This window comes from Equus asinus, chromosome 2, assembly GCF_041296235.1.
Source record: "Equus asinus isolate D_3611 breed Donkey chromosome 2, EquAss-T2T_v2, whole genome shotgun sequence".
Taxonomy (NCBI): Eukaryota; Metazoa; Chordata; class Mammalia; order Perissodactyla; family Equidae; genus Equus; species Equus asinus.
The window spans coordinates 121,408,046-121,525,441 of record NC_091791.1 but is presented as its reverse complement, the minus strand read 5'-3'; the positions used below and the strand labels follow the sequence as shown (position 1 = coordinate 121,525,441).

The following is a 117,396-nucleotide window of genomic DNA, read 5'->3' as shown; positions in this document are numbered from 1 at the left end:
AAGAACCATGCATGGACTGAATTCTGGTATAAGAGAGACGTGGCACACCACACTGGGGAAAGGAGTCTGTCTGTCTGGTAATTAGAGCTAGAACAATTGGTTATCTGTATGGGAAAAGGTGAAAATTGATCCCTATCTCACACCAGACATAAGAAAAGAAAGAAATGTCTTAAATGTAAAAGACAAAATTTTAAAACTCAGGAAAAAAAAAGTAAAGGTGACTGCTGCTTAGACCTTGGGATAGAGAAGGACTACTTAAGACACAAGGCCTTAACTGAAAGTGGTGTTGATGAGTTTGTCTACTAAAATGAGGTGCTCTATTCAACAACAGATACTGCAAGATACCTTTCTTCAAAGAAAGTGAAAAGATGAGTCACAAACTGGGAGAAGTTACAATGTAAATGAAGAACACAATGAGATACCATTTTATACTTTAAAATTTAAAAGTTTAAAAGTTTGGTAATGTCTAGTGTTGGGATCCACATAATCTCTTATAGGTTGCTGGTGTTAACCAAAAGTGGTTCAATCCCTTGGAAGGTTTGGCCTTAGTTTTTAAAGTTGGACTTTCACATATACCATAATCCAGAAATTTCACTCCTAAGTGTATACCCAAGAAAAACTTGCACATAGATAACAAGAGACCTGTATAAGAATTTTCATAGCACTATTTACAAAAGCAAAGACCCAGAAACAACCTAAGTCCCCAGTGAAGAATAGTTAAATAAAATGTGATAGATTCTTACAGTGGACTATTATATGGTAATCAAAACTAATGATCCCTGTGACACAACAAAATAGAAGTATAGTAAGCAAAAAACATCTCAAAATATGTAACATGCTCACCTATAAAAAATTTAATAAAATACGCTTTTTTTTGCAAGTCGTATAGATGTATTTTATATGAAGAGGAAGCAGAGTAGTGATGAAGAGAAAATTCAGGATGATACCCTTAAATGAGAAGAGGCATGGGATGTGGTACCATATGGTCAAGGCCTCAACATTTTTGAGAGTAAGTAGGTTCTGATTGTAGGTTCGGAATGCTTATATTAGACATAGCTAATATCAGGCCATATGTGAACCAGTGTTGAGGGTGTCATAAACCGAGGATTATGATAAATCCAGTTTTCTGTACCTGGAGTCCAAAGTGTTGAAAAAGTTAGTTATAAAGCAATTTTGATGACTGCATTTTGAAATTGGAGGTTATGCATGAAATGGCTGTGGAATTGGCCTCACCATTCAATTTCTAATTATTTTTTTTAAAACTGTCAGAAAAATCCATTCACACAGAGCATTTCAGCTTTACTGTACACCTAAATACTAATACCGTAAATCACAAATTATCTTGTTCTTTGGTCTTCATGGGCTAATTTGAGATTTCTATGTTCAAGTCTAGCAAAGTGTTCTTTCCCTTAATTTTCCTGGACTGCTAACTTTCTGCAGTGCAGTCTTGAAATTATTCCTTTAAGCACATATCTCAGAAGATGTTTTTCCCAATGTGAAGACAATTTATACTAAACTGATGATGGCTAGACTTCCCCTTTTCTCATAGAGTTTCTAGAACATCTAAATAGACATTCTTGGGAATTTAGGAAAGAACTTACGTAGTTTGTTAATATCTTTTCAAAGACTGGCCTCCTGCCCTTGTGTTTCTCCTTTTTTTATTAACAGCATCAAGAGTAATTCAGAGAGCCAGTAGAATGGAAAGTCAGGAATGTAGAGATAAGAGATGGATAGACTCTAACCAACAAAAGACCTTAGCAACATGTGGAAACCTTTATAGAGGGTAGCCTCTTGGAGTCCCCAAAGGCCACTGACATACTTTTAATATTGAAAAGTGGCTCTCTGAGAAAGGAAAAGGGCCACTATCTGCTGATCCCATGGGCATTAAAAGAATAAAGGAATATTGTGAACAACTCTGCCTACAAATTTGATAACTAAGATGAAATTGATTTTTTGAAAGGTACAATCTACCAAAACTCAAGGAGAAATAGATTATCTAATAGATAGGCCTGTATCTATTAAAGAAATTTAATCAATAATTGGTTGCCTTACAGGGCCTGGCCCGGTGGTGTAGGGATTAAGTTCACATGCTCTGCTTTGGCTGCCCAGGGTTCACCAGTTCAGATCCTGGGTGTGGACATGGCACCGCTTATCGAGCCATGCTGTGGCAGGTGTCCCACATATAAAATAGAGGAAGATGGGCACAGATGTTCACTCAGGGCCAATCTTCCTCAGCAAAAAGAGGAAGATTGGTGGTGGATGTTAGCTCATGGCTAATCTTCCTCAAAAAATAATAATGATTGCCTTACAAAAAAGAAAGCACCAGGCCCAGATGGTTTCACTGTGAATTCTACCAAACATTTAAGGAGCAAATTATACCAATTCTCTACAATCTCTTCCAGAAAGTAAGAACAGAGGGAATATTTCCTAATCCATTCTGTGAGGCCAGCATTATCCTAATACCAAAACCAGACAAAGATATTATAAGAAATCTACTAACATCTATTATGAACATAGTTGCAAAAATCCTCAACAAAATATTAGCAAATTGAATACAACAATATTAATTATACATCACAACCACGTGGGATTTATTCCAAGTAAGCGAGGCTGGTTCAACATTTGAAAATCTCAACTAATGTAATCACACCAATAGGTTAACAAAGAAAAATATCATATTGATAGATGTGGAAAAAGCATTTGACAAAATCCAACACCCATGCTTGATGAAAACTCTCAAAACTAGGAATACAGAGAAGCTTTCTCAACTAACTAAAGAACATATACAAAAAAAGCCTAGTTAACATCATATTTAATGATGAGAAACTATTTTCTCCCTAATACTAGGAACAAAGATGTCCTTTCTCACCACCACTGCTATTCCGCATTGTACTGGAATTCATAGTTCATGCAGTGAGACAAGAAGGTATACAAATTGGGAAGAAAAATAACTTCACAGATGACATGATTGTCCATGTAGAAAATCCCAAAGAATCAACATAAAAAACCCTGGAACTAATAAGTGTATATAGCAAGATTGCAGGATACAAGGTTAATATACAAAAGCCAATTAATTTTGTAATCACCAGCAACGAAAAATCTGAATTTGAAATTAACACACCATTTACATTAGCACCAACAAAAATGTGAAATAAGTATAAATCTAAAAAAAGACCTATGTGAGGAAGACTACAATAGTAATGGAAGAAATCAAAGAACATTTAAAGAAGTGGAGAGCTATTCCATGTTCATTGTTGGAAGACAATATTATCAGTTCTTCCCAACTTGATCTATAAATTCAACAAAATTCCAATCAAAATCTTAGCAAGTTGTGGATATTGACAAAAATTTCAAAAGTTTATATGGAAAGGTAGAAGGTTGAGAATAGCCAACGCAATATTGAAGAAGAGCAAAGTCATATGGTTGACACTACCTGACTTCAAGACTTACTATAAAGCTACAGTAATCAAGACTCTCGTATTTGCGGAAGAATAGACAGATTAATGGAATGTAACAGCGCAGAAACAGACCCACACATATCCAGTCAACTGACCTTTGACAAAGGAGCAAATGCCATTCATGGAGAAAAGAGTCTTTTTTCAACCAATGGTGCTGGACCAACTGGACATTCACATGCAGAAAAATGAATCGAGACAAAAACCTTGAACTTTTCACCAAAATTAAAAAATGGATCAAAGACCTAAATATAAATCACAAAACTATAAAACTATAGTTAAAACTATAAAATAAGACAAAGTCTAAGTGACTTCAGGTTTGGTGATGACTTTAGATAAAACACCAAAATCACAACTTATGAAAGGAAAAATTGTAAGTTGGACTTGATTAATGTTAAAAATTGCCCTGCAAAAGACACTGTTAAGAGAATGAAAAGACAAGCCACAGATTGGGAGAAAATATTAGCAAAACATATCTGATAAAGAACTTTATCAAAATACACAATTAATTCTTAAAACTTAACCATAGGAACACAATCCAATTTAAAAATGGGCAAAAGACCTGAATGACAGACACCTCATCAAAGAGGATATACAGGTGGCAAATAAGCAAATGAGAAGTTGCTCAACATCATATGTCATTGGGGAATTGCAAATTCAAACAACAATGAGATACTACTGCATACCTATTAGAATAGCTAAAATCCAAAATACTGATGACAACAACAAATGCTGCTGAGGAGGTGAAGCAACAAGAACTCTCATTCATTGGTGGTGGCAATGCAACACGGTACAGCCACTTTGGAAGACAGTTTAGCAGTTTCATAAAAGCTAAACATAATTTTACCCTACGACCCAGCCATTGCATCCTAGGTATTTGTCCAAATGAGTTAAAAACTATGTCCACACAAAAACCTGCAGACAAATGTTTTTAGCAGCTTTATTCATAATTGCCAAAAACTGGAAGCAACCAAGATGTCCTTCACTATGTGAATGGATAAATGAACTACAGTACATCTATATAATGGAACACTGTTCAGTGATGAAAAGAAATGAGCTCAGGCCAATATCACTGATGAACATAGATGCAAAAATCCTCAACAAAATTCTGGCAAACCAGCTACAGCAAAACATCAAAAAGATTATACACCATGATCAAGTGGGATTTATACCAGGGACACGGATGGTTCAACATCCGCAAGTCAATCAACGTGATACACTTCATTAACAAAATGAGAAACAAAAACCACATGATCATCTCAATAGATGCAGAGAAAGCATTCGACAAGATCCAACAGCCATTTATGATAAAAACCCTCAATAAAATGGATATAGAAGGAAAGAACCTCAACATAATACAGGCCATATATGACAAACCCACAGCCAACATCATACTCAACGGACAAAAACTCAAAGCCATCCCTCTGAGAACAGGAACAAGACAAGGGTGCCCACTTTCACCACTCCTCCTCAACATAGTACTGGAGGTGTTTGCCAGAGCAATTCGGCAGGAAAAAGAAAGAAAAGGAATCCAAATAGGCAATGAAGAAGTGAAACTCTCGCTGTTTGCAGACGAAATGATCTTATATATAGAAAACCCCAAAGAATCCATAGGAAAACTATTAGAAACAATCAACAGCTACAGCAAAATTGCAGGGTATAAAATCAACACACATAAATCAGTAGCATTTCTATACGCTAACAGTGAACTAACAGAAAAAGAACTCAAGAACTCAATCCCATTCACAATCGCAACGAAAAGAATAAAATACCTTGGGATAAATTTAACCAAGGAAGTGAAAGATCTATACAATGAAAACTACAAGACTTTCTTGAAAGAAATTGATGATGACATAAAGAGATGGAAAGACATTCCATGTACATGGATTGGAAGAATAAACATAGTTAAAATGTCCATACTACCTAAAGCAATCTACAGATTCAACGCTATCCCAATCAGAATCCCAATGACATTCTTTACAGAAATTGAACAAAGAATCCTAAAATTCATATGGGGCAACAAAAGACCCCGAATTGCTAAAGCAATCCTGAGAAAGAAGAACAAAACCGGAGGCATCACAATCCCTGACTTCAAAGCAAACTACAAAGCTACGGTAGTCAAAACAGCATGGTACTGGTACAAAAACAGGTGCACAGATCAATGGAACAGAATTGAAAGCCCAGAAATAAAACCACACCTCTATGGACAGCTAATCTTTGACAAAGGAGCTGAGGGCCTACAATGGAGAAAAGAAAGTCTCTTCAACAAATGGTGCTAGGAAAACTGGATAGCTACATGTAAAAGAATGAAAATTGACCATTCTTTTTCACCATTCACCAAAATAAACTCAAAATGGATCAAAGACCTAAAGATTAGCCCTGAAACAATAAGTCTTCTAGAAGAGAATATAGGCAGTACACTCTTTGACATCAGTCTCCAAAGAATCTTTTCGGACACCACAACTCCTCAGATGAGGGAACCAATAGAAAGAATAAACAAATGGGACTTCATCAGACTAAAGAGCTTCTTCAAGGCAAGGGAAAACAGGATTGAAACAAAAAAACAGCCCACTAATTGGGAAAAAATATTTACAAGCTCCTTATCCGACAAAGGGTTAATCTCCATAATATACAAAGAACTCACACAACTCAACAATAAAAAATCAAACAACCCAATTACAAAATGGGCAGGGGACATGAACAGACATTTCTCCAAAGAAGATATAAGGATGGCCAATAGACACGTGAAAAGATGCTCATCATCACTAATCATCAGGGAAATGCAAATCAAAACTACAGTAAGATATCACCTTCCACCCATTAGATTGGCAAAAATATCCAAAACCAAGAGTGACAAATGTTGGAGAGGTTGTGGAGAAAAAGGAACCCTCATACACTGTTGGTGGGACTGCAAACTGGTGCAGCCACTATGGAAAACAGTATGGAGATTTCTCAAAAAGTTAAAAATAGAAATACCTTATGACCCAGCCATCCCATTACTGGGCATCTATCCTAAGAACCTGAAATCAGCAATTCCAAGAGTCCCATGCACCCCTATGTTCATCGCAGTGTTATTTACAATAGCCAAGACATGGAACCAACCTAAGTGTCCAGCAACTGATGATTGGATAAAGAAGATATGGTATATATACACAATGGAATACTACTCAGCCATAAAAAAGGACAAAATCATCCCGTTCACAACAACATGGATGGCCCTTGAGGGTATTATGTTAAACGAAATAAGCCAGACAAAGAAAGACAAACTCTGTATGACTCCACTCTTAGGTGGAAGTTAACATATTGACAAGGAGAACTGATCGGTTGTTACCAGGGGAAAGGTGGGGGGTGGGGGGAGGGCACAAAGGGTGAAGTGGTGTACCCACAACATGACTAACAGTAATGTACAACTGAAATTTCACAAGGTTGTAAACTATCATAATCTTAATAAAAAAAATGAGCTATCAAGGCACAAAAATACATGGAGGAACCTTAAATGTATATTGCTAAATGAAAGAAGCCAGTGTTAAAAGGCTGGCAACTATATGACATTCTGGAAAAGGCAAAACTAGAGAGACAGTAAAAAGAGTGGTGGCTATGCGTTCAGGTGGAGGAAGGGAGGAATGAATAGGTGAAGCACCCGGGAATTTTAGGGCAGTGAAACTAAGTCTATATGATACTGTAATGGTGGATACATGACATTATGCATTTGTCAAAACACAGAACTGTACAACACAAAGCAGAAGCCTAATGTAAACCATGGCCTTTACTTAGGAATAAGGTATCAATACTGGTTCATCAATTGTAACAAATCTACCATACAAGTCCAAGATGTTGATAATAGAAGAAACTGTTGGACTAGGGGGTATATGGGAACTCTGTATTTTCTGCATAATTTTTCTTTAAACCTAAAACTGCTCTAAAAAAGTGTCTTAGTTAAACAAAAACACAAAGTGGCTCTCCTCTGATGGTAGGATCAGACAACTCTGTAGAAACCCCTGCAGAAGATAGATATGTTTGGACTGGTTCTTCTGGCTCTCTGGTTTGGTCTACTTTTAGGCAACACAGCAAATCTTTCACTTAAAAAAAAGAAAAAAGTCATGTTAAATTTCAGGGCCATAGGACACCACTACAGACAGCAGAGTATATAGCTGTGCTGTCTAGTGTAGTAACCACTAGCCATATGTGGCTTTCTAAATTTAAAGCAGTTAATAGTAAATAAAATGAAGACTTTGATTCTTCATTCACTAGTGACATTTCAAATGCTCTAGTGGCTCCAGATTGGATAGCACAGATAGAGAACATCTTGATCATTGCAGAACATTCTATTAGACAGCGATGGTCTAACCCAGTGCATTGTGTCCAGGGTAGCTGTGCTGATTTCCCTGAACATACCAGCAGGAGCCCCTGCAGCACCAACAAATTTGGTGCTGCAGAGGCTCAAAGAACAGTTTGGGCCACTCCCCTCAAGAGGGAGTGCACGCATGGTAAACCCTGAAGATTCAGGACTACCCTGGTCTGTCCAGCACAGGGGGATGGGGTCGGGGGATTTGGAATAATAAGCAGGGAAGGCAGATTGCAGACTAGGAGTAGAGCTTTTGGTCTGGAATGCTTAGGTGAGAGATAAGCAGGCCTAACCTCGGTGCTATATTCCTGGAGTATCTTAGGAAGGAGCAGAGATGTATTTTAGTGTGCAGTTACTGTTGACAGAGAAAAGCACTGAGAATTATCTATTTAACTACACCAAACAGGCTAAATATATAAATATAAACATGTTAAGTGTCATGATTTCTCTGCATTTCTGGGTACAGGGTAGGACCCGCAGCTCTAGCTCAAAAAGGCCCTGAAAATTCAGATGGTAAAAGGAAAAGTTTGGTGGGAAAACTCTTCAATATGTATTCTTACAAGAAAGCAAAATAAAGTTATAAGTACCTTGTTGAAATTACAGAAAAGAAGAATCTGAAAAGTTGCCTGTGCTTTCCTAACAGTAAGTGAAAACTCATTGTATATTATTACTAAGTCAATTGTCAATGATACTCTATTTAACATGCTGCTTATCGTTTATGGGTCATTCAGATCCAGCTTAAATCCAAAATGGCTTTGAGGCAGTATTCCATCAAAATATGGATACAGTAGTACCTGAAACAGTTAAAGCAGACAAAAGACAAACTGAAAGAGGGCAGGAAGAAAATTTATGTTACAAAAAACCCAGCCCTGGTTGAGCTGGTTCGCTTGGCTCTGTTTCAGGGAAGTGAAGAAAACAGGGAACTGTGATAAAGGCCAAACGCTTCAGTGGGGTAAATATCTTTTCTTAAGGCTCGTGCTCAGACATGTTTATTGTACACATTTATAGTGGACACCATGTGTTTAGCATGTATATCATACATTTTAGCATCAGAGGAAAATATGTTATGTGCACAAACATGAGTGACATTCTGTTCTCTCAAAGGGGCTCAACATTTACAGGACCCTGGAATTGGACTCAAGTAATTCAAGTGCAACTGAAATTTGTAGGGTGGGGAGAAGGGGAATGGAGTATTGCACAAAAAAAGGCCACCCCACTCTGCTCCCAGTGCAGGCAGTGTCCATGTCCTGCTTATCTGAATGGCATTTGTCAGCTTCTTGGAGCCCCTGCAAGATATCTGTGCCCTGGATTCAGGAAGCCCTTTCCCAGTTCTCCTGTAAAGGAACGCAGGGCATGGTTGTGGAATGAGGCCTGCAGTGCAACTGCTGGAACCTCTAGTGTGCTGCGTTTTAGCATCCAGGGAGGCACCAGATTTGGTGCTGCTGAGGCTCAAACCAGCCCTTAGTGATGGAGGTGCTAAGACTCCTCCTCCTGAAGGCGTCCACACCCTTTGACACAGGAATTTACCCTCAGATAACAGTGTAGGAAAAGGAAGAACATTGTGCAAGCACATCTTCACTGCTTCATTATGATTACCATCCAAAACACTGCAACTTCTTTAGCCAGTGAAAATGATAATAATGAAGTCTATCTGGCCAAGAAAAATGTTCAGGAGAAAAATGTAGGCAAAGACTGAAAAATTGCCTCTATGTAAAGTTCACAAAAATCATGTGCACACAAATGGAATGAACAAATAACATGAAGATGCGAAGACTGTAGGATGGTGGATTATGGGGGTTTTTTCCTTAAAATTCTTATAATTGTTGTAATGTCAACACACCCCCTCCCAAAAAAGGAGTAACAAAAGAAAATATAGTATATTTGCAAGTTACTTCAAATGTTTTTTTCCAAATAGAGAACAGCTTTGGCATTTTTGGACATTACATATAATTAGTGGGTTGGCAAGTCTATTTTAAAACTACAAAATCTTACTCCCCCTTCAACTATCCTATGCCCACACCCCTTCCCACACACACATCTGCCCCATCCACTTCACCCAAAAATGTTTTCGGTTTTCTCTTTACAGGGCTTTTATCATCCAGGTTTTCATTAGCTTGTTTGTATTCACTGGAAGCTGCTGGCCCATCATCGCTCACACAGCACATGCTCAGTGAAAGAGGAACTGAAGCTGCTGTGGTGCTGTTGTATCTTCCATGCCATGGGGGCAACACTCCTCTTTTTCCCTTTCTGGAACCTACCAAAACAAGTCAGATCACCTACCACTGCCAGAGACTGCCCTCCTTCTCTCCCCAAGGCAGACTTAACCAAAACTGAAGTCTTGGCAGGGCCACTCAGGACGGGAGATGAGAGTCAAGAGACTGGGCAAGACTGAGCCCCTTATAGGCTGATCACTGGTCAGCTTCAGTCATCTCAGGGCCTAGAAAGTGGAGCTCAGCTGCCCGCCCTACTTGCAATATCCCACATCTCAGGCCTTCTGGTTTCAGGCCCTTTAATCTCACATTATCCTGCCAGATTCTAGCCTCTCCTCTCTCCAAGCCAAACTGCAGGGCAGCCTCCCTAACCCTGCATTCACTGGGCCATTCCTCAAGAACTGTCAGGGAACTTTTGCCCAACTGCTGACTGCTTTTCCAACTATGCTAGGATCCCATGTCATCCTAGCTGGTTAAAAGTGTGCCTGAAGCACTCACACAGACAGTGCTCTCGTGTGTTCCCAGCGTCCTGGCTGCAACATCGGCTCAAACAAGTCCAGCTGACGGGACATGAGTCATTACAGACAACACCTTGAATCGGCCCTAACATTCTTTCTCTTCCTTCCTCCTTCCCTTCCTTCTTCCCTTTTTCCCTCCCTCCCTTCTTTCCTGCCTTCCTTTCTCCTCTTCTCTCTCTCCCCCTCCCTCCTTCCCCATCATTCTCTTTCTTTCTTTCTCTTCTCCCTTCCCTTCCTTCTCCTTCCTCACCTCCTCCTCCTCTTTCTTCTTTACATTAGTCACTCACAATTTTAATACTGTATTCTAATTACAAATTATTTGGTACACACTTTACTGCTGATCTTGTTGAAAAGGCAGAGTTGTCCTAGAGGTGATGACGGAAGAAGGAAGATAGGGAGGAACTGCTTGGAGACTTGGGATTGGTTGTTGACAATGTGTGCTTTGAAGAATGACGATGATTTAAACATTTAGGGAGGAGGACAGCAGATAAGAGGTGAAATGAGGCAAGACGTTGCAGCAAAGGAGTTGCAACTTATTTAGTTTTAGGTCTTTCTGCCTGTTTATTGTTGTTATTCATTAAAAAATGTTTTGAAGGGAAAGGGTTACTTTTACAAACTTGGGATGGTTCTGCAACCTTTCAAATGTTGTTTAAGAATAATTTCCAGGGGGGCCGGCCCGGTGGCGCAGCGGTTAAGTTCGCACGTTCCGCTTCTCGGCGGCCCGTGGTTCGCTGGTTCGGATCCCGGGTGCGGACATGGCACTGCTTGGCAGCCATGCTGTGGTAGGCGTCCCACGTATAAACTAGAGGAAGATGGGCACGGATGTTAGCTCAGAGCCAGGCTTCCTCAGCAAAAAGAGGAGGACTGGCAGTAGTTAGCTGGGGGCTAATCTTCCTCCAAAAAAAAAAAAAAAAAAGAATAATTTCCAGGATGTTGGCTTAAATTTGTTTTCATATTTATTTTCAGTCAGCTCTGCTTGTGTATCCATTAATTCATTAACTTATGACTAAAGCGAGTTAATCAAAACTTTGTTTCAAATACTGGTTCGTGTATTGGTAGGCATTGTGCAGCCTATACTTTTATAATTTTACAAGAATAATTTTTAGATTTCTAAGAAATTTGCATTTATATTATAAACTTATTTCCAATCAGTGGTTACTGCTTTACCTTTATAGTGCTGTTCTCTCCTTTTTTGATTTTCTTCATCAAGAAAAGCAAAACCATGAAACAAAGGAATGGCTGACTTTCTGTTGCATGTCCCTGGGGGAAATATAGTTAATTGATCACAAATTCCGTGCCAGGCATTATTTGACCATCACAGGAATCCTTGAGTAGGTATTATTAATTACTACCTCTATTTCACAGATGAGAAAACTCCTAACTGGAGCTTTAACTTATCCAAGGCTAAAGACAGTTACTGCCAGAGGTGGATCTTAAATCTTCGTCCATTTAGTTAGAACCACGTGCATTGGAAAGAGGATTAAGATGTAAATTTGTTCTCCCCCTCTCTCTTCCTTCCGTTTTTTCTCCGTCCCTCTCTTTTCTCCCTCCCTCTCTCTTTACACACAAACATATATAGTTTCTGTATGCCAGGCACAAGCGATCCACAATTAATTCAACTCTCCTATCAACTCTGTGAAGTAGGAACTATTATCAACAACATTATACAGAGAAGAAAGCTGAGGCTGGCAGAAATAAAGTAACTTGCCCAAGGTCAAATAGCTTGTCAACGTCATTTTAACACTGGAATGTGGAATAAACAGGTGGGTTATACATATTAGAAGATTAATTCTCATTCATTTGAGCCTTCCAAACAGGTACAATTGTTCTTTTCACCGATAGGGTGGAAGTGTCATAGCTGACGGATTAGCATGGTTTATGAAGGCAGAAAGGATGCGACTGGAAGTATTCTTCCGAGCCCGGGAGGTAGCGCCTGGGGTGACAGTGTCTGCTATGTGTAGGAAATCGACAAAAATTCTGATAAGCTGAAAAGCAGGGCACGCAGCCGGGAAAAAAAGAGGCTGGAGTCCACCCAGGGCAGAGCCTTAAATGCCAAGCTGGGGAGTGCTCTCCGTAGGACCGAGGGTCCTGCAGTGGAAGTTGGACAGTCTCCCGGGAGGTGGATTCCGGGAAGAGGGCGCTCAAAGACGGACGGGTCTTGTGGAGGGGCGGGATCTCGCGGAGGGGCGGGGTCCGCGGAGGGGGCGGTCCGGGTCCTTCCTCTGTCGCCCAGAGAGCTCTAGACGGGCGGGCCTGAAAGGTCAGAGTCTGCAGGGGTCGCGATCCAGCCGCACCGCCCCGGCCGAGTCCAGTCCCGCTCGCTGCCCGTAGCCCGCCGCCCTGCTTCGTGCCTGCCAGCATGTCGTTCGTCCCGGTGGCCGCGGATTCAGACTTCCCCATCCACAACCTGCCCTACGGCGTCTTCTCCACCAAAAGCAACGTGAGCAGCTGCGCTCGGCCTTGGGCGCGGGGAGGGAGGGCGTCCCCTCCCCCGGGCCCCCACTCCACCTTCCCCCTCCTCGGGCCTTCGCCTACCCCTGCCGCCTCTCGCCAGCACCCGACCGAGTAGGATGTCAGGCCCGTCGTTTTCCTGCTAGACGCCTCTCGCGAAGACCCCCGGTGTCATTTGGGGCCTGGGGAGCCTCGCCTCGTATTCCCGCCCTGAGGAGTGCGATGGGGGCGGGGCGGAGGCAGGGGCCATTTTTCTCTTGAGCCGATGGTGGAGAGGACGTGTGGGTCTGAATACCGCCCGGTACCTTCCTAAACGTGCAAGTTATTGAACCTCTCAGCCTTAATTTTTGCAGGTTTGTATGAGAATTAAGTGCAAAATGAAATGAAATATGTAAATCTCCCTTCCAGGCAAGCAGAGCAAATTCGATTATTGTTACCGACGAGTTTCTGAAGTGCACGATCTTTCTGCCTACTCCACAGTTATTGGGGTGTTTCCTTCCCACAAGACACCACGTTATGACTGGTTCATCTCTCAGGTTAGCTCCTAAGCCTAGAACCCGGGAAGTATTAGTTGACCCTAGTATTTTTAGTAGCTTAGAGGGATGAGCACATTTTGCTGGCAGTAAAGCTATGGGATCTAAGATGGCAAGTTTCTTTGCCTGCAGCTGAAATCCTTTCAGTTCCTAGTGTGGGATCCCTGGCATTCCCTTGCTAATCAGAAGAAGCCCTTTTGGGCAGAGAGATGAACTTTCACTTAGTACTTTCACTTAGTAGTCAGATTGGTAAAAAGAAATCTTTGAAAATTGGGGATTTATCAACAAATGTATAAGAAGGTCCCTGGATGGAGAAAGCAGATTTCCTTGGATTTGTTCGTGGTATTTTTTGCTTAGATTTCTGCTCCCAACTTTAAAGGTGCACTCCTCACTCAGCTCTGTAAACCACAGAACCTCAGAATCTGTTTGCACCCAACAGTGTTCAGGAAATGTTTGCTAAATGGAGCTCCTGGCAGTCCTCCCCTTCCCGGAGAGGGGGTTCCCTGCCCCCATGGCTGATCACTGGCCCTAACTGGCTGGCCTTTTGTGGGCCTGGCTCCAGAAAAGACCTTGTTTTAGCAGACTCTCTGTGTGGTTTCACAACTGCCAGTCCTGACCAGATGTTGGAAGCACACAAAAAATTAACACTCAGTTCCCTAGAGGGACACAGATACAAATAAGAGACAAGTTAAACCTTAACCTGTGTTAACCAACCACTCTCTGCTGGCAGCCCTCCCTTTGCACTCTAACACTCTGCACTCAGCACTTGTGTCCTCACCTTTCCTGGGAGTACAAAGCAATTAGATGAAAACACTTGTGAGAGCCTGGTGGGGTGCTCTGGCTTGCTTTCCCAGAGGAATCTGGAATTAATGCCCCTTAGAGTGTGGCTAGTGACCTTCAGACATGGTGCCGCTGCTGTTTTCGTATTAGAGGGTGATTAGAATGTGTCATATTAGAATTAGGTACAGCCACTAGGGAGGTCTGGGAGAGAGAGTCCCTTCCTACTGCCAGCCGAAGGAAGTGCTGGGAGTGGGGAGTTGGCCCTGTTGGCATTCCAGAAGCTCAGGGCCTTCAAGCAGAACAGGCCTCGCCTGAATCTGTCATTGCAGGTATTGGACATCCTAAGGGTGGTGTCTGCCTCTTCAGGCTGGTCTGGTTGCCAAGGCAAAGCGTCCCCGTCCCCTATGCTGGCAGCCAGCCCTTTATAATTTGGGTGGAACAATAGTGAATTAATCCAGCAATCACTTTATTCATTTTTTTTTATTCAGCAAGTGCTTGTGAACCCCATCTCTGGGTCAGACCCTGGGCTGGGAGTTGGGGATCAAGGACACAAGAGACACCCTCCCTCCATCTTCGGTTGCTCATGGACTGGTAGAAAGTATAATGGCTCTCTCTGTGAAGACAGGGACAATGACTTCTGAAATATAGGGACTGCGGTAGTCTGTAGCTGACTGCCAAGTTGTTAAAGTTTCTGTGATCTGGCCCTGCCTCTGCCTCTTGCCTCTCTGCCCTCTCTGGGCACACTGGGGCTGCCTTTCAGTTTCTAGAATATTCTAAGAGCAGTTTCCTGCCTCAGGACCTTAGCATGTGTTGTTCCTTCTGTCTGGAATACTCTTTCTTCTGCTCTATACATACCTGATTCCTTCTCACTCTTCAGGACTCAGCTTAAATGTCACCTCCTCAGAGATGTCCACTAAGCGTGCTCACCAAAGGCCCCCCCCCCACCCCACACCCCAGCCATGGTCGTTATCTGTCACCACACCCTACGTTTCCTTTGCCGGGAACCTGGTTGTTTCCTGTCCCTAGCGCTGTAGTGGCCTTCATGTGTGGCCGGGCCGGAGCAGGTGCTCCGTGAATGGTTTTGTCTGAATAAATATCTACCCTCGTGATGAGGGATTTACAGATGTTGATTAATTGAATTCTCACAACAAACCTGCCATTGTGTTAGTGTCCCCATTTTACAGATGAGGAAACTGAGGCTTAGAGAGGCTAAAAATCCTGTTCCAGGTCTGACAGCCTGTAAGGCAGATTTGGGGTTGTACTCCACATTTGTCACCATCCAAGCCTGATACTTTTCCCTCTTTGTCCAGCTTGGAGCTGGGTAAAGCTTTCCTTTGGACAACTCTCTATCAGATGTGACCAAATGTTATAGAACTGAGGCAGTGCACATTTATTCTCTTAAAGTTAGACAAATGGGGTATCTCTCCTAGTTTGTCTCACTCAAGTTGTTCATGGGAACCGGAGGCCCTGAGAGGGCCAGGGACTTGTCCAAAGTGATAGGATGGTGAGTGACAGAGCAGGTGGAACTCAGGAATGCTGGATGCCGGCCGGGAGCCCCTTCTCGTCTAGCACTGAAGAAAATAACTTCCGACATTTAAAGTAGAGGGACTCACACTCTCAGACAGACTATTTTTCGGGGTCCTCAGGTCACCGTTTGGAGCACAAAGGCGTCTTCTTGGCTTTATTTCTCGGCTTTGCTTGCAGCCGAGGAAGCAGGCAGCCACTTTAGTGACTAGGTCTTGGAGGTTGTTCAGTGGCAGTGGCTCCTTCCTGCCTTCTGCTTGGTGTGGGGGCTGTGGTCTGAAAAATAGCCCGGGCTCTGCCTGGCGTATCCCTTGAGTGAGCAGCTCTGGGGTCCAGATGGCCCAGTTCCTTGTGCCTCACAGCAGTTGCCATTTTCCAGAGGGGGAGACTGAGGCCCTGAGCAGTAGAGCTGGAAGTGAGTGGCCAGACTCTCCAGGCAGGCTCCCCTAGAGCAGGGTCTGCCTGGGGTCCCAGGGCAAGGTGGAGGTGTGGCTCTGTCTACTCCTGGTCACAGGGGCTGATGTGCATGGAGAGATGGCCATCTTCTCTCAGCCCGCAGAAATGAGCAGCCTATGGAGAGAAGGCCAGTCACTAATCCCACATCTAAGCTCCCTGGAATTGAAATGGCAAAGCTGGTCATTCAGGAGAGCTAGAAGGCAGGCTCAAGACAGAGCCCCAAGAGGTCAAGTCTGCAGACGAGCTCTCGGGTTCCTTGTTGACGAGCAAAGTTCAGGGTCATGGGGGCACAGGCTCGGCTTTGCCAAATATTTGAGACATCTTCATAGTCAGAACTGAAGCTGGGATTTTATGATGCAGAAAGGAACTTTCCCTGCACGTTCTGAGAATTCTGGCTTTGTGCTCCCTCATGACCTGAGCTCTGCTCTGTTTGAGCCACAGCAGAGCTCATTAATCCAAGCCCCTGGCCCTCAGCACTGTGCACGAGGCCCTCTCTGCTCTGCTATGCAAAAGAATTGCCCTGAATGAAGGCCTAGGTTAAGTCTGAGAAATAATCCAGCTACAGTGAGGTGGTGAGCTTCTCATCACAAGAGGCATTTAACAAGACCTGAGGAACTTTGCTGGGGACTTTGCCTGGATAAGGGCTTGGACTAGGCCACCTACACCTTCCCCACTCCAAAGGGTGTTTGATTTATTTCCCATTCAGCAAACAAAGATTCTTTTTCCTTCTCATCCTAGGGGCAGAGATAACACTAGGTTCTGCCTGGGCAGAGAATACGGGCCAATTTAAGCCCATTGGGAGGCAAAGGGAGCGGGATTAGGGTATGATGCTAAGGATCCAATTCCTCAGTCCTTCTCCCTAGAGGGCCATCTAAAGGGGGACCCATGGGCTCTTAAATAGACAGACTTTCTGTGCAAATCAGCCAATTCCGGTCCAAGGGTTTTCCTAGTGCTGACCATGCCGTCTTCCTTCAGCCAAAACCGAGGATTGGTGTGGCCATTGGTGACCAGATCCTGGACCTCAGTGTCATTAAGGACCTCTTCACTGGGCCTGTCCTCTCCAAACACCAGGATGTCTTCGATCAGGTAGGACATTGTGACATGGCTTGCCCCAGATTTCAGTGGCATTTGTTGCAAATGCCACCCAAAAAAAGCTCTTTGCCTTCCATTTCTGATAAAGGTAGTGCCTTCAGAGGTCTCAGAGACTTTACTTGGATAAGGCTGGGGCTGTTCTGAGACAGACAAGATGTCTACGAGGACAGGAGGTGGCCTTGGGACACCTTGGGGGGTGGGGGGCGGTTCCTGAGTGAAAGAGTGTCAATCTCCCTGCAGTCCTGGGCCTTTCCCAGCCTCTCTGAGACAAGGCTCCAAGAACTGGTTAATTTCCTCATTAAACTCTGATCGTCTGACTGTATGAGGCAGCTGCTGGGCCCTCTGAGGGAAGGAGCATGTGCCTGGCACTCCAGCCTGGATACAGCCTGGGAGGAATGGACAGCTTGCCCCAAGTGTCATCTCTGTTGCCACCGTTTAGGAGTCAGCCTGAAGTACACGTCCACGTGGGATGGACGTGAATTGACTTCCCTGCAAATGGTCAGGTGCTTTGATATGCGTCTTCCCATTCCCTGGGTCAGGAGGGAGAGTGATATTTATTGAGCACCTCCTATGTGCCAGGAGCTTTACACACATCTTCTCCTTAAGTCCTCTCAGCAACCTTCTGGCATAGGAATTGGAATCCTCTTTAGATAGACTAGGACCTGAGCAGTGAAATGAGACACACTTCTCCCAGGTCACATGGCTAGAAGAGCTGGGGCTGGAACTCTGGCCTTTAGAATCCACAGGTGATTTTTCTGCCATGCCTCTCTGCCTAAGAAACCTCTTCTTAACTTATCTGAAGGGGATCGCTTTAGGCCACGATAGCCCTGCAGACTGGAGTGTGCCTCCACTGGAGGAACGCAGCCACCTTCAGCTGCAGGCCTGGCCAAGCTTAACCGGGGAGCTCTCTCAGATAGCAGCTCTTGGGTTTTGTCAATTGTCTGCAAGTCCATGAGGGAATGAAGCCCCACCAGGAAAGGTGATGCCTTTCCTCAATTTGATGAACAGATGACAGAACTAAGGAGCAAAGGTCTGTCAGTTTGACTGAACTGGAGATGATTGACAGGGGCTCTGGCCTGCTGGCCAGCCTTTCTCCCATTGACAGGAGGAGTTCTGCCCAGGGCTTTCCCATGCATTGTCTTCTTTCTTCCTGTTTTGGTCCTAGCCAACTCTCAACAGCTTCATGGGCCTGGGTCAGGCTGCCTGGAAGGAGGCAAGAGGATTCTTGCAGAACTTGCTGTCTGCCAGCCAAGCCAGGCTCAGAGATGACACGGAGCTTCGGAAGCAGTGAGGAGCACGTGGATGTTGGTGGGCGGGGAGAAGAGGACACTGTGGTCATCAGGGCTGCTCTGAGTCACTACTTGGCTGCCTTGGCCTCATCCAGCCCCTGCCTTGGCTGCATATTGGTGGGAGGGCTGTGGGCTGACTGGGATTACCTCTGTCCCTGGACTGGAGTGGCCAGGTCAGGCCCACTTGCCCACTCCCTTACTCTCTCAGCCATTCCTCATCAGCATCGTCTGTGTCATTGTCTGGTTTCTAGAGTAGGAGTAATGTAGCCCGTTTCCTAGAGTGAAACATAGAGGCAGAGAAGAGGCATCTCAGATTTCGTGGGTGGACACCCTCCCTAGTGTGGCCCAAGTCAGCCCAGCCCTGGCCCGAGGCCAGCCAGGAGCTTTCACTGGAGATTGTCAGCAGGATTCTGGGATGGTTTGGGCTGAACCTGCGGGTGGGCAACCAGGGCAGGGACCCTGCTTTGCCGCTTGCTTGACCTTGAAGTCCCTGGTTCTGTGTTTCAGTGCGTTCACCCCCCAGGCTTCTGCCACAATGCATCTTCCAGCCACCATAGGTGAGTACATCTCTATACTAGGACATGCACGGAGCAGCTTAGTGGGCTAGGATGGCTGGCCAGGTGGCTTGGTTCCTGCTTCCTGGTGGGGGAGGTGACGGAGGAGGGGTTCTGGAGCTGTTACCCCCTCCCAATCACTGACCCAGGCATTGACTCAGGCCGTGTCTAAATTTAGGCCAGACCTCTCACCAAGGGTAGTTGCTGGCTGCTCAAATTTGCGGTTGGCTACATGCCTCCCTGCACAGCAAATCACTCTTTTTTCCCAAAAGACTGTGGGGAAAGTGATCTCAGCTCAGTCCATGAGTCAGCAGTTTTGAAGAGGCCAGAGGGTCCCAAGAGCCGCAGTTTGAGCCCTTGGCAGTGTGTCTATTTGGAGTTTCAGTCAGGAAATTGGAGTTGTCCGAACTCTCTTAGCCCGGAGCAGAGAGAGGCAGAATCAGGCTGAGGCAGAAGGCTCCTCCCTCCTTGTCCACCAGCCCCCGGGGTGCTTGCCTGCTTGGTTTCCTGGGCACATGTGTGCTGAGAGGCTGGCTGGTCCTGACAGCCCCTTTGGGAAGACAGGATTTCTGGCTAGGGTCCTGGTAGGCATTCCTGCTGTTTCTGCCCCCGTTTCTGTGGTCCTTATCCTAGAACAGCCTCCGGAGGCCTTCCTTGTAGCTAATCTACTTCCAAAAGACAAGGACACCAGGTTCAGTATTTGCTGACTCTCGTCTAAGGGTTTGAGAATTAGAAACAGTTCAAATGCTGTGCTCAGAAGCACATAGCTCAGGTCAAAACCCAAGTATGACAAGAATCGTTTGCCTTCTACTCAGCATCAATTGGCTCCCTGACGAAGGACTTTGCTCCTCCTTTCCTTTCTTCCTCCCCTTCCATCTCCTTTCTCTGTGTTCTTCGTTTTCTCAACTTCTTTCTAAACCATCCGTCCTTTTAGAGAGCTTTACTGAGATAGAATTTCCATATACTACATTGCGCCCATTGTAAGTATACAGTTTAATGAACTTTAGTCAACACATTGTGCAGCCATCCCCACAATCCCATTTTAAAACACTCATCACCCTAAAAAGTCCCCTCGTGCCTGTTTGCAGTCAGTTCCTGCTCCCACCCCTAGGCAACCACTGTCTATCCCCATAGGTTTACCTCTGCTAGAAATGGCATACAAATGGAATCATGCTGTATGTAAGTCTCTTGTGTCTATCTCAACTGGTATTGCCCCTCAATATTACGTTCTTTCCCTTATATTATTCTTTCATATGTGTATTTTTTAATTAAATAACAAGCTTTATAGTTAAGGAGGTTTTTAAAATTTTTTTTAAAAATTGTGGTAAGTTGTAAAATGTACCATATTAATGGTATGGTTCAATGGTGTCAAGTACACAACATTGTCACCACATCATTTTCAGTCTTTTGGAATAACATGCCCTGCCCCCTGAGCTAGTCTGTGAGCACGTCCAGGGTAGGGTCTGGGCTTTCCTCTCTCTCTGCCTCACAGCCTGGCCTGGACACCACCTTCTCCAACCCCTTTTAAGTGATCATGATAGAGACTTGTACATATATATTGAAAACGTGTATGTTTCAACAGAGGCAGAAACTGTAACATTTTTTTTTTAGTTTGGCAGGAATGCTCTGAAATGCTGTGCTGGCTCTGCCCTGGGCTCCCGCCGGGGCAGGTGGGTCTTATTACAAAATGCAGCCCTGTGTTGTTCTGAAGTAAATGCTGGAGTGATAGATGCTTATACTGCACTTTGTAGTTTATAGGACACATTCTTGTAATTTTTTGAAAGCTTGTTATTTGAAAAAGATTCAATCTTTGAGTCTGCTTTGCTCCTCTCAAAAGAGAAATTGAGTTGAAATAGCCCTGGAACTGCAGCATGACTCCCAGTGGGGGCAAAGGAAGGAATTGTATTTTGGACCTCGTATATGTGCCAGGCACTGTGATAAGTACTTTAGATATCTTATTTCCCTTACTGTGATGATATGCCTGTGATTGGCAAAGAGACCTTCCGTAGGCCACACACAGCCTGGAAACAGCAGAGTCAGAATTCAGATGTAGGTTTGGGCAAGTTGTTTAATGTCTCTGGGCCTCACTTCATCTATGAAATGAGAACAATATGAATTATCTACCTGAAGGTGTAGTTTTAAACCAGGCCCCTTCTGGCCCTCAGATCCATGATTTAATGAAATAAGACCCAATCATTTTTATGTTTCTGCTTTTAAGAGAGGGGCTAGAACACAGGATCTTTTTTCATTTTCTCTAGGTGTCTGTAAATGATTTTCTGAGTCTTACATGCTTTCCATCCTACAAGAGGGCTGAGGGGACTATATGTCCAGCATCAAATGTCAGGAACCGAGGTGGGCTGACCCAGTTGGGGAGGAGGGCAGACAGGAGCCTAGGACCTCCCTCCCTGAGTCTGAGATGGGCACAATCTAGTCACTTTCCATTTTTCGTTTTCAAGATACAAGGTGATTTTTTCACAAAGGACCTGTTCTTGATTCATGGATGCAACATCCTTTTTTTATTAAATACATTAAAGTGTGCTTCTTTTTAGCTCCTTCTGGTCTCTCCATTAATTCTGTTTCCTTTCTTTCCTGAGTTGAATTGGCACCTCTTACGGTGAGGACTCTCCTGGTGATTCTGGGTTTTGTGCTCATCTTTATTTGTCTGCAAAACTCCTCCATTGCATGTCTGTGGATGCAGCTTTTCCTGTAGCCAGCCCCCAGGAAAGGTGCAGGACTTGCTTCTGGTGGGCAGTTCTGGTATTTGTTTCCTGGCTGTGGGGCTGCTCTTTCTTCTGAGGGCTGCCCCCCTCCGGAGGCATTGTGTCTGCTCTCTGCACTGGCTCTTCCCCCTGGGTGAAGTCTGCTGCTGCTGGCTGCTTGGAAAAAGCTGGGTAAAGGGAGGGGTTCGGGGCGGGGGCTGAATTCCTTGCACTGTCTCAGACACTCTTCCCTCTTTAGCAATCAAGAGGCTTGCTATTTTTTTTTGGCAAGCCGGTTGTCTTTCAGGGATTTCTTATAATTTCTGATTAGCTGATGGCACCCTTTCTTGTTTTCTTGTTATGGATTTATTCTTCTAAAAAGTATCACAGCTGTTATCTCTGTGCTTTGGGACTGAAGATGGGAAGCAGCGACTAAGGCTCAGGGTGCTCCCTGCTCCACTCGACTCCATACTTTTCCTTCTTTCTTCATCCTTCACCGCTTCCATTGCTATTCTAGACTGTTGGTATGGCTTGCCCTGCATTTTTTTGGAGGAGAGATTTAGGAGGATAAACAGACAAACTGTCCCAACTTGCATATTTTAGTAGTTCACTTCCTTATGGGAGATGGTGCCTGCAGCCTGCATACCTCTCAGTTCGTTCTTCATAATCAAGACAGTGATTGAGACCTTGTTCTTGGCACTGAAAGAGAGTCAAACAAAATGAGGCCTGAGCTGGGGCTGCTCTGAAGTGGCTACAGTTTAGCAAAGGAGTCAAGATACGCACACACATAACTGGAACACCAGTGGGACATGAAGACTGCCCCAAGAAGGAATCAGATGAGGGGATTCGGAGGAGGAGAGATCCTGCTAGAGAGAGTAGGCGTGTGGCTTCATGGAGGAGGGGACCTCAAAGAGTTGCCAGGATTCAGACACACAGATGCAAGGGAGAAGCCAGTCCAGGTGGCAGGCACAGCTAAAGCAAAGGTGTGATAAGTGGAGCCCATAGGTTGGATGTGGTGAAGTGGGAAGCCTAGGAAGGGGAGAGGTATCAGCCATTTCATATTCAGATTCCACTGTCTGTTTCAGAAAGTCTTGTTTCCTTATTTCTTATGTGTTTCTCAGTTGGGAGTTCTAAAATCAAATCTTTAGTGAGGCTCATTTGTGTTACATTTGGTGCCAAGCTTTGAACAGTGCGAATGTTGTTGGGTGTGCACTCATGGCCCCTGCCTGCCAAACCCCCAGGACAGGGATGCAGGAGAAGCTTGCACTGTTGCTTCCTCCTCCTTGTTTCTCTTGCCCCAATCTTTGGAACCATGCCATCTCCTTCCTGAGGCATCGGGGTCACTGATGGGATCTCGTATTTTTCCTCTGCAGGTGACTACACGGACTTCTATTCCTCTTGGCAGCATGCTACAAATGTCGGAATCATGTTCAGGGGCAAGGAAAATGCATTGGTGCCAAATTGGTATGTCCTGGACCACCGTATGGATAAATTCAAAGTCTGTCTTTCCGTTTCCAGCAGCATGTTGTCCTAGGAACTGCCAAGTCCCTCTTAGGTTAAAGTAAACTGGCGGGGAAAACAGTAATGACCATGATGTTACAACTTCTGAAGGCAGAGCGACCTCAGCTTCTGGTCTTCTCAGCTTGGTGCTGGACCTGCTGTGGGATTATGGGACAAGCCCCTTAAACTCCTTCCTCTAGAGAACAGAGATTGGAATTAGATCCCCTGAGTCACTAAGGTTCTTCCAGATTCTTTCATTTGTAAGCCATGTATTATTATTCTATCTGTAAATCTTAAATCCTAGCATTCTCTACACTTAGCATTTCCTGGTGAATGAGAATCCTCAAGTGTGCTTCCCAGTGCTGTATATCTCTCAAAATGTGGTCTGCTCAAAATGTGGCATACATTCATTTATTTGATCATCATAGTAGTTCTGTGAGGCCACCAAGGCCATGACTGCTAGCCCCATTTCACAGGAGGGAAAACAGACTCAGAGAAGAAGGTTGAGGTCAGGGCCGTTGCCTGAGCCAAGAACATAGACCTGAAATCCTTGCCCCTTTCTTCTGTGCTATCCTCTGGATGTGACAGTTACTGAGAACACAGTGGCAGGTGCACACCCTAGGCTTGGTGCTGTCAGCCACATGCTGTAGCTGGGCTGGGGGACAGGCTTTTTCCTCTTTCGGTGAGTGTTTTAGATAGGCTGTGCCAGGAGGGAAAATGCCTATTACAACCAAAAGGAAGAAGGGGAGAGAAAGCAGGTTATGACCCAGAGAAGTTAAGCAACAAGGCCAAGGTTTCAGAACAGGGCTGGGCTGAATCTGGGCCTGGAGGTGGGCAGATATTCAAGACTCTGGCCCTGTGCAGGCTCCCAGCCAACAGGGGGAGCTGCAGCCCATCTCCTTCTGCAGGGTAAGGGCAAACAGGCCTTCTCTTGTGACATTTGATGCAAGGTGCCTCGGCTGTGCCGTTTTTGCTCTGTGTGTATGTCCTTTATTAGAAAGGTAATATATGCTTATTGTGATTAACCCAAACAGAAAATACAGAAAGTAAAACACTGAGAATTTAAAATATTCATACCCTTTGGCCCACAGTCTCACTTTCGTGCGTCTGTCCTACAGAAATAATGTCTGTATTCAAGAGCAATGTTGACTAGCAGTCTTTCTGACGGCCCTAAGCTGGAAGCAATCTGACTGCTTACTGGTGGAGGAATACTGAAAAATTGTGGTCTATTCACAATATGAAATGCTTTGTAGCTATTGAAGAAAGATTTAGGATCAAAAGGAGTGTGCAGGATATATTAAGTGAAGGTATTATGTAAAGCAAGTTCTCATTTTTATAAAAAGATAGAAAAAATATATATGCATGTACACACTATATTAGTTTCCTGTTGTGGCTGTAGCCAATTTCCACAAACTGGGTGGCTTAACACAACACAAATATGTTCTCTTCCATTTCTGGAGGCCGGAAGTCCAGAATCGGTCTCCCTGGGCTTAAGTCAAGGGGTTGGCAGGGCTGGCTCCTTCCGGAGGCTCCAGGAGAGAATCCATTTTCTTGTCTTTGTTGGCTTCTAGAGGCTTCCTATGTTTCTTGGCTTATGAGCTCTTTCTCAAATAACTCCAGCCTCTGGCTTCAGTTATCACGTCTCCCACTTCATCCTTTGACCTTCTTCCTCCCTCTTACAAAGATCCTTTTGATTCCATTTAGGGCCCACCTGGATAATCCAGGCTGATCTCCCCATCTCAGGATCATTAACTTAATCACATCCTCAAAGTCCCTTTTGCCGTAGGAGGTAACACCCACCGGTTCCAGGGATGAGGACCTGGATATCTTTGGGGGGCTATTCACCCTAACACACACACACACACACGTGTGCACACACATGCAGGCACACACATGCTCATACATGCATCTACACACATACGTGGACACATACACACACCATATTTGCATAGGCTGGTATGAACACAGAGAAAGGTGCAAAATAATAGACTCCAGACCAGCTGTGCTTGCCTCGGGAGAGTGACTGCCTGGGGAGAGCTGACTAACTTCTGTGTTGTTTGAATAATTATGTGTAATGTAATTGTCTATAGGCGTATTTTATAACAATGCAATAAAGAGAAGGAAAGGGGGAGAGAAGGGCTCACTCACTCGAGGCGCTTACTGTAAACCGTAGTTGGCCGTGTCGCCTCCACTGCTCTGCCCGTTATGTGCACATACTCATGACCATGTTGGCATTTGCTGTTTTCACTTCGATTTATCATTGACATAACTCTGTGTAAATAAACTTAAATCTACCTCAGTCTTTTGCAAAATAAATTATTTTGAATAGGTAATACAAGGCAAATGCATAGTAAATTGCCGTTTATCTACAAAGATGCAAAAAAAGCTACACAATACTAACAGTGTATAGATATATGGAGGAATGAGGGATACCAAATTCCAGATGGTGACTCCTTCTGGGGTGAGGGGCGGAAAGAGAGGGAAGCAGAAGGAAGGATCAGGGAGGGTGATGAAAGGGGCAGTTCGTCAGATTAGCAAAGATATTTCCTTAGCTTGTTGGTGCTGTGTGGTTATTTGTGTTATTATATCTTTTTGTATACCGTAAATATTGCAAAATAAATTTTCAAACATCTTAAAAACTAAAAGCAACAAAAAGTGTCAGTGCATGCACATGGTCTAGAATTCAAAAGGCATTTACAAAATGCCTTTATTTCAAAAGGTAAACAGTGGGAACAAAGCACGACCCTGCTACTCTGTCCCCTCATCCGATTCCCTTTTCCAGGGGCAAAACCATCACTAGGTTTTTGATATTCTTTCACAGGTCCTCTTGCCTACTCTCTGCCAGGTTTCTATGCAGTCATTTCTCTCTCATTAATTGGAAGAGTGTTTTATATTTAATAGAAATTAACCCTTTGTTGTAATGCATTGCTTATATTTTCTCCCAGGGTGTCATCTTTTTACTTTGTTTGCTGTTTTTCTTAATACAGAAGTTTTAAATTTTTATAAAGTCGAACATGTCAATCATTTTCTTTATGACATTTACTTTTATGTCCTGCTTAGTCTTTCTCCATCCCAAGTGTTCTTTCTTGGTTTTTTCCCCTAGTACTTGTTATAGCCTTACTTTGTAAAAGTTTCAATCTATAATCCATCTGAAATTTCCTGTATGATGTGAGGTGTGGGTCTGTAGTAGTTTCCTGGACTTCTGTAACAAATTACCATGAACTGGGTGGCTTACCACGACAGAATTTTATTCTGTCACAGGTCTGGAGGACAGAAGGCTGGCATCAAGGTTTTGTCAGGGCCTCACTCGCTCCAAAGCCTGTAGGGGACAGTCTGTTTCCTTGCTCTTCCAGCTCCTGGTGGCTGCTGGTTGCATCACTCCACTCTCTGCCTCTGTCCTCACATGGCCTTCTCCTCTTCTGTCTCTTATAAGGACACTAGTCATTGGATTTAGGGCCCACCTGGATAATCCAGGATGATCTCATCTCAAGATCCTTAACTTAACCCCTTTCCAAATAAGGTCACATTCACATTTTCTGGGGTTGGGACGTGGACATGTCTTCTGGAGAACCACCATTCAGCCTACTCCAGGGTCTGACTTATCTTGTGCAACAACATTTATCAATTTTTATTGATCATGTACTAAGTTTTCCCCTACCATGGGTCTCAGTTTGTTGAGTTGGCCCATTCCTAGTAGTACCATACTATTTTAAATTGCTTTATAATGTGTTTTGATATTTGGGAATGCGTTTCTCTTTCATTTCCTCTCCCATGTTTGTGTGATAAACAGAGCACTTGGCAGTGTCCTGTTGCCCTGGGTGGCTCTTCTGGTTTGAGCTTTATGACCTAGTCCCAGGGTCCCATTGTAGTAGGGAGGGAGGGGGCTACAGAGGAAAGCAGCAGACATGGGTCAGACAGACGTGGGTTTGAATCCCAGCACCAGTGCTTCACGCTGGGTGACCTCAGCCAAGCCTTGGATGCTCTCTGAGCCCAAGTTTGCTGAATGCTGGCTGATAACACCTGCTGAACAGGGTTTTTGTGAAGAGCGTGTTAAAAGGGAAACAATAGGAAAAGCACCCCGTGTGGTGCCGGCGTGCTCTAAGTGCTGTGTATGTGCATGGTAACTGTCATTGTTATTCTGCCTGTATTTGCCTCAGCACCATATTGGTACTGGAGACAAGGATGGGAGAAAGTCTGGCTTTTTGCCACTGTTGAAGTACCTTTTGATTTTTTTAAAATTGTGGTAAAATACGCATAACATAAAATTTACCATCTTAACCATTTTTAAGTGTGTAGTTCGGTGGCATTAAGTACATCCACATTGTTATGCAACCATCACCACCATCCATCTCCAGAGCTTTTTCGTCTTCCAGATGAAACTCTGTTCCCATTGAATAATAACCCTATTCCCCCTCTCCCCAGCCCCTGGAAACCGCCCTTCTACTTTCTGTCTTTATGAACTTGACTACTCTAAGTACCTCATATAAGTGGAATCATACAGTATTTGTCTTTTTGTGACTGGCTTATTCACTTAGCATAAGGTCCCCAAGGTTCATTCATGTTGTAGCCTGTGTCTGAATTTCCTTCCTTTTTAATGCTGAGCAATATTCCATTGTATGTATACACCACATTCTGCTTACTCGTTTATCTGTTGATGGACACTTGGGGAGTACCTTTCAGTTTTTGAACGATGTATATATATTGATTCCTTTTGGTTTTTAATTAAAAAGTTTTTTTAAATTTATTTTTTTACATGTAACAGCATTGATGCTTGCCTTCTCTCACTTTCCTCTATCAGGCTGCACTTGCCAGTGGGCTACCATGGCCGCGCTTCCTCTGTCGTGGTGTCTGGTACCCCAATCCGAAGGCCCGTGGGACAGATGAGACCCGATGACTGTAAGTGCCCTGTTGTCCAGGCACCGCCAGTGCCCAGCTCTGTGTCCCCATGCAGTGAGTTCCATGGCCTGATACTCACAACATGACAAAACAGCCTCTTTTTCTGGTGTTCCAGCTAAGCCTCCTGTATATGGTGCCTGCAAACTCTTGGACATAGAATTGGAAATGGTAAGCTGTACCTCAGTGTTTTTTTGGCATGGGATCTATATAAACATTACAGAAGGAGAGCTCTCTCGGATGATTGCCCTGAACAATGGACCATTCCCCTGTTAGTCACATTAATGGCATCTCTGTGTCCCCACGTGGCCCTTGGAAGGACAGTTGATCCTCCTTTTTCATGGATTCTGTATTTGTGAATTTACCTACTTGCTAAAGTCAGTTTGCAACCTCCAAGTCAGTACTCCCATAGCTTCTGGGGGGTCATTCACATGTGAAGAGTGGCACAAAATTTGAATCGCTCTGTGTGTGTGTTCCCAGCTGAAGTGGAGCAAGGCCGTCCTCTGCCTTCTTGTTTCAGCTCTCATGCTGTAAACACGTGTCCTTTTCTCTGTCTGTTTAGTGCTATGTTATTTTGCATTTTGGTTCTTTTTGTTGGTGATTTTGCTCTTTAAAATGCCCCCCAAGCATAGTGCTTAAGTGCTGTGTAGTGTTCATAAGCATAAGAAGGCTATGATGTGCCCTTTGGCAGAAAATATGTGTGTTAGATAAGCTTCCTTCAGGCATGAGTTACATTGCTGGTAGCTGTCAGTTTGTGTTAATGAATCAGCAATGTGTATTAAATGGGATGTCCTTAAACACAAACACACATAAAACAAGGTTATAGGTTGATCGCTTGCTGTAAATATGTGACCAGGGGCTCACAGGAACCTCACCCTGTATTTCCCCTAGGAGCAATGGGTCTGTATTTGCTAATTCATTGTTTATGGTGACTTTATAGAATACAGTTGTTACTAATAGCAAGAATCAACTATATTAGCCCCATTGCACTTGTGACTGGGTCCACACAGCCTCAGAACTCTGGTTATTTCAGGGCTGCACATTTTTTAAAATTAAAATTTTTTTGAGATAATTATAGACTCACATGCAGTTGTAAGAAATAATACAGAGAGAAACCAGACACCCTTCACATGGTCTCCCCAAGTGGTAACATCCTGCATAGCCACAGTGCAGTATCACAACCAGGATGTTGACGTTGATCCAGTCATTTCCATCACCTCCAGGATCCCTTATGCTGCATTTTAAGAGGGATTCTGAACTCTGGGAAGCCCCCAAGGTGAGGGGACCAGGAAAGTGATAGGAAGGAGGAGCTGAACTGGAGGGGAGGACTTTGCAAACATGAGCAGTGTTTCAGTCTCTGCTGGGTCGTCGGATGCCGGATAGTGGAGCCAGGCCCAGTGTGGGAAGTGCCAGCAGGCTGATTTGGAGGGGGCTTCCCACAGTCAGCACTCGTGGTTTTAGGTGATGCCTCGGGAAGCACTGAGTGTCTCCTCGTGGCAGCTGGAGGAGAAGGGGCCGTGTGCCACCTGGTTGGGCTGTGGCAGTGGGAATCCAGGTTGGTTTGAAGCAGGCAGGAGCTTCCTGTCTCCAGTCCTGCCCGGTGATTTCTTTGGATTCGGTCCAGAGGAGGGAAATGGGTGGGCACTGCCAATAGTCCCCCAGTAGTAGGGCATTCCAGCCAGCCCTCTGCCTCCTGCTTCCTTAGGGAGGGTACCACATGCGCCCTGAGAGGAGGTCTCCCAGCCTAGATGCATCAGAGTGGGGCGGTGGCCCTGGTTTGGGGCAGGGCCTTCTCTCTGGGAGAACTTAGGACTCTGCAGGCAGGTGCCTCACCCACGTTGCTTCCTGTTGGGGTGCAGAGGGGCGGGCAAAGACAACACAGAAAGGCGGAGTGTGGAGAAACGGTGAAGGTGGAAAGCATGGTAATCCGCACTTGATGGTGCCCTTGGGGGTTTTTGTTTTTGCCTTGATGAAAAATTAGCAGCGTTTAAACACTGTCACAGAACAAATAAAACTGTGACTCACATTTTGCAAATGTCATAGCGGATTTTGTGTCCTTTTGACAGTTATGTTCCCAAGTTTTCCCCCCAGTGATGTCTAGATATTCTCCTGGTGCCTGGACATTGTGTGAATATGTTCTTCTTCAGAGGCAGTGGGGCGGGCAGGGGATTAGGGTGTGGAGTACGCCCCATCAGGCTGTTTTTGCCATATTACAGAGGCAGCCTTTGATTTTTCATGTTGTGAATACAAACCCCGATGTTTTCATTTTTCGTAAGCCTCAGGTAGCTGTCAAATCTTAAAATGCAGAGCTTGTATCAGGGGAAGGGGAAAGAGCAGAGTGGCATGGGACATGCTGTGGGAAGGCGAGGCGGCTGCTGTGGGGTTCAGGGACATGCGAGGAGGGCCTTGGGCAGGCAGTGGCACACTCCTGTTCACCACCTTCCCAAGATGGCTGTCTGTCCACTTGGGGGCAGTCCATGACTTAGAAATGCAGTGGATTTGTAGCCTTGCCAGGCCCCCTGTGGCTGTCCTGGTCCCTGGCCCTGGTTTGAAAATGCCTGACTTTTGCCCTCCAAGCAAGTGACCTGGGGCAGCAGGTCAGCCCCAGATTTTAATCAACTTTTCTGCACATCAGGCTTTCTTTGTAGGTCCTGGGAACAAATTTGGAGAGCCGATCCCCATTTCCAAGGCCCATGAGCACATTTTTGGAATGGTCCTTATGAACGACTGGAGTGGTAATTATGGGATGTTGGGCATCCTGAGCCTGAGTTTACTGTGAACGCTCTGCTCTAGGTGAAGACTGGATATTTGGGACACTTTCCCAGAAGCCGTGGATGGTTTCTTGGGTCTGGTGCTGGTCAAAGGTGGCAGGTGGTACAGTGGCTGAGACTGTGGGCATGGGTATTAAACAGACTTCTTAGCTCTGAGCTCTTGGGCCAGCTACTTCCCCTCTCTGAGCTCCAGTTTTCTTCAAGTTGAATAGGGACAAGACTGACGTCATGGCTAATATGTATGATCACTTATGTATTGGGCCCTGTGCTGAATCCCTACAATGTACTGGTAATATTATTCCCATTTTTCAGTTGAGGAACTGAGGCACAGAGAGATTTCAGTTAGTTGCTGAGCTAAAATTTCAAACTAAACAGCCCAGTTTCCAAGCCTGCATCAACCCCATGCCATAAGTCCCAGGAAGTGTCTGCCTCCAAGTCTGAGGATGAGCTTCCAGCTCCTTCATGGGGAAATAGCCTGCATGCCCTTTGGTCATCCTCTTTGCTGTAACCTGGCATAGTGATCTCAAAGGACCTCTGTCCTTGGCATTGAATGCTGTGGCCCCTTGGTCCTGGGGCACCTTGATTGGGACCAGAGCACTGTGGAGGAGGGCTGTGCTGGATGTCTATGCTTCATGGTCAGGGGGAGGAGGGAGCCTTAGGGTGAGACCCTGGTCAGCCTTTGTAAGTCGTGCTCTGCCCTTCTCCTGTAGCTCGAGACATTCAGAAGTGGGAGTATGTCCCTCTTGGGCCATTCCTCGGGAAGAGTTTTGGAACCACAATCTCTCCATGGGTGGTACCCATGGATGCCCTCATGCCCTTTGCTGTGCCCAACCTGGAGCAGGTAAGCACGCCCTCTGTAGGAACGTTCAAGCCCAGGCCCCTCTGTCTCTAAGGCTGCTTGCTCATCAAGCATGGAGACTGTCTGGAGGGGAGCTCCATGCCTCCAGCATGCCCACGTGCTGGGGGTCCTCGTTGCCGTGACCTCCAGGCAGACATGGAGGTCAATCATTCTGCCTTGTGCTTTCCCTGCCCCCTGTGCAGTTCTTGGGGAAAGCACAGAAGTTTGTCACCTTTAGAAACCTCTGAGGCCAGGGGCACTGGCCACTTGGCACAAGGAGGGGTCTCTGCTAATACCATCACATGGCACAACTTCCTGGGTCCCTATCAAGTTGTGTTCTGTGTGAATGGCACCCCCTGGAGCCCAACTGATAGAATGCACTGTGGAGCCAGGCAACCAGTTGGGTCCTGGTCCCTGGTCCTCCTGTTCCCTGCACCACTTTCCATGCTTCTCGCAACCCGTCACTCCTCAGCCAGTCACAATCTGGCTGCTACCCCCATCCCATCACCGCCAGTGATCTCATCAAATTGCCCTTCACCTTGGGCATTGCTGTGGCCTCATGTCCTCTTCATCTTGGACCCCCTGGCCGCCCCCTACTCTTCTGAGGCACTCTCTCCCCCTGGCTTCTGGCATGTGACCTCTTCCGATTCTCTTATGTCTCCCAGAGCCCAGTGATATTCCAGTCTGACTCTGTCCTCCATGTGGGGGCAGAACTCGGCAGAACCAGCCGAGTTCTCAGCCATCTACTCTTCTCCCTCCACACCGTCCCCTGAGCATCTCACCTCCCTGGTGGCCTTCATCCCCATCTCATGTGTGGCTCCTGCACCCAGACATCCCGCACTCCCCTCCGCACCCCTCAGCCCTACTGTCTTCTCATGTTGCTGTGCTAAAAGCTCGGACTCGTTTCCCACAAACCAGTTCCTCATGAAGCTGCTGCGGGGTTCTCACACTTCTGCCACAGCACACCTCCCATCATTTTCAGTCTTCTCCCTCTTGGTGAGTCCAGGCCTGTCACTTCTTCTGCATCCCACCCTCACAGCTTTGTCTGGCCCACGGACCACTTGGACTGCTGCTGCACCCCGAAGGCTCGTCCCCTCCAGGCTCCATCCTCCCTCCGGGTCTTTCTCCATCCCTGGGGCACTGCTTTACCCTTGCCAAGGATCTCTGGGCTCCCTCTCCCTTTTTCCCAGCCCTTCCCAAATTCCATTTATGTGCAACCTTCTCTACTCTTGCCAATTCTGAACTATTATTTAATGTTTTTCTTTCAAGCAGCTACCGTTTTAATACTCAAATAATGTATTTAGAAAAGGAACTTTATATCTCTCCTGGCATCAGTAGCCACCAAGTTAATCATAAAAAGAAACACATAACTGTTAAAATAAAATCACCAAAAGTATCTCATGTACCACTAGTGATGCAGGTATTGCACTAAGGGCAAACACTGCTTTGGCCTCCCTCAGTGCAGACTTGCTGGCCTAGCCATCAAAACTGCCTCCACAGCTGGGCCCAGCACGGGGCAGGGTTGTGGCCTCTGGGGGACGCCTTCCCTTTCTGCTGCCCCAGAGGCCTCTCCCCACAGGCCTCGCTTTGTTCCCCATTTCTGGCCCTCCCCCTGCCCACCTTCCCCAGCGACCCCGCGCCCCCGTCTTTCTGGGACATCTCTGATTTGGCCCTGCCTTTGACCTGCTGATGCCCCTCCTTTGGCTTCTTTTCCTGGAGCCTGGCACATATGACCACCCTCCCCTTGTACTGTCAGGGCCACGGTGCTAGGTCCCTGGAGAGGGAACACTCCTTCTACCTTGGGTCCTCCGTGCCTAGGCCTAACTGGTTTGCTGTGGGGCCCAGCCTGGGCCAGCTCAGCCCACCTGTCAGCACCCCTCTGTGCTGTGCTCTGCCCTTGCAGGACCCCAGACCCCTGCCATACCTCCGCCATGACCAGCCTTACACATTCGACATCAACCTCTCTGTTGCCCTGAAAGGTACTGTCATGGAGTTGGAGGATGTGTCCAAGGGCTTGGTGGGCACATATGCCCAAGTGCCATTGCCTGGATGGCCCCTGAGTTACTGGGGTGGGTGATGGGTGTCGCCAGCTGCAGCTTGGAGACATGTGATGCTCTTATAAAGGAAAGAGGAAGGAAGGGACACCCTTGCACTCAAAGGGAGCCACACTGGGCCCACAAGGCATTACCCCTGTATCACTGAGCTCTCAACTATTAGGGCCAGAAAGCATAGAGTGGGCACCTCTGGATGGATCCTGTGCTTGAATGGCCTCTCCAGCCTCCCCACCCAGGGTCTACCCAGCCTTTGCTCACATGCCACCACCGACCCCTCACCTCCTGGGTGGCACATTTCACCCAGTGCCTGTTGGAAAGCCTGTCTTTGTGGACCTGCCCACAGGAAGCCTGGTGCTGCCCTCTGGGGCCACAGAGAGCCAGCACTCCCAGTCCCCACTACCCTACCATGGGTCAGCTCTGAGAGCCTTGCAGACAGGGCCCACATCCCCCGGAGGCTGCTTAGCTCATTAGTTAATAGGCCGGTGGAGCATTAGTGATAAAGAGCCTGGCTCTGCAGGCTGTGGCTGGGGTTCAAGTCTTGGCTCTGCCCTTGCCCAGCTTTAGGACTTCGGGCAAGTTACTGAACCTGTCTGTGCCCTAGTTGATCGTCTGTAAAATGGGATAATGATGACATTGATGTCATGGCACAGTTGTGAGGGTTAAGGAAGTCGACTCGCGTAAAGGTCCAGAGCAGCACCTGTGTCTAGGAAGAGTCAGGTGTCACTTTCCATTCCTGATGGGGACCCTCAGGGCTAGGGAGTGGTTTGCCTGGGGGCCACACAGATGCCCCTGCGCTGCACGCTGGCCAAGTCTCTTTCCTTCATGGAGTTCTCTCCTCCTTTTGTCCTGTCTATACATCAGGCTCTGCTGTGGCTTTCTCACTGCCACTTCCGGCGTCTTGGCCCTTCATGGAGGTGATTCCTGGAAGCAGGCTCAGTGTCCTCCAGAAGGAGGAAGCAGCTGTCTCCCATGGGAGCAGGATGCTCCATAGAGGAAAGGGCTGTGAGAAAGAGCCTCACAGCTGCCATCGTGCCCTCTGGAAAACTGTGCTGGCCCCACTCTTTCATGTTACAGCTTGGGAAACTGAGGCTCAAAGAGGAAAAGGGATTCATCCTGCGTCACTTAGCTTGCTAATGGCAAGGCTGAGACTTTAACCAAGTGTCCTAAGTTCTAGGCTAGTGTCCTCACACTCACAAATGCCTCTTTGGAGCCCAGTTCTGTCTTGTTTTCCTCCTGCCTGGAAACCTGGAAGCATCCAGGGTTGTGCACTATTGGGAGAGGGACAAGATTATCGAGAAAGTGCAGTGTCCAGAGATGTAGAAAGACCTAGAAGAAGGAGGACTAAGTGCAGGGATGTTTCTAAGGCCTCCTCCCCGCTCTAGTCCTAAATGTGGAGTTCTGATGTTCCGAGTGGGGATCTGAGTGAAAGCATATGGGCAGGAGCAGTCTTGGGGTCTCTGAGCTTATATGGGGCCAAGGAGCACACCTTTTCTGTGCAGCCTCAGAGGGGAAGCCAGGGCCAAAGTGGAGAGGCCAATTCTGGGGGAGAAGAGATTTCTAATTATTAGCACTGTTCAGAAATGGTACAGCAGCGGCCTGGTGCCTTGCAAGTAGTGAGTGTTTAATAAATATTGTTGAAATAAGTTGTGAAGGAGCACACTGCCCATCATTGGAGGAGTTTGGCAGGGGACAGATGGCCCCAGCTGTGCAAAGGGTTCCTGTGGGTATGGCAGATAGGTTTCAACTTGTGCACTATCTTTAGTTGATTATTGGCTGCCAGGATCATTGTGTTAAGAAGGATTCTGAGGCTACATTTGAATTCAGAGGAAACAAGTGCTATGATCAATTCATGCTGTCTGCCATGAGTGTGGGAGGAGAAAGTGATGGCTTGTGTGCATCTGTTTGCCACCCCTGGACTAGATCATTTCTGTGGAAGTCTCCCAGTTCTGATGGCCTGTGAGCTTGTTGTTTCATGTACTCTGAGTGAAATCATATTGGAAGCTTAGGCCACAAAACAATTCACCTTACAGGTTGGGTTTTCTTTCCTCCTTGATATGGTTTTAAGTCTCTTTGTCAGTGTTACTTGTCTTTCCAACAGGAGAAGGAATGAGCCAGCCGGCTACCATATGCAGGTCCAATTTTAAGGTAAGCTTTGAAGCTAGGCAAACTGCTTGGAAGTGAGGGAGAGAGGGAGATTTTTCTTCCTGGCAGGAACAGGGGAGTAGCATTCATTGTGGGATATGCTGGTGGGTCAGCATGGGGGCCTGGAACTTCCATGCCCTGTTCCTTCCCAAAGACACCATGAGGTGAGAGACCCCTCCAGATCAAGGCTGCATAGACATGGCCAGTGCTTTTCTTAGGGAATAATAGATTTCCCTATAAGGGTCTAGCCTCTGGCTTTTCCTGTCCTGCCAAGGGGCTGGATTGATCAGAGTGACTTATATTTTTTAAGTGTACTTTTAATTCAAACACACATAGATGAAAATGCACAAATTATAAGTGTAGAGCTTGATAAATTTTCACAAAGTCAACATCCCTGTGCAACCAGCACCCAGATCAAAAAATGAGATATTTCCAGGACCTCAGCCACCTGCTGATGCCCCCTTCTAGTCACTTCATCACTTTCTCCAAGTGTAACCTCTCGCCTGACTTCTATTACCATACATTAATTTTTTCTGTTTTTCAGTTTTACAGAAATGAGATCATACAGTACCTATTCTTTTCTGTGTAGCTTCTCTTGTTTTTAACATTCTGTTTGTGAGATTCAGCCATGTCGCTGGTTGTAGTGACAGTTCATTTTTCTCGCTGCTGTATTGTGCTCCATTGTATAAATACTCCACAGCTGATTTATTCATTCTACTCTTGATGGACATTTGGCTTGTGTTCATTTTTTGGCTATTGTAGAGTTACTGTAAACATTCTAGCCCATGTTTGTTGGTGCATATATATGTGCACATGGCTATTGGCTGGACATCCAGGAAGAGAATCACTGGGTCATAGAGTATATAGATGTATATGCTCAGCCTAGGGGTACTTCCAAAGGCGTTGTAGCAATTTACACTCCCACTAGCAGTGTATAAGCATGTCGGCTGCTTGGCTGCTTTACATGCTGGTCAACACATGGTGGTGTTTGCTTTTTTGTTTTAACTGTTCTGGGAGATTGTGATTTCAGTTTGCACTTCCCTAATGACTAATGCAAATGGGCATGTTTTGATGTGTTTATTGACCATTCGAACATCCTCTGAATCAATCTATTCCTATTTCCTCTAGTTTTCCTCTAATTCAACATTGTTCTGGGTTTCTTAGGCTAGTAAGAAGAAATAAAGGGGTCTCCTGGAGTGGGCTCTTGGGCAAGAATCCACTTTTAAGTTTTCCTTCACCTGGGCGTGTAGCTCTGGGAGTGCCGATGTAAGAAGCTGTGGACTTGGAGAGGCGCTGGCGTGCGTTCGTCTGAGCCTCTCCGTGGGCACGTGGGCCTTGTCCCCCCTGTCCCCATAGCCTGACCTCCCTTAGTGCTCCTTCATTCCTTGGCCTGCTCTGACATCCTGTTTGAATCATTCGGATCCATTGCCCAATGTCTGTTCCAAGGCCCAGGGTGGGAGAATGCAAGTGAGGTCTTTGCTCATGAGAAGGCTATGCTATGATGAGGACTGGAACCATGTCAACTTAGGACTCAAGGGTATTCGCTGGGCAGAGTATAATTATGGACAGATGTGCATGTTGCAGATCGAGTGTCTGAGCAGTGAGGTCAGCTGCTCAGGGAGTGCTTCTTGGAGAAGGTGTGGTAGGGGAGGGCTGGAAGGAGCAGAGGGGCTGGGAGAGAGGTGGGGGAAGGTCCCTGGGTAACTGCAGGGGGATAGCTTGTTGTTGCTATTACGGGACCTGGGAGAGCCAGCTGGGGGAGCCTGGGAGAAAGCTCAAGGAAGGCTGTTGTGAGCAGGGCAGGCTGTGTGAGCTGCCTTAGGGAGACAGGGACAAGGCCGCCACTGCTCGTCCCCACCTCTGTGTCCCTTGCCCTCAGCACATGTACTGGACAATGCTGCAGCAGCTTGCTCACCACTCTGTCAATGGCTGTAACCTGCGGCCCGGGGACCTCTTGGCTTCTGGAACCATCAGCGGGCCGGTGAGTATCCGATTGCCTTGGGAACTGCCCATGTAGTGCACGCCTGCTCCCCACCCAGACCACAGGGCCCTCAGCTCACCTTTGAGAAGGGAGTCCAGCCTGAGGTGGGGATATCTTCCAACTCTGTCCTACTCATGGGTTCATCCATCTCTGGGTGCAGAACGGGCTTCTTTTCCAAATTCAGAGTTAAAGATACTGGTGTAAGAATGGGAGGCTATGACTGTCTACTTAGAGGAGGGTCAGAATGATGTGTGGGGGAGAGTCAGGAAACGACCATAGTATCTCGTTGTCACCGTCTCACACTGCACTCTCCCAGAATGAGATGGTGCCACTGCTAAGGCCCTTCCTCCCTACCACCTCGTGCCACTGAAAGCCCGTGGTAGTCTCAGAACCTTAAGAGATGATGACTTTGGGGTGGCACATGTATCACTCACTTCCTGCAAGGTCCTAACTGCAGCCTCTTGTTCGATGGGAAATCTCTTCTCAGTGGGAGGGGGTCAGGCCCAACAGTATCTGGGTAAACTGCATCCTCCGGAGTGGCAGGGGCCTGGCAGAGGGACCTGGCCATGCTGGTCTGACATTCCCCGAATCCTGACAAAGTGAACAGGGGCAGGGTACAGAGCATCGACAGCATTTCTGCGGTGGTCTCACCAAGGCAGGGTCTCTGAGGGGCATGAAGGTCCCCTGCCCCAAACTGGGGCTCCCAGGCCTTGCTAAGCACTGTCCACATCGGAGCTCACCAACACATAAATACGTATGATACTTTCCTCCCTTTCCTTTTACAAAGGAGCCAGAAAGCTTTGGCTCCATGTTGGAGCTGTCCTGGAAGGGAACAAAAGTCATAGAGCTGGGGAATGGACATACCAGGACGTTTTTGCTGGACGGGGATGAAGTCATCATAACAGGTGAGGAGGGCCAAACCCTGTGGGCATCGTCTTCTCCTTGCCTGCTGTGCACTCTTCCAACTGTGCGGCTTCCATCTGGCCATGAAGCCGTCTGTCCTAAATCATCCCCACTTTGGCATTTCCAGGTCTGTGTCTGCTTGTTCTGTCCTTCACCACGGCCTTGGCCACCAGGGACTTTAAATCCGAGTCTCCCCGGACCAAAAAGATCACAGAAGTCCTGCTTTGTCTCCTTCTCCCTGGGTGAAATTATAAAATAGTGGCAGCTTCCCTTTGTTCTAGTGCAGAGACCCTGTGTCCTATGACTGGGCTGACTTAGTGACTCAGGTTTCCCAGCAGCCCATTCCAAGGAGGCTAGGGCACCCCTTACACCTTTGGGGGACCACTTTGCCTACCACATATTATTGCTGGAGAGGAAGGGACCTTAATAGTCGGTAGCCCTCTCTTGAGTCAGATAGACTCAAGTTAGACTCCCAGATCCCCCACCAGCTGTGTGACCTTCATCAAGTTATTTAACCTTTCTGAGACTCAGTTTCTTCTTCTTTAAAATGGAGTTAATGGTGCAATACTTAACCTCACACTGTAGTGGTAAGGATGAGATGAACCAGTGGATTCCTTCAGTAAACATTTCCTGAGCTCCTCCTATGGGTCCCGTAGAGGGTTTCCAGTGGTGAACAAGACAAATGCCATCTCTGAACTTCTGGAATTATATTCCAGTTTTCACTACTGCACCATTTTACAGATGAGAAAACAGGCCAAGTGGGCTTAAATGCTTGCCCAGGATCTTGCAGCCAGTAGGTAATGAAATCAAGTTTCCCATCTAGGCAGCTTATCTTCAGAACCCCGATTCTTTGATACTGTCTAAAGTGCCTAATAGAGTGTATGTTACCTTGTGAGCACTTAAAATTGATGACAATCTTGTTTTCTTTCTTTAAATTTTATTTTATTTTATTTTTTGGTAAGGAAGATTGTCACTGAGCTAAGATCTGTGCCAATCTTCCTCTACTTTGTATGTGGGATGCTACCACAACATGGCTTCACAAGAGGTGTGTAGGTCCACGCTCAGGATCTGAACCTGTGAAACCAGGCCACTGAACTGGAGCACTCAAACTTAACCACCACACCACCAGGCCAGCCCCCTATTTTTATTTTTTATTTGCTGAGGAAGATTCACCCTGAGCAAACATCTGTGTCAATCTTCCTCCATTTTTTGAATGTGGGATGCTGCCACAGCATGGCTGACAAATGGTGTAGGTCTGTGCCTGGGATCGGAATGTGTGAACTTGGGCCGCTGAAGTTGGAGCGTACTGAACCCAACCACTGTGTCACAGGGCTGGCCCATTGTTTTCTTTATTGTCATTGCTGTTTTTAGACCCTACTTTTTAGAAGGCCCAGAATCTTGAGCCCCTCTTAATGGGGGTCCCTACATGAACTGTATGAATCAGTGGTACCTGTCTGCCCTCTAAGGGCAAGGGAGCACCTGTCCTCTGCACTCACATTCCATGTCCTGCTCTCTCCCTGCTGACCGCAAATCTCCCCTTGTATGTCTTATTGTCACCCCTGCTTCCGTGACCCTCCCTTGGTACCACTGACTATCTGCTGTGCAGGGTGGAACCTTGGACCTATTCCATCTGCACAGCCTGCTGAGCATCCTTTTAAAGCATCCTCCCATGTCTGTGCAGCTGGCCTGCTCCACACCACCATCCTACCATGCCTGGATTGTTAGAACAGCTTTTGCCTCAGCCCCCTGCAATCATCCTGCTCATGGTACCTGGAAAATCATCCTTCAGGTCTGCTTTCCTGCTGTTCCTTTTCTGCTCAACATCTTCTCACGGCTCCCTGTTGCCTCACACTCTTGCCTCATCTGATTCGGCCATACCACTGAGCCTCATTCTAGTACCTAACCCTGCCTTCTCCGCTGCCTGCATACCTCTGGACTTAACTCTGGGTCAGCCCAAATAGTGCCTTCTCTGGTCACTCAGGTAGAATCAGTTTGCCTGTCTTCTCCACTAGCAACTCACTTAGAACACCGAATCCTGGTTAATTGTATGCGTGGCTGTCTTCATGCTTGACTAAGGGCTTGCATTGGTTTCCTGTGGTGCATGTAACAAATAACCCCAAACATGCTGGCTTAAAACAACAGAAATTTATTCTCTCACAATTCTAGAGGGCAGAAATCTGAACTCCAGTGTGGGAAGGGCCACACTCCGTCCAGAGGCTCTAGGGGAGAATCCATTCCTTGCCTCTTCCACCTTCTGGTGGCTGCTGGCATTCTTTGACTTGTGGCCACATCACACCAATCTCTGCCTCCATCTTCACATTGTTCCTCCTCCTGTCTGTCTAATCCCCCTCTGCCTCTCTCTTATGACACACTTGTGATGGCATTTAGGGTCCACCCAGATTATCTCCTCATCTGAAGATCCCTAATTTGGTCACATCTGCAGAAGCTTTACCATATAAGATCACATTCGCAGGTTCAGGGGTTAGGACCTGATATCTTTGGGGGCCATCATTCAGCCTATCACAGAGCTTTTGGAGGGCAGGATTCAGGCCTTACATCCCTCTGCAGTCTGACTGTGTGCCAGTCACATAGTGGGTGCTCAGCGTGATTGTTAGTTGGTTGATTAAACAAAGTGGATTTGGTAGAGAAGATGTAGGCAGAGCTCAAGACAGCAGCAAAGGATACCCAGAATTAATCAATAAGTACCCATTTTGCCCCTGCCATTTCTGCAGCCTCATCATACCCTTTCTAATCCCAGTTTGACTAATATTTACTGAATATCTGCTAGGGGCCAACCATGTTGTAGGCATGTCCACTTCCATTATTTTATTTTATACTCACAATGGCCCCTGGGTAGGGTATCATTGCCCTGATTTTACAGAGTAAAAAGCTTCGGTTGGTAGAAGGTAGGTTACTTGCTGAAAGTCACACACTGATGAAGCCAGGATGCAGTTCAGGCCTTCTGATTCTCTTGCTAGTTTTGCTTCCAGTGTTTCTGCAGTGCTTGCCAGACCTACTGCAGGCCCTAAGTCATGCTTCTATGGATTGAGGGAAAGCACTTTCTGAAGTTTTGGTTTGAGGAGAGGAAGGAAGGAGATGGGATGGCTGAGGAGAAAACTGTGGCTTGAGCTCTCTGTTGTCACTGTAATGTAGGCCCCAACTAAGCCATTCTATACTTAGCAGCTGTCCAGGGCCTGGAAGAAAGCAGGCTGATAACTTGGGCAGATGAAATTCACGTGTGTTCTTGGTGTTTGAACCAGAGAAGGTAGGAGAAAGGAGCCGAGATGCTGTGAGAGCCACTTACTTGTTTGTTTGTTTATACAATGCCTTGCTCCAGAAGGATTTATGGAGGCCAGGCAGAGACAGACATTCAGGGAAAGGCAATTCCTTGGATCTGAAGAAGCACATGTTGGCAAGTGAAGAGGGAAATGGGAATAGTCTGGTGGAATCCCCTGGAACAAGAATGAAGAATTGTAAGTTGGCAATAGAAGAGCCATAAATTATATTAATAAACAGAAAAAAGAGAGATTTCATACTGAAGGGGATGACTGAAAACTCTGAGTGAGATTTGAGCTCTGCTTACCTGTGAGAAGGAGAGGGTTAGTGGGGAAACGGCCAGATGGAGTCCATACGTCAGCTGTGTGACCTTCAGTGAGGTAACCAGAGTTGGTGGAGTGCTGCGCCCTCACTTTCCATGACTTCTCTGGGCACTTGGCCCTGCTGAGTCGCCTTCCTGCTGAAAGCCACACTTGTTTCTGCAGCTCTTTCCTGGCTGTCCTGCTTCTCTGACTGTACCTGCTCAGATGCCACCATATCATCTCCCTGTTCTCTCCTCGGTGGTGACTATTCAGATCAATTTCTAACCATTGGAAATGTGATGGAACTTTCAGAGGTGCTGATCTCAGCCGACACATGCAGCACTTTCTATTCTGAGACACTGTTCTCAGTGCTTCACACGTAATACATTTTATATTCCTTACAAGGAAGGTTCTCTATTATCCCCAATTTTCAAATCTGGAGACCGAGGCCGAGAAAGATTCGTATTTACCCAGGATTTCATAGGTGATAAATGGTGGAGGCCAGAATTTGAACCCAGGAGGTTGGGCTCCAGAGTCCCTGCCCCTAAACCATCAGGTCATCTCGTCTCTCTGTGGTGCAATGTGATTCTCATTTCTGAGAGTCCAAAAACCACAAAATCTTCAGTAAGAGAAGGTGACATAAACAAACAAACAACACCAACAAAAATCTCTGAGCACTCTGATGTAACCCACCCGTCCCCCAGTCTCACTCTCTCCCCATCTGGTGTTCAGCTTGGGACCTGCAAGAATGTGTTTGTTCTCAGAGACGTTTACACTGCTCAGCACTGCTCCGTACGTGCATTTCTCGCTCTCCTTCTGATAGTTGATGTATTGGTAGCTGTAGGTAGTTGTGGCTTCTTCTTGGTATCTGAAACTATTTGGAAACAATATCCAAACAAAAATCTCCCCTTTCTTCTGCAGTCTCTCAGTGGTGGCATCTTCCATCAGATCTCCTCCTTTTTTTCTCCCCACCATCACTGCTTCCCTTGGCTGGTTCAGAATTCCTGGGCAAGGCTGGTCAGGAGTCCCAGGGCATAGAAGCAGCGATCCTTCTCATCCAGGACCGTGGACAGTGGCCCGTGTGGCTGTGGGGAGGGGTCTTGGCCCCATTAATTCAGCCACACTACCCCTTTGGGGCCCCAAAGGCTCAGGCTGTGGCTCTCTGTTTTCTCTCAACTCCTGCTCACCCTCCCTGCCCCCTATCCCAACGAATGGTATCTATTCTTGTGCTCCAACCTTGGCCAACCTTTTGGGCAGGGAGTCCTTCTCCATCTACAGGACACAGAGCTTCCTGCCACTTCTGGGTATTCGTACCTGCTGTTCTTGGTGCCTGGAGGCCCTCCAGCCCTTCCCCCTTGTCTTAATCCTCCATGTCTTCTCACGCCCAGCACCAGTTCCATCTTTCTAGGATCTCCTTCCTTGTGTTTAGTATTGTTACAGACTTTTCGCTTGTATTTATATTTCTTTGACCATTTCCATAGGAGTATAAGAGAAAGAAAGAGTTAATGTGTGGAATCAGATCCCCACCTTGACCAGAAGTCTAACCTAAACCTACTGACCGGTAATTTTTAACTGAAATGCAAAAAAACCACAATAAAGATAATAGTAACACAGCAGTAGCAATTTACTGTGTGCTTGCTGTGTGCTAGGTACTGTGCACATCACTTTATATGCATTATCACATTTAATTCCCATGGTACTATTTTCTCATTTATAGATGAACCATTGGAGGTTCAGAGATGTTAAGTAGCTGGACCAGAGTCACACAGCTAGCAGGTGGTATCCTTGGAATGCAATCAAGTCCTTTGGGATGCAAAGCCCACCACCTTCACCTCCCCAAATAATCCCAGATCATTTCCTTTAGTTTGTTTAGTGACATTGTACAGTTGGGACTCCCCTGAAGCTCTGGTGGCACAGAAACCCCTGGTTTCAGGCTTGGCTTTGCCACTGACTCACCTGGGTCTCGCCCCATGTCTCTGGCCTTGAGGTCTCCTCCCCCTGTGAGGTGAGGGTGTGCGCCCTGATGTGTTTGCAGGTGTGGCAGTCTGGGAAGCTGGAAACTGGGCTGTAGCTCTGGATTCTCATTCCCATTGGTGGGATGGAGTGGGGAGTAGGGTGAAGGTCAGTTTCCAGGAAAGGGGCGGTGACATCGGGACGGTGGGGCTAATATTCCAGAGGAGGTGGGTACACTTATACTTTCCATTTCCGTAGCTGATGGAACCCAACCTAAGAGGCTAGAAGCTGGCTCTCCCCTTTCTCCAGGGCTCAGTGACATGCTCTGACTTGGGTGCAGGCTTTCCTCGTCTTCTGGCCTCTCGGGACTCTCTGTCCCCGCATGAATGCACCTGTCCCCTAGCTTCTCCTCCCGAGCCTGGAGAGCAGAGTCTGGAACCCCTGCTCAGCTGGGTGCAGGGGGACAGCTCCCTTCATCCTCTTGGCCAGGGGTCTCAAACAGAGCGGGTTTGACCCTCAGGGGACACTTGACCATACCTGGAGACAATTTTGCCTGTCCCTGAGTGGTGGCCAGGGATGCTGCTAAACATCCTACAGTGCACAGGACAGCCCCTCATGAGAAAGAATCGTCTGGCCCAAGATGTCACTAGTGCTGAGGTTGAGAAACCCTGTCTAGGCCATCTGCCTTGCCAGCTGTAAATGAGGAAACAGCGGCCAGGTTTACCTACCAGGATGGCTGGTTGGGAAGTGAGATGATGTAATCCTGAGTCTGTACTCAGGAAGTAGGCAGGTGCAGTGGTGATGCCATTGTAACTCCAGGGCAGGAAGGAGCAGTAGTGAGTGATAGAGCACCCAGTGTTGTGGGGGAGGAAGAGGACACCCCATCAGTGTTTGCAGCATGCTGGAAAGAAGGCTCTTTAAAAATGCTGCAGGGACCGGCCCGGTGGCGCAGCGGTTAAGTTCGCACCTTCCACTTTGGCGGCCCGGGGTTCGCGGGTTCAGATCCCGGGTGCGGACATAGCACTGCTTGTCAAGCCATGTGGTGGCAGGCATCCCACATATAAAGTAGAGGAAGATGGACACGATGTTAGCTCACGGCCAGTCTTCCTCAGCAAAAAGAGGATTGGTGGCAGATGTTAGCTCAGGGCTAATGTTCCTCAATAATAATATAATTATTATAAAAATGCTACAGCTCTGAGTTAGTCGTTTTGATAGATTAATGAATTTCTGCCAGGTTTTGCTTTAATAGGGTTTTTCTGCCCAGGGTTATGGATGTTTCTGAGCATTGGGATTCAAAAGTGACTGACAGAAAAATAATGAAACCAAGCAACAGAATAGACAAGGATGTTGCTCTGGACCCAGGGTGACCCTGAGTGTTGAGAGTCAGTGCCCCGGGCACAGGAATGCACCTTGGCAATGCCCGGGAGGGTGAGGGGCTGGTTTGGGGATGTTGCTGTGGTGTCCAAGCTGCTGCCTTCCCACAGAAGGCCGGTGGTCAGAGCAGCCTGAGCAGGACCAGTCAGATGACTGAGCAGGTGGGGGAGTGGAGGAAGGGGACGGGTGGAGTAAGCTACTGCTGAGATGGGGGTGCTGTGAGGGCCCCCAAGACAGCCTGTCCCTCTGCTGACTGGGAGGGCTTGTTGAGATGTCACTGACCTTATCTCACAAATCTGCCTTTGGTCTCAGTGTTCTCGTGGCTGCGAGTCTTCTCAGTAGTGAGCTTTGATTTTTTTCTCTTGGTTGCTGGAGTCTTGCATCTCATTGTTTTTTCCTCTTCACAGTGGGTAACAGAAGTCATTGCTTCAGATTTAGGGCTTGTCTCCGGCAGATGAGGGAGTCTGGTGGTATTGTTTTTGTTGTTGAGGAAGATTCACCCTAAGCTAACATCCTCTGCCAATCTTCCTCTTTTTGTATGTGAGCTGCCACCACAGCATGGCCACTGACAGACGAGTGGTGTAGGTCCCCATCCAGGAACTGAATCCGGGCCGCCAAAGCGGAGCAACCGAACTTAACCACTAGGCAATCGGGGCTGGCCCTCTGGTGGCATTTTCATGTAACTCAAGGTCATGGGCATCCCTTCCCCTGCAGTGTCCCTCGTGTCCATGGTGGGCCTGGTCACCCTTGCCTCAGCACTGCCCTGGCCATCACCTCAACCAGCTTCCACATGGCCCAGGGCCCTTGAGAAGCATCCGACACTGATAAGCCTATGTGTTTTCTATCTGTCTTCTCACCAGGGCCACCAGAGAGAGCTCTCTTTAAAGTATAGCTGTAAAACATAGCTTTCACTGTCTTACTGAACACTCCTCTGTGACACCTCAGTGCCCTCAGGATCAGGTTCAAACTCCTTAATGGCTTCTCAGGGTACCCTGCATGACAGCTTCACTGAACAAATGCAGTAAATGCATGTCTTGCCTGGGTCTCCATGCCTTTGCACATGCTGTTCCCTCTGTCTGAATGCCCTTTTCATTGTGTCCTCCCTGGTGAACTCCTACCCACCTGTCAAGACCCAGCTCGGACGTCCCTTCCTTTCTCTCCTGTCTCCTCCATGTTGCTCTCCCAGCACCTTGGAGACATTTCTTCTCTAACTCTTGTTGAGACCAACTGCTCCCACTATGTGGACCCTCCTCAAAGACAGGGACAAGCTCCTCCTCTCTACCTTTCCATCACTTTTGTTGAGATGGAAATGAATGAAGGACACTAACGATTGTTGAACAACTCCTCTGTGAGAGATGTCATGCTGGGGGCTTCACCCAAATCTTTCATCTAATCCTCACGAGCCTGGGAGATAAGGATTATTATTCCCATTTGCAGATGATGAGGCGGAGCTCAGAAGTTAAACAAGTTGCCCCCAGTCACCCAGCTTATAATTGTCGTGAGAGCTGGCACTCAGTGAACATTTACCATGGGCCAGGCACTGTTCTTGGAGTTCTCTCATATCATCTTTGCAACAGTCCCACACAGTGGATGCTATCGTTAGATCCATTTCACAGATGAGGAGACTGAGTTCTCGGGGGACCCAAGGTTGTGGAGTCAGTAAGTGGTGGAGCCAGGCTTTGAACTCACGTAGTCTGGCTTCAGACTAATTAGCACACCTAGGATCTGAACTCAAACCCACATGGGAAGAGTTGACCACGTGTCAGGAAAGCCATCAAGCCATCCTTGCAGTGCTTCCGAGGGACCCTGACCATAGGGTTGGCCCAGAGCTCCATCTCAAGTGCCCTGTGGCTCTGCCTACCTTCTTGGGAGGGCTATTCTGTTTAAAATATGTGGTGGTCATTCTGATGGTGCCTTCCTGCCTCGGGCCCAGCTGTGTGCTGTCTGATACTGCAGCCACTTGGGTGTTGGTTCCAGTGAGCCCAGCAGCTTCGTGGCTGACCCCTGTCCTCTTCTGTTCTAGGGCACTGCCAGGGGGACGGTTACCGCATAGGCTTTGGCCAGTGTGCTGGAAAAGTGCTACCTGCTGTCTTGCCAGTGTGAGATCTCTCTGCTGTCCTGGAATTGAACGGCTCAAGCCCCCCTGGGGGACCAGGGACCCCCTCTATGTCTGTAGGTCTGGTTCATTCAGTAATAAATAAAGCCATCATACTCTGTCTCCATGCTCTGAGCCCTGCGCTGTTGTAGTGTGCAATGTCCACGTGTGTTCTTCCTTTGATCCAGTGAGTCAAGGTGTGTGTTGCTTCCTTGGGAGACATTCATTAATTTGTTTACTCATTTTTATTAGTGAGGCTGATGGTCTGTGTGGGGCATTCTCATCAGATATCCCAGGCCTCCCAGTATTCCTTGGAGTATGGAAGAAGAATGGCATCTGTATTAGAATTAGGGTCCTCAGAGAAACAGGATCAATAGGATGTGTGTACATAGAGAGTTGTTTTAAGGAATTGCCTCTTGTGACTGGGGAGGCTGGCAAGTCTAAAATTTGCAGGGTGGGCTGGAAGGCTTGAGATCTAGGGAAGAATTGCAGTTTGAGTCCAAAGGTGGTCTGCTGAAGAATTCCCTCTTCCTCTGAGGAGATTGGTCTTTTTGCTCTTAAGACCTTCAACTGATTAGATGAGGCCCACCCACATTATGGAGAATAATCTGCTTTACTCAAAGTCCACCAATTAAGATGTTCATTTCATCTGAAAAATACCTTTACAGCAACATCTACAATAATGTTTGACCAAATATCCAGGTACCCTGGCCCCGCCAAATTGACACATAAAATCGCCCATCCCAGTATCCCATACAGCAAGTATTTCTTAGGGCTGACTGCTGGGTGTACATGGAGTACAGACTTGGCTCAAAGGCCCGATAGCTGTGTTAGCATGTTATAAACCCTGAGCAGGGCCCCCGAGTCATGGTTGCACACAGCTGAACTGTGAGTGGCCAGAAATGGGCCCGGGGGCTAGCTTTGCTCCCCTTGCAAGCCTCCAGAGTCAGGAGAGTGAGCCCTGTCCCCTCTCCTCTGCCACACTCACTGCAGACAGGCAGTCCTCGTCCCAGCCTGGTTCCTGGTGACCACAGAAGGAGAGGGTGCCCAGTGATCCTTCTTGGATCTGATGGACCCCTCGCCAGGGCTTGGCAGGATGATTGAGCCCACAGAGCCTGTCCAGCAGATTACACGATTCCTTCATTCAGTAAATCTCTGCTGAGTGCCTTCTCTGCCATTGTTCTAGGCACAGAACGTGCAGCAATGCAAAGAATCGCCCAAACCCCTGCCCTTGTGATGCTTCTGCTCTAGAGGAAGGAGACAGATACTAAGAAAACGGACAAGGAAAAGACAGACAGTGTCACAGATGGTGATAAGTTCTCTGGACCACTGGGGACATGGATGTCGTCATATATAGGGTGGTCAGAGAAGGACTTAGTGCCTTTGGTTCTTAGTATTTTTCTGCCAGAGAGTTGAAGTTGGTGAGGGAGCAAACCAGACTGACACCTGAGCAGAGAGTGCTCCAGGCTGATGTACCAGCCAGTGCAAAGCCCTGAGCATGGAACATGCTTCTCATTTCTTGGAATATCCAAGGAGGCTGGTATTTCTTTCTCACATAAAAGCGTCCTGGGGCCAGGAAGTTTGGAGTTTGTATGGCAACTCCACAGTGTCATTAAATATCCAGGCTCCTTATCCTCAACACATGATTTTCATTCTCAAAGTCACCTCGTGGTACAAAAGGCTGCTGGAGCTCCAGCCAATACACCCAAGTTCCAGGCCTGTAGAAAGAGATATTAAGGAGATGCGGGTTGGAGGGATGGAAGAGCAGAAGGATCAGCTGAGTTAGGTCCCATAATCAGCCTTCCTGGGTATTCCATACCACACTCGTCTTGCATTTCATTGGCAAGAACTTAGTCATAAGACCACACCTCATTGCAAGGAAGACTCGGAATGTATTTTTTTTAGCTGAACACATTGGTTCCCCAGTTAACATCTGAGATTGGTTGCTAAAGAAGGGGAGAACGAACACTGGGGAGCACTAGTATTCTCTGCCACACACAGGCTGGGAAGAATGGCCCTCTGGGGCTGAACTGCTCTTGCACAGCTGTCTTTATTTCATGGAGCTGTGCCCTGGGCCATATTCTCCAATGCTTTCCTGATTTCAGTGGAAATCCTTATAGTGCAGGTGTCACCAGGGCCTCCCAGACTCCTACTATCTAGATAAGATTGATCTAGACACTTATTCTCTGAATTTGGAAGGCTAAAGCTGCCTCTGGAGTTTTTCTGAGTTCCTGGGGGCTTCTGTTCCCAGGGCACCTCTGTTTTGCTGACTCCCCTGTAATCCTGGTTCTCCATCCTGCATTCTGAGATTGTTCCCTTACATCTGTCTCCCGGCATCAGTGTGTACAAGTCACCTATCTGCTATTCCTTGAAGCCCTCACCTAAATGTGGCTAAAAGCCTGCTGCACACAGCAGAGCTTCACTAGAGGTGTCTGGGTCATGGGCAAAGACATTTGGTCATTATTAATCCACTTGGCCCCACTGCCACCAGAGAATGCTGATGTCAGCTATTGAGATCACACACTTAGCCCCTCATTTTGCATTTAATACGCTTAATGGGGCTTGTGATGCTGGGAAGACCCACTGGATTGGGCCCTGGAGTCAGACACATGCAGGACAGGTAGAGACTAAAGTAATGGATGTTAATAGGGGTCCAGCCTGGGCTTTCTCCAACAATTACTTGCCCTGACCTTCACCAACATGAGCCTGTTTGTTTTCCAGAGATGCCACTGCCAGCCCCAGATGACAAGTGAATTTAATGGTCTTTAGTTTGGGAACCGAGCTTATTGAAACCTATCTGTGTGTAATGATATAAAATAGACAAAAAATGACTTTCATGGCCTAATTTTCTCTTTTTAACAGTGGTATGTTAAGAACTAGAGGCATTTTGGCCAGGTAGATGGAACTGACAGATCTGGTGATGAGCATTCCAAGGCACCTTGGCCATAATTATCATTATATCTTCCTTATTAATTCATGTTTCATTTATGATTCCTGTCGTTAACCAGTGGCCGTGATGAGTATAAATGGATGAATATGCAATCGAGAATAGAATTCATTGTAAGCTTTACCCTTCCATCAGGAGGTGTTTCTGGCAGGATGGGGCCTGCTGGAGGTTATATCGGAGGGTATCAGGGGAGCTGATTGGACACAGGTGCACTCCACTGCCCTAGGCCGGGCAGGCACTGGGGACCAGGGGCCAGGAGCCCCGTCTCTGCTGCAGAGAGGAGCCTCGTTGCTTCCAGCATGGGGCTCCCCCGCCCCTGCACCCGCGCACATTGGTTTGCCTTTGAAACGCCTGTTGCGTGTGTACAGCTCTACGGAGGGTGAGGCTAAACTGGGGTCAACACAACATTTTTGAGGACAAGGGAACTTTAGGATTTTAAGTATCATAATTAATATTATCTCAAAGATTCCTGACTCCAAAATGGATCTCAAAAGTGGTGATATTTTTAGGTTTTTTTCCTTTAGTTTGGAAGGAAACTTAACAACCCCGGAAAAATTAATGTGGTAGGGTTGTGTTCCACAGCACGAAGTTGTTTCCTGAGTATCCCTCTCTCTGTGCTCTCCCTCCCGCTGCAGAGAGGCAGAAAGCGACTCAAGGAACCACTGACCTATGGGAGATGGGCGACAAGTGGATGCTTGCCTGAAGAGTGTGTTTTGTTTTTTTCTCTTCTTAGACTGGGGCCAGTCTTATTTTGAGACTGTCTGCCAACAGCATCACCCAAAAGCTGGAACACTGAGTCCTTTCTCGAAGCAGGGTCTGGATGGCGTATCTCTGTGTCTACTGAGGACTTGATCCGGGAGATAAATAGACCCTTGTCGTCTGTGATGATCTGAGCAGGGTCTGCCTTCACTAGGTTTTAAGCTCCTGAGGCAGAGTCAGCTGTTGCTCATGGAAAGTTCTCTAGTACCTTGCGCAGCGCCTACCTAGTGCATAGTAGGCACTCAATGTATATTTGTCGAATAAGTGAATGGAGATCTGGGACATCACTGGGGACAGGGATTATGTCATATTCGTAGGTCCACCCCTAATATTTGTGGGCCTAAGCCAAGACTACTCGTGGAGGCCCACTCACGGGTCAATATCTAAGAGATAGAAAGTCAAACTGTCGACTGTTAAATAAAATACATTCTATTCTCCTGCCTGGACATATGTGTTTTCATAACTACAAAAGAAAAATATTTGCACAGCTATGGTTTTTATATGATTGAAAATTGTCAAAATATTAAGTATAACTTTTTAACTATCGTGGCACTTGAAGAGTGTTAGGATGACTTACAAATTCATGAATTGGTTTATATATTTTTAAATTTTATTTTTTAAATTTATTTTTTGCCTTAATTTCATTAGAATCACTGATTATCCTGTCTTAAGCTTTTCACATAATTTGGGTTTTATTGACACTAATCTAAATGGTTAAAAAGTAGATTGTATTATACTCAAAGTATACAAAATATAAATATTTTCATCAAACTCTAAATGTTAAAAATTGAAAAACTAAGTTTATTTTATATGTATTTTCAGAGTTACCTTGACAATATTCAAAATTATCTATTAAAATTAAAAGGCAAGATAAAATTTTAATTAAAGAACATTAACATTTCATACCCAAATTATTTAAATCAAGCTGAAACATTTGAATTTATTTTTCAAAATTTAATTAAATCCCATTAAATACTTTTTATAAAAATAAGGTGATTCATAACCCTGGTGTTCCATGCCCGTCTAGTTGCCGAAGGAAAGAATTAGTATCCCTGTTCATTTATGCTATGTTGAGATCTATGTATATATAAATTAACCGAAATTAGTTAATATTGCAAAATGTGCCCTAAGTGCCATGTGCAGGTATATGTGCATACCACGCTAATTTTTGAGTACCTCCCAGAACCACAAATTGGAAAATGAGCAAGCAAATGAATATCTGGTACAACTGAGAAATGACACTGGTTTGGGCAAGAATCAATTGCCTTCATGCTAGGAGGAAGTATTTAATGAGTTAATTAATCCGTCTTTTCTCTTACATAAGCAATTCCACTGCTGTGCCCTCCCTGCAGGAGGAGTGCCCATCTCCAGTGTTGGCAGTGACCCACCACAGACCTGCATAGCATTCACGGTCACTTTTATTTTGAGGACATAGCACAGAGATGGGAAGAGGTGGCCCCCTGAGGCCTGGATAGTATTACTCATAAGAGAGGATACATAGGGCTTTACTAGGCTGAGTCCCAAGGTATAGCGGGGCCCCTCTCATCTTGAATACATTAATTTGTGTCTGTGTGTTTGTGATATGCTGGGCCCTCTGAAGCATGGATCCCAGGGAAGGTCTCCCCACCCCCCGCCCGCCAACCCCTCACCCAGGCATAAGGGCAATATTGCCTCTTTGGGTTTTTTCCAATTATTTTATTGAGGTCATATTGGTTTATAGCTGTGTAATTTCAGGTGTACATTATTATTGATCAGTTTCTGTATAAACTGCATTGTGCTCAACACCCATAGTCTAATTTTTATCTGTCACCATATGTATGTGCTCCCTTACCCCTTTCACCCACCCTCCAACCCTCTTCCCCTCTGGTAACCACTAATCTGTTCTCTTTATCCATGTGTTTGTTTATCTTCCACATATGAGTGAAGTCAAGCAGTATTTGTCTTTCTCTGGCTTATTTCACTTAACGTAATACCCTCAAGGTCCATCCATGTTGTTGCAAATGGGATGATTTTGTCACTACTGAGTAATATTCCATTGTATATATAGATATAGATATATATCGCATCTTCTTTATCTATTCATCCATCAATAGGCACTTGGGTTGCTTCCATGTCTGGGCTATCATGAATAATGCTGCAGTGAACGTAGGGGTGTGTAAGTCTCTTTGAACTGTTGACTTCAAGTTCTTTGGATAAATACCCAGTAGTGGGATAGCTGGATCATATGGTATTTCTATTTTTAATTTTTTGAGAAATCTCCATACTGTTTTCCATAGTGGCGGCATTCCCACCAGCAGCAGAGGGTTCCCTTTTCTCCACATACTCTCCAACGTTTGTTATATTTTTGTCTTGTTAATTATAGCCACTCTGACAGGTGTAGGTTGATATCTCATTGTAGTTTTGATTTGCATTTCCCTAATAATTAGTGACATCAAACATCTTTTCATGTGTCTGTTGGCCATCTGTATGTCTTCTTTGGAAAAATATCTGTTCATATCCTCTGCCCATTTTTTGATCCGGTTGTTTGTCTTTTTGTTGTTGAGTTCTGAGTTCTTCGTATGTTTTGGAAGTTAACCCCTTGTCATGTATATGATTTGCAAATATTTTCTCCCAATTGGTGGGTTGTCTTTTTGTTTTGTTAATAGTGTCCTTTGCCTTGCAGAAGCTTTTTAGTCTGATGAAGTCCCATTTGTTTATTTTTTCTTTTGTTTCCCTTGCCTGAGTAGACATGGTATTCGAAAAGAAGCTGGTAAGACTGATGTCAAAGAGAGTACTGCCTATATTTTCTTCTAAGACTTTTATGGTTTCAGGTCTTACATTCAATTCTTTAATCCATTTTGAGTTGATTTTTGTGTATGGTGTAAGAGAATGGTCTCCTTTCATTCTTTTGCATGTGGCTGTCCAGTTTTCTCAACACCATTTATTGAAGAGACTTTCCTTTCTCCGTTGTATGTTCTTGGCTCCTTTGCCAAGATTAGCTGTCCATAGATGTGTGGTTTTATTTCTGGGCTCTCAATTCTGTTCCATGGATCTGTGTGTCTGTGTTTGTGCCAGTACTGTGCTGTTTTGATTACTATAGCTTTGTATATTTCGAAGTCAGGGATTGTGATGCCTCCGCTTTGTTCTTTTTTTCTCAGGATTGCGTTAACTATTTGAGGTCTTTTGTCATTCCACATAAATTTTAGGATTCTCTATTCTATTTCCGTGAAGAATGCCATTGGGATTATGATTGGGATTGCACTGAATCTGTAGATTGCTTTAGGTAGTATGGACATTTTAACTATGTTTATTATTCCAACCCATGAGTATGGAATATCTTTCCATTTCTTTATGTCTTCTTTGATTTCTTTTGATTGTCTTATAATTTTCATTGTAGAGGTCTTTCACCTCCTTGGTAAAATTTATTCCTAGATATTTTATCCTTTTTGTTGCGAATGTAATTGGGATTGTATTCTTGAGTTGTCTTTCTGCTAGTTCATTATTAGTGTATAGAAATGCAACTGATTTTTGTAAGTTGATTTTGTACCCTGCAATTTTGCTGTAGTTGTTGATTATTTCTAAGTTTTCTGGTGGATTCTATGTATAGGATCATGTCATCTGCAAACAGCGAGAGTTTCACTTCTTTCTTTCCAATTTGGATCCCTTTTATTTCTTCTTCTTGACTAATTGCTCTGGCTAAAACTTCCAATACTATGTTGAATAGGAGTGGTGAGAGTGGGCATCTGTTCTCAGAGGGATGGCTTTCAGTTATTCACTGTTGAGTATCATGTTGGCTGTGGTTTGTCATATATGGCCTTTATTATGTTGAGGTACTTTCCTTCTACTCCCATTTGATTGAGAGTTTTTATCATAAATGGATGTTGCATCTTGTCAACTGCCTTCTCTGCACCTGGTGAAATGACCATGTGATTTTTATTCCTCATTTTGTTAATGTGGTGTATCACATTGATCGATTTGTGTATGTTGAACCATCCCTGCATCCCTGCTATAAATCCCACTTGATCGTGTTATATGATACTTTTAATGTATTGCTGTGTGTTCAGTTTGCCAATATTTTGTTGAGGATTTTTGCATCTATGTTCATCAGTGATATTGGCATGTAATTTTCCTTCTTTGTGTTGTCCTTGTCTGGTTTTGGTATCAGAATGATGTTGGTCTCATAGAATGAGTTAGGAAGTGATCTGTTTTCTATAATTTTTTGGAGGAGTTTGATAAGGATAGGTGTTAAATCTTCTCTGAATGTTTGGTAGAATTCACCAGAGAAGCTGTTGGACCTGGACTTTTGTTTTTTGGGAGGTTTTTGTTTACTGATTCAATCTCTTGTGATTGGTCTATTCAGGTTCTCTATTTCTTCTTGATTCAGTTTTGGGAGGTTGTATAATTCTAAGAATTTATCTATTTCTTCCAAGTTATCCAATTTGTTGGCATATAGCTTTTCATCGTATTCTCTTATAATCCTTTGTATTTCTGTGGTGTCCATTGTAATTTATCTTCTTTCATTTCTGATTTTATTTATTTGAGCCTTCTCTCTTTTTGCCTTAGTGAATCTGGCTAAGGGTTTGTCAATTTTGTTTATCTTCTCAAAGGACCAGCTCTCAGTTTCATTCATCCTTTCTACTGTTTTTTTTTAGTCTCTATTTTGTTTATTTGCTGTGATTTTTATTATTTCCTTCTTTCTACTGACTTTGAGGTTTGTCCTTCATTTTCTAGTTCTTCTAGGTAGGGTGTAAGATTGTTTGTTTGAGATTTTTCTTCTTCCTTGAGGTAGGCCTGTATTACTCTAAACATCCCTCTTAGTACTGCTTTTGCTACATCCCATAGGTTTTGGTATATTGTGCTTTCGTTTTCATTTGTCTCCAGATATTTTTTGACTTCTCCTTTGATTTCTTCATTGATCCAACAGTTTCTCAGTAGCTTGTTGTTTAGTCTCCACATATTTGTGACTTTCTCAGCTTTTTTCTTGTAGTTGACTTCTAGTTTCATAGCATTATGGTTGGAAAATATGCTTGATATGATTTCACCCTTCTTAAATTTATTGAGGCTTGCCATGTTTCACAACATATGGTCTATTTTTGAGAATGTTCCATGTGAATTTGAGAAGAAAGTGTATTCTGCTGTTTCTGGATAGAATGTTCTCTATATATCTATTAAGTCGACCTGGTCCAGTATTTCATTTAAAGCCAATGTGTCCTTATTGACATAACTGGGGTGTTAAGGTCTCCTACTATTAATGTGTGGCTGTCAATTTCTCCTTTTAAGACTGGTAATGGTTGCTTTATATATGATTGTGCTCCTGTGTTAGGTGCATATCTATTAATAAGTGTTATGTCTTCTTGCTGGAATGTCCCTTTTATCATTATATAATGCCCATCTCTGTCTCTTCTTATCTTTTTTGTCTTGAAGTCTGTTTTGTCTGATGTGAGTATGGCTACACCTGCTTTCTTTTGATTGTCATTTGCTTGGAGTATCATCTTCCATCCCTTCACTCTGATCATCTGTTTGTCTTTAGAGCTGAGATGTGTTTCCTGGAGGTACCATATTCACCAATATTTAATTCATATTGGTGAATTCAATCCATTTACATTTAGAGTGATTATTGTTATATTTTGGCATAATACTGCCGTTTTATCTTTTGTTTTCTGGTTGTTCTATATTTCCATTGTTTCTTTTTCCTTGTATTTCTGTCTGCCATTTCAATTTGGTGGTTTTCTGTGATGTTTCTCTCAGTTTTCTCTTTACGTGTGATTTGTGACTCTGCTCTGATTTTTGTTTTGTGGTTGCCATTAGGCTTGTATAAAAGGTCTCATAGCTGGGTAACCCTTTCTCTGATAGCCTCTTTTCTCCACTTGCCTATGCATGTTCTATTGTTTTCCTCTTTCCCTTCTGTTTTTCTTGTCACAAATTGTTCTTTCTTGTGTTGTGAATTTGTGACCAAACTGAAGTCATTATAGTTATTTTTGATGCTTTCTTTCCCTTTATCCTTTATAATATAATTAAGTGTTTACTAACCTATTCTGATATAGAGCTGCAATTTTCTGTTTGTCTGTCTGTTTATCTTCTTGCTCGAAGCTACACAAACCTTTGCTTTTTTGTTTCATGTAGGAGGGCTCCTTTCAACATTGCTTCTAAGGCAGGTCTAGTGCCTGCTCATACTTCTGAAAATAGTCCCTTAATTAAATTTCTCCAATTAATCCTTTGAGTGTACCATCTGCTTCCTGTCTAATAAAGCAATTGGTACCAGGAGTGGCATCAGGAAACTGACTCTTAAAATAAGATTCTGTAATTGAGTCTATGCATATTTTATGAGCACAGGGACAACCTCCTTGCTGGAGGAAGTGGGACACTAATAGTCTATGGCATGTAGACTACCACAATTATTAAAATATTACCAATAGTGGGGTAGCATGGAGTGCAGCTTGAGAGTAAAGCATTCATTAGAAGAGTCATTAGGACTTAGTTGCTATGGGAATATTGATAATTACATAGATTCTTAGGTGGGCTGACTGCTCATGATTGCCCTGTATTTTTTACACAAAGAGAAAGATAAGCTCCAAAAGTTGAATTAATAACCAAAGCCTCAGGTGGAGAATCAGAAGGCATGTATGCAGTGGTACCAGTATATTTTACTTCACTTAGCTGCAGGGCAAACATGGCTAAGAATCTGGTGCAAGGTCTGGGTTGCAGAACTTCAGTGCCAGTTAAATGTGCAATATTAGTTAAATGTGAGTGTTAAAGTCTTTAGCTAAGGTAAGGACAGTGTTTAAGAGGGATCCTGAGACTTAGGATGGGGACATTTGGGCAGGCACAGATGAGGCTGACAACATTGAACCCCAAAATTCCTTTAAGCCTTCGTTGTCAGTGGAAACATCCTCTTCACCCCTGTCTGAGAGAACCAGCCTCTTTTTGCATTAAACCTTTCAGTGATTTTGTCTGGGGCAGCTGCAGGATCTACCCTCCCCCCTCCACACACACACACCCTAATTCTTTCCAGGACCAAACAAGAGTTAGGTCCTAGGATTGGCCAGAGGGAGAAGTGCAAGGTCTTCAATGTGAACACTGCCGAAGTTGCAGAGTCCTGCCACTTGGTATCAGCAGAAGTTTGGCGAGCATGGATAGGAATAGAGTCCAAGAGATTTAGACCAACAAAGAGAAAATATAAAATAGTAATTTACTGATGTGTGTGCACTCACACAGGATTCTGGATTTAATATGATGGCTCAAGCACCTGAGAGTAGCATTAATAGTCTGCTAAGTTAATTGAAATATAAAGTCAATAAGTGGCCTGCCATCAATGAGGCTGTGATGCCTGGAATTTCCCTGGGATACTGCAGAGGGAGTCCAAAGGCTCAATGAGATGAGAATGTTGGAGTATGTCTATTATTTGTAGCTGGCTCAGTCACCTCAAAACAAATCTTTCTGGAGGGCCCTGAGGACAATCCTTTCACCAAGGTATTAAGAATGCATTAGTAAGGAGAGTCCCAGCATTCTTGAAGAGCTGTCCTTTATAGGTTAGACATGGTGGGAGATGATGCTACAGCATTTTGTTGCAAGATTTCAGTGGTAATAATGGGGTTCCATGGACTGGAAGGGATTAAGTGATGGTGCCTAACCATCAGAAACAAGATGGGTGCTACAACCATAAAAGCAGCAGGAGCAGAATGGTAATAAGAATATTTTGAACCACTGGGATCTGGGGCACGGCCGATTGACACGAGATACCTAGAAATGAAATAGATGCTTGACCTATATCAGAAGAAAAATTCTAGGTCTGTGGGCCAAAGTTTGACTTGAGTCATCCTAGTAAGAATTCATGACCACTAATTCTGTTCCCAGGTCTAAGTCCATTTACAAACTTGGGTCCTTCAATTTTTGGGGAACCTAGGTCCCTTTGAGGAAGGCCCCTGTGACCTGGCTGTAAATACATTGTAAATATCCTTCCAAGCTTTCCCAGAGGGACCAATGGCCATTTACCAGGGTGGCCATGTACTTGGAAGAAAGAAATACCCAGGCCTGCAACAGTTATTAGAAACTACCTCAGAACTAAAGCTAATCTCCCAAATTCTACTGTAATCTGCTGGTCAGAGTGGGGGCTTAAAAGAGTCAGGTGGCCTGAGAGCATCTCCAGAAGGATCACCATCCCATCCTGTGGTTATTTCTCTGGTTCTGGAATGTATAGTCAGCAAAGATACAAACTTAATGACTGGTGGGAATACCACATTGGTTTTATGACCCATGAAGTGAGGGCTATTATTGTAGAAGGGGCCCCATGGAAGCCCCTGGAACTGCCTCCTTGTACCAAAATAGTAAACCAAAAGCAATGCTGCATCTTCAGGGGAACTGTGCTCCTGCCAGACTTGAGAGATGTAGGGCAGGTGATTCTAATCTCATCAACATTTAACTTACCTGCTTGTTGCAACAGTCAATGGGTCCTACAGAATGACTATAGATTTTTATAAACACAATCAAGAATTAATTCCCATCTCAGAAGTTGCTCTAGATGTGGTATCTTTACTAGAGAAGATCAGCTCAGCCTCTGGCACCTGTAATGCACCTGGTATGGTCCCTTGTGACCTATTAGAACAGCAGTTCTCAAAGTGTGATCCCTGGATCAGCAGCTTCAGCATCACTTTGAAATTTGTTAGAAATACAAATTATAGGATTCCAACTGACAAATTATAGAACTGACAATAAGACAACTGAATTAAGAATTCTTGGAGTAGGGCCCAGAAGTTGTGTTAGAACAAGCTTTCTAGGTAATTCTGATGCACACTAAAGTTTGAGAACCACTGTACTAGGAAATACTTTCTATTGCATCCCAATCAATAAAGATAATCAAAAAGAGTTCACCTTCATTCACCTGACAGGAGACAATTGTATACCTTAATTGCGTTACCTCAGGAATTTGCCAATTCTTCAACTCTCTGTTGTTGATGATATTATGCTAACTGGCTCTGGTGAGTGGGAAGTATCAAGCACCAGAGATGGCATGTCATTGCCAGAGGGTGAGAGAAAACCTCTATGGAAATTCAGGAGCCTGCCATGTTGGTGAAGTTTTGATGGTTATAGCAGACTGGGACATGTTGAGATATCCCCTCTAAGAAGAGAAATATGTTGCTTTACCTTGCATCATCCACTGTGAAGAAAGAGGCTCACTGGATGACGGGCCTCTTTGGACTTTTGGAGCAATGCATAGTGCATTTGTGTGTGTGGCTCTGATGCATTTACTGGGTACATCATAAAGCTCTGGGTTTGAATGGGTCCAGAGCAATAAAGGGTTCTAGAAAAGGTTCAGGCTGTGATGAAAGCTACCTTCCTCTTTGGGCCTTAAGGCCCAGCAGACCCAATGATACAGGAAGTGTGATAGGGATGTTGTATGGAGCTTCTAGCCATGTACAATAGGAGAATCAGAATGCTAAGCCAACTGTATAATATTGGAAGAGAGGATTCAAGGCAGTCTTGGTGGAAGGACGTCTTTGAAGGAGTCCCAAATATGAAGATATTCATGTGCCAACTAAACGCCTATCAGAAGGCATCTGCTGCAGAGAAGGCTCTCAATAATCAGGTGGACAATATGACCCAACCTGTAGATGTCAGCCTCCTCCCCTAGCCACTCTGGTGCTTGCCTAATAGCATCATGAACAAAGTGACCATAGTGGAAAGGAGGGAGGCTGTACATGGGTTCAACAACATGAACTTTCCCTCATTAAGGCTCATCTGGTTTCCATCACTTCTGGATATGCAGCCTGCCAATGGATGAAGCCAATGCTCATCCCCTGATATGGCACCATTCCCCAGAGGTGGATTGTGGGAGATAGGCCAGCCACTTCATGGCAGGTTGATTACATTGGACCACTTCCATCATGGAGGGTAGTGGGAATAGACTCATATTCTGGATATGGATTTGCCATGCCTGCCCTCCCCACTGTTTGTGGTGTTTCAATCATCTCAGCCTATCTCACAAACATGACCTTCAACCAAAGAACTTGTTTGTAAGGAAAGTGCAGCAGTGGGTTCATGCCAATGAAATTCACTGTTTGCTATATGCTTCATCACTCAGAAGCAGTTGCCAGGACTGAAATTTCAAATGGCCTGTGGAAGGTTCAGTTATGGTGGCTCATGCATCAGTTATGCTGCATCAGGATGCAGTATTTACCTTAAGCCAGAGGCCAAGGTATGATCCTAGCCAGATGATCCTAGTCTGGGAACCAAGGGATGGAGGCGAGAGTGATTCTTTTCACTATTATACCTAATAACCCACTTAGAGAATTTTTGTTTTCCATCCTTGTAAGCTTGGACTTAGTGGGTTTGGAAATTCCTAGTGACAAAGAAAAAATGCTTCCACCAGGGAACATAGTTAGGGGTCTGTTAAATTGGAAACTGAGATCATCCCGTGGCCAATTTGGTCTCCTGATATTGAACCAGTAGGCAAAGGATCACTGTGTTGTCAGAGTGATTTGTCCCCATATCCAAGGGGAAATGTGGTTACTGCTACACAATGGGGGCAAGGGGACTAGCTTGTGAACCAGGGATTTACTGAGGAATCTCTTGTTACTCCTCATCCCATATCCCCATTCTGTAGGTCTGGGGTGGGGGCGAATTTAGAATTTAGTTTTCTAGCAAACTCCCCAGTGATGCTGATGCTATCCACCCTCAGATCATAGTTTGAGTAACTCTGTCCTAGGGTATCTATTCTCTCTTGAGGGTTCTAAAATTCTTCCAGGTGAGGCCTTCAAGGCCTCCTTGTATTCTTTGGGAGTCTGTGGAAACTGGCAACCCAATAAAGACAGGGCACCAAGAATTTGGATCCTCTCTGAATGAAGATGTGGGTCATTTCACTAGATAAAATACTCCAACAGCTGAGGGACTGTTGAAGGTAGAGGGCACATGGAATGGGTGGTGGAGGAGCAACACTGTGGTCATCAACCTAGGCCTCATGGTCACCAGAGAAAGGTGACTCTAGCAGCTATGCTTTATATTAATTGTTTTATTTACTCACCTAGAGGTGGATACATTACAGTGTAGGTTCCAGGGGGGAGAGGGACTAAACTGATATCACCCCAGACAATATAGTGGTTGATGGGACTTCATGTCTCTAGGTTGGGGACGTATATTTTCCCCATCCAAGCAAAGTTCATGCATGAATGGATGCTGCATGGTAAAGGGGTAGGCTATACTGGTTATTTTTCATTTGCTCCAGTATGCTGACATATATGGACCATGTCACTCAGGGTCCTCTGTCCTTTAGCTTCTGTTGTTTTTCGCTAATAGGAGATCCAGACAGGAGATTGGAGGGCAGGAGGTGAGAGGTCAAGGCATTTATTCCCCCCACTGTTCCTACTGGGCTGCACTTTGGCAGAGTTTTGATCATCTACCTGCAGCCATGGCTCCTGTTGAGTGACTCCTCTCCCACTGCTACAGCTCCCACTGGCTTCTGGGGACACTCCTCCTTCTCCTTGTCTCTTCAGGCCGAGGTGGTAATGGCTTCACATTGTGGCCTGTCCCCTATTGTTTCCCTTAACTCTGCCCAACCTCTGTAATCTTCTTCAGTTAACGCTTTGGGTGTGCCATCTCTTCCCTGCTAGGATGCTGACTGATACAGGTCCCAAAGACAAACTCCCCAGGAGGGAAGAAGAGTCTTAGCTGATGATCATCAAGGACATAAGGGTTCAGGGGGAGGGCGGGTGTGACTGAGGCTGTCTGCCCCTCTGGACACAGTCCACCTGTCTTTGTGCTATGTTTGGACAGAAGAACTGGGCATGTGAATGTGGACCCTGGGAGCTCAGCTCGAGCACCTCTCAGCAGACTGAGCAATAGCCCAAAAAGGGCACTACAGATTGTCTTTCATCATACATGGCAGGACCAGTCTTTAATGGTGAGATCACGGGGCATGAAACCACACTACCACACTAGTGGACACACTAGGCTTTTTTTTTTGAGGAAGATTAGCCCTGAGCTAAGTACTGCCAATCCTCATCTTTTTGCTGAGGAAGACTGGCCCTGAGCTAACATCCATGCCCATCTTCCTCTACTTTATACGTGGGACGCCTACCACAGCATGGCTTTTGCCAAGCAGTGCCATGTCCTCACCCAGGATCCGAACCAGCGAACCCCAGGCCGCAGAGAAGCAGAACGTGCGCACTTAACCGCTGTGCCACTGGGCCAGCCCCCACACTAGGCTTTGCAATTTTCTCCACTTGGTGTTTGGAAGCAACACCAGCCCCTTTTGGATTAAGTCAGCCTCTGGAATTCTGGGACAATTTTATAAGCTAAGGAGTACCGGTCTTTCAATTTGATAAGAACAAAGAAATAAGACATTTGAGCAACTATTCGGAAAAAATGAAATAGAGATGATGGGAAATGATATACAAGGGTGGCAAAACTAGTGTCCTATTACTCATATCAGCTTATCTGATCATCCTTAGGGGTCACATTTCTCCTAGTGACTGTCATTCTGATTTCCTACTTCTGCCTATTTCTTCTACCTCACTTATCCCTGGGACAGCTGGCCCTTCTCAGATGGCACTCCTTCACATTCCCCACCTCCCAGATGTCTTTATTGTCCCTAAATACCACTGCTACAAAGTGGATTGTGTGTGAGACTTTACTGAGGATTTGGAGTAACATGAAGGGACTGTAGTAGAGCACAGAACAAGCAAAACTGAAAAGTGGCTACTAGACACCGCTGTCTGGAAAATCCATTGCCCATTCCCAGCAGTGGGAAGTTTCTCTCTGGTCACATTTTCCCTTAAGTCCTGGATTGTGGCCAACGTCACAGGCCTCTCTCTCTGAATACCTTTCATTTCCTCTCTGCCAGCTTCCAGTCCTCAAAAATTCTGTTTCTTTCTTTTGCTAAACAGTTTATCTCTCCATCCACAACCTCAAACTTCATCTCAGCTAGCCAGAAACTGGTTAAGGCGTTCTGGTCACAAAGGACCATCTCCTCCATTCTTTAGGAGCATAAAGCAACAACAAAAGCTGGAAATTCCAGTTGTTTTTTTACCCTGAATATTATCAAATGCTTAGACAGGTCTCCCTCCCTTGTGTGCTTCTTAGGTGGAAGGGGTGTAATTTAAATATTTATTCTCCACTGTCCTGAGCAAGCCCTCAGGGTTCATCACATCTGTCTTTAGCTTTCTTTTTTCTTTTGGAACACATAAAATAGGAAAAATGAAAGCAATCCGAGTACTTAAAAATAGGAGTCTGGATAATTATGTACATGCACTAGATGGCATGTTTTATAGCCACTAAAGTCATAAATAGGAAGAAGGTAGCAGAAACATGCTTATGATGTAATGTTAGGAGAGAGTATGATTTAAATTATGTAACTGATAGCGTTTATGAAAAAAATAAATCTTGCACGTGGACAAACATTAGAAGGGAACATATGGACATACAATGAAAATCTCTATTTTGCAGGAGGCTTGGATTGGGAATGATTTTTAAATTTTCTGAAACATTATTTCCCCTTGTCACCAGAAAAAGAGTCAAGAGATAGGATGGGATATATTAGCAAATCTAGAGATGGAAAGAATTAATTGGGACCAAGGGATCCCCAGGGCAGTGCATCTCAAACTTTAATGTGCATACAAATCACTTGGTGGGTCTTGCTAACAGATTCCTGGGCCCATCCCAGAGATTCTGATCCCACAGGTCTGGAGTGGAGTCCATGATTCTGGATTTCTAACAAGCTCCTCAGTGTGGCAGATGCTGTTTGTCCTTCGTCACAGTTTGAGCAGCACAGCCCTTGGGTCCCCTGTTGTTTACTCCTGAGAGTTCTAAAGTGTCAAGATCTTCAAGTGATCGTCAAGCTCTTGCCTTTTCTCTTGGGATCTGGTATTAACTGATTGGGATTTGGTTCCGATTTACATTGTAAATCCATGCTGATGGGATTTTCACAGAAGTGTGTGGTATCTCTGAGGTAGGCTGCAAAATGAAGGCTCCTGCTGGGCACGAGGCAATGCACAAGCTCCTTGCTCTAGATCCTCCCCTTACATACAGCCTCCAATGCATCTTGGTCCACTGCCTTTGCCAGCTGTCCCTTTGTGCATCCCACATAATGGGGGGAAACAGCTGGATATGCCCTGGAATGCTGCCTGAACAGCTGTGGCCTTGTTCACTTTCAGGGGTCACCCAGTGGTGACAGTGCTTTGGAAACACATTTCCCAGGTGGCCTGGGTTGGAGTGGGCCCCATGGCTGGGATGCAGGTGATGAGAAGGGAGCCTTGAGCTTCTTCACAGCTGCAGGTCTCTTCTGATGGGGATGGCAGGCCATGTCTTGGAGGAATAGAATAAATGCATTCAGAAGAAGGGGAGTTCAAGTGGTCTAGTTTAACTTCATATCATGTTTGTGGGAAAACTGATGACAATGACAATTAGATAAATTAATAGACACCATATCCCTTGAGGTCAGGTACTGGGAGAGGTTGCTGTTAGTTTTACTCTGACCAGTGGTCCTGGTTGGGCGATTTGACCTGTAGGAAGCGACCCTGGGAAGTTGAGGAAAGCCCTAGGTTTCAGGCTGTGCATGGAGGGCAACCCTGAACCTCTGCTCCTCCCAGCTCAGACCCCTGGCTTCTCCTGGGGTGGTAGAATCAAGAAAAGACACTAATGTTTACCCATTTTCTCTCATTTCATCCTCACAACAACCTTGTGAGGTAGATGTTATTCCCTCATTTTACAGATGAGGAAATTGGGGCTCAGAGAGGCTAAGTGGTTTATTTGGGGTCATATAACATGGGAGTAGAGGAATTGGGACTTGGGATCAGGTTCAATATTCTTGCTGCAAGGTCATAGATGTAGGTGATGAAGTAGGAGGGGGGTGGAAGTGTAGGAAGAAGAGAGAGGAGGGAGGCCCCAAGAAGAGTCATTATCAACAACTTCTTCCTTGGCCCCCCTACCCACAGTACATTGACCTTCAAAGCACTCCCCCTCCTGTCCTTTCACCCACATGAGGTTTACACAAAGCAAAAAGGGCAAGGCTTTTCCTCCCCATTATAAAATGAGGGACTGAGGCACTGAGAGGTGAAGTGACTTGCTCAGGGTCACACAGCTTTTGAGTAACTGACAGGACTAGAACCCAGGTCTTCCTGTCCACTATTCATCTCATACACTGTGCACTCTCAAGAAGTTACTGGGTGAAATAGTTTTGTATGAGGAAAAGTTAGCAAAAAAATTAAAGGTATGACCAAAGAAGATGATTTTTAAACTATGACCTATTCACCTGATAGAATACTCTGCAGCCACTAAAAATGATGGCTATGAAGAGTGTTTGATGAAATGGGAAACTATTCATGCTGTAATATGAAGTGATACAACATCATGCATACACTATGAATTTGACTGTTTAAAAAATATGTGTAAAAAAGGCTGGGAGAAAATATATCAAAATGGTGGCTTCTAGGAGGTGGAATTATAAGTGTTATTTTCCCCCTTTCCTTCTATTCTTCTGTATTTCTCAAATTTCTAAAATGTACATTTCATTTATAACAGGAAAAATATACCCCTTTATATTTTAGTTGAAAAAAAAAACACTGGGGGAAGTAGCCCCTGTGTTGTTTGTGAATTTTCGGGTGAGGCACCGGATGTCCCCTTTCATGCTTCACCACCAGGTCTATTGCTAGCCCATTGGGAGGGGGCTGGGCTCAGGTGGGACAACTGTGCTAGGAGCCTCCAAGGCTAGTGCATGTGCTACGTTGCATTTTAAGGGCAGTCTCCTCAAAACAAGACCACTGTTGTGTGACAGTGGATGTCTGTCCTGGATCCAATTCCAAAAGGTGCATAGGAGCCAGGGAAGGTGACCACCCCATAGTCTCACAGTGATTCCCCAGACTGGAACCCAGGCCTCCTGACTCCTGGTCCAATGCTCTTATTCCCAGTCTGCCCCAGGCTGCCCAGGTTGCAACACCCACAGCACCCCAAACATTTCACGCTGGTTCTCCTGTAATAGCAGGCAAAACTAAGGTGACCCTTCTGCATCCCCTGTGGCCAAATCCATTTCTTGCCTCTATGGGCTGGCAGGCTGGTGGCTAGGGACACAGAGGTGCATCCTGGACCTCCCCTTCCCAGAGAGCGCCAGGGTCCCCGCCCTGCTGTCCCCACCATCTCAGTCATCCAGGTGCTGCTCCTCCCAGGTGGATGTGGGGATGGCGCTGTAAGGGTCCATGATGACCTTGGCACAGCGAATGATCATCACGACGAGGAAGAGGCAGAGGAAGACGAAGCAGGCCAAGGTCAGTCCTTTGTCCACATCGACATAGACGGGCTCGGGCGTAGGCTCCTCCATCTTGCGGCAGCTACTGTGGGCTCTTCCTCCGCCTCGGGGTTGACTGGTACCATTTTCCACCCCTGCAGAGAGCCGTGGCAGTGGGCAGGGGGGGTCATGTCCACTTGCCTGGGTTGGGGGCAGGGCATCAGCCCTTCTTCCTTATCTGCCCCTCCTGGAGCGAGAACTCACTGCTCCGGCCACCCCACATCAGGTTAAGGAAGGAAAAGAGACACATACACCCCATCCAGGGGCCCACATGTCTCAGCCCTGAACTTTGTAGGTAACCGAGGTCTCTGGCAAGCCCCAGACTGTGCCTCCCAGGGTGGGAAAAGGGAGGTGACAGGGGAGTCCCTGCAGGGGTAGGGCCTTAAGTGTGGCAGGGGAAGGGCAAGGGCTCTTGGGGCTGGAGCCCCTGCCGTTGCCTCCACCGCCTGCAATCCTTTAGGAGGAAAGTTATAACAATGCTTTCAACGCTGCCAAGCCACCGACTGAGGGTGATCGGAAAGCACAAAAGCATTAGGTAATTAATATACTTTTTAAAGCAATGGAACCTAGATTTCAGATGAAACCAATTGTTGAACACCAGTATATGAGTATATTGAAAAGGAGTTACTGTCCCCAATCTGGGTGGAAAGCACGGAGAATCTGCATCCCTTCCCCCCTGAGGGGGTCTCATGGGACTCCCTAGGAACTTCTGCTGAGCCCCTGCAACATGGTTTGAAAACTGCTGGTATGGTGGGAAGGACAGTCATGGCGGTCAGATGACCCCAATCCCAGCTCTGCCACTGCCTGGCAGTGCAGCCCTGGGCAATTTAAGATTATTGTTGGGACTCTGTCAGCCACGTCTACACCAACACATCACTCATTCATCTTGGGGCTATTTACTGACTTCCTCTCTACTGAGGGCAGGTGATAATACCTGAGTCACAGGCGTGTGAAGATTCAGCGCAATTCAGCACAGTCCCTCGCCCAGAAGGTGGTCAGTAAATACTTTGAATGAAACTGGAGCTCCCTGGAGCAGACCAGGAAGGCAGGTCAGTCCTTGCCAGCCCAGCTGCCAGAGAGGGCTTTAGGACGAGGGGACACTGCTGCTCTCTCTCTCCACATATAGCAATCATCATCATCATCCCTGAACTTTTGGAGCACTTGAGCTGTACATTGTACTTTCACGTCCAGCTTATTGTTTGATCCTCACGACTGCCCTAGAAGCAAGTTAGCAGGTCTCGTAATGTTCATTTTATAAATGTGGAAACTGAGGCATGGAAAAGGGAAATGACTTAACCCAAGGTCCCACATCCTAAACCCTAGACTTTTGTATGCTTCTCCCTGCTCTGGTGGAAGGCAAAGTGGAGATCCATCTCCCCCAACCCCTCCAGAGCTTCAGGAAGAAACCTGTGCAAGCTCTGGGCCAGCTGGTCCTGGCATATATGTAACCACAAGCGACCGTGCTTTCCCCTCATTCAAACCTTGTCTCCCTCCTCACCCCTTCCCAGAGGGCACTGACCTGCTGGTGGGAGTGGTCACCACTTCATAAGGGCCACTGGGTGGGCTGGCACTCTGGTTGGGGCTGCTCTAGGAGAGAGAGGGGTAGCCAGACATCAGCTGGGAGCCAATGAGAGCAGTGGGCTTTCACTCAGAGAGCAGACACCTGTACTGGCAGCAGCTGAAACAGAGCAGGACAGAAGAAGGCTAGTTACTTCCTGAGAAGCCCAGGCCCAGACGTGATCTCTGCCGGCAGGAAGGACTCACCTGGCAGCTCCTTCCTGGGCATGGTTGTGGAAGCCACAACACTTTGTTCTAATGCTGTTTTTGTCTTTCTTTCTCTATTTTAAAAAATATAATTTTTTTTAAATTTTGGTAAAATACACATTACATAAAATTTACCATAGTATCCATTTTAAAGTAAACAGTTGAGTGGCATGAAGGATATTCACTTTGTCATGCAACCATCACCACCATCCGTCTCCAGAACTCTTTTCATCTTGCAAAACTGAAACTCTGTGCCCATTAAACAACAGCCCCCCATTCCTCCTCCCCTCTGCCCCTGGTAAGCGCTATTCTACTTTCCGTCTCTATGAATTTGACTACTCTAGATGCCTCATATAAGTGGAATCATGCACCATTTGTCTTTTTGTGACTGGCTTAGTTCACTTAGCATAATGTACTCAAGGTTCATCCATGTTATAGCCTGTGTCAGAATTTCCATTCTTTTTAGGACTGAATAAATATTGCATTGTATGAATGTTCCACATTTTGTTCCTCCATTCATACATCGATGGACATTTGGGTTATATCTGTCTTTTGGCTATTGTGAATAATGTCGCTATGAACGTGGGTGTACAAATATCTCTTTGAAGCCCTGTTTCAATTCTTTTGGGTACATATCCAGAAGCAGAATTGCTGGATCATATGGTAATTCTATTTTTAAATTTTTGAGGATTATATGTAACATTTTGTATAAATAATATTTATACACAGTTCAAAATTCAAAAAGTACAAAAAGCAAACAGTGAAAAGCAGTTTTCTAACTACCTCTATCCCCAGTGATCCAAGTCATCTCCCAAGAGAAAACTACTGTTATGAGGTCCTCATCCATACATAATCTGGAGGTAGTCTATGCATATACAAGAAAACATGGATGTTTATGTATTTGTTTTTTACACAAAATGCAAGCCTGTTATACAAACTTTCCATGCCTTACTTTTTTCACTTAATATACCTTGGAGATTACTGCATATCAGTACATAGAAAGTTGCTTCTTTCTTCTTAATACCTATATTGTATTTCATTGTATGGCTATACGATAGTATCTTTTACCATTCTTTGTGTGTGTGTGTGTGTGTGTGTGTGTGTGTGTGTGAGGAAGATTCGCCCTGAGCTAACATCTGTGCCAATCTTCCTCTACTTTGCATGTGGGATGCCTCCACAGCGTGGCTGATGAATGGGGTAGGCCCACACCCAGAATCCGAACCTGCAAACCCAGGTCACCAAAGCAGAGCACGTGGAACTTTAACCACTCAACCACGGGATCAGCCTCTCTCATTCTTTTATAAATTAGACATTGAGATGATTTCTAATCTTTTGTTTATCGTACAATCATGGAAAAAATATCCTTGTTGCTATGTCATTTTGCATGTCTGAAGATTAAGTGTCTTTAGTGGAATTGCTGTCTGTAAGGACATATCCATTTTACTTCTGATTGGAATTATTCTCTCTAGAAGGTGAACCCAAGTAAGCCTCGACCAGCAAAGGTTGAGAGGGACTGTTGTCCTACAACCTGGAAAACAGAGTTATCAAGTTTTTTTATTTTTGCCAAATTGAAAGAATATGTTACCTAGAGGTATTTTTTCCTTAACTTTTTATTATGAAAATTTTCAAACATACTAAAAAGTTGAAAGAATTGTACAGTGAGCATGCATTAATTCACCACCTAGATTCTGCAGTTGTTAACATTTTGTTATATTTGTTTTATTTCCTATTTATCTATCATCTATCCTTCTTATTTTGGGGATCTATTTCACAGAAAGATGTGGATATTAGCACACTTCAATTCAAAGCACTTTAGCTTGCATATTATTAATTAAAATTCAACATTTCTTTATCATTTTTTGAAAGATAAAACTTACCTATAGTGAAATGTACAAATCTGAAGTGTATCATTCTTGGGATCTGATATATGCATATGCCTTTGTAAATTTCAGGGTATTTTTAATTTTCGTTTCTCTTAGTGAATGAGGTTAAACATCTTTGCATATGCTGAAGATCCATTTGTATTTCCTTTTTTGTGAGTGCTCTGTTTATACCTTTTCTCCATTTTTCTATTGGATTTTTGTTCTTTTTGACTTTGGAAGGAGAATTGAGATAAATATATTCATTTTATTTGTTTGATCTTTATTATTTTATTCATGATTTTTCCTTTATCCCTGATTCCTACTCCTATTCTTCTTTTTCTCTTCCATCACCTAATTTTAGTCACTAGTATTAGTTTTCTTATTATTTACCTTTGTTCTTCTAAATTGCTTAAGTTTCTATAATTTAAGTTGTCAACTTTAAATATCTATTTTATTCCCAGCTATTATGTATTAAGAAATTAGGGAGCTTATTCTAATTTACACCTTTTTTCTCCATTCTTCTCCTATTTTCAGTTAGTTCTATTATTTCTACATAGTTAGAGTGTGTAGTGTTCACATAATGTTGTTCCTCTTATGTCCACCTTAGTTTTAATCTCGCAGTTAAATATATTTAATGCTCACCACGAGCCCTTTTGCTGAGGTTTCTCCTGTCACCTCTTCTTTGGCTGTAGATTGTTCTCTAGTGCATCTTTCAGGAAGGCTCACAGGAATAATATTCCCTTAGGTCTAACTGTTGGAGGTAATGTGCCCTTTTCTCTGCCTGCTTTAAAGATTCTCTGTGTCGTTGGTTTTCCACAGTTTACTGTGGAGGTGCTTAGGTATGTTTTTTCCTGTATTTTTCTACTTAGTGTTTGTATCACTTCTTGAATCTCACTTCATATCTCGTGAGTTTTTGAAAATTCTTGGCTCTTTCCTCCTTCAAATATCCATCTGTCCCATTCTCTCTCACTTCCCTTTCTGATTCTCCAAGTAGATGTAGACCTTTTCACTATTTCAGATTTTGTTGATGATGCTTTATTTCTGTATTTTTTCTTTTTATACTTTAGTCCGAATATTTTCTACTAAACTTTCAGTTCATTAATCTTCTCTTCTGCTGTGTCTAATCAGCTGTTAAATCTATCTATTTGAATTTTCACTTCAGTTTTACTTTCCAGTCTTAGAATTTCCATTTGATCCTTTAACAAAATTTCCAGCTCTCTAGTGAAATTTTTCACCTTGTTACTTATTTTCTTGAACATATTAACCACATTTTTTTAAAGACTATCTTTGATAATGCCAATATCTGGGTCATCTGTGGGTCTACTTCTATTGTTTTACTTTTTCTTTTGGTTCAACTTCTTGATATATCTGATAAAATTTCACTGGGATGCCGAGCATTGATGACAACAATTGTAGTGGCTCTGGATGATGCTATCCTTTGCTAGAGAGCATTTATCACATGCTCTGGTAAGCAGCTAGAATTCAGGCAGATCACCTTAATCCAATATGGAGCTGAACTTACTTGAAGGGGGGTTCACTTCTTGTAAACAAGGCTAGTAACTACCTCTGGTTTGACAACACTTGTACTGTGTTGCCCTCCAGGGTTCCGAGTTGAGAACCTGGGATATTTACTTGGGCTATTCCTTCTTGACATGTCTTGAAGTCTAGTTTTTCTCCTCAATGCCTTGAGACAACTGAAAACTGCGTAGGGGAATCTATTCAGGATTACCCATCAACTGATATTTGATTCTATGCTGTAGAATGCAAAAGCATGAAACTTAAGAACATCAGTCATTTTCTAATAACCGCTAACAATTATGTGGAAGCCCAGGCCTGGGGATTAGGAAATACATGTTTTGTCAAAGTTTTGTTGCTTCTCAGCTCTGGGATTTTGAAAGATGTTCACTGAAGTATTGTTGTAACAGAGAAAAACTGGGAGCAAGTGAAATATCTGTCAATAAAGGAATGGTTAAAACAGCCATGGTGTGTCTGTGACATGGGATACCCTGAGGCAGTTAAAAAGACACACACACACGAGGTCTAAGAAATTTTGTTAAGTGAAAAAGTAAGTTGAGGAACAATACCTCAAATATGATATAATTTATGTAAAATAAAAAGAAACTTTAAATTTCAATATGTACATATGCATGTGTTGAGGGTAGGAGGTTAGTGCCCTACTCACAGCTAGGTCAAGACCTGCTCCTGCTTTAATTGTTTGAGAAATTTAAGACCTAGAGAAGTATAAACAATGAAATAACAAGTGCCAATTGCCATTGTGCAGAATCTGCAACTATTACCCAATCATATTTGCTTTGTCTTTTCTTTTTTCAGAAATATTTCCTTCTATTGTACCTGCTAACATACAGAACCATTTCCTCTCACCCTATCCAGCAGTAAGACCATCTTGGGTGTGCTGTGCATTTTCCACTCTGGGCATCCATAGACCTTCTTGGGCTCCTTGGATCATACTTTGAAACACGGATCTAGTCCACCGCTCTCCATTTAATAGGTGAAGAGTCTGGAATATAAGGAGAAGAAGGGGTTTTCTTAGAGTCTCAGAGCAATGGCACAGCTGAACTTGGAGCAAATACACATTTCTGACCCAGCCAGGCCATGCCTTGGACCCTGTGGCACTGATTCCACATTGTTACTGATGACTCTCAGGGAAGGATGTATATGCTAGAGTTTCATACCCCTGCATTTCACAGCAGGACTCAGTCTGTCTTCTCAAACACTGACTCTGAAATCCTAGGCCCAAAATCTGCCTTAAGTTAATATCAGATGCCCTGCACAGATTGTAGATGTCAGATCTCAGAGAGATTGCCTTGTGACCCTCCCCTGTCTTGTCTGGGGCCAGGACCGGGCCCTATAACCTGGCAACATCCCACAGGGGAAGATTATCAGTGTTTTCTGGATCCTTCCAGCTGGGATGAGTGCCAAGAATGTGAACTCAAAGAACAGATTTGCCTTTCTGCTCTCCAGATGGAGTGTGCTCATTAACCTTAATTACTGTGCAGGCACAAGACCCAGCCAACTCTGTTTCAAAGTGAGGACACGACACCCAGGAGGGAATGCAACACTGAACTCAGCTGCTGTTCCCTGAGAGATGAGGGGCTAGCCTTCCCAAAGCTCAGTGGTCCCCAACATAACTGCGTTGTCCTTCAGCACTGAGCCTGTGCACAAGCCAAATACTCTTTCTGCCACCTTCTTGGGGTGGCTGGAGGTGAACTGGCTTCAGAGTCACAGGTTCTGATCTGGGTGAGTGAATGACCCTCCAGGGAAATGGCTGCTGGGCTGACCTGGCATACTTGTCAAAGTGTGCAGTTTTAGGGTTGGAATGTAGCAGATCCAAATGGAAAAGAGTCCTGCTAAATGCTGTAGGAAAGCCATAGGACAAAATGAACATTCTAAATATAGGAAACAAGTATCTCACTCAGGGTTTTAAGAAAAAACTAGCAATAAGGCAGTCACAATACAAAGGGTGCACGAATCTGTGTGGTACCCAGGGCTGGGGGTGGGGTTCTCACTTTCTGTGCTGATGTATTTCTTTATTTTATATGTACGACTTAGTCTGCCGTGCTACCATAACAAAATACCACAGACTGAGTGGCTTAAACAGCAGAAATTTATTTTCTCACAATTCTAGAGGATAGAGCTCCCAGATCAAGGTCGGTAGGGTTGGTTTTTTGGTGAGGGCTCTCTTCCTGGCTTGCAGATGACCACCTTCTTGCTGTGTCCTCACATGGCCTTTCTTCAATGTGTGCACATGGAAAGAGAGAGAGAGATTGCTCTCTCTTCTTCTTCTGATAAGGCCACCAATCTTGTCAGATTAGGACCCCTACCTTTATGACCTCATTTGACCTTAATTACTTCCTAAAAGTCCTATCTCCAAATACAATCACATTGGGGCCAAGGCTTCAACATATGCATTTTGGGGAGACATAATTCAGTCCATAGCAATGTGTGAGTTCCTTGAAGGCAGAGTCTGAGTCTGACTGAGGGACACTACTACCCTGGAGCCAGGCCAGGTCCACACCTCGTGTGCTCATAGTGAATGTCACAGAAGACGATAACCAGTGCTTGGATGCTGCCCTTCAGATACCCTTCAGAAGATGAGGGGTTTGAAAAAGCATGCCACTTATCACTTTTGGGATAAACAGCAGGCTGCAGAGACATTGTGAATTCACTCAGGTAATAAAGATAATGTACAATATAATCAGCTGGTTCTATAAATAGAAGTGGAGCCATTATGAAAGGTGACCTGTCAGAATCACTTCCCTAGTTGATGGATGGGTTAAGCGGATGGCAGCTGCTCAGGGCAGAGAAGATGTCCAGTGTCATAACTTCCTAACAATCACATTGTCTTGTTAGACTGTACTCAGTGGCCTCATTCCTCTATCAGAGCAATTTACAGGCCTGTTAGAGGAAGATGATGAGTATATGTTAAGAGATGATTATGACCATGACAACTACCAGGACTGCAAAGATGCATGGAGGAGACAGGAGTAATGGAATATTGTGGTTAGGACTTGTTATCTTCCAATATTTAAAGATCTCTAATCTCTAAGAAAATTCCAGAGCAAGGAGACAGTATGAAACAGCACCATTTTGGCTAAAAGTTAGAAAAGAGAATATTTCTGCCAAGAGAATGCATCATCATTGCATCATACTTCTATAAGCCATCATACCAATTCTCTGGTATCACTTTGTAATGTGAGGCTGATGCTGTTGGTCTCATTCAGGTCTCCCTGGATTCCCCTAACCATTTGGTGTGCACATCCCCCAGTCTCTGCATGTTTTGCTCCTAGCAGCTCACACCTACAATTTCTTAGAAGCCTGCTCTTAGGCTACTGAAGCTGCTTCACTCATGTGTGCAGAGAGCTGGAAGTCCCTGGGAGATTATTTCACCCTTGCCCTCAAGGACTCTCATCTTATTCAGATTACTAAAATTAGGATATTCACTGCCTGGATAGTATGTTCTGAACAAAAGGTCAAAGGTGGGAATGGACAATCCTTTGCTAGTGCTAAAGAGATTAGCTGTGTCACTCATGGATCCCCTCAGCAATCTCAGCAGAAGACAGGAATAGAAATGAGATTATCCAGAAAAGATCTTTGGTGGACTCTCTTGTCTAATGGAATGAATCCCTGTGACATACATGGGTAATACACAAAAGTTTTCAGAATGTTACATTGGTAGAAACATTGCCAGCCAGCTTGGATTGAAAGGGACAGAGACAAGATGAAATGAAAGAAGGCTGTTGGACTCTCAAAATTCTACAGGTAGAAAATAGGCTGATAAAACTAGTCCACTACAGGGGCCGGCCCCGTGGCCGAGGGGCTAAGTTCATGTGCTCTGCTTTGGCGGCCCAGGGTTTCGCTGGTTTGGATCCTGGGCGTGAACATGGCACCACTCATCAGGCCATGTTGAGGCGGTGTCCCACATGCCACAACTAGAAGAACCCACAACCGAAAAATATACAACTATGTATTGGGGGGATTTGGGGAGAAAAAAACAGAAAAAAAGTAAATTAAATAAAGTTAAAAAAGAAAACTAGTCCACTACAAATATGTCCTACCCTTCAAGAAAACAGAAAAACGACTCTGAGGGAAGAGCCTTGGTCCAGAGGGCAGAGCTATGGGCACAGAGGCTGGGAACCTGAGCCACACGTTATTCCCAGGCATTGAAAACTAATGGAATTTTCCTGGCTGGATATTGAATTTGATTAGGACTGGCGACTCCTTACTTCCTTCCATTTTTTTCTCTTTTGAAATAGGAATGTGTATAACTGTTATCCTATGCCTGTCCTATCATTGTATTTTGGGGGCAGGTAACTTGTTTTATAGGTCCACAGATGGAATTTTGCCCCAGGTTGAATCATACACAGAGTCTTACCCATACCTAATTTAGATGATTTAGACGATGAGATTTTGGACTTCAGGTTTATGCTAGAGTGGGTTGGGACTTTTGGGGGTGTTGGAATGGGGTAATGTATATAGAATAGATGTGAATCTCTGGAGGCCAGAGAGTGGATTGTGCTGGGTTGAATAATAGCCCCCGTAAAGGCCACAATCTAATGCTTGGAACCTGTCAATGTTATCTCATACGGCAAAAGGGACTTTGCCAATGTGATTAAGTTAAGGATTTTGAGATGGGGAGACTATCCTGGGCTCTCTGGCTGAGTCCTAAAGGTAATCACAAGTGTCCTTATAAGAGCGGAGGAGAAAATGTGACTACAAAAGCAAAGACTGGAGTGATGAGGCTGGGAACCAAGGAACACTCCTCTAAAAGGCAAAGACTTAAGGAATAAATTCTCCCCTGGAGCCTCCAGAAGGAACCAGCCTTTCTGACGCCTTGATTTAACCCCTTAAGACTCATTTTGTACTTCTGACCTCCAGAACTGTAAGAATACATTTGTGCTGTTATAAGCTGCTAAGTTTGTGGTAATTTTTTACACAGGAAACAGAAAACTCACACAGGGAGTCACTGTAGAGTTTTAAGATAATACATTTCTGTCCACAATCCTTTTGATTCCTGCATCCAATCTATAAAAGACACAGGCTATTTTTGTTCTATTCTCCCAGGTTTGGAGAAATGAAAACAAATCAATCAAGGGCACACAAGAACATTATGTCTGGCTACTAGATGAAGAGTGACTCACTGGCAGGCTGTCAGAAAAACACACGTTAAAAGGGAACCAAACACCAAAATGAGGGTGGAACAAGTATGCACCAGCTTTGGACACTGGTGCAATCAGACAAAGGCAGCCATATAATTGGGGAAAAGGAGGAGAAAGAAATTGCACAAAGATAAGGAGAATTTCATCAGTGGTCTTGCTGAGGCTGTAGCACCAAGAACTGCAGTGTGGAGCCTGCCTAGTGGGAGATGTAGAGCCTGCTTTTCCCAGCTTGCTGGTCTACCAGGCTGTGGCACTTGCAGCCCTGGTGGTGGCAATAGGAACAAGAGAAGCCAGAGCAAGAACATCAGTAGAGACCAGGAAAGTCAATGAGAGAAGAACTGGGGAAAGGTCACTGCTTGGCCTTACACTAAAAGATTGGTTATTTGAGGCAACCTCAGTGAACTTCTGCTCCTTATAGAATCACTTTCAAATATAAAATCCCTGAAAAAAATCATCTTTGCTTTGGGAAGGCAGTGTACTGAATAGTGCCAAGAAGGGCACTAGAGTTCCACTGGTTATAAAGAACAGGTGAAAAAAAAAAAAAGACAATATTGTTACTTCATAATGCTATGTAAGCCAAATGCAATATCATGGAAAACCTCAGACTCTGGAGACATGTGGGTGTGGGTTCAAAACCCAAGCGCATTATTTTCTAGAAGAGGATCTTGAAAAAGTTGTTCCATTAGGCCTCAGTCTCCCTGCCTGTAAAATAGGGCTAAGTATGCCTATCTCATGGAGTTGTCATGTGGATCAGATGAAAGAATGGTCCTTTTCTCATCCATATCTTTTCCCATTCTCCCATGAGCACAAGGACGGAACACACTTTGGAAGCTTTAAATTACTCCTGGTCTGCTCAGAGCCTGCTCTTTCTCTGAGTTTCACCTCCTGTGATAACCCCAAATTTAGACCTATGCCTGCTTAGCTTAAGCTTGCCTTTGGACTCCCCTCTGTCAGCAACCCATGTCCCCAGGTCACCTGCTTGGTTTGTGGATTCAGTGTATATGGGGATCTGGAGTCTCTGCTTGGTTCAGGCCATCCAACCTATGCTGCACTGAGGGCATGAGCTGCTCTGTTTCATTTACCCCTCACTCTGGGTTCCAGTCTGCCTGCAGCTCTCTCCACTCATCCCCATAGGTGAGAACATCCTTCTGGTATCCTCCCTGTGTTGGCTCCTGCCTGTGTCTGCCATTGAAAGGTAGAGGATGACTACACAACTATATTCCACACCTGGCCTGTGACACCTCATACCTCTGAGAGGAGAAGGTTGAGTCCTGTCCACAGCCTGCTGTGGTCAGATACCTCAGATATTTTTAAGTTTCCTGGAAGCAGTGAGAGAAATTTTCTTATCCTATAAGTAAGAAAAGCTGAGATGAACAAGATTGCTCAAACACCAAGAGTCAGAACATATCCAAGAGTTCAGTTATCCTTAGAATGGGGGTCTCAGGAGGAAAGAAGAGAATAGAAAAAATGATAATCAAAAAATAATGGAAGAAAAGTTCCCTGAGCTGAAGAAAGCCTTAAGTCTTTAGCTTAAAAGGACTAAGTGAATATAAGGCATTTTTAATGGAGAGAGACCTACACCTACATTTTTCTTGGATCTTTTATTTTCAAAGATAATAGGGGGAAAAACCCTATGAGGATGTAAAGAGTGAGAGAAAAAAGAGGTTACCCACAGAGGGTAAGAAAACAATGTCAATAGACTGGCATCAGGATCTCCTCTCCAACACTAAATCCCTGAGGGCGGGGAACAACATCTTTAGGATTTTAAAGGGGAAGAGTATAAACAAAGAATTCTATAGTAAATAATGCTATTCAGCTGCAAGAGCAACAGAAAGACGTTTTCAGATATTAAAGGGTCTTAACTACCCATCTCATGTATACAAGTCATGCACAAATCCTTCCAACAAAAAAGTATTGCTTGAAGAGGAGGCAGATCTACCAACAAATGCATCAAAGTGGAGAATTCAAGGGAGAGGAAAACATTCAGAGGATAATAAAACCAATAAAAAAGCCAATCAACTGTGTAAATAATTATAATAAATATAGATAGAAAACAATGTAAATGTTAAAAACAATTTTTGAAATGAGTTACATAACATAAATGCTTTATAAAAATCACTTGTATCTAAAATGCCATATTATTTCAATAAAAACTAGTGGGGGGAAGGTGGAAGGAAATTTATATTATTTGGGAAATGTCAATAAATATTATTTTATTTTAATGTTGCTCGAAAAGTGTAGGTTCAGATATGTGTTTGAACATTTAAAGATAACACTAGTAGAATGACATAAAATATTTGAATAATATGACTAAGTTGAATAGACATTTTTATTGCTTGTAGGGAACACACATTACTTTCAAAGGTTCATGGATTATTTACAAAAACTGATTGAATATAGATTTACAAAGAAAATATCCATAAATTTTAAAAAGCAGAAATTTTATAAGCTGTATTTTCTGACCACAAAAGATTAAACAAACCAACAATGCAACAAGCTACTTGATTAAAATAACATTAAAAAATAATTACTGCATTAATAAAAAAAACTAAGCTGAAATTACAGAATATTTAGAAAATTACTATAATGAGAATACTATATATTAAAAGTTATGGGGTGAGGTGAGTGACATATTTGGGGCAAAATCATTACTTTACTATATTTGGGGGCAAAATCATAACTTTCATCCTTGAATAAAAAAGATGTAAATGCTGTGAAACAAGGAAACAACAAAGGAAGTTACATAAACAGCATCAAGGAAATCTGTAAGATGAGATAAGTATAATTAAAAGCAGGAATTAATAATTCACAAAACAGAAAACCAACAGAATTAAAAATAAACTATAGAGAAAGTTCTTTGGAGAAGTTTGAACCTGGACAAACCTCTGGCAAATTTAATCTAAGAAAAAATAGAAAAGGTAAATACACATCTTTAGGAATGAGAAAGGGGATATAACCACAGTTACTAAGAAGACTGCAAACTTACTGATGCAGTACTATGTAAAACTCTGCCAATACATTTGACATATTCAATGATATGGCTGTCTCCTAGAAACTAAATGGTCAAAATGGACTCAAAATGTATCGGAAACTCAAATTAAACGATTTCCATGATGTCTTTGTCAAGTGTGTCTACTTAGCCCAAGTTGAGCTGGGGTCTAGGAGTCTAGCAGTCAGACCAAGGCCAAGTCCATGAAGCTGCCTAAAGTTCTCCAGTGCATCATGGCCTGCTTGGAGGTGCCCTGGATTGGGGGCACTCTTTTCTTGTTGTGAGAGCTGGGGGCAGCCTGATGGCCACTATTAGGGTTCTTTTCCCCTTGTAGCTAACAGATATGTTCCTCCTTGACACTTTGGGGCTACAAATACCAGGGACACATTTCCTGTTCATATTTCTATTGAACACCTTGAACTCCTTGTTTCTTGTGATTAAGAAGTCCCAAAGGTGCTTAATTATGACCACATGCCTAGTTTGCTCATGCCTTCCAGATGGAGTGGCCCCTTGAGGCTAAAGGATGCCACATCACCTGGGGAAGCTGGTTGACACAGCATTGGTGGTCTTTCAAAGTGTGGGAAGGGGGGTTCCCAGACTTCCTCAGTGCTCTGCCAGGGGTTCTATTGTCACAGCTCCCACATGTGGGCCACTTTCCTAGGGCACTAGCTGGCCTCCAAGATGGCTATGTGGATCTAAGGATCCACAGCATCAGGGATTCGAGCAACTCCTCTCTCCAGATAACCCACCTCCGAACAGGGGCCTGCCCCCAAGCCTAATGCTTTATCCCCACCGTGATTTTGTTTCAGGGCTTTGTAGCTCTTTCCTCCCTCTGGATATTGTTTAGGGAAACTGTGGGCTACTGAAGCAGATTTCTGCAACTTGAATCTTGGGGGTAAAGGAGGAGAGTCTTAATCAGTTTCCATTCATGAGGCACCCAAGGCTCCTCATGCAAATATGCCTGCCTCTCCCAAGCCATCTCCCAAGGTCTGCTCATCCATAGTTTATCTCCAAGAAAGAAATGTTAAATTGCTACCTCTTTGTATATTCTGCCACACAGAACCGGCATGACATTTTAAAATATCTGTCTTTATATCAATTTGCATTGGAAAACTTTGAAGACTGTGTTTCTGTTCTCCAGGGCTGGGGCTCCGCCAAACTGCACAGAGCATATGTTTTCTGTCTCTACTTGTGTTAGACATATGGTAAAAGGGGACACTTTTTTTTAATAGTATTTCCTCCAAATTAATGCAAATCTCCTCTGCAGAGCTACACAAATTGATTTCCTATGTTTGCTGGGTAAATCACAAGAGTCCAAAGTTTTGCAAACTAGGGAAGAGATGTTTCTTTTCCAAAGAACATACTTTATTTGTTTCTAGCCATGAACTGAGATGTTCACAGTTCCTTCTTACAAATTTTACAAGTGTTATATAGAAGCAGGGGGCCAACAAGCTGACATTTACAATGCTGCCACTGCAAAAGTAATTTGAGCCTTGTTTTGGATCATCAGTCTTTTAATGTAGAATCAGAAGGGATGGTCTTGGATCATCCAACCCAGTGCCATTATTTTGGAGGTAGGGAGACTGATGCTCAGAAAGGGCCAGTGATTTGATCAAGGATCCCCTTGTGAGATCAGAACCCTTGAATTCTTGTTGCTGGAGAGTTCAGTGACTTGACATTACCCATGGTCTCTCCAGCTCAAATCTCTAGTTTCCTTGAATTCTTTCCAAAGGTAGAAGGTAGGCTTTACTGCCAAGACATGAGGGAGAAAATTCATCTTATGTTTTTGGCCGTGCCAATTGGAAGCTGGGCCTCTGTTCCTATGGGTTGAATAGCAATAGAGCAAGCCTTGAGGAGTTAAAGAAAAATCTAGGAAATTGAGACCAGACTGCCAAGGATGAGGCCTTGGTAGAGATCCAAGCAAGCAAGGGGTCGGAATCCTATTTCAATGATTGCAATGTTGGCTTGGTTGGATGGTTGGTTTCTGGTAAATGATTTCCAACAAGTGAAGGAAATTTCTATTCCTAGCTTGGAAAAGTACTTAAACTCTCTAAATTTTAGTACTCTTATGTAGAAAAAATAGGAGGATGATAATCCTGGCCTCATACTGTGGCCTCATAATACCGTCCTGAGGATTAAATAAAGCATGCGAAGCTCTTACCACAGTGCCTAACACAGAGTAAGTAATAAACACTAGCTGTTCTTATTAGTTCTATTTTTCTTAGGATTTTCAGAATTTTTCAAGATGAACATGTATTTTTCTGCTTTGTCCATGAATAGGTAGCTTAATGTTGAACGAAATTTATATCCTGGAATGAATCCTACTTTTGCATAGAATTTTTTAATACACTGTTGGAGTCGAAAGCTAATATTTTGTGCAGGATTATTACCACCATTACTAAGTAACATGGAATCTACTGATTTTTTGTGTGTCCTAGTTTCTTAAATTTTTGTGTCAAAGTTGTGCTAATTTCTAAGCACAAATTGGAGAGATTTCTATATGATTCTGTGCTCTCTAATAGTTTAAGCAAGAGGAATTATCTGTTCCTTAGAAGGTTTTTGAACTCAGCCTGTGACTGGGGTTTTTTCTGGAAATGGATGTTGGACAACACCTTTCAGTTTCTTTAACGGATGCCAGCATATTTAGCTTTTCTACCTCTTCTTAAGCAATTTGAGAAATTCATGATTTTTGGGAAATTGTCCATATTATGTAAATATCCAACTTCAGTGACATGAAATTGTATATGGTATTCCCTTATTACTTTTTTATGGTGTCATTCTTGGCTGTGGTTATTTGCTTATTTCTTATGGCATATATTATTTCGTTGTGTATTGTCTTGGTTAGACTTTCCAAAAGTTTCTCCATTTTATTGGTATTTTAAAATGATTAATATTATGGATCAACTTTATGCTTTCTCTTGCTATCCAATGAATTATTTTCTTATCTATTATTTTATCTTTTTTTCTCAGTAGTATCTATTATCTTTTTTTCTGTCAGTATTTTATTTGAAATAGTTAAACACACAGAAAATGAGAGAATATCTGCATAGCTAGATTTATGTCTCCCCATATGGATAAACAATCATCTCATCCCCATTTATTGACTAGTCTGTCCTTTCCCAGTGATTTGTAATGCAACCTCAAGTTTCCATCTACACATAAGTCCACGTCTGGGCTCTCTATCCTTTGAAATTTGTTTACTGTCTACCCCTGTGCCAATATCACACTGTCTTAAATTACGGTAAAATGGCTTTATAATACATCTTGATATAAGCTAGTCCAAGCCCCTCCCATTGTAATTTTTATTCAAGAGTACCTTGGCTCCTCATATATGTTAGAATCACCTTGTTAGGATGCGATTGGAACTGCAGTGAATTTATAATTTAATTAGTAATGAATTACCATCTTTATGATATCGAGTCTTTCCATTCTTGGAAAGGTATTCAGGCTTTCATTCATGTCCGTTAATCACGTTTATCATTTTCTGTTTATTTATTCCTGGGCAGTTTGTAGTTTGTGGTATTGATATTGTCAGTAATATCTTTTTTCTTTCTTTTTTTTTTTTTTTTTTTTTAAAGATTGGCACCTGGGCTAACAACTGTTGCCAATCTTCCTTTTTTTTTTTTCTGCTTCATCTCCCCAAACCCCCACCCCCCACCCCCCGTACACAGTTGTATATCTTAGTTGCACGTCCTTCTAGTTGTGGGATGTGGGACACCGCCTCAACGTGGTCTGACGAGCGGTGCCACGGCCGTGCCCAGGATCCGAACCCTGGGCCGCCGCAGCAGAGCGTGCGAACTTAACCACTCGGCCATGGAGCCGGCCCCTAGTAATATCTTTTTTCTTTTTAGATTTGCTATTTGGTCATCATTTGTCATAGGAACAGTATAGATTTTTATATGTGAATTTTAAATCCAGAAAACTTACTGAGCTCTATTATTAATTTATTCGTTTATCTTTTAATTTAGAAAATCAGTGTCCGCAAAGAACTATTTTGTCCCTTTCTTTGCACATTGCCACGTTTTTCTTTTTCTGTTGACTCAGCTCCCATCACAAGCAAAATGATCAACAGTCCGGATGTTAGTGGCCATCCTTGTGTTGTTCCTTGTTTCAAAGGGAATATTTCTAATCTTTCATCATAAAAACGATAATTTTTCGGAGGTCTGAGTTTACCTATATTAATCTCTCTGTCCTACTCTCATTAATTTGTTTTTTTCCTAGCTTCGGGTCTTTCAAAAATTATTAAATAGAAATTTTTATTTTGTAAAAATTGTTAGTTTTTAGTTTCTTTGCATTGTAGTCAGTAAATGTAGCCTGTACAGGTTTTACTCTTTGCATTGTGTATATGTGGGTGTACATGGTTAATTTTTTGAAAATATTCCATGGACATTTATAAAAACATGATATTCTCCGTTTTTGGAGGCATATAAGATTTTATATATACTCATTAAATCAAAATTATTGGTTAGGTTATGAGAAGCCTCTTTCCTCATGGATATTTGATCCATTCAATTTTAAATTTATATATATATATATATATAATTTTTTTTTTTCCTGAGGAAGATTTGCCCTGAGCTAACATCTGTTGCCAATCTTCCTCTTTTTTTCCCGGAAGAAGATTAGCCCTGAGCTAACATCTGTGCCAGTCTTCCTCTATTTTGTATGTGGGTCACCACCACAATGGTTGATGAGTGGTGTAGTAGGTCGAGCCCGGGATCCAAACCTGCAAACCTGGACCACCAAAGTGGACTATGGCAAACTTAAACCACTATGCCACTGGGCCAGCCCCATTAAATTTATGTTCTTTTTTATGGAAATTAAGTTTTGAATTAAAAATATTATAGAAATTAAAAAACATACACAAAGTAGAGATAGTAATATCATAAGCCTGTATGTTCCTATCATCTGCTCATCAATTATCAATATTATACTACTCATTCATGTGTCTCCGTTTTTTTCTCTGGGATTTTTTTTCTGGAATCTTGAAACATGCCATTTTGCCAGTAAAATACTTCAATATAAAGCTTTAACAAGACCTTTTTTTCTTAGATAGTCATAACCACAATAACTCTATCATAACCAACAAAATTAACCCTAACTCTTTAATATCATACAATATCTCATCCACATTCAATTTTCCCCCCAATTATCTGTGAAGTATTCCATTTTATGACTATGCCACAATTTATTTATTCACTCTACAACTGGTGGACATTTGGGTTGTTTCCACCTTGGACCTGTTATGAGAAGAGCTGCTAAGAAATTCTTATATGTCAGTTTATCTTCTGCTGGATGTGTGTTTCCATTTCTATCGGTTGTATTCCTAGAAGTCAGACTACTGGATCATACGGTGGGTGTGTGTTTAACTTTCGTAGATATGGCTCAAGAATTTAGGTAGATGTACAAGTTTACACTCCTACCAGCAATTCCATTGCTCTGCATCCTCATCAGCACTTGGTATGTTTAGCCTTTTAAATTTCAGCTATTCTGGTGGGTATATTGTGGTTTTTATTTGCGTTTCTCTGATGTGAAGTGAGAATCCTTTTTATATGCTTTTTAGCTGTTTGGATATCCTCCTCTGTAAAATGCCTATTTAAGTCTTATTGGGCTGTTCGTCTTTTTCTTTTTGATTTATGTATTCTAGATAAGGATTTTTGCCAGATGAATGTACTGCAAATATCTTCTCCCAGCCTTTGTTTTCCCTTTTCATTCTCTTACTAGTATCTTTAATGAACAGAGTTCTTAATTTTAATGAAGTACAGTTTATCATTTTTCCCTTTTATGACTAGTGCTTTCTATATCCTATCTAAGAAATCTTTGCCTACCCCAAAGTCTTGAAGATCTCCTATGTTTAGTCCCAGAAGTTTTGTATTTTACCATTCACTCAACTAAATGTCTGTGTATGGTGTTAAGTAAGGTTCATTTTTTCCCAAATGAATTTCCGATTTCTCTTGCATCATTTGTTGAAGAGACCATTTTTCTCCTACTGAATTGCTGTGGAACCTTTGTTGCAAGTCCAGTGATCCATATATGCAGGTTGATGTGCTGTTTTAAAAATATGCCCACAGGGGCCAGCCCGGTGGCGCAGTGGTTAAGTGTGCATGTTCTGCTTCTGTGGCCCGGGATTCGCTGGTTCGGATCCCGGGTGTGGACATGGCACTGCTTGGCAAGCCATGCTGTGGTAGGCATCCCACATATAAAGTAGAGGAGGATGGGCATGGATGTTAGCTCAGGGCCAGTCTTCCTCAGCAAAAAGAGGAGGCTTAGCAGTGGATGTTAGCTCAGGGCTAATCTTCCTCAAAAAAAAAATGCCCACAAATCTTTTCAAAAGGTGAAGTCCATGACCCTCTCCTTGAAACTAGGCGGGCCTTTGTGGCTGCCTCAATGAATAAAATGAGGTGGAAGTGACCCTGGGTGACTTTGGGGCTGAGTTATAAAAGGTCACACAGCTTCTGCTGGTCTCTTTTAGGACACTCACTCTGGGAGCCTTGAGCCGCCTTGTGGTGAGTGCCATCCTAAGGAACCCCAGCCATCCAGTCCCAGCTCTGTGAGTCTTCCCAGCCCAGGCACCAGGCTACGAGACTGGAACAAGACTTCAACACGACCCAGCCCCAACCACTATCTGACTACAACCACCTGAGAGAGCCTGAGTTACTGCCCAGCTGAGCCCACTTAACTCCCAGATTTGTGAACAAAATAAATGTAAGTTATTTTTTTAAGCCAAGATTTGAGTGGCTAGTTACACAGCAGTAGATAACCAGAGCAGTCTATTTCTGGACTTCTTTATCCTGCTCCATGTCTTTCTTTTTACCAAAACGACATTTCTTAATTATTCTAGCTTTACTGTAAGTCTTGAAATCTGCTAGTGTAAGTTCTCATAATTTGTTTTCAATAGTGTCTTGCATATTCTTGGTTCTTTTCACTTCCATATAAATTTTAGAGTCTTTTTGTCAATTTCCACAAAAATAAACCTTGCCAGGATTTTGACTGGATTGCACTGAATCTGTAGAAATCAACTTGGAGACAGTTGGCATCTTTACAATATTGAGGGATACAAGCAGTGAACATGGTATATCTCTCCATTTCTTTGGGTCTTCCTTATTTTCTTTGAGCAGGGTTTTGAAGTTTCCTGAACGTTTTGGAATGTCTCAACATAACTTACTTTGCCTTTACACATGAACTGTTGTTTTGCTGAATATAGATTTCTAGATTTAAGACGATCCTTTCTCAGAACTTTAAAGATATTGCTTCATTACTGTCTGACATTTTAGCCCTTAGTGTTAGAGGTGAGATACCTAATTTGTCTGTCCATTGTTGGCAAAAAATATATATTATTTCCTGTGCTGGAAGCTTGTAGGATTTAATCTTTGTTCTTAATATTTAAAAAATTCTACCTAAGATTTTTAATGTGTGTGTCTTTTTTCCATTTTTTTCTTCATCTGGTAGGAAGTTTCTTTTTAAAAACATTTTATTTATTTACTTTTTATTGAGGTATAATTGACATATAACATTACACTAGTTTCAGGTGTACAACAATGATTCGATATTTGTATATATTACAAAATTATCAGCACAGTAAATCTAATCAACAACATACATAGTTACAAACTTTTTTTTTCTTGTGATGAGGTTAAGATCTACTCTTTTATGATGGGCACTTTTATTTTTTAAAGATTGGCACCTGAGCTAATGTCTGTTGCCAATTTTTCTTTTTATTCTTCCTCTTCTCCCCAAAGCCCCCCAGTGCATAGTTGTATATTCTAGTCGTAGGTCCTTCTGGCTCTGCTATGTGGGGCGCTGCCTCAGCGTGGCCTGATGAGTGGTGCCATGTCCGCACCCAGGATCTGAACAGGCGAAACCCTGGGCTGCTGAAGCAGAACACCCGAACTTAACCACTCGGCCACCAGGCTGGACCCTGGTGGGCACTTTTGAGTTCAAGCCTTTCTTCAGCTCACATAAATTTTTTCCTAATTTTTTTCTTTTCAATATCCTCTTAGATCTGCCTTTCTGGTTTTATTGTACAGATATTGAATCTCGTGGTTCTATCCCCCATGCCTCGTATTTTTTCTCTTATAGGTTGTCACTTTTCCCACACCTTTGTCCTTGAAGAATTCCTCAAGTTGGTCTTTTTAACTGGTAATTTGATTTTTCAGTCAAGTTCACCCTGTCACTCCCTGCCTCTATTAATCCTTCTGTGTTGTGCATCGTGCTTTGCATTTCAAGGAATTTTTCCTTCTTCTCCTATTGTTCATAAGTCCTAGGAGCTTGCTCTTATTTTATGAAGTGGTGTTTCATCACTTCATAAAATTAATCTTACTGTGTATACCAATTAAAATTTAATTTTTCCTCCTGTTTCCTCATTGCCATTTTTTTTATTAGAGGCCATTTGTTCTAACAGCTTGTTGGGATGTTGATTGTCCTCATGTTTTTGGTGCTCGCTTCTGTGAATGGAGGTGTAGACTCACTTATAATGGACGCTGATGTGGCTCCTTCAGCAATTGCCTTGATACACTGAGCCATCTTCTCTACGGGCCGAGGGGCTCCACCCTAGGCAGTGACTGAAGGATGGAACAATCAACGAGTTTTATTTCAGGGTGCTTGGGCCAGAGACAGAAAGAGAGCCACCTTTCCCTCCTCTCAGGGTAAGGTGGGTACATCAAAATCTACTATTGAAGCAAATCCCCAACTGCACCCAATAAAGAAAGAATAGGGGTGACTTTCTGGTCTGGCAGCTCCGTGATGGGTCTACAACAGAACACTATAACCCCCTTTGTTTGTTCTCAAATGTCCATCGCTCAACCTGCCCTCTCCTCCAGACGCAGCAGTTGAGGTCATATGAGGGTGTTTGGGTTAGGCTGGAGATCCATTCAGCAGTAAATAAAGAAACAATTCCAGTGAAGGCAAAAAAAAAAAAAATTAGGACATTGTTCTTTTGTAAGAACTTCCCTCCCCCTCCATGTTTATTGTGGTGGCCCCAAGTTTCCCCCACCCCCATCTGCTGTCCCTGTCTCTCCTGCTTGTGTCAGGAGTCTCCAGAGCAAATTCTCTACTTCATTTAGGAAGCAGTCCATGAATGAGGCTGTGGCGAATGGCAAACCTTTCATGTGCGAGGCCCTGTTCTCAAATTGGAGCTTTTCAGTGTCTCTGGCTCCCCAGGGCTGAGTGCCCCAGCCCCCTTGCTGCCAGTGCCTGAAGCTCTGCCCCTGGGGCTTTCTGCTGCTCTGCTGAGGGCAGCCAAATACTCGTCGCTTGGTGGGGCTCAACCTTTGCCATAAGGGTTGAGCATTCATCCGTTGGTTGTCAATCTGATCCCTCCTGCTCCATATCTTCCAGAACTTCCTATACCTGTCTGCTCCACTGAGGACACCCTGACTGTTTTCCAGCACTGCTATAAACGTTTACATCTGTTTTTTATTTCTTTGGTAATGTCAGTGGGATGTAAAGAGTGATGAGAAGGAAACAGTAATCAATTTACCATTTTGAAAAGAACAGGATGTTTTTCCCCGTCTCTTTGCTCTTTTGTCTATTGACTGGTCTATTCTTCATATCTTATTCATAAGGATCATGATTTATTGACTTTTATTGAGTGTGCAAAGCAGATGCTATTTAAAATTTGCTTTTGTTTTGTGAAATATATTTCTTACATGTTTTCTCTGACTTGAACTTTAGCTTCTTCCTTAATGTTGCAAAGAAAAACCAAACAAACACAGTAACTTTGACATGCAGAGAAAATGCCCCTCTCTTTCCTGTGGCAGACTGAAGGCCCTTTATAGGCACTCACCCTGGTGAGCATGAGGGGACGCTTACTTGTTAACAATACAACAGTCTTCCATTTTAAAAAGGCTCTTTTCAGTTTCAATATTTGTCGTCCAACTTTCCATTCCTCACCTGGGATAACTTTAGTGGTCCATAACTTTGGGTAGACGTACAGGTTGGATTCTGCCTCTCCTCCTTTCTCTTCCCCAAGTTGACATGTGGGTATCTGAGGGGTTATTATGTCCTAGCGGCAGTGGTTGATGAGGGTCTTCAGATCCATGAAATGTCCTCTGGATCCTTGCTGGCTTCTGTTCTCTGGGAGGGTGACCTGTTGCGGTGTGCCTAGAATTTAGGGATGATGGGACCTTTGTCCCTGTTTCCAGGTCTCATCCATGGTCCTCCCTTTGTCACAACCCTGGGCCTTTGCCCCTCACACATGTCACATCCTGGGACCTATAGTGATGCCTGGGTGCCCTGCACACTGTGCACAGGCAGTGGGGAACCAGGAACACGACTTTACCACCTCTGTACCATTTCTCCTGCACATGATAACCATAACTGGGCTTATCTTATGGTCCTGACACTTCTCTCATATTATGCCCCAGAAAGTAAGCTATTGGCCCAATGTCTGTGAGCTCCTCACATCTAGCTGGGTGTTTTGGAAACCCCTGAGTTGTAACCCTGAGTCTGGGACACAGGATCCTGTCACCTGACATCCTCATTCTCCTTGTCCCCTTTCTCCTTCCCACAGTCTCCCAGGCTGGAAGGGACAGGCTACAGGCTTTCTGTCTCCTCTACATCAGGTTCCATGACTGTCCTTGAACTGTTGTTTCTGGTTCACACCATGGTAAGTACAGACTTTGAGAGTGAACATTAGAAAACTCATATAGCACTTTGACACTGCAGTGATGTCCAGACGCATGATAGCAGACTCTGTGCTGGAACAAGGCACAGGTCTGAGTCGTGCGGTGCATGCTGAGTACTGATCATTCATAGTAAAACCAGGTATATAGGTCTATGACAGTTTGGAAATTTAGGGAAAAAACCAATTACAACAGGTTCTTCACTGGAGAGTCTGAGAAACTCTGCTCTACATCCTATTTTCCTTCCGTGCTGGGGCCACAAGCCTCACGGCCTGGCTTCACAGGGGTGTGTGCATGGGGACCTCCTCTCTATAGGAGGGAAGAACTCTATGATATTCTCATGGAAATTCAAGAATGCTAGGACATCTTTTGTTCCTTTGTATTCTGGCTTTCAAAAGCAATATTGACTTGACTAAATAATTCTAATATGGTATATTGTAGTCAGAAGTGGAATGACCCATTCTTTTGCATCCCTGTTATAGTGTGCTTTACGCTGATTAGGGGAGAAGGTTAGATGCCGCAAAAAAAAAAAAAAAAAAAGACATATACATATAGTTTAAAAAAAATCCCATTTATATTTATCTCAAACAAAGAGAGTTCCATCCAGGCTGGAATATGCTCTCCAAGACACTAAAATTCTCCTTTCACATTGTAGGCTGGAAGGCCTGAAGTGAAGTATAGAGAGCTGGTTAGGGTGAGGGGGGTGGGTGTCCGGGTTGGGGGGAACAGTGGTGGTAGGCAGTAGGATTCCTGGTGGTGTTCAGAATTATTTGAAGGGCCTGGACCTAATGTTCTTCAATAAATAAGGCTTGGCTAGTTATTTTATAAATACTTTTATTGACATTCCCCAAATCAATTGATTCATTTCTCAAACTACTTTCTGAAATTCTTGAGCTGACAGAATTCCCTAAGGTACAGAATCACTTGTGTTTCTAGATCTGCGGCAGGGTAATTGTAAATTGCATTCTGAGGGGCTGGCGAGTGTGAGGATGTGTCTCTAAATGCCCCTGGTGGGGAAGATGGCATCTCCACTGGCAAGCACGAGGACTTTGAGTTCCTATCACTTGAATATTCACAACCTCCCAAATGTCCCAAACATCAACATACATTCCTGTTTCTGTTAAGAAAAATTATGCAAGATTTGGAAATGGGGCAAAAGGATTGCTACAAGACCTTTCCGTATCTGCTGGGTCTGTCTGTGTCTAGCTGCCTGCCCAGGGATTATTTCATTCTCCTCGGCTGTGGGCTCTTGTTTGACCTGCTCCTTACAATTTATTGATTAGAATATTCCACAAATCTGAAGAATAGATGTAACTTATAGAAAACTGATAGCAATGTAGATGACTTCTGCCTGATAGTAATGCAAAGAATTTTGTCTGGTAGAGAAAGCACTCTAAAGGTTACAGTTTAATTGTCCTGTGGGATATTAATAAGTTCTGTACGTTAATTAGCAATCTTTCTTTTAAACGACTAGAAAGATTCACTTTTTCCAATTCTCTTTGAGCCAGCCTTACCGTCTTGACAGTTTCTTCATTAATGAACTAAATAAATCATTGCTCACTTTATATATTTGCAAGAGAGTCATGATTTTAACTTTTTGAAAATTATACCTTTGACACTTCTCTTATCGCCTTGGAAACAATCAAAATTGAAAATCATTCACACCACAACTCTGAGACACAGAGGAAAATGTAGTGTCTTTATTTTGCCTGTAACTGAAATAATCTTCTTCCAAGTGTCTAACACAGTTTAAATTTGGTCTGATCCAATGATTTTATGCAGCACCTTAAGGTAACATTCAAGCTCTCTAGGAAAAAAATGTTAAGTCCTTCAGAGACTCTTCTTCCCATCGTTCCATAGGATGGTGTCTGGATTCCAGGGAGGAAGGGGGTGTGGGTTACATGTCCTGAGGCAGTGTGGGAATGTGCCCCTGGGTGGGTGGGAGCCCTTGTCCCCTGATCTTTGAGGCAAGGTTTCTGGTCTTCCCAGTCTGTGTGCCCCACAGCTCTTCTTTGCTCAAGCTGTGGGCTTCAGTGACTTGGGGTTTGCTTTTGGGTATGTTGCTTGGCATGGCTTCTCACCAGCTCCGCCTGGCTGCAGGATCTCTGAACTGTCATCTCTTCTCCATCTGGCTTGATGGCCCTGCAACTCACCCCAGTCTCTGCAATGGGGTGCTGAGCCCCACTGCTGGCCCAATGCCCACACAGGAAGTCAAACCTCAGGCCCATCCTCATTCGGACCACTACTTTTGGTAAGCTGTGTTTAAAAAAAAAGGTGTCCATTTCATCTAAATTGTCAAATTTACTGTATAAAGTTGTTCATACTACTCTCTTACTATTTTGTTAATGTCTGTAGAATCTATTGTAATGTTGCCTTTTAATTCTGATACTGGTAGTTTGGGTTTTCTTTCTTTCTTTTTCTTCACCAGTTTGTCAATTTTATTAATATTTTCAAACAGCTAACTCTTGGCTTTGTTGAGTGTTTGCTTTCCATCTAATTGATTTCTACTCTTATGTTTGTTATTTCCTTCTTTGGCTTTCTTTGGGTTAATTTTGCCATTCTTTTTCTACTTTGTTCAGTTGGAAGCTTACCTCATTGATGGTAGACCTTTCTTCTTTCTAACATATGGGGCTGTATGTTTTCCCCTAAGTAGTGCTTTAGTTGTTTTACAACTAAAGGGGGCCACAAGCTCAAAATATTTCCTATTCCTCAAGCAAAAAGAGGAAGATTGGCAACAGATGTTAGCTCAGGGTGAATCTTCCTCACTAAAGAAAAAAAACGGAAATAAGGGAGTTTGGAAAATTTATTCTCAAGAAAATAGCCTGGCTTGCAAGGCTATTATTCTGCTGCGTAACCATATTTTCGATTGTCAGGAACTGAATATTAGCGTGGCTCTTCTTTCTGCATGCCTCCTCCCGTAATATTCTAATCTCCTTCCAGGCAGATTGTTGCCTAGGATAAACTAGGTGAAGGTCACATACCAGAAATGAGAAAGAGAAAAGCCGATTAACTTTTGCAAAAATATTTTCCATCTTACAACAAGAGGAAAGTCTGTGTACATTGACAACATCAGCTGCTGATACCTGTGCACAATTTATATTTTGGAAAAGGGTTTCCATTCAGTGTTGTTGAAACAGTAACAATGGGTTGCTATGGTTACCATGCTAAGCAGGTTCCCAAAAGTCTCCCAGTCTCAGGCACCTGGATGGTGTGACGCTTCTGGGGCCACAGTGGGACCGGGGCATGCAGATCCACAATGATTCTGGGAAACATAAGTTCCTGTGTTTGGAGGGAAGGACTTGGGATGGGCATGGAGAGAGCCAGGCTATAGGAATGGGTTGGGACCTGACTGTGACACTGAATGCCAGGAGACATGCAGTTGGCCTGTAGAGAGATGAAGAGGGTTGTGAACTAGTGTAGTGGCTGTGAAGATGAGCAAAGTGTGAGCAGTGCTGCTGGAGTAAAAGGGATAACCCCTGGCTTTGTGTATCTCCCTTCTTCTTTGAGTCACACAAGAATCACTTACAAGGTCTCATTTGTTTGGACATATCCAAATGTCTTAAATCAGACCAATGGCCAAGGAAACTTCCAGGAAATTGGGCCGACATTTCTAATTTGAATGCAATTTCATTTGTGCCCTTATGTAATTATCCACATTTTACATTACTAAACACTGGCAAAGAGCCTTTAACATATTTTTTTTTTCTTTTTTTAGTGGAGAGAATCAACCCTGCTTCTCATAATGAAATTGAGTTGACAAGGCAGAGGAGCAGTGAGGCCCCGGCAGTGTGATACGACGACTCTTGCTCAAGCTGCCCTTTCACGAAGCCCTTTAACACCCCAACAACCACCTCAGGCCCAGGCTCCTTGAACTGTACCACTCTATCTGCGCCCCCTTGCCCTCCCAAATAAGACCCTCCACTTCCCCAAAGCATCAGCAGGAAGTTTCTCTTTCATAATACAGTCAGGCTTACTCAGGACATATGCCTTTGCAGGTATTTCCGGCTACCACAGTTAAAATCTCAAAGTCATTTCTCAAATGGAAACAGAAACCAGACACTTGCAGAGTGCTCATTTGCTAGGAGGAGAGAGGAGTGGTTATGAGTTCAGATTGTGACCACCTGACTGGCTAGCTGTGTGACATTGGACAGGTGATGTAACTTCTTCACCTCTCAGTGTCCTGATCTTTAAAATGGGGATAACAACATCCCAATGAATTTCACTGGATCTCTGAGAAGAAAAAATGAGAATATATGTTGAAAGTGCTTAGCATAGTGCCCAACATAAACACTTGATGAAAATATTCGCTATTGTTTTTATTTTTGTTTTGATGGTTTCCCTCCATATGTGTCAGTCCCTCAGTGGGGCTGCAGGAGTACAAGATGCTCCTGTCCTTCAGCCTGTAAATCCTGCTGACTTCCCCAGAACATAGCTGAGCACAAAGCAAATCACCTGGTGGACTCTGACAAGAGGACACCCCACAATGATTGAATTCCCCAAGGAGCCTTCCCTTTAGCCCACAACGTGGGATCAGAGGGCTGGGGGCTGCATTCTGCTGGCTGCACTTGCTGGTACAAGGGGTTCAGGAGAGCTATGCAAGCCTGCTCCCCCACAATGACTCAGACCAACAGAGACGAGCTGTAAGAGATTGCCTTGGCTGTCCCTGGCAGTAATTAATCTCGCTGGAATTAATGGCCCCTCCAAGATAGGCAGCTGCAGTGACTGTGTACATCCAAGCTGCAGGTCCCGTCTGCACGTGCAAAGATGTTTATTAGGACAGAGGATGCCCTCGTGAGCCCCCATGGCCCTCAGGAATCCGCGGGTCTCCCCCTGGGTTCCGTAAGTGCTCAGGAATGGGGTCTTACCATCACAGGGCTCCTTGCCCATCTCCTCTGTACCCATAAACAGAAGAAAAGAGTGTCCCTCAGAACAGGAGCTGTAGAAAAGCTGAATGACCTTGAGCAAGTCACTGAGCCTGGGGTCCTCACCAGTAAAACGAGTGGGCTATTTTGGAGGATTCAGTCCTTGTGTTCAGGGCACCGTGCAGATACCAGAAAACAAAGAGTACCCAGCTTCTTACTTCAGTGCATTTATAGACTTCTTGGGGAAGGGTTTGCGGAAAGGGGTTCATTATGGAAACTTGACAATTTGGTGGCTGCTCCTCCGAGACCAGAGGCAATAGGATGAAACTTGGAAAACCAATTACAAAATATTATTTTTAAACCAAGCAATGTGCTAACTTAGGGTGATTAGGGTCAGGGATGGGTGAGAATCAGGGTAAACGTAGGCTGAGATGGGGCTGCCTATGATGCACCACATCGAGAAACAGAAACTGCGACGCCACACTTTGACCGTGCTCTTTTTTCCTTTTTTTTTTTTTTAAAGATTTTACTTTTTCCTTTTACTCCCAAAGACCCCTGGTACATAGTTGTATATTTTAGTTGTGGGTCCTTCTAGTTGTGGCATGTGGCCGTGCTCTTTTGATGGGGCTGTTAAATCACTTCTGTCCAAGAGCCCCTCATCACAGCCACTGCACCCCACCTCCCAACACCCCACAGTGCACGGTCCCTCAGGCTGCTTCTGGACACAGACCTGCTTCTTGGCCATGGCTTTCTTCAATGAGGCAGGGACAGTGAGAAGACGAGAACGGCCGGCTGAGGGGCGGTGCCCGGGTGTGAGTAATTGCTCTGCCTCTTGGTGGCTCTGTAACCTTGGGCAAGTTGCATGATCTCTCTGTGCTTGGTAGCCCAAGTTCTTCCTCTGTCCCTCAGCTGTTCTTCCCTAGTGGGTGTGGGGAGAGGGTGAGGCAGGGGAAGGGGCTCTTGCACTGGTTCACCTAGAGAGCTGCAAGCCAGCGCCTCTCAGCTGACCAAGCAGATGGAGAACCATTGTACGGGCCAACTGTGTTCCTCCATTCAGGGTATCCTGTGGGGTGACCCCCAGTGCTGGTAGGGGTCTAGTAAAGAACCTGAGCAGCAGAAGCCTAGAGAATGGGATTCTCTCTCCAGGTACTCAAAGTACATCTCAATGCAAGCTGCAGAAGGGATGCAGGACAGGCGCCCTCCAGGTCCAAGGGCCATGCTGCACACATATCCCGCGTGGAGAGCTGACCAGGCTGGCTGACCTCCTCAGCTCAACATCTCAGAACGAGCTCGCCCTAAATTGTGCTCATTTGCATAACCTAGTTGTGGGCTTGGCTGGCAGGGAGCAGCAGGAGAGCTAGGAGGGGCCTAATATCACTGTGGAAGGCTGCAGGGGAAATCAAGTCCCAGTTTCTTTTTTTTTCCCCAAAGATTTTATTTTTTCCTTTTTCTCCCCAAAGCCCCCCAGTACGTAGTTGTGTATTTTTAGTTGTGGGTCCTTCTAGTTGTGGCATGTGGGATGCTGCCTCAGCATGGCCTGATGAGCAGTGCCATGTCCGTGCCCAGCATCCAAACCGGCAAAACCCTGGGCCACTGAGGCGGAGCGCGTGAACTTAACCGCTTGGCCACGGGGCCGGCCCAAGTCCCAGTTTCTATTTTCAGCCTGACCTCTCTCTTGAGGGCCAGTCTTGCCAGTTGGACATCTTCAGTGGAATGTCCTGGGATGTTGTTCCTGGCTCCACAAAGTTGCCACAGTGTAGTTCTGTAGTTAAGACCTGGAGCCCTTCCCCTGCCCCACAATTGCTGCCCCACTGTGCCAACCCCTTCCTCTTCTCAATAGGCTTGAATTTGGCTCCTCCCCTCTCATACTGATGGCCTGGAGCAAATCACTTAACCTTTCTGAGCCTCAGCTTGTTCATCTGCAAAATGGGGAGAGCAACGGTAACTACCTCAGGGAGTGATGGTGAGGACTAAGAAGAATTAATATACGTAAGCACTTAGAAAAGGGTCTGGTTCAGAGCAAGCACTACACACTACCCCTCAAACAACTGTCCATCTGGACTTGCCTTTTGCTGGTGTCTTAGTCTGTTCAGGCTGCTATAACAAAATACCACAGACTGCGTGGCTTATAAACCACAGAAATTTATTTCTCACAGTTCTGAGGGCTGGAAGTCGGTGATCAGGGTACCAGCATGGTTGGGTGAGGGCCCTCTTCTGGGTGGCAGACTCTTGCCTGTGTCTGCACATTGTGGAAGGGACTAGAGAGCTTTGTGGGGTCCCTTTTATAAGGGCCCTAATCCCATTATGAGGGCTCCACCCTTATAACCTAAGCACCACCCAAAGGCCCCACTTCCTAATGCTACCACATAGCGGGTTGGGATTTCAACATATGAATTTGAGGGGACACAAACATTCAAACTATTGCAGCTGGGAACCATACTAAGTTTTGCAGGTTCAAATTCTTAGTGCAACTTTCCTGGGACGTGTTGGATGAAGTAGAATGGGGATCACACTGAGTGCTGCTCAGTCCACTTGGGGAACACCCTACGTCTCAGCCCCCTCTAGGATATTCCCAAGGCACTCTGACGTGGGAGAGCAGCATCGCTAATTATAGCTTAAGGGCCAACTCTGGCCCGCTGCCTCTTTTGGTATGGTCCCTGAGATAAGAATGGTTTCTACAATTTTAAATAATTGAAAAAACTAAAAAACTGCATCATGACATGTGAAAATTATGTGAAATTCCCATTTCAGCGTCCATAAGTAGGTTTATTGGAATACAGCCACACCTATTTGTTGACATATTTATGGCTGCTTTTGTGCTATAGTGACGAGTAGTGTAGTTGCATCAGAGATTACACGGCCCGAAAAGCCTAAATATTTGCTATCTGATCCTTTACTGAAAAACTGTGCTGATTTCTGTGTTAGAGGTTCTGAGAGATCCAGTTTAGCTGTTTTACAATCAGTGTTTCCTAGTTGTATTTGGCTATATCTTTCTTTTTCTTTCAAAATTCATGCTGCCTTACACCTCTCCTTGACCTTTCACTTCTGCTCTCCTACATCCTAGGCCTGGAGGCTTTGCCTTCTAAAGCCCTTCCTATTCAGCTCTTCCTATCCAGGCCCTTCATAAGCCCAGTCTGTACCCAAGTCCTTCCTCATGGTCCCCTGCTGTCCACCCTCAATCCAGTGCCCATGCCAGACTAACCATCCTGAATGACCACATTAATTACCAACCTGCTAGCTCCCCACTGTCCCTAGGCTTAAGTCAGCCCCTTGGCCAAGCATTCAAGGTCTACCATGGCCTGGCTACATCAAAGTTTCTCTGCTTCCTCTCCTGTATGAGCCTCCGTACAGCCCAGCTGCTCTTCTCCATTGTTCCTGACACACTGGATACCTTTGTTCATATTAATTCCTGCACTTGGAATGTCCACCCTAGGCTCCTAGGCCTAGCTCAACTGCTGCTTCCTCCAGGAAGTTTTTCCAGACCTTCAGTGTCCCGCTTCAGAGGTGCATTTACCATAAGACTAATGAGGCTTAAGTTTCAGGGCCCCTCACTCTCATGGGCCCCTTCTAAGAACTTGGGAGGCAAGCACTCTAACAATGTATTCATGTGGTTCTATATTTTAGCAAAATTTGCAAAAGCAAGATATATTAACTGCAATTGATTAAGATTGCTGCTTCTTTCTATTCCAACTCCCCACCACTGAGCTCACTTCCCCTCTAGTCTGAAGGCCTTTGAGAATCAGCAGCATTTTGGGGATCAGGCCAAGGGAATTTCACCTGCACCTACGTTTAGTTTGCTTTTAGTAGGGCATATTGATCTGGTCCACAGTGACTTGTGTATAAAGAGACTATGTGTAGCAAGTTTTCACTGGCTAGGAATGATTCAAACCAAGGTTTGTCTGATTTGTTGGATAATGTCTTAGGAATACATTCTACTGGCTTTTGTATGCTTAGAGATTCATGGACAGGCCTTTGGTTCCTTAATTAAAGGCAAGTTAGTCTATTTTCAGAGATTTGCCAGCATTTGACACCGTTTCCCACCCTCTGCCTGCTCCCATGTGCTTTCTTGTCTCATGGCCCACCATGCTGCCTGGACATCCCACTTCTCCAAACTGGACTCTTTACTTTTGTCTTATGCATGCTCTCCTCTTGCCTTAAAATGGTCTAGCCCAATCATCTATGTGGCTTTTACTGATTTCTCGTTGGTTTGGCATGAAATACTGACACCTGTGAAGACAAGATGAAGATCATAATACACCACCGCAGTGTGGACATAAAAGACAACTGGTTAGTGAATGCTATCAGTTCAGAATGGTTAAGATTAGTCAGTGTCTAAGAAGGTTGGAAATGCTTTAAGTTCTTACAGCTCATAGATGAAAGAACTTTGATAGAGGTTTCCTCACATATGATAATTTACATGACGCGATCAGCAATGAGCTGTGAGGCTAAAAGAGACATTTTCAAATTAAGCCAGTAAAAAGCAAAGTCTGGCCAACTATGCAAGAAGACTGACAATATTTCCATTTTCTGTAGAAATGATTTTACAAAAATAGTTGAAATATGAAGAGGAAATCAAAATTCAGCCAAAAATGTTGGAGTAAAGATGTCATGGAGGTGGGTCAAGAAGTTAATTAAAAAAGAACTATGTTAATTTTTTAATGGATTTTGTGATGTGTGTGGTATTTTTCTTTCTTTCTTTTGTTTGTTTTTTGAGGAAGTTTAGCCCTGAGCTAACATCTGCCACCAAACCTCCTCTTTTTGCTGAGGAAGCCTAGCCCTGAGCTAACATCCATGCCCATCTTCTACTTTATATGTGGGACACCTACCACAGCGTGGCTTGCCAAGTGGTCCCATGTTCGCACCCGGGATCTGAACTGGTGAACCCCAGGCTGCTGAGAAGCGGAACGTGCGCACTTAACCTCTGCGCCACCGGGCCGGCCCTGGTATTGTTCTTTTTTTTAATTAAAAAATGTAAAATGTTTTTGTCACTTGTAATTTGGTGTGATTTATTTTCTCATTCTAAATAAAGATTCACTTCTGTGCTGAATTTTATTTTCATAATTTTGTATTGCTCTATTAAGGGGCATTCCCCACATTACATGAACTTTAGGACTCCTAAAACCTGGATCTGCCCCTCTTCCCCTTGCCTTCCTTTCCTGCCTCCTGCTCCTCCTTTTTTACATATTATGCTCCAATCACTGGTTTCTCAGACACAATATGGGCTTTTCCCACTTCCAAGCCTTTGTTCTCATAGACCCTTCTGCCTAGAGACCCACTCCCCTAGGCAATCTTTCAGGCCAAGATCAAACATCACCCGCTCTGATCTGAATTGAAGATCCTCTTTGGGTTTCTTATAACCTTTGGCTTCAAGCATGTTCTGTGCTCAAGCCTGTAAAGGCTTCAGAAGCCGTGTGCCCAGTTCCCACACTCCCTCCCCTCCTTTGAGGGCAGAGACCCCCATTCACCTCTGCTTCTCTGCTCTGGTGTAGAGTGGGTGCTAAGAGGACGTGCACAGTGAGGATGACATCACCTGCTCTGCCTTCCACCCTTGCCCAGTGTCTGGAGGATTGAACAGGCCCCCATGGCTGTGCAGAGGGTAGGTACCCACCAAGGCAGCCGTGCCCCTCTGTACCAGCCCGCCTAGGAGCAAGCAGAGCTGCCCCCTTTCCACCCACAGCATGACAGGAACACGCTGCTGACAAGAAAAACAGGGAGTCCTGATGATCAGAACATTCAGAAAACCATAATGCCAGGCCCACTTCCTGGAAGCCTGCCTACTGCAGACTGGGGAAGTAGGGGCAGAAACACCAAAGTCAAATTCTTCACATTTTGCTAGTAAAGAACCCAGATACACGAAGTGGTTATAGGCCCTTTCTTCTGCCTTCTTCACCATCCATAACCCATTTTTTCATTCTTTTTTTTTTTTTTTTTTTTGAGGAAGATTAGCCCTGAGCCAATATCTGCTGCCAATCCCCCTCTTTTTGTTGAGGAATATTGGCCATGAGCTGACATCCATGCTCATCTTCCTCTACTTTATATGTGGGACACCTGCCACAGCATGGCTTGATAAGTGGTGTGTAGGTCTGCACCCAGGATCCGAACCAGTGAACCCTAGCCAGCCGAAGTGGAATGTGTGAACATAACTGTTGTGCCACTAGGCTGGTCCCCCATTTTTTTCATTCTTATAATACCCTGTGATATGGGCAGAGCAGGGACTAGCATTCCCTTTTTATAGATGAGGAAACAGGCTCAGAGAGGCCTCCTGATCCAGGCAGGTAACTCTGTGAGCCTATAAACATTGCACAGGTTGAGAAGACTTGGGGCCAACCTAGAGAGAGAGGGGCTTCACTTTGACTGCATCATAGTCACTCTGAGTCCCCTCTGCTGAGAGGTAGGAGAGAGAAAGGTGTCCCAAAGTGAGTTCCTATACCCCAGGAACTTCACTCTGTCCTTCACTCTGTGCTTTCAGGGATTTAGTGACAAGTTAAGACACCTTTGAAACCTGCAAAAACTCTCCTGACCCACCAGGGGGCTCCCATGAGTCTGGGGAAGAAGTTGTCAAATTTAGAACTATTGAGGTCTCAGGGTCCCAATGCCCTGGGGGCAGGAAGGGGAAGCCAAGACGTGGTCCCATCTGGCTCCTCCTGACCAGAGGAGCTCCGAATTGTATGTTTTGTAAATTGGTCCTCATACTCTACTCCACTAGACAATGCCAAGGCAGTGTCTACATCAAAGGTCACAAGACAGTGGTCTTCTGGTAGATTTGGGCAAGGATATGTTATGTTTGGACTGCAGAGTGGCTTTACGTTGAATTTTGTTTTAATTTTAAAGAATTTTCCATGGAAGATTTTACATAAAATTTAGAATTTCTGTTCTGGGAAGATTGTCAGATCTGGCTACACTGGATGGGCCTACATTTCTGCTTGGCAATGTGTAGGTGGAGCTAAGTTGCTGGTGCTCCATTTAGACTGTTCATAGATCTCATTTCCTACAGTCTCCACCACTCTCTATTGTCTTAGACCCAGGCTGCTTCAGTCATTTATGCTGCCTGCACGGCCTCTGTAGGCATTGATTTTGCCATCCCAGGCATGTGTTGCTTCTTTGTTATACATGGAGGTCAAGAGACTTGAACTTGTACAAGATTTCATCTGTGACCACACAAACTGCAGCTTCCATCTGCTAATCCTCTGATTCCTTTCAACCACCTCCTCTTTACTCAGGAAGGAGGCTGTGCAAAGAGCTGTTCCCCATTTCCCTTGACCACTACCCAGAACAGGTATTGGTCAGCACAGTTAGCAAGGCCTGGCTTTGGGAGCCCCCAGCTCTCCCATGTGGGCTGTTTGTTGGCCTGTTGTAAGCCATCCCAGCCTGGTGAAGACAGAGTTAGATTTCTCCAAAGTATGATGAAAGTTACTCCAATGGGAACCAAGACACTTTATCACTCAAGGAATTCCCTTTGCCCCTGTCACCTTGGCATGTTCTCTGGATCACACCCAGGTAGCCCAAGCAGGGAAGGCACGGGTGGCCACTTAGGGGGTGAGTGGTGAGGGTGGGGGTGGGGGGAACCCTGAAATGGCAGAGTCTTCATTGGTTGGTGCCCAACAGCTGTAGCAAAGGCCTTGGACAAGAGGCCATAGCTGTTCTCTAGGGCTAGGCAGGTAATGACACATTAAGAGAATCCAGACTCTTTAGCATCATCATTTTCCTTCCTTCCTTTCCTGCAAAATTCCAGATGCAAAAGCATCTCTCTCTTTGTCACCCACGGGTAAATAATGCCTCCCAGCTGAGAGCCAGTAAGATGAGGTAGAGAGTGCAGACTTTGCTATCTCAAACTGGGCCTAGTTTGCTGGTCACCAGTGGGGTGGCTTGGGTGAGTCTCTGTGCCTCCTCATGACAAGGGGGCAGTGACATTCATTTCTCAAAGCTGATGGCTTAGATGGAACCATAAACATGGAAGAGCGTTTTGTGTAAGTGGAAAGAGCTGTGTTAATGGCTCCTGGGTGTAGGAAAGCAGTGGGTGTAGGAGGCATTGATGCTCTGGGCCATCTGGAGAGGGAGAAAGAGTCAGGCTCTGCTAGAATCCATTGCAGTGAGCCAGGCTCAGCCATCCTCATCATCGTCCGTGTGGATCTCTGCGTCTGGGCAGGGATCATCACTCAGCACCTGAATGAATTTCACATTCTAGTCACCAAGGGTATGGGAAATGGGAAAATCAATCCAGCCTGTTATTAATTATCCTTCTCTGTTTAAAGTCCTTGAAAGTGTCAGCTTGTTTTCTGCTGAACACAAAGCAATCTTCTCACACTCTGCTAACTCTTCCTTTCCTCTGAGCCCAGCAAGCAAGATTCAAGTGAACAGAGGGGGCCTGAGAATTTATGTGCAAAGCTCCATGCTCAGGACAGTGGGGGACACACTGGTGAAGGATGTGTTGAAATCAACAGTGCTGCAATCATCCTTATATTACTAATTCTAGATAAACTGAAGCATAAGGAGGAGCAGCCTGTCAGAGGGTCGACTGTGGGAGGCAAGCTGCCTGCTCCTAGGGAAGACACACCTGAAGAGAGCCGGACACCATTCTCCCAGGAGGACGTGCAGCATATTTAGAGGGCTCTATTTCAGGGGAAATAAGGATCCTCTTTGTTGAAGGTTGAGGAGACTCTCTTCTGAGTCTGTGCAGAAGGGCTCATAACAGAGGGACTCAGGTGGGCTGGTCAGCAAGGACTGGGTGGCTTTGCACAGTTCTAATCATGAGAAAGAGTAAATCAGACCAGACACTGCCCTTTGTGATCAGAGCAAAGGTGACATGAGTGACTAGGAATTGCATTTCTCATAAGTTTCCTAGTGATGCTGACGCTGCTGGTCCAGGAGCTGGTGGGCTGGATCTTTCCCACAGAGAAGGGCAAGTTCACCCCCTGATACTTTAGGCACCTTCAGATACACAATCTCATCTGCATTCCAGCAGCTTCCATGGAGAGGGAGAGAGAGCAAGGATTGAGAGTAGGGGCCAGAGCCAGTCCTTGGTTTTTGAATCTCAGCCCATATCCCATTTACTAGCAATGCAACTTGGGCAAATTGTTTAACCTCTTGGTGCCTCAGTTTCCTCACAGGTAAAATAAGGGTGATGATTAGAGCACCAACCTCACAGAGTTGGGGTGAAGATAGAGGAGTGACATTGCAGAAAGCACTGAGCACAGTGGCACACATAGAAATGGTGGCACAAACACAGGCTGCCGTTATTCTGTGCCTCTGGGGTGAGGACTCGCAGCCAAGCAGTTTAGAGGAATCAGGCCTTGGGCATCCAGGCCCTTTAGGATCTGACCCCAACCAGCCTCATGTTGCCAGTGGCAATCCTCTGTTTTCCTGAAGACTGAAATAAACATTGTTCATGAAGAGCCAGTTCAGGCTATTTATGCGTAAACAAATAACAATGATTTGTTTTGCTTATGAATCTGGAGGTTGACTGGGCTGAGTGGGGTGGTTCTCATTTGGAATTCTGACATGCAGTTACAATCAGATGGTGGTTGGGGCTGGGGTCCTCTGGAAGACTCCTTCACTCACATGTCTGATGTCCAAGTTGGAAGACTCACACAGCTGGGGCACAGCAGGCATTGCTGTCAACAACGTGGTCTCTCCATATTGTGGCCTCAGGCAGCTGACTCTGGGTACGGTGGCTCAAGGGGAGTATCCCAAAAGAGGTCAGCATTTAGCCACATAGCCTTTTCAAATCCAGCTCTGGAAGTCACAAATCATCACTCCCATATTATTTTATTCATTGAGGCAGCCACAAAACCTACCTGTGTTAAAGGGGAAGGCCATGGAAACCACCTGTTGGTGGAATAAGTGTCAAAGAATTTGTAGACATGTTTCAAAACCATCCTGAAGCTCTGTCCCTTCTGCCCCATCCCTTTACGCCGTCACTCTCTCTCCCTGAAACGCTGCCTGCCTACTGCTGCTGCTCAAAAGCGCCCCTTGTTCAAAGCCCTCATCAACCTCCATCTCAAAGATCTTTCCTTGTCCCTGCCTCATGCCACCACTGAACCCCACAGCCTCCTGTGTTCATGACCACAATTTATTGGGTTTCGTTCTCACAGATTCCAATTATGTAAACAAGCAAGTGAACAATAACACCAAAAAGGTATGTATAGGGGGAAAAACTGGAGGAACCACTAAAATGACAGTTATGTGCCTGGGATCATGGGTAGTTGCTGTTTCCTTCTTTTACATTTTTCAGTATTTTCTAAAACTTCTACAAAGTACATCCAAAACTTGAATAATTGGAAAAATATTTTCCCAGAACAAGTACATTTAAAAATAGGCGGTAAACATTTCTTGCTCTGAATCCAAAGGACTCAGCTATTAAGCTAATAAAATCTTTGTCCCCCAAAGAAGAAAATTATTTGTAATTCCAAAGTTTACCCTACATAAAGGTGAAAAAATACCATAAAATAAATCAAAGGTGAACAGAAAGAATCTTTCTGATGTATAGATTGAAACTGGAGCAATTCTGAACTTTTGTTGAAAAGGAGTAATGGTTAGAAGACACAATTGCATCAGACCTAGAAGCACAGGTTTCTTTCCAAATATGGGCTTCACTGCTTGTCCTCCTGTGATTTCCCAGGGCCCGTGCAGTGAAGATTGAGGCCACGCCAGCCTGGACTGTGAAGATTTGACTACAGGCAACACGGACAGCCGATTGTGTCATGACCTTTGTGGAAAACAGGAAATTATGAAATGCTGTTGTGTGAAGCACATTGTGGAAGTTAACGTGTGTCTCCTTAGGTCTAGAAGGAGAAACAGGGCATTCCTGTTTCTGTCCAGACAGAAAGAGCTGTGGATTTTGAGGGATTCATAGTTTAAATCAAGCAAGGGTGCAAACTGCTAATTTCCTCAAGCAGTGTTGGTGATTCTCAAACTTTAGACCCTTAAGTTTAGTGTGCCTAATAATCTCTCTCAGAGCTTGTTAAAAAGCACATCGTCAGCTCTGTGCTGGGAAATTCTGGGCCAGGCGTGCGGGGTTGGGCCTCTGAATCTGCATTTTACAATGAGCCTCCCAGCTGATTCTTTGAGAATTTCTCTGGGGCATTCTTGCAGGGTGAGGTATGTTTTTACAATCAGATTCAGATTCCACACGCATTTCTCCAGGCCTGCTGTGTGATAAGCATGGTGCTAATTTCACGTATTCTCTGTAAACTCATCCTAAGATTTAGAAGGTCAGTATTCATATTAAAATTGAGGATGAAGGAGTTAAAGTTTTCCTGGATTAGGATCAAACCGTGCCTGTACCCAAAAGGTTAACATGGGAAACAAAGTGACCAAAGTTTCTGAGCTTGCCTTGCAGAACAGCAGGAGGACCGCTGATCAGCTGAGCGGCTTGCTCACAGACCCCAGCTTGACTAAGCATCTTGCAGAAGCATTGAGAAGCTACAATCACTGACTGTAAACTTTACAGATCACAGACTAAAAATCTACCTCGTGCAACACGTAGAACCCCCTGAATTTGCACATGAAGAAATATGAAACCCATAAAGAAATATGAAAGACAGTCGCCCCTGAGCAGAGGACTCTCAGAACTTCATCCCCCAAGGTCACATGCTCTCCTCCCCATCTTATTCTCACAATGTGCTTTGGAAAAACACTTAGAACTGCACGTATGCAAGCTAATCTGTAACTAGTAGAAAGAATAACTTGTCAGCAGAAAATGTATGTCCTCTGCCCAAACTGTTCCTTCTGTCCCAGGTAAGGAAGTAGCTGAAGTTTTCTTAGATTCCTCAGGCATGTTGCTTTCAGCAGATGCACTATGGAGAGGCGCCCAACGTTCTGCCATCATCCACCACCAGACATTTCTGAGCCTCCTTCCCAACCCCGTTTGCCTTTTATAAGTCATTTCCAAATCAGTTCCCCCTTAAGATATTTTTTGGGGGATGATAGGCCACCACCTTCTGATTTGTAGTTTATTTTCTTTCTCTACCACCACCTGCTTGGCCTTCTTTCTTGCGGCAAGCAGACTGAACCCTTGCATGGTATCAATATCTCCATTTTACACATGAGAAAACTGGTTCAGAGTAGCAGGTGATTTGTTGGTGGTCACACAGCTATAAGTTGCAGAGTTAAGATTTGGAGGCAGGTCAGTGGAATTTGACAACAAGAGGCCCTTATCTTTCTTCTGGGAGAATATCTCCAAGGTTCCATAATTTGTGAGTCTAACCAACTAAGGTATTGATTACTGGTCACTCTCTTCCCCACCCTTCCACCATCCTGGCCATATTCCACATGTCGGAAGCCTTTTCCCTAAACTGTCCCTCATCCCCCACCACCTCTGCTTCTGAGATGCTTCTAAAAGGGGAATCTTTTGTTTTGTGAGCTGTCAAAGGAGTCCCTCCTTGGAGTCACAGATGGAGAACACCTCCTCTGAATGGGGGGTGGGTAGCCTTAGAGGGGCGGGGACTGGAGTGTAAGAGGGGAATCATTTCTGAAGAGTAGTCTGATACTCGAAACTGCAAATCCACCTTCCCCACACTAACACAGATATCCTTTATCTTTCTAAGGAGTTTTCTCAGAAATCAGAGAAATTGCTGAAGAAGACAAATTTTAGGAGAGTTGTATTTCACTGGGCACATATATTGATTAATAATAATGTCCTCGCACACTTGGAGATGTGGCCACCAGGATGGTCACAGCTCAGTTTGCCAAAAGTGACAACTTTTCTCTATTTTTCTGCAGACACTGAAAATGAACATATTAATATTTTAATTGGGACCCAGGGAAGGGGAACCCATGCTCTGACCATCACTGAAGAATTCTGCCTTGTGGTTGATACTGATGGAAGCTGGCTCACTTTCTGGGATTTGAGTCCAGAACACCCATTTTTCTAGACCATCAGCCCACTGAAGAAGAGCACCTCTCCCAAACATCAGTTAATGAGAGGGGGGAAAAGACTATTTCCAAGAGTTAGGCTATCTTGGAAGCTAAACGGCCATACCATTGATGGAAGTTTGGATGGCAGGTCCATCCATGCCCTCCAGGGATCTGGTGCTTGTGGCTGTGCCCATGAACAGCTCACTGCTGTACCAGCCTGGACTGCACCCTCTCAGACAGAAGCGGACCAAGTTCAAGTCTCATCCTCTCAGATGTTGTTATGGATTTAATTGTGTCCCTTTGCCCCCCAAAATTCATATGTTGAAGTCCTAACCCCCAGTACCTCACAGTGTGATTGTATTCAGATATAGGACCCTTAAAGAGATAATTAAGGTAAAATGAGGTCATATAAGTGGGCCCTAATTCAAAATGACTGATGTCCTTATAAGAAGAGGCGATTAGGACACAGACACACACAGAGGGACAACCACGTGAAGACACAGGGAGAAGATGGCCGTCGACAAGGCAAGGAGAGAGGCCTCAGAAGAAATCAACCCTCTTGACACTTTGATCTTGGACTTCTAGCCTCCAGAACTGTGAGAAAATAAATGTCTGTCGTTTAAGCCCCCAGTCTGTGGTGCTTTGTTATGGCAGCCCAAGCTGACTAATACAGATGTCCTGGTTGTACAAGTTACACATGATTCGATGCACCTGCTTCAGTTCCCCAGGTGGGCAGAGACATGGTCCCTGAAGCCCACCAGCAACACTGCATTGGAATAATCTGGAGGCCCGACAGCATATATTTTGTGCCTCCTTCTTAGCAAGTCTTGGGGCACGTTGGCTGCACAGGGGTAGTTTTTGTCAATGCCCCTGTGGTTATAGGAGGGGCATGGGGGAAATGGGGAGGGGGCCATCACCTTACTCCTGTGGCTTAAAACTCGTCAATATCTTCTTATTGTCTGCAGTACCCAATTAAACATCATTTCATGAGCCAACTCCGGGCAATTGTTGAGAAGGATTTAGAGGACTCATTCTGGCTCTGTGGGAAGAAATGTCATGATTGATTAGCAATGTCTGCTCCAGGCAAGGGAGGAAGGCATGACAGACTCGTGCCATTTGCAGTCTTTTAGAACATAGGGAGCTCCATCTGAACCAAGGAGAAGTCAGTGTAGCCAAAGGGAGCTGGATATGATGACAAAGGTCATACAGTTCTAGGCCACTTGTTGGTTATCAATGCCAATAGCTGGCTGACAAACAGATGTCATCATGCCTGCCACCTCTGGTCAACTTGTCATGGCCACCTGAGCATGAAAATTCATGTCCATGCTCATGTCCCTGGCACTCCCCAATGTCTGCCATGGGCCTGGCCTGCAGGAATGGGGGCATGATTCTCTGTTTTTCTGACCCTGATGCAATCTCCAGGAGGAATTCAGGGTTCCTTTCTAAAACGCCACGCCAAGGGCAGGGATGAAATGCCATTCTGAAGTCTGTGGGGTTCTATGGGCCAACGCACTAGGAGTCAGATCTTTTAGAGGAAGGACACAGACACCCGAGGGCCTGGCCTCCCTACCTGGGACATGCATACCGCTGAGGGTGCAGGAGAGTGCCCCAGGAAAAAGGGCATGTCTTTCCAGAGTGGTACCTGGTAGGCTGCCTATTTTCTATTAAAACAAAGGTGTATTACAGAGTAGAATAAAATATTTAAAAATAACTAAACATGAAAAAATAAAGAATTAAAGGATTAAAAATTAAAAAATAATTCCATGGGTACAGAGTGAAACTATATACTGAACATGAAATGAGTGCCTGGAGGTCAGTCATTTACTGAGACCCCAGGGTCACATTCCCTCTTCTGTCACAGGGTCAGCAAGTTGGCAGAACATGATGAAAGGGGCTTGAGGCCAAAGCTGTAAGCACACTGGGGGATGCTCATTTGTGTGGAAGCCCCTCTGTGCTACAGGGGCCTCTCAGAAGCCTGTGGCTCAAGGGGTAAGTGGTGGTGGGGGATTCTGAGATTAGGTATCCCAGCCTGATCCTTCCCATCTAGGACATTCTCTTCCTATGTTTCCCTTGAAATAAGTTTCCCAGTGGGGCTCTACTTGGAGGGCTTAAAGCATCACCGTTCCTGGGGGCACTGCAGGGACCCCTCCAGGAATGTCCAGCCCTAGCAGCATGTGTTCAAGAACACACAGAGGAAATCTACTGAGCACCAATGTCCATGGTGAAGATAGGAGCCGACTGTGGAAGATGAGCTTCACAAGGACTTCATTTGTGAAACAACTACTATGCCCCGAGCTCTTTCACATTGTCAACTATGGTTTCCACAGCAACCTAGCAAAAAAGGCAATATTTCCCTAAGTTTATAAATGTGGAAACTGAGTCTGAGAAGGAGCTAGGGGCTTCCATGCAATAACTGATTGTAGTAGAGACCAATTATAGAAGGACCACTCTGTAGGTCCCAAAACATGAATTATCTCATTTAATTTCATCCTCACGAAGTGGAATTGGTGATCATAGTTAAATGCATCTGCCCTTTTTTTGAGTCCTGACTCTAAATCAGGGATGTTTTCCTTTGAGCAACCTCATATGATAGGTACAGCATAGGTGAGAAGAAGGTAAGTTTCAAAATTGGATGATCCCAGTTTGGAATACCAGCTCTCCTACTCTGAATTAACCTTGGGTACTTCAAGTTGCTTCTCTGATCCCAAGTTTCCTCAACAGGAAAATGGGGATAATAATTGTTACTCTAGGAATTAAATGACAGTAGATATCAAAGGCTTAGCATATAAGTGCTTAACAAATAGAACTGACTTTCAGGTACTGGTTCTCCTGAGGTTTTATGAATGAGAGAACAGAAGCTCAAAAAGGCACTCACTTAAGGTCATCTGATGAGTGACAGAGCCAGGACTAAATGCTGATCTGTCAGATGCAAACATCGTGTTCTTTCTCCCCTATGTACACAAGATAACTGATTGTCACAGGGCTGATCCTGAGTCATCAGGAAATGCATAAATCCCCATTAGCCAGCTCTCTGATGGTAGGAAGTATGTAATGCACTTTAGGAATATTTCCTTCCAAAACAATTAAAATATTTGAAAATGTTGTCCCTTTTAATATTTTAATGTGAACTTCAGTCATCTAAAAAATTCATGGACAGAGACCAGTTCCAGAGCTTTCACTGCCAAAATTCGGAGTCATTATGGTTTTCCTCCACATCATTAACCTTGGAGTCTTGGAACTTCATCAATTTTATAAACACGGTTCTTTCTATTGTGGCTAGACGAGATAATTTCAGGACATTTTCTTTGATACCATTTCATTTTCCATTTAGATCTTGGAAATCATGTGGACTTTGAATGATACCATGCACAAACCACCTTAGGACTGCAGATTTTGAGTTTGCTCTGATGGTGTGTCCTGGTAGTGTAAATATTTGTTGGAGAAAGATTAACTAGCAAGCCAGTATATTCAGAATCTCTGCCTCTTTCATTATAAACTAGTAAGGAAATAAACTGGAAAGATATACAATTCTCTAAATCATAAATTATAAGCAGTCATTGAACTTCTAGGCCAACTATTTTTTTTAGGCTAATTAAGGTTCATGCTACTAGAAAACAACATTTATTCCACCATAACCTTGTTTATTTTAAATTTACATCTTAAATATCTAATGGCCAGAAATTTGCTATCATCTTCCAACTGTATTTGAGTCCAGAGAGAGACACATTAAATGTCATGCATTCACTACTCGCATGTTGTTCAGAAATAATAAAAACAATTGGAAAAAGTGATTGGGAAATCAATCATTTGGAACAAGAATACATTAATGCAAAGATTACAGAGACTAAACAGACAGATTACCCACAATTTCTCTTTTGGATAAACGTGAAGTCATTTATTTCAGAACAGTTTTTCAAGGGTAAGTTTTTGCTTGCCAATTTTCCTTCTAATGTGTCTTCAAAGCTGGTACATATCTTATGCTGAGCCATCCCTGAAAATGTAGCTTTAACTCAAATCCGACTTGCAAATCACATCTAAGGCCTTGAATATTTGGCTTTATGACGTCCTAAACCCACTGTGCAGGTTTACAAAGACCACAAATCAGGTTTTACTGCAGTCTGTCTCAAGCGGCGGCTTAGGAGAGGGAGGGAAGGACAGGAGACTTGAGTTCCCCAGCCCCTAGGCATGGGTCTCCTAACTCAGTGATACATATTTTATATAAATAGTGAGACTACATTACAGATACTCTAATCCTCTGGCTGGCATCTCAGGAGGCTCAGGTAAACCAACACAACGATTGAGAAGATCCTGCAAGCTGATGCAGAAGTGGATGAAAATGGAACCTCTCCCAGTGAAGGCAGCATGGACGCCCTGTCTGGGACTTTATTTCTGGATCCAAGGCCACATTGTGACCTTATTGCCTTGGTCTTTCCTGACAGCCTTTCTCTTCCAGAACTTTCCCCGTGGGCAGTAGAGACTGCTATAAAATTTGCTTCCATAATACATTCCCAAAAATAGCATCCAGAGCCATTTTTCACTTCTACATTGATATAGGAAAAAATATTTGAATATTTGTATTAGGCTTTTGGCTGCAGATCAGGACAAAATCCAACTGAGACTTGACATTTTAGAAAGTCTGCAGCCAGCAGAACTTTTCCCAGAAGTTACATCAATTGCGACCTTCATCAGCTACACTGATAAAAATCTGTTCTGTGTGACTGTCAGCCACAAGAAGGCACTGAATTTTAAGCACTGAACTTGACGAGAACAAATTTCTAACTTTGATCCAGTTTCAGCTCACACTCCTCAAACCCCTCCATGGCAGAGCAGCCGAGGGCCCCCAAATGGAGAGCTGCTGGCTCAGGACAGTGACAGTGCTTGAACACAGCGCAACACTTTTTCAGGTTTTTGCGACTCGAGCCCCGCAGCACAACTGGAGCAGCTGCAACGCAAGCCGGGTGCGGCTCCCACCCAGGCGGGGCAAGGGCTGCTGCTACCTGCCGGCGCGGGGCTGGCTCTCCCCGCCGACCGAGGTGCGTACCGGGCGCAGTGCCGCGGAGGAGGGGGTCCGGCTCTGGGCGGCCACGAGGGTCCCCTCACAAGCGGAACTCGGCCCAACCTCAGAGCGTAGATCTTCTGCCTGCGGCCAGTGGGCCCGGAACCCACCCGCGCGACACCCTCTCAGCGCCGCCGAGGCTGCGCCCCCTCCCCGCAGGCGCCGCGGCGGCGGGTCCCGGGATGCTCCCGCAGTCCTTACCTGGCGAGGGCCGTCCCGTGCGCTCGCAGGGCCCTGGCCCGGCCGGGTCGCAGGGGACGCGGGGGCCGCTGCCCAGGCCCGGCTCGGCGGGCAGCGACTGGGCTGCGACTGAGTCAGTGCCCCGGCGGCGCGCGCGAGCTCGGGCCGGCCGCCGAGAGGGGGCTCTGAGCGGAGCCGTGGCCTCCCTGGCATTTTAAAGGCGATGCAGCTGGATGCTGTTCAAGCGGAAACGCAGGGAGAAACTTAGCTCCCGGGCCTGGTGCGGCCAGCGCGGGGAGGGGGCCCAAGAGCCCCTTGCCGGCACACAAACCAGCCTGGGCTTTCCTGACATGCTCTTCAAAAGCATCCCTTTCAGATATTTCCTTTAGGAGAAAACAAATACCTCTGTCAAAGCGTCAGCCTGAATTGTGCTTAATAGCGAGACAAACATTTCCATTAAAGTTAGCAGCAGGACCAGGAGGCCGGTTTGGAAAGTCTCGTCAATGCAATTAGACTAGAGAAGAAATTAAGGTGTCAAAATACCGAAGTTGTGGCCTTGTAAAACCAAAAAAAAAAAAATTTTTCTTTTTTTTTAAATTGGAAAGCAGGAGAAAAATGATGACTATTTGCGGGGGATATGATTGTCTATTGAAAAATTCAAACTGAAGATTGAGTGAGCCTTTTCCAATGCACTGGCCAGTTACAAAATAAACATGCAAAATTAACGGTGTTCTTGTGCACTTACTACCCAATTAGAAATGTGAATGAAAAATCTCACTCTCACTGATAGCCAAACCATAAATAGCTAGGAATATAAACTTATCGGGGAATATGCTCTACTTTGTACAAGACTTCTACTTTCTACTAGGGGACCAAAGAAGGCTTGAAACTATTAAGACACAATCCTCATTCTTGGACAAGAAGAAGTGAACATTGTAGCCCTGTCACATCCTCTTTATCTGTAAATTCAATACAATCTCCATCAAATTCCAAGTAAAATTTTCTTTTTAACTTGACATGATGATTCTAGGTCTTGTGTGGAAGAATAGAGAGAGAGCAGTCAACAACAAGTTGATCAAGAAAGGTATAAGAGAATCCAGCCCACCGAATACTAAAATGAAAGTGCACACATGCATGCATGGATGAATGAGCGAATAAAATACAACATTGACTGGGTGCTTACTACTTAAGGAAGTGCTTTATATGTATTAATGCATTTTATTCCTCGTTACAACCCTGTGATGCAGATATTAATATTGCTGTCACCTTCAGGGATAGAAAGCCCAGTAGGATAAATCCCAAAGTCACAGAGCTGGAAGTGGGGATCAGCAGTTTGATGCAGGCATTCTGCCTCCAGATCTATGCATCTGTGCTTGAACCTCTGTCACACTACTCTGCCTTTATCACAAAGCAGCGGTGATTAAAAGAGCATGTTAGTGTCCTAGAGATGACTATTCAGTGGAGTAGGACAAAGAACCTTTAATTAGAAGTATGTGAGGAATTGTAGTGTTTAAGGGGGCACTTCAAATTGACAGAATAGATGGAGTTTTCAAAAAATGAGATTGGAATAACTGGATAGTAATTAGTGGGAGCTGATTTCCCACCTAGTTCGCTAGACCAAAATAAATTCCAAATCCATCAAATATTGAATGTAAAAAAGTGAAGCCAAAAAATAATTGGATGAATATTTGTTATAAACCTGGGACTGTGAAAGCCTTTCTAAATATATCACAAAATCATAAAGGCAAAGATTGATAGATATGATTATTAAAAATTCAAATAAATTTCTTTAAGAAAAAAGACACCATAAACAGAATTAAAAACTAAATGACAAACTGGAAAAAAATTTGCTATATGTATGACATAGGATTGCTGTATTTAAGAAATAGAAATACAAACACTCAGTTAAATTTGAGTTTCAGGTAGACAATGAACAATTTTTAGTATGAGTATGTCCCATTTATTGTTTATCTGAAAGTCAAATTTAACTAGAGGTCTTATATTTTATCTGGCAACCTTAAGATGACAGCAAAATTTTAATGTATATGGTTTACATTATAATCATAATAATCACATATAACCAATTATATAAAATATAGTCATTAATGAAAAAGATAATCACCTCAACAGAAGAGGGAATAAAAGAGACAAACAGGCAATTCACAAAGAAGAAATACAAATGTCTAATCAATAGAAAAAACTCTCTAGCAATTAAAGAAATGCGAATAAGTCTGAAAAGTTGTACTTTTTACCTACTAGACTGGCAAATTTTAAAATATTGATAAAATTCAGTGCTGGTGAGAGGCTTGGGGAAATTGGCATTCTCTCTCACCATTGGTGAGAATGCAAATTAGTACAGAATTTCCAGAAAGCAGTTTGGGAACAAATAGAATACTTTATGTGCATAGCAATAAGCCATGCAAATCCATTTTCAAGAATTTAACAAGATAATTTGACAAGTGAACAAAATGCATGGTGCAGATGTTTATTGCTTTGCATAAATAATTTATAATAGTGAAAAATAGGAAACAACCTAAATGTCTATAGCTAGAGGACAAGTTAATTAAATAATAATAACATTGAGACTTC

General features: G+C 44.3%; 2 protein-coding genes and 1 long non-coding RNA gene across 16 annotated transcripts; 2 read left to right on the top strand and 1 right to left on the bottom strand.

Annotated features, from left to right (window-relative positions):
- The first annotated feature begins 12,698 nt into the window (after nt 1–12,698).
- Nucleotides 12,699–48,111, top strand: FAH (fumarylacetoacetate hydrolase). 4 transcript variants are annotated; one of them, XM_070497189.1, is made up of 15 exons: nt 12,729–12,968; nt 13,388–13,515; nt 17,248–17,358; nt 18,530–18,651; nt 19,161–19,210; nt 23,280–23,370; nt 28,205–28,302; nt 28,418–28,470; nt 30,935–31,034; nt 31,781–31,911; nt 33,812–33,887; nt 36,061–36,107; nt 37,984–38,085; nt 38,873–38,990; nt 47,917–48,111. In XM_070497189.1, exons 4-15 carry the CDS (start codon nt 18,548–18,550, stop codon nt 47,994–47,996), a joined length of 1,050 nt encoding a protein of 349 aa, XP_070353290.1. In that variant the 5' UTR covers nt 12,729–12,968; nt 13,388–13,515; nt 17,248–17,358; nt 18,530–18,547; the 3' UTR covers nt 47,997–48,111. The 4 variants fall into 4 exon arrangements, with proteins under 4 accessions (XP_014707860.1, XP_070353290.1, XP_070353285.1 ...); XM_014852374.3 differs by lacking the exon at nt 13,388–13,515 and having other exon boundaries at nt 12,699–12,968; XM_070497184.1 differs by lacking the exon at nt 19,161–19,210 and having other exon boundaries at nt 12,743–12,968.
- Nucleotides 41,114–115,056, bottom strand: CTXND1 (cortexin domain containing 1). 10 transcript variants are annotated; one of them, XR_011498127.1, is made up of 6 exons: nt 114,829–114,966; nt 110,489–110,610; nt 73,952–74,087; nt 69,463–69,621; nt 68,878–68,970; nt 66,391–68,038 (listed from the first exon to the last, which is right to left on the bottom strand). XR_011498127.1 is itself a non-coding variant. In XM_070497328.1 (3 exons), the coding sequence occupies exon 2, from the start codon at nt 67,974–67,976 to the stop codon at nt 67,797–67,799; it is 180 nt and encodes a 59-aa protein (XP_070353429.1). In that variant the 5' UTR covers nt 67,977–68,038; nt 69,463–69,601; the 3' UTR covers nt 65,831–65,968; nt 67,793–67,796. The 10 variants fall into 10 exon arrangements, 3 of the variants coding, with proteins under 3 accessions (XP_070353429.1, XP_070353422.1, XP_070353418.1); XR_011498125.1 differs by lacking the exons at nt 68,878–68,970; nt 110,489–110,610 and adding an exon at nt 65,083–65,968 and having other exon boundaries at nt 67,793–68,038; nt 114,829–114,984; XR_011498126.1 differs by lacking the exon at nt 110,489–110,610 and having other exon boundaries at nt 68,878–69,160; nt 114,829–114,968.
- On the top strand, nt 83,215–96,151 carry LOC139041987 (uncharacterized). 2 transcript variants are annotated; one of them, XR_011498129.1, is made up of 4 exons: nt 83,276–83,414; nt 87,705–87,937; nt 91,743–91,838; nt 95,570–96,151. It is a non-coding gene; the product is annotated as an uncharacterized lncRNA (long non-coding RNA). The 2 variants fall into 2 exon arrangements; XR_011498130.1 differs by lacking the exon at nt 91,743–91,838 and having other exon boundaries at nt 83,215–83,414.
- Nucleotides 115,057–117,396: the final 2,340 nt, after the last annotated feature.

Coding starts and splice junctions, on each gene's coding strand:
- FAH (XM_070497184.1), top strand. CDS start 12,888: ATGTCGTTCGTCCCGGTGGCCGCGGATTCAGACTTCCCCATCCACAAC. Junction 18,652..23,279: donor GACACGGAGCTTCGGAAGCA/GTGAGGAGCACG, acceptor TTTCCTCTGCAG/GTGACTACACGGACTTCTAT. Junction 28,471..30,934: donor TGGACATAGAATTGGAAATG/GTAAGCTGTACC, acceptor TCTGCACATCAG/GCTTTCTTTGTAGGTCCTGG.
- CTXND1 (XM_070497328.1), bottom strand. CDS start 67,976: ATGGAGGAGCCTACGCCCGAGCCCGTCTATGTCGATGTGGACAAAGGA.